The sequence below is a fragment of the Vicugna pacos genome, chromosome 8, assembly GCF_048564905.1.
Source record: "Vicugna pacos chromosome 8, VicPac4, whole genome shotgun sequence".
NCBI lineage: Eukaryota > Metazoa > Chordata > Mammalia > Artiodactyla > Camelidae > Vicugna > Vicugna pacos.
The window spans coordinates 42,341,696-42,485,874 of record NC_132994.1 but is presented as its reverse complement, the minus strand read 5'-3'; the positions used below and the strand labels follow the sequence as shown (position 1 = coordinate 42,485,874).

At 33.5% G+C, this 144,179-nt stretch overlaps 1 long non-coding RNA gene across 1 annotated transcript; it reads right to left on the bottom strand.

Moving 5' to 3' along the window:
- Positions 1-49,694: 49,694 nt before the first annotated feature.
- On the bottom strand, positions 49,695-134,504 carry LOC140697713 (uncharacterized). Its single transcript, XR_012074968.1, has 3 exons — positions 134,389-134,504; positions 129,056-129,138; positions 49,695-49,816 (listed from the first exon to the last, which is right to left on the bottom strand). It is a non-coding gene; the product is annotated as an uncharacterized lncRNA (long non-coding RNA).
- Positions 134,505-144,179: the final 9,675 nt, after the last annotated feature.

The following is a 144,179-nucleotide window of genomic DNA, read 5'->3' as shown; positions in this document are numbered from 1 at the left end:
AAAAATGATACAATTATTTCTTTATATGTAAATAATTAGTAAAATATTAAAAATATTATTTAGTGATTCCATTTATGTATTTCCCAGTAAATTCTTTGTCCATTATCATAATAAATCTAGAGAAAATTATGGTCATGATAAGGAAATTAATGCTGTTGACATTCTTCCCAGGGGTTAATGAATGTTGTTAACAGCACTGCTATCTTAAATGAACTATTCATAACTATGACACTGAATGGAAAAATTCAAATTTTAACATGAAAAGAAAAAAAAAAGAAAGAAACTACCAAGACTTCCATTTTGTTCTCTCAGAAAACAAAATGAAAAAAAATAAAATTGTAGAAACTGTCTTCTATACTCTTCATATATGTGTGTACATACTTATCAGTATTTTCCTGGAGATTGCTCACATTCAGAAAAAAAATTATTGAAAATGCTATGTATTAATTTGTTAAAAACAAACAATAAAATTCACAAATGTAGTAAACATACCAAAATCCTGAAATAAGTTAACATTTTAAATAATATTTAAAATATCTGCATGAAAAAGGTTAAACTTGTTCTAATCCTCCAGTACACTAGAGATAATTAAGAAAAATATTTCTACCACCTAAGATTGTTAAAGAAAAGCAACCAACTACTCATAAGATAATTTCAGTTTACAAGAAATTCTAAAATGGTAGGGATTTTAAAATAAATTTTATTTACTTTTGTATGAATGCAAAAACATCTGCCAGAATCTACCTGCTCAAGAAAAAAACGTTCATTTCATCAGTATTATTTCAGATTGTAATTTTATATTTAATTTGGTAATAATTAACTTCTTTCTCTTCCACTAGATAATAAGCTAGTAAATGAATGGTGAATGCATGAAAGAACTGTCTTTCCCTCCTAAGAATCCATTCTCAAGTCATGGAGACAGTTGAATGTGTGAATTCTGCCACAGAATTTGCAATGTGAATGTTATTATACATGTTGATCGAGATATTTTTTCCAGTTTTTTCTCAAAACAGCTTAATGCTACTAAGGGTAATTTTTACCTTGATTCCTTCAAATTTGGGAGGAATATACTTTTAATTTTAAATGAAAGCTGAAGGATCAATATGATTAATTACATCCAAATTACCATTAAGAGTTTTTAAGATGAACCTTTCATTTTGGAAGAGGTTGAAAGAAGGATACACTAGTACTTTAGCTTACTTATAACTCTAGGTTATAAGTATATACATGAAAGTAGTTTCAGTGAAGGCAGGGCAGGCAGGAAGGAGGAACAGGCCATCCAGGGGGGAGAGTTGCTGATGTGGGGGTGTCACTGACAGAGAAAAAAAAAATTTCAATTTAATGTCCCACTTGAGACTTGTAATAAAAATAATTTAGCAAACACAACATCACATTGATTGGATTATTACTGAATGAATTTTTAATAACGAAAGAATATTCAGTCTTCTAACGGTACAAAGGTTGTCAGTTGCCAGCCAAAATGACCTTAAAGATTAACTTAAAAATTATTTTAAGAACTATTTTTGTGAATATTGGTAATTACTTAAAATTTATATTAAAATTCTCTTCTTATGGCCTTATTTTTGGCCTGTGCTAATTCTGTTGAATGTTTAATGCCTGATTAATTATGCACATATTTCTGATCATGTTCTAAAGTGTGATTTCATTTCTTAATTATTGATTCTGTATTAGGGTCATGTTTAATTAAAACCTAAAGAAAAAGTACTACATTACATTATTTCTCAACTATAAATACATGTAATCAAAATTGATCACACATAGTAATAAAGTTCTATGTGTTCAAGAAGGCTTATTAATTTATATTCCAATCAAATACATTTTGAAGTCCATAAATTTAATTATTTCCTTTGGTTCCACTTCCCTTCACTATTACTTCCTTATCTCTGACACAGTAGCTTTTCTTTGAGCATACCAATTATATCTGAAGCAGATGGCATAACCATTGGTAGATGATTATAAAAGTTTAAGGGCACTTTATAAAGGGTTCAGTTGCTCCTTTTTTTTTTCGTCACAGGCATTGATGCACTGTGCCATTTGCCTACCCACGTTATCTAAATTCAAATAGCCTGGTATGGAACTCAAAGCACAAACTCTGCAAATGCAAATCACCTAGAAAATGCAAATTACAAGTTTGCTTTAAAAACGTGGGTGTTTGGTTAAGGAGGCTAAATCATCTTTCCATCCAAAGCTATTTTGCTTAATTACAAACTTGAAATGCACATAGAAAACAATCCTACTCCCAAATCACTCAGATCCAACATACACTTCTTTGGCATCCTCCTAATTAAATCTGGCTTCTGAACATTAATTATGAACTCTATAGAGATAGAGTGATTGAGAAAATTTAAAATATATGCATAATGCTGACCATATAATGAGAAAGTTGTTTTTGCAGAAAAGAAGTCCCAATTCCTTAGTAACCACTGCAGGAAAATCATACAAATTTGCTATTATATGATGCAAGGATTTAAAGTAAAGAATGAGCTGACATGATTATATAATCATATACAGGAGATAACTAGCTTCAAGCTGAACATACTATAAAAAAATCACTCTTAAGCGTTATCTAAATGTAATATATTACTAACTCAAGAAAAATGCTTTTATTAATTGGTATATATTTAAGTTTATGTACTGTGAACATACTAATGCATCATGTTAAGAAAACTAAGTGATATTAACATCACTGTCAAATCTGACCAAGTTTAAAGAGTCTCCATCAAGCATATCAAGTCAACATTTAACTTCACTTGAAGAAATAAAACATTTTGCCAACAGGGTTACTACTAACTTCTATAGTGCTTACGTACAAATTATTAAGAAGAGATTCTCAAAATACTTTATTTCCATAAGTCAGAAATTTGTCAGAATATCCTAACCTTGTAAAAAGAAGACATTTTATAGCTTTCTGTTAGAAAATGGTCACTATATATGGAAGTTGACTCTGCCTTTGATGTGGAAGATGTGTCACAAAGTAACTCAACCATTAGACATTTTTGGTTTGCTTCCTTGAGAAATATGCTCTAAAACACTTCATTCAGGGTGTATGGGTGTATGGACTGTCTTAATACATTAACTACATGCTATGGAAATTATAATGTGAATTTGCTTTATGGGCAAAAATTGACGATGCCAAGAGAAATGTCAGAGTGCAATGTAAAGGTAACCTAAAAGAAATTTAAACATCTCCATCATAATTTGTTCCTTTACATATTGGGAAACATATCTGGCTACATAACTATCAAACTTTAAAATATAGTACACTGGCAGAAGAACAAACAAAATAACCAAAAGTACAGACTCGTCAAGTGTATAGATTAAAACAAAAAATAATCATCAATAATGGCTACAAGGAATTATACATTATCCATTTTTGTGTACGTATTAATGCAATTATTCATTTATTCAAAAATATTCACTGAGCATTTTCTGTGCACTACTTACTGTAATGTCAATCAAACACATTAACACTACAATAATGATAGCCAAAGTCTGGTGAGACAGCAAATAAACAATTCTGATATAATGTGGTATGTGCACTGAAGGAAATAAGGTAGGATCAACTTGATCAACTTGATATTATTTTCCTAACTCATTTTTCTATTAGAATAACATAAGTTTAAAGTTTAAGCAGCACTGAGAATTTTGGATACATTAATTGATGTTTAATAATATGCTATGAGAATATTTTGAAGTGAAAATTCTTAACTTACACTTTACTGAAAATAAAATTAGAGATAGACACAGGAATTATACTGAAAACATGAAAACTATATACATGAGAAGAAAATAGTGTGAATGTTTTTTGACTGTCATGGTGAGGTAAATTTCTCTATACATACATAGCTAAAAGTAATTGCATACATGAATAAAAAATTATAAAAGAAATTCCATAAATGGGATTGTGAATTTACAAAAGCAACAGAAAACATGTGAAATATTTCAAAACTTACTGAAGCTAAATAAATGCAAATTAAATTTAGATGCCATTTTTAATTCAAAAATATGAACTTTTCTTTTTCTTTTTAAATGGTAACCTTATATGAGCATGAGTTTTTCAGAAATAAGCTCTATTTTATACTAGTGGGAAAATGGTGTATTACTGAAAAATACCTAGAAAGGAATTTTGTAAAATTTAACCAAAGACAAATAGGAATTCGGAGGGGAATGCTTGAGAGAAGAGAGAAAAAAATCAGAGACAATTCTTGTCTCATTTGTACTTTCAGAGGATGTCTGACACATCATGAAGGCCAACCTCTCCAAAGTGGCCCTTTTGATAAACTGTAGCCATTTTAATTTTCTTAAGTGAGTTTTTCATTCATATAGAATATTCACTCAAATATTTGGACATGACTTATAAGACATCAAAGTATTTAACCATATATACTTCTACATGAGAACATTAGTTTTTTTAACATTTTTTATTGATTTATAATCATTTTACAATGTTGTGTCAAATTCCAGTGTTCAGCACAATTTTTCAGTCATTCATGGACATATACACACTCATTGTCACATTTTTTTCTCTGTGATTTATCATAACATTTTGTGTATATTTCCCTATGCTATACAGTGTAATCTTGTTTATCTATTCTACAATTTTGAAATCCCAGTCTATCCCTTCCCACCCTCTACCCCCCTGGTAACCACAAGTCTGTATTCTCTGTCCATGAGTCTATTTCTGTCCTGTATTTATGCTTTGTTTTTGTTTGTTTGTTTGTTTTTGTTTTTGTTTTTGTTTTTTAGATTCCACATATGAGCGATCTCATATGGTATTTTTCTTTCTCTTTCTGGCTTACTTCACTTAGAATGACATTCTCTAGGAGCATCCATGTTGCTGCAAATGGCATTATGTTGTCGGTTTTTATGGCTGAGTAGTATTCCATTGTATAAATATACCACATCTTCTTTATCCAGTGACCCGTTGATGGACATTTAGACTGTTTCCATGTTTTGGCTATTAGAGAACATTAGTTTTTACAGCACCATTTGTCATGTTTATCATACTTACTTCTATTATTTGTACTTACAAAAAATCTTATTTGCATACACTAGTATATTGAGATAAATATGCAAACTACAATGCATTTAATAGGATGAGTCTTCTAAAATCTTCCTTTTTGCATCTTATTTTCCAGTTGTCATAGTTTTAATGAATTTCCCAGGGAACACGTAAACTCAAACAAGAGCTAGATAAACTACTGCAACTTTTATTTGTCAAATTAAAAATAGGTGAGAAGACTACCAAAGAATATGCCTAGTAATTCATTTTTTTGGAATGCATTCTAAAGAGGAATCCAAATAAAAAAAGCTCCCTGTTTGTCTTTTTTTTCCTGACAAAATGACAAAATGGCTACTGTATTTCTGCTAAAGTGACACTGACACAAATAAGACAAAGAGCTTAAGGGCAGGACACTTTAGCTGGGAAAAAGTAGACCATGTAAAACGACAATATAACATTAAATATATATTTAATAATAACACTTCTTTCCTAAGTCTGATGAACCCTTGGTTAGTGTATGAACAGAAAAGCAGACCTTCAGAAGGGAGATTAAAAAAAGAAAGCAAGAAAGATAAAAGCTCTAGGTGCAGGGCTGTGGACATGGCAGTGGGGGGGGATCTGATGCAAAGAGTGGCAGATGTGACAAGATGAAGTGGAAATGCAGTGCTGGAGATGCCTGAGTACAGGTTTGAAGTTTCCTCCCAGCATACGATGAAAATAAAAGTTTTTGTTTTTGTTTTTGTTTTTGTTTTTAATGTAAGATCTATAACAAGGCTAGGATGCCTACTTTTGCCTCTTCTATTTAACTTAGTACTGGAACTCCTAGCCAGAGCAATTAGGCAAGAAAAATAAATAAAAAGCATCCAAATCTGATAAAATATAAAACTGTCCCTCTTTCATATGATGTAATCTTATATGTAGAAAACCCTAAATACTCCACAAAAAATCTGTTAGAACTAATGAACAAATTCCTTAAAATTGTAGGATATAAAATCAACATACAAAAATAATTTATATTTATATACACTAATAGTAAACTTCTGAAGAGGAAGCAACCCCATTTAAAATAGCACAAAAATGACTAAAATACTTAGGAATAAACATAACCAAAAAAGTGAAAAATTTAAATACTGAAAACTATAAGACATCAATGAAAGAAATTAAAGATATCACAAATGGAAAGACATCCTATGTTAACAGATTGGAAGAAATAATATTGTTTTTTAATGGTTTTATTTTTTTATTTTTAAATTTTTAAAATTGAAATATAGTCAGTTACAATGTGTCAATTTCTGGTGTACAGCATAAGGTCCCAGTCATGAATATATACATACTTGTTTTCATATTCTTTTTCATTAAAGGTTATTATAAGATACTGAATATAGTTTCCTGTGCTATACAGAAGACATTTTTTAAATATATTTTTATATATAGTGGTTAACATTTGCAAAGAAATAGTATTAAAAGGTCCATGATACACAGTGATCTACAGATTCAAGGCAATCCCTATCAAATTCCCAATGATAATTTTTACAGAAGTACAAAAAATTCTAAAATTCATATGAAACCAAAAAAAGACCATGAACAGCCAAATCATACTTGAGACAGAACAAAATTGGAGGCATCGCACTTTCTGCTTTCAAAATATATTACAAAGTTACAGCAATCAAAGCAGGATGGTACTGCCATAAAAACAGACAAATGGAACAAAATAGAGAGCCCAGAATTAAATTTATGCATATATGGTCAACTGATCTTCAAGAGAGAGTCCAGAATATAGTGTGAAAAGGATAATAAATCTCTTTAATAAATTGTGTTGAGAAAATGAAATCCACATGCAAAGAATGAAACTGGCCTCTTACCTTACACCATATATAAAAATCAATTCAGAATGGATTAAAGACTTACACATTACATCTGAAACCATAAAACTCCTGGAAGAAAAGATGGGGGGAAACCTTCATGACATTGGTCTTGGCAGTGATTTCACAGATATGATACCAAAACCACAGTCAACAAAAGCAAAAAGAGACAAATGGGACTACATCAAATACCAATCAAAAAGCTTCTGTGTAGTATAAAGGAAGTAATCAACAGAGTGAAAAGACAACCTATGGAATCGGAGAAAATGTTTGCAAACCATATATCTGATAATGGGTTGAGCTCCAAAATATATAAGAACTCCACAATAGGATTAAAACAAATAGCCTGATTTTTAAAAATTGGCAGAGGAACTGAAGACATTTCTCCAAAGAAGACAAGCAGATGGCCAACATGTATATGAAAAAATGCTCAATATCTCCAATCATCAGGGAAACACCAATCAAAACCACAATGAAATCACCTCACAGGATGTCAGGATAGCTATTATAAGAAAACAAAAGACAAAGTGTTGCAAAAAGTGAAAAATTGGCATCCTTGTACTCTTGGTGGGAAGGCAAAATATTTAATGTATGTAAAACACTATCAAGTTTCCTCAAATATAAGAATAGAAATACCATATGATCCAGGAGTCCCACTTTTAGGTATTTACCCAAGAGTTGAAATTAGGATCTTGAGGATACATTAGCACTCACATATTCATTACAGCGTAATTAAAAATAGCCATGAAGTGGAAACAACTTAAATGTTCATTAAAGGGTGAATGGATAAAGAAAATGTTGTATATGCACACAATGCCTTTAAAAGGAAGGGAATTCTGCAAATTTGATGACATGGATGAAACTTGAGGACATAATGCTAAGTGAAATAAGCCAGTAACAGAAAGACAAATAGTGCATGACTCTGCTTCTGTAAGATACCAAAATAGCCAAACTTGTAGAAACAGAAAGAACAGTGGTTGCCAGGGGCAGAGGAGAGGAGGAAATGGGGAGCTTCTGATCAAAGGTTTAAAGCTTCAGTAACACAAGTTGAATAAGTTCTAGAGAACTACTCTACATTGTGTCTACAGTTAACAATATCGTATTGTACACTTAAAACTCAGTTGAAAGGGTAAATGTCATATTAAGTGTTATTACAACATTAAAATAAAAACAATAATTTTAAAAAAGAAATTAGGGTTCACTATAGAACCAAATTATAATGACCAGTTTTTACAACACAGATCTGTTTCATTCATTCTTTTAAATGTTTAACCTAAAATTTGTCCTTAATATCCTCTACTAGTTATATAATTTCCTCTTCGACCTATTGCCTTTTCTCATAGTTAATATTTTTCATTTGTTCTTCACTAGTTGTTCTTGATGAGATTTGTCTTTTTCTTTAAAAATAACCAGCTTTTTTTGTTTAAATATTTTGTTTAAATATATTTACATGTTTTTAATTTTGTTATTAACAGTTTCTTCTTTTATTTTTGATTATTTATTATAAATTTCTTTAAATTTCTAACATAGTCACTTAATGCCATAACATTTTCTTCTTCATACAATTTTTATTCCTATACTTTTTGGTATTATAGCATCTAATCTTCTGATTAACATAAATATTAAATAGAAATAGAAATGAAAATTATTTCTAAGGAAAACAAGACACAAAAAACCTTATTATTTCTAAGGTTGAGAAAATTGCTTTTGATTGAGTTGCAAACTAACCTTAAGTCTCCTGACAACCAAAACAAAAAAGAAAAATATTGTCCATTATGCAATGAAGTGTATCAGATAGAGAGTAAACCTCAGGGTAGAAAGTAACAGAAATGAAAATTTCCTTAATATTATAATCTAAAATAAATCTTCATGTGGCTCTTATAGAGGAGATTCTTACTTTCATAAAAATATTCTTAGTCATATACATATAAGAAATGTGGTAGAAAAGATCATGTGAAATACATATTTTTTAATATTTGCTTTACGGTATTTACATATTGTGATGGTTATATTTTCTATCTCTGGATATTTCCAATTCTCATTCTTCGAGACACAGGTGACTGCTGCACTTTTTTGCTCACTGTGGTTGTCCAGCTATGTGAACAGTTTAGTTAACCGTTGTTAAGTGTAAGTGTCATGTGTTACTCAATTGCCTGTATGGGTTCTCCACAGCACTCTTTTCCTTCTGTCACGGTACAATGATGATGTTCAAGATGGTAGACATTCCTGAGTCTGTGTACCAGAGTGAGAATAATTCAGAGCAAGACCTCTGAGACTCAAAATGAACATAATGCATGAATAAGAAATAAAATCTATGTAGTTTAAAATCTCTGACAGTAGGGAGTTACTACTCAGCATAACCTTGTTTCACATAGTGAGTTTCAAAAATGAATTCGTTCAAAGTGGTTTTATGTTGTACTAAAATGTTTAGACCAGGTTATACTTTGTATGGTATATTTAAATCCAAAGATATTTTTGAGTACCACAAATGACATATACGTACATTTTTCTCCAAATATGACTTCACCTTTGACAGGAGCTACATAGCAGACAGTTTCAATTTGCTCTCTTAAATAGAGGCTAGAGGCTCAGGGTTACTACAAAATAAGGGACAATTCAAACATTCTGGAACCCAGAATGAGTTTGTTGCTGTATTATGAAAATTAATGTTTAACAAGTCATCTAAAAAGAATGTACAACTTCTTCACTTGTACACAGAAACTACTGCAAGAAAAACTAGAAAACTTCTCAAAAAGCAACTTAGAGGCTCCTCTCTTAAAGTCATATGAATTACCAGTTGACTTGTAGATTAAAATTTATTCTACCATATTTATTATCTAATTTTAAAAGTGAAAATTTAGATCTATAATTTTTTAATGAAAATTACTATGAAATTTTAATTATCAAGACTCTAAAGTTAGGAACATTGCCCTTACATCTCCCATCTAGGTGCTTTTCAAAATTTCCTTCTTTTTTCATGCTGTCCTCTGGCTTCACAAAATCAGACCTGCAGTGACAATACAGGTGGGTCAACCTCCCTCATAAGTTCCTTCATACTTAACTTGTTTTCAATTTTTTAAAAATTTTCCTATAATGTAAGTCGTATATCTGAGCTCTTTCTCACATTTGAAAACTCAAACTCATTGTAAGTATAAATTAATATCAAAGATAGTGGACTTCCCATCCACAATTGTATGCCTCCTTAAATATAGGGACAATCCTTAGTAATTCAGTGGAATTTCATGGCATAAAGTATTTTTGAAAGGTGGTGTTTTCAATACACTTCAAATCATACCACGTGTATCAAAGTTCACTCCATCTATTAGTTAGAACTGGAGACTATCTTCAAAAAATAATATAAAGGAAATTGGTTCCATTTCTTTACCATCGGGACATTTGTTACATTAATGTATATTATTGCTAATAGGAGTATTAGCAGTATTGTGTTACCTTAATACAAGGTCAAAATCCCCCCAAACCTTAAGTACTTTGATTTTACGAAGGTTGCATAAAGCAAAATCTTAAAATTACAAAAGTCACCTTTTCCAGCTATAAAACTCATTAAGGCTAACGATAGTTTCTAGAAGAGCAGTTAGTAGACATACAACTAAAATGTCAGTTTAAGTGAAACAAGCACATACAGACACATGCACTACATACCGACATAATCTTTGAAAGAGCAACTTTGTCATGTCTATAGCTGAAACAAATTCTCATCAAATTGGAAACAGTAATTAGATCATCCAGTTTGTGATGCTCCGAGTCTAAGTGTCATTATGTAGTAAAAATGTACACAGCACATTTGTTTCTGAACCACACGTTTTGCTAATGATACATATGACGCCCATGGTACATTTGTGCTACTCCAACTCCCCTACTTGTGCTCAGATTAAAAATAAAAAATAAGGGAAATATATAAAGACACAGGAAACAAAGGAATTAGAGATATGAATTATAAAGACATGAGATTCAAAAAGAATTACTGAGGTTTGAGTACGTTGGGAAAGGAGAGAATAAAGTGTGAAGTTGTAGTAGAGAAATGAGAATCAGAAGTTACTGGCAAAATGGTCATGTTGGGAAGGGGCAAATTCAGGTAGGAGGGAAGTGGAGAACCCTCACTGGTGGAAAGAAATTACTCCAGACTATCCTTTTTTTTCCCCAAATACTCTTCATAAGTCTATGCTATTTTACAGATTGAAAGGCTCTAATAGTCAGCAGCTAAAACCTCTAATTCAACCTACTGAATTGCTTTGGGCCACCAAGCCAATTAAAGGTTGAGCCAAAGAGAACCCAAGTATTTTAACACTACTCCAATATGGTTTTACTCCTGTCTCCAACATGTGCAAAACAAAATAAAAATATGACATGAATGATAGGATTTATTGGTGATCAAACATCTATTCAATGCATTTTTCAGTAAGAAACATATTTCAAATTGTCAACCACTTCTATTCCTAAATTGCACACTACTATTTTGTCATGAAAATTGCATACCTAACATATCTAAATTTGAATTAATCAATCAATGCAACTGTTCTTTTATAACTCACTCAACTTTCTAGCAAATTTATCATCACCTTACACATTGTATTGCCACAGATATATTGAGTTACCATTTTCAGTCTAATACTATTTTGTTCAAATTTATGACTGAATTGGGATTGCTAGAGTACGTAGCTAATTAGATTCAATAACCTAATTTTTAGAAATAAAAATGTTATTTTATATTAAGCATGTGAATTAGTATCAATAATGCATATTTCTACTCTTGAATTAGTAATATCGCTCTTAAATTTTTGTTGAAGTGCAGGAACTCCTAATTTGCTCACTGTTTTTAGACATAAATTATTATACAGATATAAAAGGTTTCAAATAATCAGAGCTAACCCACTTTAATCACTAATGCTTGTTTCTATTTTATCCATTTTAATGTTTTTTTTTAAAGACTCCTTTGCACATGACATTGTTTCCTTAAACAAACAGTGAATGTATCTTAAATGTTTCCTGAGGAATCCAGCTCATAATCACTTACATAACAGATCTTTAGAGATGTAACAAATTTAGTCTGGCTTGGCCGCCTCATTTTGCAAAAGAATGAACTGAGGCTCCATGAGAGAACTGCCTTCATAAGGGACTGAAAAACCTAGGGGGTCTAACGCAGGTCTAGGGGTTCCTTCTACCCACCTCATTTGCCAGATTCCTTTCTGCACTCTACAGTTGCAGGGGTGAATGAAAACTTTTGTCTATCTGTCCACAGTATAGTGTTGAATTCTTTAGTACATTTCAGCCTTTATTATTGTGTTTTACCTTGGTATCACTCCCTATATTTGATTGCATTTAAAATAGTATAGCCTAGAACCCTCCTTTTGATGCTAACAGTAGGTTAGAAATGACATATTGGATAAGTAAGCATTTTATAATTGAGTATAACCTAAATGTAAGAAAATAGGACTTGAATGAGTGACTAAAAGTATCCCATACAATAAAATATATATATTTTTTCTCTGTTTACTTTGGGTAATGTATATTAGCAGATTTTATATTATGTTTGCTTTCTAAATTCTGACATGGTCATTTTAGTGAATTGTGGTGAAATTTTATCCTGATGTTTTAAGTCAAATGTTAGAATAGATTTTCTATAATTCCTAATGCCTTTCCTAAATTCAAATTTATTCTGAAAATTATATATAATTATACATAATTCTGAAAAAATATATAAATATATACAGATTAATTCAAAATGCATTTATCTAAAAGTTTTGTTAAAGTACAAGAAAAAGTAGAGTTTGAATACACACACACACATACATTATACACACATAATATGTGTGTGTGTGTGTGTGTGTGTGTGTGTGTGTATAAAATATCCAAGGGGCAGAGCCTCAGGGATATACCACAGCTACCGAATGTCTTAAATTTTATAGATAATTTTTAAAAGAAAGTGAAACATAAAGCATTCATCTTTCTGTTTCTTTGGGTTCTGGATGATTCCAGACAGACTTTACTGAATTATACAAAAGGCTAGGGCCATATTTTAGCTCACCAAGATGTTAATGAGCCCTCGTGTACATTTTTGTGACCTTTATATAATCTGTACCATTTAAATTTGTACCCTTTCCCAAAGACTTTGGAACTAATTCTCCTCTTTAGTGTTCACGAAAGAAGGAAAACATATTTTTACCTCCTGTGTATCACAGAGGGCTCACACTTCCCAGTGACATTGTTATTCATGTTTTTTGCCAGGCTTGCTTTCCAGAGGACTCTGAGGTGGACGGACCAGTGAGGTTTCCTCTTCAGAAAGCAAATGTCATTGGGTTGCTTTTCAGGGTTATTGAAAGTTGAATACTTTCCAGAGGAATAGTTCCACAGTGATTGCCAATTTTTGCTTGAAAGGTTTATGATTGAATCATCCGTGGTAGGAATTTTAGTTGAGATTCTTTCTACTACTGGTGTTTGAGGACATTTGCTAGCACTTGTTAAAATTTCTTTTTCTACTGTAGCTAACATTTACAGTTTTTTAGCACCCACTAAAATGCATATGGCTTAGAAACGGGTAGATTTAATTTTGAGGAGGAGTAAACGCATATAAAATTTTAAAATGGAAGGTGAGAAGACTGTGGGTAAAACATTAATAAAAAAACAGAACAATCATCTTCAAAATAAGCTTTAAGATGTAAATATTTTGCTAAAGAATCATTAATGTCTCCTGGAATTTAGCAAACACACAAGAAAAGGTCTAATAAAAGTTGATATAACCACCACAATTAAACACTTCAATAAACAAAGTAACTTAGATTTTTAAAAAACCCTTATTTTCTTTTGACTTCTACTTTCCAAATATCATTTAAAAGAAACGAATTTTCTTAAAGTATTCTCATTGTCTGTCCATAGATGTCACCTTGATTCATCACAGTAAGGGAAATAATGAGCGACATTGCTTATGAAGACAATGTAATAATGATGATGACGATGATGATGTATCCAGTATGGAATTAACAGATCTAATGTGACATGCATTTCCCCAAGGATAACTCTACACATTAAAAGTGTTTCATGCACCAGAATATCAGCAACAAAAAAAGGAACATTTACATCTTTTTCAGAAACTATAAAATAATAGTTCTCCCCATGATATCTGATCTCCCAATTATTCTAGGATGCAGTAAATTAAATATAGAATGAGTTATATTTCTAAATATCAGAATCATTTTAAATTCTGGCTCAATATGGTCCATGCCAGAAATAGCTTCTTCTACTTTGTGTAAAAGAGAAATAAATAAATGTGGAGTAGATGTATAAATATGTAAATGTAAATCCCTTCCTGAGAGTCCATTTCAGTCTAATCTACCTAAAAGAAAAAATTGCTAAGAATATCAGTGGAACCATTATTTAAATAGTATAATTTATGGATCATTCCCAAAGGTGAGACACATTAAAAAGATGATAATAATAATGATAGTGAATTTCAAGACAACTTGAAAAAAAATAACTCTTAATTTTTTATACTAAATAAGAAAACATCATAATTTTATATTTTTAATTTTCTATGTACTGAGCAGCTTATAATGTGTGTGTGTGTGCCCAGACAGTAGTTTTGTTGAGCCTGTGTAAAAAAGAGAGATGAGAGAAACCTCAAATTTAATGCCACAATGTTAGAAAGCTGTGAATCCCTTTCCTAAATCTAGATTCAACCTCTGACTCTCTCTGTTGTATTCCTAACCTTGTACTTCATAGTGTCCACCACATGATGACAAAATATTAAGATGAGAGTTCATTAACTTTTCCATTATAGCCAAAACATCCAGTAGAAACTGAATTAAAACACTGTAATAGTCACCTCCAGCTTTCTCAAACCAATTAAATTAACTTCACAAAACACAATTTACTAGGTTACATATAACTCCTAGGTAAAGTGTAAGGGATATATATGCAGGAACATAAACATTTTATGACAAAAAGTAGATATTTAATAAATGACAATAGTATACAAATAATAGAACATGAGTCCCCTGGAAAAGTTAAAAAATTTTTTCCTTTCATTACCTTATATCCATAGAAAGCATATTTTAAAGCAAACACTGGATGGGACAAAAATACTGAATTTAAAACAATAAGAACCACAGATACTAATGTACAATGTGAATACTGAGAAACCAGACTACACTTCCTGAGAAAGACATCTTGATGGGATATCAATTCTGGTTTCATTCACTCATGCATTCAAAATTATTAACAAAGTAATTGTATTTTGTCAAGAATTGGGCTGCACAAATAGGAATCATTCTTACCTCAAACGGTTTCAATATAACTGTGTATTAGAAAGGGTAGGTAAAAAAGAGCAACCATTACAATGTAGCATAATAATTTTTGTGGTAGAAGTATGACAGATGATATCAGAACATATAAAGGGGTCCTCAAAGCTGAACTTTGAGGGTAGAGCAACCTTAGAGGAAACTTCGTGGAGGAGGTGGAGATTGAGTTCTAGGATATAAAAAGAAATTATACACATGGAGAGAGGAAGCACATGCAACCACTGGAATGGAGACTGGTCAAGTGTACACTGTGGAACTTGGGATAAGTCCCACATCTTGGGCTGTAGCAAAGAAAGTAGTGTTGAGATGAGTGTGATAAAGAAACCAGTCACTAATTAGGCAAGCATCTGAGAAATGTGTTAAGTGGTTTGTCCTTTTTATGACAGATAATGAGAAATAGCTAAAAGATTTTAAACAGGGAGTGGCATGTTATGTATTTTTAGATTTGAAGGGAGTAATGACTAGAGGTACTAGATTGATTAGGAGACTTTTTATAGTCTCAGTGAAAATTGAGCGCGATAGTCCCTAAGATTGTGGAGGAGATACAAGAACTGGGCAAATTAAGGAGGTATATATAGATTGAATTAACAGGATTTGGTAACTGATTACATGAGAAAAAAGGAGAACTAAACGATGTTTTCTGATTTTGTGATGGTAAAAGTTAGGTGGAAGGCTGGGATATACACTGATGAAGGTAATACAGAATTAAAACAGATTGAAGAAGGAAGTGATTAGCAGATAGAAAGGTTGGTTTTATATATATATATAATATATATTTATATATGTAGCACTTAAGATACTTTGGATTACCTGGTTGGAGATGTCTAGTGGGGAACTAGATATACAGTTTTGGAAAATCAATTTAAAGATTATTGTCTTGAGATTCATCACCATGTCAATGGGTATTGAAACTTTGGCATACTTTTGGTGAGATTAAATGAGAATTGAAGGTGGAACTCTATAGAACATCAACATGATTAGCAGATTCAAAGAAAGAGAGGGAGGAGACAGAGGATTACTGAAACATGAGAGAAAGAAAATCCAAGTATCATTATGTAAATCAAAGAAGTAAAAATTGCAAGGCAGGCATCCAGAAACACTTTCAAACCATTATAATTAAGGTTCGCTAACTGAGAGCCTTGAAAATTTCCATTGGACTTAGAAAAGTGACCATGGCAACAATACTTTTATGGTATTATAGACAAGAAAATCAGGCTACATTGGGTTACAGAGTAAATGAGAAGTAAATAATCAATTCAGTGGCTAATAGTGAATTCTTGCTATGCATAATGCCCTATACAAGACATCTGAGGTAAAATTATGAAGACGACAGACATGGTCTCTATCCCATACATTTTTTAGTACATGAGATGAGCCTCAATTACATGCACTCTGATAAATCCTATAATTGTAATGAAAATTTTCCTCATTTTTAAATGAAAATTATCTTAGATGAGAGAATTTTAGAAATTATATACACATACAATATTTATAAAGCCTACAGTTAATGCCTACAGATAGGGAAGCAAAAACAGCACTAGAGATTCATACCCTGTTAGTGAATACTGAAGGACAAGATGAGAAAAACCTCAGGACTAAAATTTGAAGGTGTGTTGCAGAAGGCTTGCAAGGCAGAGATCAGGTCAGAAGAAGAAAAATTTTTATGTAGGACTAACTACTAGTATTAAGTGTAAACAGTACCCCAATCTAGCTCTTTATCTCAAGTGGAACTGACAACAGGTAAACTCTTAATGGTGAGGGCAGTAATTTTAATTTTACATTAGCTATATATAATCCTATTCCTAGCATGTAAGACAATTATTAGCGCAGTGCACTCTCTATTCATGTAATTAATTGCAAGTGAAGCCAAACATCAAAACAAAATCCAAATGATTAACCATCTTTCAGAAATAACCTGAACTGAGAAATTATTTGCAAATTAAACTTTAGTCATACTGAGATACTTTTAAATATTATCAATCACAAGTAAAAGCTAGTTCAACAAAGAACCTCAGAATTGAATGTACCTTCAGAGATCATCTGGCCCAGAAAAGCTCAGAACTAATCAATGCCTGGTTGGCTCAATCAGAATGAACCTCTAGGCCTGCTGAACTTTAGCCTGGAGGATGGGGCTTGCTTTGATACAATTCAGTTCCATGATGACTACTTAGCGTGGCTGTTCCCATGGCCTTAGGACCATTCTAGTCAGAGTCAGTAAGAATTTAGTGCAAATTCTTTACTACTCTTAGAACATGTAACATGAGTCCTACTTAAGGAGAATCTGTAGTGTTGCCTTCATTTTGAGAACAAAATTAAAATAAATACCAAGGATTTCTGACTCCCAATGTGGGGATTTAAGGGATAAATATTGAAAAATTAAAGAACTAGTAGGAGAAAATGACTTTCAGAATGAGCAGAGATATTATTTCACAGCCTAAGGAAATAGGTCCCTGTTCCATTACACTAATCTGACAATCTAAAAGAATTCATTCATAAATGAATCAATGGTCAACTCTGTACAATGCTTACAGTATTTGAGTTTCTGGAAACAGAAAGATAAATGAGAGATATTATAGAGGAAAAAAATACTGCCTTAAATTTATTGCAGTTTTCATTAGGAAAACAAGGATAAAAGAAAGGAAAATATAAACAAGCCAATAAATTGAAAGAAAAACTTTACACAGACAGTCATATCAACTATCCATTAAAAAATTCATTAAAATTAGAGATTATTCGATATGTCAATTCTTGGGAAATTAAACTTATTTCATTTTCTTGAAACATGATAATTTTATAGTCAAAAGCATCTGCATACATACAATCTGTCAAAGGCTTAGGACACTACTTCTCAGAAGTCTATATTTTGCTTTTTAAAATTAGTGTAATACTGTAGACCTCTACCAAACCAAAATTTAAAGAAAGAAAGTATCTGTTGGAAAAATCCTGATCTTCATAAAATCTTGGCAGACAGAATATAAAACGACCACAAAAATATTAGGTTACAAACAAAGAAAAGATTAACATTTTTCTCATATTAAAGAATATCTTCTGTTAATCACTGGAATAATCTTCCCATTATTATGTAGTTTTTCCCATAAGAACCCAATTACTGAAAGTGGTGGAAAAATTCCAATTATACCACAGTTGTGGAGCTTTTGCTAATGGAAAAATATATATATAAACAAATTAGTAAAGTTTTCTTTTAAAAAATATCTGCAGTGGAAAATCTGACCCACAGAAAAGTGGAAAAGCAAAGTACTGAGACCTCTCTTATCATAAGATGAAAATTTCAATACCATTAACAGGCCTCCAAATTTCGAACGTGGGGAGAATACTAGTAATCATTTATTCTGTCTTGCTTGTTAATTGTGTCTCTGATGGAAAGACAGTTGGCAAGACAAAAAAAGTCAACTACTTCCTGCCAATTTGATTTCCCAAGGTGTGTACTGTATGTATGTGCATTTGTTTGTACTCATACACGGACATAAAATGCACACAAAAGGCGATTCAAGGCAATGAACTCTTTACAATAACTGAAGGCTTTGGCTCCATTCTCTCAGGCAATCTCTTATCCTGGATCATTAGTTTTGACATTCAAAACAAATTTGGGGTTGATTATATATCATTTTCATCAAAACTTGTCATTTTCTATAACCTCAGATCTCAAAATAAACAAAGCTACCCTCTAAACTTTACTTTTGACATCTCAAGAACAAATGTGGGAAGAAAATTCCAGTGAGAACCTTGGAGCACAGCCAGTCTGAGACGCTTAATCCTTATCATTTTTCACCAGACTCTCTCGTACTCTGAGACCAATTGTTTTCAAATTTTAGAATTAGCAGGATCATTTGGAGAGTTGTTAAGACACAGAAAGATGATTGTCCCTGCCCCCAAATCTCTGATCCAGTAGGTCTGGAGTGGAACTCCATAAACTGCATTTCTAAGTTCCCAGGTGGGGCAGATGCTGCTGGACCACACTTTAGCAACTGCTACTCTATGCCTTCCAATGATGGGGTTTGAGGTGGGCTGGGGAAGACAGCAGAGAAGACAAGGGCAATCAAGAAAGAATTGGTCTAAAGCTTCTTTCTGAAACAGAAGAATGGAAAGGAAAAAAAGAAAAGAGGAGTAAAGTAAAGCAGTGAAGAAAGCAACCAAATATCCCTTTTCCAACAAAATGTACTTTATGGAAATGATATATTTATCCTCTTGTGACTTGCCCAAAGAAGTGAGATGGACTCTCCACCTAAAATGTCATTTGCATGTTGAGACTGATGACACCACACATACCCAGAGGACAGGAAAAGGTTTATTACATAATGAGGCTTTCTCGGAAGAGCTCTACTGACTTTCAAGTTGACCCAAAAGTGGTTTGAAAAAAAAAAAAAAAGCAAGGAAGGGTGACAGGCTTGGGGTTTTATGGTAGTAAGAAAGTAGGCTGGGATAAAAGTTCCTGCATATGCAAACTCATGTTGTACGGTTTGAACTACCCACTGATGCCAAAAGAGGAAACACCCAGGCTTTCTTATCAGGTTGCCCAGATGTGGTACAGAAGGAAGAGGGGAGTAACAGGTTTGAAATATCTCAAGAGTTAAATATCAAATAGGAAGTCAGTTTTAAGATCAGGGTAGGGAATTATAAGATACAAACTACTATCTATAAAATAAATAATCAACAAGGATATACTGTATTGTACAGGGAAATATAGCCATTATTTTGTGATAACTTTAAATGAAGTATACTCTATATAAATATTGAATCACTATGTTGTACACCTGAAACTTATATAATTTTGTTAATCAGCTATAATTCAACTAAAAAATGGAGTCACATTCTTTGCTATAATTTACTCCTGAAGATTTACTGATAAATTAAGTACCATGTTTAATTTAATTAGATTTTGTTTATAAAAATGTATGGTATGCTGTGAGGCCTGTAGTCTGAGGTTAGGAAATTCCTTTTGTAAGAATCCAATATTATGTACTTTTTAACAAGTGAAAGTGCCTTGTCACTATCAAGAGTGGCTGGACCTTCTTAGAGGAGATAATGGGTGTTTGGTAAGGTCTCATATTGTGGCTGCAGTATGTGCAGAGGCCTTGGTCATCTTGATTTATATTTTTGGTATTTGTGAGGACAGAGATTTCCAACATCCTTTACTATAAAGAGAATGACCTTGGATAAGGACATACTGCTGCCATTGATCAAACCATATTAGACTACTGGCCAAGGTGGTAAGAATATATAAGGATATGCAGCTGGGGCTGATTTTTGGCCAGGGAATCCAGTGTTAAAATAACTGCTTGAATTTGGCCAAATGTGCTAACCCCTTGGAAATGCCCTTTATCAGGAATGTCCTGGTTAACGGTATCACATGGGATGGGATCCTGCCATCCATAAAATGCATAAACTCTCTTATCTGTTTCCACAGTTGACCTAGGACTGCCTGAGTAGCCAAGGATTCTGGGGGGAGAAGTGAACTTCTCTGGCACCATGCCTTCAGGCAAAGAACTAAGAACAAAAAAGACCACTCCCTGTTGCAAGTGAGGTATGTTAGAGGGCCTACAGGTGTCCTGTATGTACAATTTCGGTTGTAGCAAGGAAGCCTTGGTGGCCATACTGTGCTTATGGAATGCTGTTCCATGACCAAGGCACAATGGGCAGTGGTATGGAGAATCACCTATGAGACCTCTATATCTAGGACCTATGAAAGCCTCTATATCCAGGGAAGTCCTGTATGTGACTAGCAATTGCTGCTCCAAAGATACACATCATGGGGCTGAAGAGGGGAGTTTCTAGCATCAGGAAACTAAATAATTTCCGGTAATCATGAGCGGTCCAGAAACTCCAGGACGCACGAGAGAAAGTAGCTGAAATCTTTACAATGAAGGAGTTGAAGGTGGGAGGGTGGGGAGGTTGGAGATGGTAGGTGGAGGAAAGTGGAACGGGTGCTGTTCTATAGCAATTTACATAAATTCTAGAATCTCCACACAAACGATCATTCAATGGGTCTTCATACTGAACAAGGTGTTAGTGCTTCCCCTGAGAACTCTATAGATTGAGCCCAATGCCTGGCTGATACACACAACCAATAGCTATAGAGCAAGAGTTACTCCCTGAGCCCAGTGTCAGTCACAGATTATGCTGGAATTGAAAGTCACAATTCAGTCTAAAGTATATAGATAAGTCTGGACTGAAACATATAACTCAGTGCGACTTTAAGGAGGACCTCAGTCTCAAATTCTTGTTGCTAAAGGTTTGAAACTTTGTCTTGGGTTGGTTAAATCTGTAACAGAAGCTCCATACAACTCATCAACCACAGCACAAAGTAGCACATCAAAAAGCACAAGCTTGTCAGCAACATTTCAAAGTGCATGCTGGCCAGCAGGCAGCAGAGTCAGAAAGGAAGTTAAAGCAAGAGAAGAAAGACGTGTGGTGGTGGTCATCACAGACACTCTGCTTCCAGTGTTCATTGTTGTGGTCATTACATAGATTCCATCCAAAGTTTGGTTTGGATGTAGGAACTGATAAAACCATGTACACATCAAGAACATATAAAAAGGTTTATTACTCATATACTGAGGCTCCCTGGGTAGAACAGAGTATGCTACTGGGCTGGTACAAAAATGGCTTGAGAGAGAAAGTGTTAGGAAGACTAACTGGCTTGGAGTTTTACGGTGGTTAGGGGGAAGGCTGGAATAAGGGTTTCTAACAAGCGTGGGCTGAGCTTACGTGGTGTAAACTTCCTTAAGGTGCCTAAAGAGGAAACAACTAGGTGTTCTGATCAATTTGTCGAGGTGTGGACAGAGGGAGAGGACAGCGAAGCTTGAAAGTTGTTAGTAATCAAATATCAAAAATGGATGTTTCATAACAATTCTTTTATCTCTTCAATTCTCTTACCATGTTTTACATTATTTTATTGGATGGAGCAGGATAAAGGAAACTTCAGCCCACGCATTATTGATTGAAAAAGAAAACAGAATGAGAAAAGGAGAGGAGAGATGATTTAATACTGATTCTGAGTCTTCTTTATGGAATTTTTTAAGCTAAATACTTTCATTTATTTCTCTTTCCTTTATTTTGCTCATAATTAAACATAATTGAAGAGAATAAGTGCCTGTAACTGGTTTTCCCATTGACACGCAGTGTACAAGAGTAAAAATGGGTTTGAGACATGAAGAAATGGATTGTGTCTAATCACAAATCATTTTTTTCCTCTTACTCCAGGATATCTTTCAGTTCAGGTATGTTTGGTTTTGTTTTTGTTTTCCCAATGTGTTTCCTCAATGGATATTAAAAAAAAATCAAAGGTTACAAGAATCAAATAGAATAACTGAATACAGATTGTGTGTTAGAACCAATTTTTGTATGTAGCCTGTCTATACACCAATGTATCCATGTGTCTCTTTGTCTATCTCTCTATTATATACCTATCTATCTACCTACCTATAATATATCTGTATTTTCTAAAATCTTAATGATTAGCATTTCTGGACTCAGTTTTCAAATGTTAGTGGTATTTTACTGGTACCTTATGAAATGAGAAATTACAATTTCATTAAATAAACTTTTATCACTTGAAAATTATTTGTATACAGTGTTATTCAATTTTTTCCTTGAGAATTGAATAACTTTTTTTTTAGTCTGTATAGATCTTTTGGCATAATCACACTAAAATAGATTTTCTGTCACAATGGAGAAGAAAGTTGGAGGTAAATGTTAATATTAGTTACTGTACTTTTCTAATTTCTTTGGTAAAAACTCTGCATGTTGTGACTGTAAATGTATTGTAGGGTTTTTGTGATTATGTCTTATATTCTAGTTGTTTAAGTTGTCAAACTTAGACATAAATTTGCAAAAATTTATTTGACTTAGAGAATAACAAGAGTTATTGGTCCATATTTCTACATCATAATTTCTACTTTTTTCTCATGTAACTAAAGCTTCAAAAACCAAAGTCAAATATGCACCTAAACAAGTTCACTTGTCTCAGTATATGTTTCAGTAGTGATAAAAAGACATTGCAACTGAAAAATTTAAAAATGAAATATATCTGTCTCCCTTGCTAGTCTCGAATATTACTCTCGATAATATTCAAGAATATGGGAACCCAGATGAATAAAGATCATACCCTTAGACATGTCTTTTTCTCTAGTTTCCATAGTATTCATATTCAGTCAGAGAGATGGGAGATGACAGATGCAGGAAAATATCTGTGCTAAGTGCTCAAATTAATTCACCTAGTCATTGCAGAGACTCAAAAGTGAAACTGTGGTACAAACCATTCTGTAACATGACCTAGTGGAATCTGGCCACCTGCTTTATGGCCAGCCTTTGTATCTTATAATCATCACCCATACTTTATACTCAGTAATGCTCTTTTAACTATAAATTCTTTATCTTTTCCTTTGACGATTTTACATTTTTGTTCTGGAATTCATTAGCTCTTTGATTCATACTTATACTCACTAGCATTTTAATCACCAGGAGCATATTAGATACTATCTTGGGAGCTAGGAAGGGAGATATCACAAAGATGAGTAAAAGCTATGTACAGCAATGTAATCCCTAAGGAGTTCAAAGTCAAGTGGCAGATATAGATAAATAGATAGAAAAAAGGATAAAGATATATTTTAAGGAACTGGCTTATAGGTTATGTAATTGTGGGATCTGGCAAATCTGAAATATGTAAGTAAGAGATGTCCTGTTGGACATTCAAGCAAGAGTTTATATTACAGTCTTGAGGCAGAATTTCTTCTTCTTCAGGAAACTTTAGTCTTTGTTCTTAGGCCTTCAACTGATGGGTTGAGGCCCACCCACATAATGGACAGTACAGTAGTCCCCCCTTATCTGTGGAGAATACATTTCGAGACCTCCAGTGGATGACTGAAACCTCAAATAACACCAGATCCCATATATGCTATGTTTCTTCTTACATATACATACCTATGATAAAGTTTACCTTATAAATTAGGCACAGCCAGAGAATATATAAATTGCTAGTATCACTACTCTTATGCTTTGGGGTCATTATTAAGTAAAATAAACGTTCTTTCAGCACAAGCACTGTGATACTGTGACAGTATTTGATAACTGAGACAGTTGCTAGGTGTTATACGCAGTGCAGTTATGCAGGACAAAGGGTGATTCACGTCTTGAGTGGGACAGGAAAGGATCAAAGGATCACGTGAGATTTCATCACAGTACTCAGCACAGTGCATAATTTAAAACTTATGAATTTTTATTTCTGGAATTTTCCATTTAATATTTTTGGACCACAGATAACTGAAACTGAAGATAGCATACTATGGATAATGGGGACTACAGTAATCTGCTTTACTCAAAGTCTACTAGCTGTAGATGTTAATCACATATTTTAAAAATGTCTCATAGCATGTCTAGACTGGTATTTGACCGAAAAACAGCACCAGTGAAGTTGGCATAAAAAGTTAACCATTATAGAATTCATCACAAATGTGAAGCTACATAATATCATTTATTCTAGGTTATCCTTTAATAGCCACAGTCATTTGAGTATCTTCCCAAAGAAAGCAATGGGTTAGAGATGGGATAATTCTATTAAAAGGGCCACTGTAATATCAAAATAAAATATCTGTACCAAAGAATGGTATTATCTATGTTATCAACAATTTGTCTAATTGTTTATAAAATTAAATTTGTCTTTAGAAAGTCACCAACATTTTATTACAAGGATAGAACCAAAAATATTAGAAACGTGTTGTCAGAGATCTGGATCCCAGACAAAATCTTTAAGGGTAGAAGTCGGAGATGAAGCTGTTAGCAGGACCATGTTCCCTTTGAAACCTATAAGGAAGAATCCTTCCTTCTCTTTTTCTATCTTCCTGTGTGTTTGCCAGCAATCCTTGGCATTCCTTGGCTTCCAGATAAAGCACTTCAACCATTGTTTCATGTAGCATTCCCCGCTCACACGTCTGTGTCACTTCTCATCTTCCTATGAGGATATTAGGCATATTGGATTAAGAGACCACCCTATTCTAGCCTGACCTCTTCTTAAATCAGCTGATTACACCTGTAAGGAGCCTATTTCCAAATAAGGTCATATCCTGAGGTACTGGGGGCTAGGAGGTCAACATTTTGAGGGACACAATTCAACTATAATACTTGTGGATATCTATCTCTCTGCATCTGAATATTATCATCAATAAAATGAAAAATATAAGCAAAATACTTAGGTAACTTGCAGAAATTTTATATTATAATTTTAATTACTAGTTATAACTTCTTTATTCATTCAACAAATATTCATGAAAATTATAATACATCTAGAGTAACTTGAAATATAGAAATAAATGATAGTTCTCACACTCAGAGTCTTCCAGCTCAGAGAGCAAGGTGGAAAGTATAATGGAGTATGGTAATCCTAATGTATATTGGAAGCATTGTGAATAGCTGTGTGGAGTGGGAACAATGAAATGCTTCTTAGAAGGGGAAAGAGATTTACGAGTTACAAAAGATGAGTAGGAGTCTATTATTTAAGGTGTTTAAGTAGGAGGAAGAACTGAATGTGTATTCTCAAAGGTGTAGGAGTGCAAGAGATAGTCTGCATTCAGTGAACATCTGATACGTTTGTTGCTGGCAATTAGGTTCTTGTTTGTCACAGAAAGAATTTAGAGACAAGACACAGAGGTCATGAAAGTAAAGTGAGGATTTATTAAGCTACAGATAGTATGTGGGCAGGCTTGGGTGAGCAGCTGTGCTGAGTTTCTTTGTCAAGTTGGTTACATAGGGTGTAAAAATAAGTGGGTGGGTATTCATCGGGGAGGGAAGGGTTTGGGGTCATATTCCCTTATTTTTATCCCAGCTCCACCTTCCAGAGGGGAGAAGGGATTTTTGTCCTTATTTAGTCTGGACTGGAAGTGTCAGGGTGTCAGTGCATGATGGGTACTTCTAATTTGGAAAGCTAATTTTATTGTAATGAAGGCATAATGAGCAAAAGACTACATTTGAACACTGAAGATTCCTGCCTTTTCCCACCATTGTTGCCTGCCTCCAGGACCCCTCTCACTCCAAAATAAATGATTTCCTATCAGTCTGGAGGTTCCTGCTTTTCTCTGCCCAAGGAGTCCCACTGTTTGCAAGATATATGGTTGTCTGCCATTTGGCCCATGCCCCGCCTTTTTCTATATCTAGCTCTCTACCTGCTCTAACAGTTTGACCTTCATAGGAGGCTCAGCTCTGGGAAGGAAACTGGTAGGAAAAGAGATGGGAGAGATAGGTGTGGTGAAATATAAAGAGCCAGAAGTATGATTCTAAAGAATTTGAACTGTGTCATGTATTTATGGTGAATTTAACGGCTGGCATTTCATAGGAGAGTGTGTCTACATTCTGTCACATATTATTCAAATTCAATCTGAAAGCAGAGTGGAATATAAGAGAAACATTAGGTCCTCGTGGAAACAGAAAGGCCAATAAAAAGACAAATTATATCATTCATATTAAAAAAAAAAAAAAGTTGAATGGCCTGAAATATGGCAGTAGCTGAGAGAATGTGGGCAAGGGAGTAGACTTGAGAGATAATAAGGATTAAGAGTTACTGTAATTTGGCAATGAATTACATTTGGAAGAAGCAGAGACTGAAATAAAAGGAGTCTAGGATTTGTCAAGGTTTCTGGTTAACTTTATGATGATGTATTTCACTGTAATGGAAAAATACTGAATAAAAGGCAGCATAAGAGCAAAGGTGAGAAGTATTGTTTTATAAATGGTGAACCGACAGTGGCTTAGGACATCCAAACAGAGATATGCCATGTGCAGTTGGATATACAAGGCATTCTGACTATGCTCAGACTTCAGTGGGGTTAGAACAAGTTCCCTTGATGTATCGGGGGGAAGCAGCGGGGACATGCTATATGGCTGACTTGGACAAAGATCTCCTTCCCACTATTTAGGAATTTTTATTCCTGGTTTGCATAAAAGAAGAGGGCTCCCACTGCTAAAAAGGACTTGGAAACCCAATCTCCCCCTTGTGTTCCAAGTTAATAAACTAGGGCAAATGAGTCCAACAGCAGGGCTGAGCAATGAGATGCCTGGAAAACATTTCCTCATGTGTGTAGAAGTGTTGGAACCATTGGGGTGACCTGTATATAATGGGCAGAGATTAAAAAGAAAGCATTTGTTCTAGCCCTATCAGATAACTGACATAAATCTTGAACCTATACATGCCACATGAAACTATATATGGAATAAAATTAATCTATGCACAGAATAAAATTTCATAGAATCACCCACACATACATATACACACAGATGAATGCAGATTTTTAAGTGTTGAAAACTGAATAGGTCTATAGCCTAGTTAATAGTAATGTTCCAATGTCGAAAGCATACACGGGACTCCATACTATTTTTGTAACTTTTTAAAAACTCTACAATTATTCCAAAGAATAAAAGTGAGCCTGAGCCAATTTGCTGTCTACACCCCTCCTCTATCTATCACTAATTTAACTGCTAAATAAAACAGGCTATCCTTATTTCAGATATATGAGTTTTGAGATGGTCATTATTCATCCATTTCCAGTCACATTTAAAGAAAAGAATTACTAGGGAGATAATCTACCTGATAATAAGGCTGCTATTATTTCTTTATATACTTTTAGTATATCTGCCATATAAACTTGAGAAAGTCAATCTTTCTGTTCCTTAAGTTCCCCATATGTAATGGAGATAATGGTTGCTAACGGTTGTAAAGAGGATGAAATGATTTAGCACAATAAAACACTTGGACCATATTTTTAGAAGGTATTATCTTTGTGATCAGTGCTTGCTGGTAGTTTCCAGAAGAATGCCTTGCATATATTAAAAGAATATTTGCAACTACATTTATGACAACTATTTAAAAAAAATCGTATTTTACTGCTTACTTCAGTGTGCAGTACCAAGCAAAAATATTTTAGTTATTTTCGCTAACCTTAAAGTTTTTAATGTTTCTAAATTAACATTCTTATGATCACAAATCTCAAGTGTCAGTCACAAACAGCAATTTAATGAAGACAGTGTACTGCTGCAATCCCTTAAGTATTTATTAGATAGTGATTCATCTACATTTTGTGAAGGTCTAATTTGCCAAGAGGACATTGGCCTTGCAAGAATCTATAAAATTTGATCAACACACACTGTTTTTAACTGATTCACCTTTTCTTAAAGTAGACACATGGCAAAATAATATTTCATTTATGCTATTATTAATGTCAGTAAGTAAAAAGGATACATGAAAAACATAGTTAACAAAGTTTGAGGTAAAGAAGGAGGGGAAGAGGAAGTGGGAGTGGAAATAGAAGTGGAAGAGGAAGGGAAAGGTGGGGAAAGGAGAAAGAAGGAGAAGGATGGCATTCATGACTGACTTTCCAGAAGGAAATGTGTTCTAAACACAACTGGCCAACCTGACCAGCATTCTTAAAATATGATCACAAAATAATTTTCCAATTTCTTTTGAAAATACTTGCATTTAATTCAAAATTAAGCTGGCATATGATTACTTATCATATGTCACATGACATATGATTACTTATCAATTCATCTATTTCTATATTGATAATTTTACTAAAAAGAAAAGTCCTTACCTTTGCTCACACTGGTTTTAAAGTTCTACACATTATGTTCTCAAGTGAATTGGAAGAGTGGCCCTTCATTATCTGTAATATTTTCTAGGTATTAATTTTTTCGTATCTTCTGAAAAAAATTCAGTCATTATATTCTTACCACATTGTTCTTATTTTTTTCATTGTATTAACTAAGGTTTCTGCATTTCCATATGAATTTTAGAATCACTTTCACAATTTCTATATAAAAAAAGGGTCTGCTGTAGTTTTGATTGGGATTGCATGAATCTATAGATCAATTTGGAGAAAACTGACATCTTGATAATATTATGTCTTCTGACCAATTAACAAGGTTATTTTCCCCATTTATTTAGATCAGCTTTAAAATTTCTAAGCATTCATTTGTAGTTTTTGGCACACAGACCTTACACATATTTTGTCAGATTTATCCTAATTATTTCATGTTTGATGCTATCAACACTTCATTCAATTTCATGACTGATACTCTATTATTTGGACATACCAAATTTTGCTTATACATTCATCCACTGATGAAGATTTTGGTTGTTTTCCACTTTTTGGCTACTATGAAAATGCTTCTCTGAACACTCATGTATGAATTTTCATGTGACCATATTTTTAATTCTCTTGGATATATAACTAGGAGAGAAATTACTATATATAATATCACATAGAATAACTCTACATTAATCTTTTTGAGGAACTGTTGAACTGTTTTCCAAAGTTCTTGCATCATTTTACATTCTGATCAGCGACATATGGGAGTTTCGTTTTCCCCACAACCTCACCAACACTTGTTATCATCAGTTTTGATTATAGCCACCCTAGTGGGTATGAAGTAGTATATCTCTGTAGTTTTTATTTACATTTCCCTAATGACTAACAATCTTGAGGATCTTTTCACGTGCTTATTGGCCATTGCATATTTTCTTTAAAGAAATGTTTATCTGAATCCTTCGCTCGTTTATTGATTGCATTATTTGTCTTTTCAATATTGAGTTATAATTGTTCTTTGTATACTTTGGATAATACACCTTTATTAGATGTATGATTTGACAACATTTTCTCCATTCTCTGGACTGTTTTTTTCACTTTCTTGATGCTATTCTTTGAGGTACTTAACATTTTTAATTTTGATAAAGTTCAATTTGTCTTTTTTTTTTTTTTGGATATGTATACTTTAGGTGTCATGTCTAAGAAACTGTTGCCTAATCCAAGGTCACAAAGAATTACACTTATATTTTCTTTCAAAGATTTTACAGTCTCAGCTTTTGCATTTAGTTCTTTAAGGACATTTTGAGCTAATTTTTGCATATGGTGTGAGGCAAAGTTTCTATTTCACTTTTGCATATAGATAGCTAGTGGTCCCAGCACCATTCCTTGAAAAGAATATTCTTTTGCAATTGAAATGGTCCTGGCACTCTTATCAAAAATCAGTTGGCAGGTAATAACTTATTCCTGGACTTCCGATACGATTCTATTGATCTGTATATCTTTCATTAAGTCACTACCACACTGTCTTGATTAGTGCAGTTTTGTAGTAAGTTTTGAAATGATTGCAAGTTGCTCTACAGATTCCACCCAATTTATATCAAAACCCCAGCTAGCGTTTTTTTTTTTTTCTGAAACTGACAAGCTGATTCTAAAATTCATATGAGAAACACAAGGGACTCGGAACAGCTAAAACAATCTTGAATATAAAGAACACATTTTTAAGACTCAAACTCATTTTCTGGAAAAACTTATGTAAAAATTTGGTATTATTTCTCCCTTAGATATTTGTTTGAATTTACCAATGAAGTTGTATGGCCTGGAGGTTTCTTTACAGGAAGCTTTTAAACTATAAATTCAATTTTTAAAAATGATCAATATAGAATTATTGAGGTTATCTGTTTTTCTTTAGTGAGTTTCCATTGTTCATCTCTTTCAAGGAGTTTGTCCAGTTAATCTAAGTTGTTAAATTGGCTAAATTTGCTATATTTTACTATTATATTTTTCATATATGTAGACTCTATGGATGCCAGACTTCTGATTCCTGATACTGGAAGTTTGTTCTTTTTTCCTGATCAGTCTAATTAGAGATTGAGCGAATTTACTAATCTTCTCAGACAATGAGTTTTTGAATTCATTGATTTTCTCTATTTTTTTCTCTGTTTTCTATTTTATTGATTTCCCTGCTGATATTTATCATTTCTATGCTTTTGCTTATGTTGGATTCAGTGAGCTCTCCTTTTCCTTTTCTTTTTGATGTTGTTTTGTTTGTTTGCTTTTTGTTTTGGTGGGGAGGCTTTGAAGCTGAAATCAATGATTTGAGAACTATCTTCCTTTTGAACATATGATTTCATTTTCACTCAGTTCAGAGTATTTTCTAACTTTCCTTTTTGTATCTTAATTGATCTATGGGATATTTAGAAGTGTGGTATTTAGTTTCCATAAATGTGAAGATTTTTCAGTTTTTTTATCTCTAATTTAATTTCATTATTATTAGAGAACATACTTTGTACTACTTGAGTCTTTTTTAAAGTATCAAAACTTGTTTCATGGCTCAAAATATCATTTGTCTACATAAAACATTTATGTAAACTTAAAAAGAATATATATTCTGCTATTGTTGGGAAATTGTCATAAAAATGTCATTTAGGTCAAGCTGATTGATAGTTTTTTAACTCTTAGGTATCCTAATTTTTGAATATTTATCCTATACATTTTTTTGTTGTTTTTATTTTTTAAATTTTTATTTTTTTTTATTGAAGTACATACTTGATTTAAAATGTTGTATTAATTTCTGGTATACAGCATATTGACTCATTTATTTATATGTATATTTTTCCTTTTCATATTCTTTTTCATTATAGGCCACTGCAGGGTATTGAATATAGTTTGCTGTGCTATACAGCAGAGTGGGTGTTAAAACCTCCTACTGCATTTGTGGGCTTGTCTATTCCTTCTTGCTATCCTTTCAGTTATTGCTTCATGAATTTTGAACTCTATTATTAGGTTCATAAACATTGAGGATTGTTTTATTCTCCTGAGGAACTGAGCACTTGGTCATCATGAAGTGATCTAAAAATATAATTTGCCCTGAAATCTACTTTTTCAGTTATTGCTATAGATACTCTAGTCTTTAAAAAATTAATTTTATCACAGTTTCTTTTCCATCCTTTCACTTGAAACTTATTATTGCTTTTCTATTTAAACCATACTTTTTATAGGCAGTACCTAATTGGATCTTACTTTTTTATACAATCTGATATTCTCTGTATTTATATGGTAATATTTAGATTATTCATGTTTAACATGATTTTTGCTATGGTTAGGTTTAAATCTTCCATGTTGCTATCTGTTTTTTGTCTTTCCATTTGTCTATTTGTTATTTTCCTCCATTTTCTTCTCTTCTTTTAACATTTCTTTTGGTGTAGATCTGCTTGTGATGAATTCTTTAAGTTTTATAAGCCTGAAAGTTTTTGTTTTACTTCTATTTTAAAAATATTTTCTCTATGTACAGACATCTAGGTTGACTTTTTTTTTAATACTTGCACAATGTTCCTCCACTGTCTTCCTGAATGTTCCATATCAAATATCTTCTGTAATCCTCTTCTTTGTTCCTCTTAAATAATATGACTCCCCTCAATCTTTCTTTTAGTTCATTTTTTTAAATCACTGGCTTTGAGCAAATATATTGTGATTTGCTTTCACGAATTTTCTTCATATTTTTTATTGTTGAATTTCTGAGATCTATATGCTTATACTATTTATCAAATTTGGAAAAGAAACTTAACCATTGGTTCTTCAAGTAACATCCTTCCTGCACCTCACCTCATTCTCTACAGACTAGCCTGTCCCACAGTTCACTGATCTGTGTTCAGTTTGTCTTTTTAGTCTATGTGTTTCATTTTGGACAGTTTTTACTGTTTTGTATTGAAATTCACTGATCTTTTAGTTTGCTATATATAACCCTCTCTTAATTCCATCCACAGTATTTTCACTTTAAATACTGACATTGTTATCGGTAAAGGTTTAATTTAAAAATATTAATGGGCTTTATTTTAGAGCAGTTTTAGGTTCACAGAAACTGAGAGAAAATACAGAGTCCTCAGATAGCCTCCCCATCCCCCAACACAGCCTCCCTCAACATTAAATCCCACACTGCTGTGGTACATCTATTACAATTGATGACCAATACTGACACACCATTATCAACCAAAGCCCACAGTTTACATGCCAGTTCAGTCTTGATTGTCCATTCTGTGGGTTCGGACAAATGTAGAATGACATATCCACCATTGCGGAATTATGTAGAATAATTTCACTGCCCTAAAACTCCTTTGTGCTCAGCCTATTTAACCCTCTCTCCCCCTTCACCCATAACAGTCACTGATCTTTTTACTGTCTTTTTATTTTGCATTTTCCAGAATGTCATATAGTTCGAATCATACAGTATGTAGCCTTTTCAGATTTGTTTCAGTCACTTAGCAATATGCATTTAAGGCTCTTCTATGTCTTTTCATGGCTTGATAGCTCATTCATTTTTAGCACTGAATGTTTTTCTATTGTCCACTGAACATTTATTCTCTCACATACTGAACAACAACTAGTTGCTTCTAAGTTTGGGCTATTATGAATACAGCTGCTATAATATCTGTGTGCAGGTTTTTGTTTGGACATAAGATTTCAATTCTTTGGGTAAATACCAAGGAGAGCAATTGCTGGATTGCATGGTTATATTATGCTTAGTTTTGTAAGAAACTGTCAAACTGTCTTCCCAAAGTGGCTGTACCATCATGCATTCCCAACAACAATAAATGAGAATTCCTGTTGTTCTACATCCTTGCCAGCACTTGGGGTTGTCAGCGTTTTGGATTTTTGCCACTCTGTTGGGTGTCTAGTGGTATCTTGTTTTAATTTTATATTATCTAATGACATATGATGTAGAGTTCGTTTTCGTTTGCTCACTTACCACTATGTATCATCATGGTGAGGTGTATGTTCTAGTGTTTTGCTCATTTTTAAATTGTTCATTGTTCATTTTCTTATTGTTGAGTTTAATAGTTCTTCATATGTTTTGGATAACAGTCCTTTATCACCTGTGTCTTTTGCAAATACTTTCTTCTGGTCTGTGGCTTGCTTCTCATTCTCTTGACAATGTTTTTCACCTAGCCATGGTTTTTAATTTTAATTAAATTCATCCTTTCATTTTTTTTTCTTTCATAGCTTGTGTCTTTCGTATTGTTTCTAAAAACATCCCCACAAAAACCAAGTCCTCTAGATTTTTTTTCCTATGATGTCTTCTTCTAGGAGTTTCATAGTTATTACATTTTATATTTAGGTCTATGATCCGTTTTCAGTTAATTTTTGTGAAAGAGGTAAGGTCTGTGTCTAGACTTCTTTTTTTGCACTTGGATTTTTCAAGTTCAATCCTTTTTATCATTAATGTTTCATTTTATGTATATTTAATTTTTCTTTTAGCTTGCTTAACATGTAAAAAGTTATAAAAACATATTAAAGTGCTTGCTAATTTACATCTGTGTCAGTCCTACATATGTTCTGGTTAACAGATTTTTCTCCTCATTATGTGATGTATCTCCCTGCTTCTTTTCACATTTGACATTTGTGAATTTTACTTTTCCATATCTAAATTTCTCCATTAGAGATAGAACAGTTTAAGGATTAATGGACTGAAAATTACTTTTAAAGAAAGCTTCTATTTATATTGAAATAGAAAAAAATCTTTGAGAACTCAAAATATAAGCTTCTGTCTTTCAACAGATATTAAAGTTTAGTGCTATTTTTAGTAACAGAAAAGATACCTAGCTACTGTTCTGTTGTTTACGCCAGGAGTATCCATTGAGAAAGTAATCATTTGAAAATAGTATAGACAACAAGCTGCTAGATATTTGTTCCTAGAAAGTATCTATATCTATTTTTAAGATGCAAGAGAATGTTTAATTCAGAATGGTGAAAGGTAGGAAAAACTGAATAAAGCAACCAACTAAGGAGGGGATTTATAGAAAAGAAAATGTTCAACTTAAATATTAAAAACAAAGGTAGATGGTAAAGGTTGAGTATTACGAGATCTAGTTCTTACATATTACAATTTCAAAAAGGAAGAAAGATGACAAATTGCTAACTAGAGCCAGCTACAAAAGAGAGCAAATTCCAATTCTAGAAGACAGTCTCATAGGTTTTAGGAGTTACCGCACTCATTTAACAAAGAGAATGGCTAGAGAACAAAATTCTCCTGCTATTTAAAGTGCAGAATAGGGTGCTGCTGATATCACAGTGGCAGATGCCCCTCGGGGACAATTTTAAGTTATGCAGAAAGAGGAAACAGGTCTCTAATGTGACTCTCTTGTGAGAGAATGAGCCTCACACAAAGTAGACATCATTCTTTTGATACTGTGTCAGCTCTGGGGGGAGCATACAGGGTTTAGAAGGACTTGTTCGTTATCAGTCTTCTCTGATCTTTTTTCAGGGCCACATACAAGCTAAATAGGAAACAGGAAACTTGTCTTTGATATCATTTCTGACCTTTTTTTTTTTTAATACTTCCTCCTCTGTTTATGCTCCATTCCTTAGAAAAATGAAACTGGAATAATGGATGATCATGTATCTCATTCCATATTTTTCTGTTATTTTAAATAAACACTGTGAAATCTCCAAAAGAGATTCTCAAGTCATTTAAAAGAAAACAAAATTTTCTTTTCTGGAAAATTCTTCAGACTATTGTATTAAGCAAGAAAACTCAGATCTTATCAGTTCTCAGTAGTAATTCTATATGTGTACTACTACTTTATGAAAATACAGCTTTAGAAAACAGGCAGATAGCAGCACAACTATGTAGCTAGCATATTATAAGATTTACCCTCATATTCTGAAACAAATATCCCTTTAGAAACAACACATGGAGGCTATTCATTATGCGTCATTTTAGATAGGAGTGGAAAACTTTAGATAGGACTGGATACCATTAATACAGATGAATATGAAATACACTGAAAAGTATCACAATCATTACAATTGATTTGTTACAAAGGACTACATGTAACATTAGGACCTACAGTGAACTAACATAATTGATGACAGTCAGAATTTATACACACATATGTAATGCTGTTTACCTGGCTGTTCCTGCAGCTCAGTAGCATGATATTACATACTTCAGAAGGGGCTTTCCTATGGAGTCAGACACAAAATCTATAGCTTCTGGATGCTACTTTCTACAGCATTCCTATGTCAACTCTATTTCATTTTTAAGTGACTAATTAACTCCGAGGTTCTCCTGAATCAATTAGTCTCTCTCACTCTCTATTTCATGTCTTTTCAAATATTGCTAATTCTCACTAAAATTTTCTTACTTCCCCTTTAGTCTGGAGAATTCAGTTATCACTTCTACCAGAGAATCTTGCCTCTTCTGCTCCCACATCTCACGCCAATTTATCAACGGTGCTTCTCTTGTATGCCCCCATAGCTGCTCAGGCATACATCACTCATAACACTGAATACACTATATGTGACCACTTGTTCACGCATCTGTTCGTCCTACTAGAGCAGAAGCTTTTCGACATCAAGACTATTACTATATACGTATATATTTCTAATATATGTCTTCTGGAATATTCGCTGTGATACACACTTCACTATTTTTAGATAATTATTATCAGTCAAAATATAGTCATTAAAGACACTGAAAATAACATATACACTAGATGTGACTAAATATGTGTATGTATGTGTGTGTGTTTACTGTGAGAGTGCAGTAATAAATCTCAAAAATCTTCCCCAAAAGTATACAAGGTAAAATGCCAATTTAACTGATCCATGCAAAACCGCAATTTAAATTGTATGAAAAATGCAAATGTATAGAAAATCTTACATCAACACAGGACAAAAATAAGCATGCAATCATGATCCATCATTGTTAAGAAAAATTTACCTTGTGTTGCAAAACTGACCACATTAAGAAGGATATAAAAGTCCAGTTCAAAATTTGAGAAATATATGCCACATAGCTGAGGGATTTTGAGTAGCCATCTAAGGTTTGTGTACATTAAAAGAATATTTATGGCTGCATTATATACAACAGCCTTAAATTAGAAACAACTCATATGACTGACCACCAGCAGTATGATGGATAAATTGTGACATTTAAATAATGAAATGAGTTAAACTACTGCTACATATAGTGATGTGAATCATTTCAAAAATAATGTTGAGAAAAGAGGTCATGGACATAAAAATGTACAAATAATTTTATTTACATTTGTGAAAGCTGATTACCTAACTTAGTGAGTTTTTTTTTTTGGAAACTAGATAAAAGAAATTTCTTTGTGAATGTGGTTTTCAATGTGCTGTACAGTTGAAAATTTATGATACAGGAGGTAAAAAACAGCTACAGACAAGTGTCAGTTACCTGACAACTGAGCTGTGCCAAAAGAATTCCCCCACACACAGTCAGTCTTAAAGCAGGATAGCGTTCTTATACTGCTGTTTTGACTATTTACTGTTTTGACATTATTTTCAATAAAAAAATACTTTTTTGAAGTATTTTTTTCTAGAGTAACTTCTACTTTATGTGTTTTTACATCTAAATACAAATGTTTGACAATTAAGTCAACATATTTTTGATGTATAGACTTCTCCAGATCCATATTATTCCTATAAATGAAATCATGAAGCATTTTATATTACCATATAGCAAGTTCAGTTTTATTATTTAAAGTTTTTAGGAATTTGTTTATAAATTTATTTTATCTGTTTTGATACTTCTATTTGTTTTAATCAAGAATATGAGGTATGCATAAACATATAAAAATAGGCAATTTATAGTTAATATCCTGTCATCTTTTATAGCTTCCATAACAGGGTATAATAAATAATTGCCTATTATGTGAGAGATGCCAAAAAAGTTATCAAATTATTTCTATGAAAATATATAATAATATGACACTAAGTGGTCTCATTGGTTTTGCTTTAATACTATTTCTGAAACAGTTTTAGAAGGGCTTAAAGATATGCATGTTTTATAACAGCAATGCCTTATGAAAAAGTAATTCTTATTAAGTATACTTGTGCTCTGCTTGGTGATTCTGCTATGGCTATTCATTTAAGATATTTCCTGAGCTCTTTGATATGTTTTCTTATGGCATTAAAAATCACAATAAAATTACATGTTGCCATAATAGCATATAAGACATTTTTGCCAGGCAGTTTGAAGAATTTCTAAATGCCATTATATGGTTAAGCAGTGAGGCACAACAGGTTATATTACATTGTGAAGTTCCAGAATAGGTGTTCAAATTGCCTCTCCACATCATACTCAGGAGTATCTCTTGAGATTTCACATGACAATTTCAGAGGGTTATAAAAAAGGATAAATGAAGTCATTAAACAAATTTTTTTTCCTTAGGTAAATTTAAATGCTTTCCATCACCCAATGTGCAGTCATCAAAGTCTAATGCCTTTTCCTGGGAAAATACTTTGTATAGATTTTTCAGCTTCCTTTACTGGTAATTCAAATTTGTTAAATTTGACTTATTTAAATTTTGTTTCTACCTTGAAAAATAATGCAGGCAATTACTTTCAACTCAGTTTCCAGGGTGACAGTTTATCAATCACAGTGATAAGTGCTTAGGTTTCTTCATAACACGTTTGACTTCTTGACTTTTACATTGTTCCCCAAGCCTCAGATTGCCTCCAATACTTTGTGGAATCTTCTATCTCAGATAAGAGTGAGAACACCTTCCCCAGGAGTGATTGTGGAGGTTCAGGAAGGAGTGGAGCATTCTCAGGGTAACAGAACCCAAGGGTATGTAAAATTGAGGACATTAGTCCCTCTCCTAAATTATATATAAGAGCACTGGAATCAAATATTTTAATTTACTCTTTGGTTGCACAAAGTGACTCATAAGGTTATTGCTTATTTATGAAATGGCAAAAAGCTATGTCTACATTCACAAAGCTTGTTCTAAATCAAGTTAGAACAACAAAATCTTTTGGCTTCTCTGTTCAGCTAAATTTCAATTTCCCTGTCGTGCAGTTGTCCCTCAATATCCTCAGGGGGTTGATTCTAGGAGTCCTATGAATATCAGAATCTGCAGATGCTCAGGGCTCTTGTCTGAAATGGCCTGTGCAATGAATAAAGTGGGGCCTCCATATCTGAGGATGCCAGATCTGCAGATAAGGAGGACTTTCTTTGTTCTGGACAAACTGACCTTGAGGCCAAGTGTATTCAAGGGCAGATAGATAACTTAAAAGTGCAAAGGACAATGATAGAAGAGATAGAAGCGAAACAGACAAAGAAATTCAGCCAATAAATTGTGCACTATCAAGTCAGCTACCACAATAGTTGAATGGAATTTAACTCCATGGTGAAACTCTCGGAAACAGTTCCAAACACACAAGTTAGAATTGTCCCTAAGCAAAGGTAAGGGAGCTGGAGATTAATATATAGCAGCTCCTGAGAGCACTGGGTGATGCTACTGAAGTGAGGAAGTGGATATTAATTCCACAGCACTTCCAGACTCCCAAGAGCACTTGAGCAGAGTGACCTTCCATTAATGAAGAAACAATGCACTGAGGCACAAAGACACAGCCAGTGGCAGCTGGAAGTTGGGAGGAACATAATGAAAAGTCCAAGGAATGGGAATGGGCACCTCCAGTATCTATTAGATCTGGAAAACATTGCGATAATTTTGCTCACTACACTACATATCCAGGTTTTCTATTGTTTACAATTTGCTAATCATGTTTTCCAGTTTCAACAAAGAAACTGAAAAATGTTTATCAGTAAAGATTAGAAGACAGAATTTAAATCTTCATGTAGAAGCCAGAGATATATTTATTAAAATTATTTGTTCACTGTTGGTTATCACTTATGCATTCTCCAGTGGATCCTTGGATGATCTCATATGAAATATGGAGTCAACATCCATTTAAATGATGAATACTCTTAGGGTTCAACCATATCCTGGATGTCTCTCCTGAGCCTGAAGCATTTGTCCAACTATCTTTTGTAGGTCTCATTTTAAGTAACAATGTTCTGATAAAATAGCTAGCATTTATCAAGCATGTACCTTATGCTAAGGACTATATTATACAATAAGCTTTGATATAGATTATCTCAATCTTCACAGCAATCCTAGAGTGGATACTGTTACTGTCACAATTTAACACATGACGAAATAGGCTTTGAGAGTTTAACTAGCTTTGACATTAGCTAGTGTGTGGTAAAGCGTGGATTTGAATCAGGCATTCTGATTCTGAATTCAAGTTTAACTAGGGAAATAGAACCAGTAGCTGACGTATAAGAGATTTATTGCCTGTGTAATTGTGAGGGCTGGCTAGGCAACTATGAAATCTATAAGGCAGGCTGTCCAGAAAGAGCAGGCTATAATTCTTGGGCATGAGCTAAAGCTGGTGTCCAGAGGTGAAATTTAACTTCAGAAAAGCTTCAGCTTTATTCTTAAGGTATTTTAACTGATTATATCAGGCCCACACAGATTTTGTTTGATAATCTCACTCATTTAAAGTCAATCTTGGACTTTAATCACATCTACAAAATGTCTTCACAGCAACACCTAAATTAGATGTTTGATCAAATAACTGGAGAGTAGCCTAGCCAAGGAGACATGTAAAACTGATTATCACAGCGCCTGACCATTAAACCATGATTTCACCTAAATGATCCACAACATTTCAAACTCAGCAAAATTGAAACATTTCCATAAAATGGATCTTTCTATAAAGTAATTATTTTACAGCGGTGTATGTTTTATTGAGATACGTTGTAAGAGCACAAATGAAGGATATCTAAAGCAGGGAAGGCTGCTGGGGAAGAGTGACAGAAGGTAGTCCACCAGGATCCCAAATAGCAGAGAACTGCTCAACCCCTTCCCCAGCACCCCCAAACCCCCAAACCATGACACAGAGTACTACAAGCCCACAGGAGGCATTCCGTGAATGCTGAATTAAGGAGGGAACGAGGCACAGAAAGGCTCCCTTTCTGTAGAGACTCCATGCTAAGGAACAGAGGTACATGAAGTAGAGATAGAAATAAGCAAGAAACATTAGAATCCTGCCTGTCCCCTACCTCCACCACACACACACACACACACACACACACTCCCATTCATGGGACCCCTGCAATGGACAACTGAAGGGAAAATGGACACCCACACACACTTTAGATCTAGATTTCCTACCAGTCCTATCTAGATTCTCCTATGGGGGAAAAAAAACCCCAAGAATTTGTTTTATTCTTTCTACACATCTCTACATGATTTTTAAAATCATTTTTATATTCAGTACCTAGCTAATAGTATAACACATATAAAGTACTCAATAAATGTTTGTAGAATAAATAAATATACCTTTACCCAGAACACATTTGTTTGGTTCAAAAACTATATCTTTATAAATATATTTTTGCAACTTGTATATGTAAATAATGTATCATCCTTTCATCCATCATTACAAAGGTGCTATTTTAAAAATAAGATAAAATAAAATTAGTTTTTCTTGTTTCATTTTATGGGAATTTTAAATATTAAAATGTGAAACAAAAATTAACATGTATCTACACAGTGTGAGATTCTTCTTCAAATTAGCCACTGAAGTCTGTATTTACTGAGCTTCTGTTTAATATGAAGGACAAGATGATAGATTTGAATGAGCACATGTTGACAAAAGTAATTCAATATTAGAAGACTTTCATGAAGTGTCTATATTTATCCATTCATTAACTGTCCATTGATTGAGCATTATAAACAGGTTCAGGAGATATAGAAATGATTATGATATAAATTTTGTCATGAAGAAGTCAAGATTTGTTTTATGTCATCTAACTAGGTAAACTAGTAACACTACTGCATGACAATTTTTAACCTATCATATATATGCGGAAAAATGTAAAAGGTTAGAAAAGAAAAGTTAAAATGGATAGCTAGAGATATGTGTTTATATTGACGCTTATATGGAAGGATTAATTTGGTTAAACTGAACAGACATGGGATAGAAATTTTCCTTTTATGAAAAATAACTGATCAAAAAATTAAAAGTGTGACTGTTATATCATGGTACTATCACAGTTTCACACACACACAAACCCATACACACAAATCCCAGACCATTTTAAACTACAAAGAACTTTGTCAACTTACACTTAAAACAAAAATCCTATGAAAGTAACTGTGTGAGGATTGCCAAACTATTTATCCATGAGAAATGAATGATTTAAAATTTTCAATTAAGAAATTTAAGGCAATTGAATGGTTAATGTTTACGAATTGTGCATTTTCGCATTTTCAGCACAATTTATCTTACTTTGTTGATTAAAACTACAGTTATAGGTTGACACTGTGACAATGATGAACCAAAGAGCTGATTCTGGCAGTGGCTTCTTTCCAGTCTGACATGTTAAATGAAGAAAAACTAAAACTCCAAAAGAGATCAGGAATTTAATGATACTCAACATTACATTTGTAAAACATTTTGCCATTTGGAACTAATAGAAAAAAGAGACAGTAGTTGAAACTGTTTTATTCACTCAAAAGAAAATGTGCTCCTCCTATATTTCACTTCCAGAACAGAAAGAAAAAACTTAAAATTAGAAATAAAGGAGAAGTAACTAGGATGACTGCCTATAAATAGGACCTATAATCCAGAATGTATTTTTCTCTCAACAATTTTAGTAGCATTTAAAAATACATATATCTTTGTATTCCCATACTCATTTTATTTATTCATTTAAAAAAATTGTCTGTGAGAATTCAGAGGATGCACATAGGGGATACCATCTACTTCTCTAGATAATTGTTGATTTGCCTCCCTAGCCATTGAATCTTGGTTAGTGAAGGAGTATCAAGTTCAATTTCCCCACCATGACAAAGTCTTAATACAGTGCCAGTATTGCCTTTGCCCAAAGGATAGCACCATCTACCATTTTCTCACTGCTGGCTGCTCACAGCTCTGGAGTTTCAGTTTAAGTCATATTGCAGAGGTAGGGAGGCTCACAGTAGTCTATTTCCTGCAAATTTAAGTATAAAAAAAGAGTACAGTTGGCCCTCTGTATCTGTGCATTCCATATCCGTGGATTCAGCTAACCTTGGATCAAAAATGTTTTTAAAAATTCCAGAAAGTTCCAACAAGCAAACCTTGAATTTGCCTCACACCAGAAACTATGTAATTAGCATTTATATTGTATTTACAACTATTTACATGGTATTTACATTGTATCAGGTATTAAAAATAATCTAGAGATGATTTAAAATATACAGGAGGATTTGTGTGGTGATACGCAAATACCATACCATTTTATATAAGGGACTTTAGCACCCTCGGATTTTGGTATCTGTGGGGTCCTGAAAGCAATCCCCTGGGGACACCTAGGGATGACTATAAATATTTTTCCAATATTTAATTGTTTTTCAGTGGGAAGACACTTTAGAAAATATAATCTGCCACACAATTGGGGTGGAACATATTTTTAGGCTTTGAAACTAAATATTTTACCTATATAAAACAAACTAATTAAAAATTATTAGACTGAAACAAACAACATGAATATTCAGCATGACTGATGTGAAAAAACACCAACTATTTTAGAAATCACAAACTAAGTTCCTTGGGAGAATGAATGTGTCTATCAGGCACTAGGAAACACAAAAAGGGAACTAATATGTAAAAGTTAATACTCCTGACACCATGACTACAGTAGCAGAAGTGAGACAGAAATAAGGAAATGACTTTTTGGTTGACACTAATTTTGTAATTTATATAACTTAAAGGGGCTTCTATGATTTAAAAATTTACAATATATATTCTTATTTGACCCTTTTCTGAAAGACACCATTTTGAATATTCTGAAAGTGACTTTAACTGCCTTATTAAAATTAAGTTTTTAAAAATGTGGTAAAATAAGTGGAAAATTCAGTCATAGCTTGTGTATGGTTTATAAAAGAAGAAAATACAGTACAGAGAGCAAATTATATATTTTGCAGGTATAGAAGCATACATTTCCTACAGATTTAATGGAGAAAAGGAAATAGGTAGCTAAATTCTTACTGATAAAATCCAAAGGTTCATTAACTAAATAAGGAAGTAAGTACAGTGAGGAAAGCTGAGATTTTAAGATAGAGGGCTTAAGATTTTAAGATAGTTAATTTCTCATTTTAACTTAAAAGTACAGAGGAAGAGTAATTAAAGTAAACTGAAAAAAAAATACCAGAAAGAAGAGTGAGTAAATACTGAACCTAGGAAGAAAGGTTAAAAGTTGGGAAAATGATTCACCATGTTGTTTACAGCACATATATTAAAGCAGTTTAGAAGAAAGTTTGGAGATGTTTTTGAAAAAGTTACTGGACATCTTATACGTGCAACTTCAGACAAAACCAATTTAAAGTAGGCCCAGGAAAAAGATAAAGGAATAGCAGGAAAAGCCTATACACTCCAAGCATTTAGAAATGAAAAGGAAACTAAATGAGAACAATAAGTGGAAAGGTTAAATAAATCAAAGAGAAGCATTTCAAGTATCACTAGAAATGCTTGAAAGCAGAAAGGAAACAACAGAGGTTGATTAGATAAAAGAAAGTGATGAAGTTTGAAATAGCCACCCCAGGTGAAAAAAGATGGGAAGCCAAAATATGACTGAAACAGGGAAAGCTAGAATTTCTGGATAAAAGCGTCAACTGGGAAAAGACAGCAAGGGATGATACAGAATCAGGGAGCAGCCACCAACTTAGAAAATAGTGGAAATCACACTGAAAATAGATATTTTCATATTTTCATAGAAAATATCTTGCTATCCTTTAAATCACCTGAATTAACTACAATTACCTACGTATTCTGTTTTCTTTTGATGAACGATGCTATAAACATGTTCACGTTATCAAAGTTTGATTGCAGGTCAGCTAATTTTACAAACTAGTTTTATTTTTCTCTTCATTTTTAACAACTTTATTGTGAAATGCAATATACACAGAAAAACACACATAAATTATTTATAGACAGATTAGCAAATAGTTGTAAAGTGATCCTTCATGTAACCACCAGAGTGGTAAGAATAGAACATCGGGAGCTACCCCAAAACCCACCTTGTGTTCCTACCTGTTGTGAACCTCCTCCACCACTTCCCTACATGCAACCAATTCCCTGCACTGTATAGTAATAATTATTGAAATTTTAAGAGACTTTTACCATGATAACTGCATTCCTAAACTATATAGTTGTGCTGCCAGGCATGAAACTTTATATAAATGTAATCATTAGTATATATTACTTTGTGACATTTCTTTTATTTAACATTATGTTTGTAAATGCAATGTTAATGCATTCGACTGTAGTTCATTCATTTCCTTGCTGTATAATATTCTATTGCATAATTATTCCACAATGAACCCATTTAATATTGATGGAATTTTGCATTATTTCTAATTCAGAATACTTGCAAGTAATATAGTTATGCATTTTTTTTTGGTCCATGTATCCCGGGGAACTTATGCACATAAACATTTAAGAATAGAGTTCCTATCAAAACTACAATGAGGAATCACCTCACACCAGTCAGAATGGCCAACATTAGAAAGTCCATGAACAATAAATATTGGAGAGTATATGAAGAAGGAACCCTTCTTCAATGCTGTGGGAATGTAGTTTGGTGCAGCTATTATGGAAAACAGTATGGAGGTTCCTCAAAAAACTAAAAACAGACTTACCATATCATTTAGCAATCCCACTCCTGGCCATATATCCAGAGAGAACTCTAATTCAAAAAGATATCTGCACCCCAGTGTTCATAGTAGCACTATTTCCAATAGCCAAGATATGGAACAAATCTAAATGTCCATCGACAGACGACTGGATAAAGCTGTGGTATATTTATACGATGGAATACTACTAAGCCATAAAAAGAATAAAATTATGACATTTGCAGCAACATGGATGGACACGGAGATCATCATTCTAAGTGAAGTAAGCCAGAAAGAGAAAGAAAAATACCACATGATATTATTCATATGTGGAATCTAAAAGAGGAAAAAAAGAAGACACTAATGAACTCACCTCCAAAACAGAAACAGACTTGCAGACATAGTAAACAATCTTATGGTTACCCAGGGAACGGGGGTGGGAAGGGATAATTTGGGAGTTCACAATTTGCAAATATTAACTACTATATATAAAAATAGATAAAAAATAAATTTCTTCTGTATAGCACAGGGAACTATATTCAATATCTTGTAATAACCTTTAAAGAAAAATAAGATGAAAATAAATGCATGTATATATATATGATGGGGACTTGATGTTACACACCAGAAACTGACACAAAAAGAATAAAATTGCTAGATCATAGGGTGGTTACCTTCTTTACTAGATAATGCCAAACTCTTCCAATATGGTTGCACAATTTATTTATTTTATTTAATTTTTTTTGGTGGGGGGAGGTCATTAGGTTTGTTTATTTATTTTTAGAGGAGGTACTGGGGATCAAACTTGGGACCTTGTCCTTGCTAAGCATGCTGTCTACCACCCTCCCCCAGCAGTTGCACAATTTAAATTCTGCACAATAGGTAAAAATTTCTGTTGCTCCACATATTTACCAACAGTTTTTTTTCCAGAATTTTAAACTTTATCTCCTTACTGTATACAATTTCAAATCATTATAGTTTTAAACTGTTTTTTGTTTTTTGTTTTTTTTGTTTTTTTGGTGGGGGACGTAATTAGGCTTAATTTTAAGTGTTTTTAGTTGAGGTACTGGGGATTGAACCCAGGACCTCGTGCATGCTAGGCATGTACTCTACCACTGAGCTATACCCTCCCCACTAAACTGTATTTTGTTAATAACTAATGGGATTGAACTTTTTTTTTTCACAAAATGTATTGGGTTTCTCTTGTAAATCCTTATGTGTGCAAATTTTGTAGATTTTCCTGCCTTTGTCATAATAATTTGTTTGAGGCTGCAAAATATATATGTCTGTTTAGGAGATATGTGCTCTGTTATGTTAATCTAATTGTCAGTCCATGAACCCAAACATTAGTATCTTATTTTCTACACATTATAAAATGTCTTGTTAACTAGCAGAGCAAGCATCCTATTTTTCTTATTCTTCTCTAAAAGTGGCCTGATCATTCTTAACATTTGCATTTCCATACAAATTTTAGAGTCAGCTTGACAATATTCATAAAAAATTATTGGATTTTGATTAAGATTATACTGAATCTGTACATCAGCTATGACAGAGATAATATATTTATGATACAAAGTCTCTAACACATCTATATCTACTATCTATCCATCTATCTAAACTAAAATTTATTTATATATATTTTTAAATAAGTCCAATGAAAATTTCTATTTTTCCCTGCAGAGATTTTGAAAGTCTGGTATTAGATTTATTTTCTATAAACACAGGCATATAATCTCCAAATAATGACAAACTGTAGCCCTTCTTTTCCAATGTAATGTCCATTACATTTATTTTATTGGCCTTATATATTGGCTGTGACATTTAGTAAAATGCCAATAATGATTAAGAGAAACCTTGTCTTGTCCTATATCTCAAAGAAAATATTTTCAAAGATTCACTAATAAAATGTCTGCTGCAGGTAAAACCATAGGTAACTCTTATTAGAATAAAGAGATCCTCTTATATTCATAGTTTACTATGAGCTATTACATAATATTGCATGAATACTGAAATTTATTAAATTATTTTTATTGTATATATGAAGATGGTTGTACGATTTTTTTCTCTTTTCAATACTTATTATGGCAAATTTCTCTTAATGAATTTCTCATTTGACATCAACTTTTCATTCCTGGAATAGTTAAACACTTTTACATACATGTTCAGGAGTGAGACTGGACTTTAAATTTCTCTTTCAGTACTGTCTTTGCCAGATGTTGAATAAGATTATGGTAAATTCATAAATCTGTGTGAGTAATCCTGGTTTTCTATTCTAAAAGACTTCATATAAACTTACAGCATTAAAAAAAAAAACTTTTTTAGCTGAATGTCTGAAATAATTCAGCAATGAAGCCAAATGAGCCAGCATTTTCTTCATGGAAATATTTATGACTACTGATTTAGTTCCTCAAATAAATATATGATGAAGTATCCCAATTCATCTGCAGAAAGTTTTGCTAAGTACTTTTTTTTTCCTTTAGTAATTTGCTCATTTTAATTTAAATTTCAAAATTTTGATATAAGGCTCTTTTGGAACTGTGAAGTAATCCATTCTTACATGCAACAAGAAAATTAAAAATGATGGACAAAAATCACCTTTTAAAAAAGCATAGAAATTAATCAAAGGCAATAATCCAAGGGTAATTTTTTCAAGAAAAGCTATAAATCCTAGTGAGAACAGTAAGCTTTGTGGTATTTAACTTGCCTTATTCCCATCTCTCACTCCTCACTTTCATGGGGGCCTTGAAAACCATCACCCTTGCAAACATGGCAGTTGTGAACACTAGCAGATTAAAAGCCTCAAAATCTTACCTACAGGAAAATAGGGATGTATTGTCAGTTCACTGGAAAAGCCCTATTCCCAAAAATTTACCTAACTCAGAGCTTATTCAATGGTAGAAGCCCTACCCCCAGGGTGTTTGTCCAAAAAAAAAAAAATGATGGCATTTATTTAACATCACAACTGCTTGAAATGGTACCAGTTAGGGGAAAGAAGAAACAAAAGCAGCTCCCTTGCCCCTTTCCTGTTTGCCCATTTCTGTCTCCCTCTAAACTTGAAAGAACCTAAATACAGGAATGAGATCACTAAGCAATTGAAACTAACTCCTGACTTACGCTCTTTTGAATGCACTCTATGCTTTGCCTAACCTGTTGATTCTTTTTTCTAGATAAAAAGAAATGAGAATGAAGGATTAAGCCATTTAAGAATGATTAGCTCTCTACCACCAACAGCCTCCTTAACAATCATACAGGCAGATCGTGAAGTAAGACAACATTTGAAGAGACAGTCAGCCAGTCTGCACACAATGGAGAATGATGTAGAACCCAACCTCCTGCCTTGATGATTCACTGAGATTCTTCCCCCCATTTTTCCCTTTAAGAACTGTCACAGCTAAGCAGAATCTTTGGAGTTTGTCCCTGGACATGAGTCCACCTTCTCCTTAGGTTGCCAGCTTTTCTGATTAAAGTGCCTTTCCTTTCTACTGACACTTGGCTCTCAAATCATTGGCTTTGGAGCAGTGAGCAGCTGAACCTGAGTTCAGTAACAGAAAAAGACAAAAATACATAAAAGAAAGATCTTGGAATAAAGTGTCCATGGGGGACTTTGATAAGCTATGACATATTATTTGAAATAGAAGTCACTATATACATATGGAAGTCTATGCATACACATAGGAAAAATCTGTAAAGCCCTAATCTTTCATTTCTGGCTGATTCTGAGTCCCTTTACAAGCAGGAAGTAAAGAATAAGGAAGAGTTTTAAACCACTGGTAGATAGAGGAGTGCTAAAATCACATACACAGCCCATCTGCCCAAAGATGGAAGACTTAGTTGTTCAGAGCATTTAAGGAAATATCTGTTTACTTAGATGACTGCTAAGCAAACAAAACAGAGACTTCTTGGCTTCACCTGACAGGGGACACAAATATTTCAGAATTAGTCCAACACAGTTACTAAACAGACAAATGAACAATAACACAACAACAACAAACCCTCGGGAAAGGGCAAATTTTACTTCCACATTTGCTCCAATATATCATTTTCAGTGTCCAGTTTTCAATTAATTAAGACAATATAAGTAAACAAGAAAGTGTGGCCCATACACATGGAACAAAGCAGTCATTAAAAACTGCTTTTAAGGACAGTGGACTCACTAGACTAAGGCATGAATTGTATTTATTTATATCATGTTGACTGAAAGAAAATGTTCAGCCTAAAAGTTGAGAATTATGTTTTATTAGGTGGCCTTACTGAGAACTACAGCCTGGGAAGGCAGCCTCTTAGATAGCTCTGAGGCACTGCTCAAAAGAGGTAAGGGGACAGCCAGGACACGAAGGAGTTTCTGCAAAAAAACAAAAACAAGTAGTTGAACATCAAAACATTACTGTTAATCACAAACAAAAACAGACACCTCAAGTTAATGATTTTAACACTTTTCTATGTATGGGAAGATGCAAGACTTATTGAAATCATTCCTTTGATATGAATCTTAACTATTTAGGGTCAGTATATGCAGATTGCTATTATATGTGGAGGACATGATATTATACATAGAAAACTCTGAAGGCTCCACCCAAAAACCATTAGAGCTGATAAAAGAATTTGGCAAGGCAGCATGATACAAGATTAACATACAGAAATCAGCTGCATTTCTTTACATTAACAATGAAATATCAGAAAAAGAAAGTAAAGAAACAATCCCTTTTAAAATTGCATCCAAAAAATTAAAATACTTAGGAATAAATCTGACCGAGGAAATGAAAAACATGTGTGGAGAACTACAAAACACGGACTAAGGAAATTAAAGATGACTTAAAAAAAAAACAGGAGATATCCCATGTTCGTGGATTGGAAGAATTAATATTGTTAAAATGGCCATACTACTCAAAAGCAATCTACTGATTTAATGTAATCCCCATCAAATTACCCAGGACATTTTTCATAGAATTAGAACAAATATTCCCAAAATTTATATAGAATCACAGAAGACCCAGAATTGCCAAAGCATTACTGAAGAAAAAGAATGAAGCTGCAGGAATAACCCTCCCAGACTTCAGACAATACTACAGGGCTACAGTAATCAAAATAGCACGGTATTGGTACAAAAATAGACATATGGATCAATGGAACAGAATAGAGAGCCCAGAAATAAAACTACAAACTTTTGGACAATTAATCTTTGACAAAGGAGTCAAGAACATACAGTGGAGTAAAGACACTCCCTGCAGCAAATGGATAACTGGACAGCTGCATGTAGATGAATGAAGCTGTAATACTCCCTCACTCCATACACAAAAATAAACTCAAAATGGCTTAAAGATTTAAACATAAGACAAGACATTATAAACCCCTTAGAAGAAAACATAGGCAAAATATGACCTGACATAAATCTTGGCAATGTTCTCCTAGGACAGTCTACTCAGGCAATAGAAGTATTTAGGGTCAATATCCTGTTTTTCTCTATTCTGAATCCCCTCATGGTACACTCTTGAGGGTGGCTATTGATGGCTTGAGGGTTGCAACATCCTTTGTTTACTGAAATGGCAGGTGACATCCTTGTCCACAGTACACTGTAAATGAAACATACCTAAAAATTCAAAGAATGTATGATAATCTATGAAATTAAGAGGTCCAAACTTCCAGGTACAATATAAATGAATCATGGGAATAAAATGTACAGCATAGAGAATGTAGTCAACAAAAATATAGTATCTTTGGTGATAGGTGGTGACTAGACTTACTGTGGTGATCATTTTGTAATGTATAGAAATACTGAATGAATATGTTGTGCAGCAGGAGCTAAAGTAGTATTGTAGGTCAATTATACTTCAAAAACAAATAAATAGACTCAAAGAAAAGAGAGATCAGATTTGTGGTTACCAGAGACAGGGGTCTCAGAGGGGGAAGTGGATGAAGGCAGTCACAAGGTACAAACTTCCAGTTATAAGATAAATAAGTACTAGGGATGTAATGTACAACATGATTAATATAAATAAAACTGCTATATGATATATATAAAAGTTGTTAAAGTAAATCTTAAAAGTTCTTATCACAAGGAAAATATATATTTTCTTTTTTTAATTTTGCATATATATGAGATGATGGATGCTCACTAAATTTACTATGGTAATCACTTCATGATGTATGTAAGTCAAATCACTATGCTGTACACCTTAAACTTATACAATGCTGTATGTCAAGTATATCTCAATAGAACTGGGAGTAAAAAAAGAATGCATGAAGACAATGTCTCACCAAATAGGAAATACCAATTCAAAGACAAAGTTTTAAAAATAGATCTAATTAGAAATTCTGGGGTTAAAAGTACAATAACTTAATTGAAAAGTTCACAATACAGATACAATAGCAGATCTAACTAGACAGAAGAAAGAACTGTTAACTTGAAACTTAACTTGAACAGTTAGTTCAGCTGATATTCTATCTGAAAAACAAACAAAAAAAAAAGACATGAGGAAAAATAATCCATTATGTTCCAGAAATTGTTGATAAAATTGTCAGCTTGTGTCTCATCAGAAACCACGGAAGCCAGAAGGCAGGAATTGTGATATATTCAAAGAGAAAAAGACTGCTGACCATGTGCTCCATATTTAACAGAACTATCCTTTAAAAAGTTAAGGAGAAATTAAGAAATTCCAAGACAAAACAGACAACTTATTATTAGCAGACCTGTCTTACAAAAGCTACTTAAGTACTAGGCAGTAACTGAAATCTACATAAAGAAATAAAGAGCTCTGGTAAAGGTAACCATAAAAGTAAATACAGAAGACAGTATAAATGTATTTTTTGGCAACTCTTTTCTTCTGTTATCTGATTTAAAAGACAACTGCAAAAAGCAATTATTATAAAACTGTGATGATGGGCTTATAATGTATACAGTTGTAATTTGATTGACAATAATAGCACAAAGGAATGCGGAGAGAACAAAGCTATATTAGTATAAAGTTTCTGAATACTATTGAAATAAGCTGGTATTATTCCAAACAGGATTATTTTAAAATGCTAATTATAATCCAAGAGTAGTCACTAAGGAAAAAAAAACACAAAATACAGCAAAAGGGAAAATAATGAAATTAAAATGGTACACTAGAAATGATCTATTCAACACAAAAGAAGGAGAAACAGAGAAACAAAAAGACATGAGAAATGGAAAACAAAGAGCATAAGATCAAGCTTAAATTATTCCTTATCAGTAATCACATCTAATGTAAAAAGACTGAATACTGTAATCAAAAAGTAGAAATTGGTTGACTGAATTAAAAAGAAAAATGATCCAGCTATATCTAAAAGACACAATTTAAATTCAGACACATTGAAAATAAAAATGTGAAACAATGGAAAAGATACACCACGTCAATAGTAACTAAAATATAACTGAAATAGCTATACTAAAAGAACCAATTTTAATGCCTATTTAACGTAACATAAATATTATTCAGAAGAGAGGAGAGGAGAACTATGTAATTGACATCTCTAAAGCCCATGCTGAGAGAATTCATCTGGGAGAATTATCATTCCCCAACATGATAGTGGCTATTTTTAATGGAAGTAATGTTTTAACTGAAAAAAAAAAAAAAAGGTTGAGCATTTCAACACTTTCTCTAATGCCACTTAGCAAGATACTTTATACTCTGCCTATTATGACACTAATCCAGCTACTTAAGTATTACTGTACTGAATACAGATGTTTGTTCCCTCATATAAAGAAGGACTTAGACTACATAAAGTACAAAAGTAAAAATTTATATTTTGTAATCAGAGGCATCTGCATTGTAAACTCTTTTATCTCAGTATTACTAAAAGCCCATAGACCAAGGGTAAGAATCTCTGACTTAAAATGCATTGGAAGTCTAAAATTTTATAACATGCCTAGCACTTGAGTAAATACCAGAAAAAAAAAAGTCTTTAAAAATAAAAATACATCCTAAATTGATTACCTTAGGAATATCAAAGTCTAACTTTAGATTTTGGTCAAGTTGATCTTTTATCCAGGACAAGTGATTTAACTTTAAATTACTTCAACTGCAAAAAAAGAATTATATAACTAAGAATAATTGTGATGGATAGTGAACAGTTACACACTAAAAGACTAAGGAGTCAGCACTTGTAGGAAATTTATAGCATAAAATTTGCATATTAGACAAGGACCCCCCCCCTTACAAACAAGAGCCTTTCTTCTCTGTAAAATATTTATCTCAGGAAATGCTAAGTGATGATAATTGGCCTATGATTTTCTTTGCTATGCCAATATCATATTACTTTCAAAAGGAGTTAAGAAGGTTATTCAGATTTCTTAATTAAAGCATTTCCAGGAACAATAAAGTTGCCTTAATATAAAATCCACCCATAGAAGGAAATTGCCATATTTTTACTGTGACCTGTTATGTCAAATCTGAATAAGGTCTTTTATGTGTGTGATCTATCATAGAAACCCTTTATCCCTCTTGTCTTTAGAAGACCCTGGTTGATGAAAGAGCCCTTGAGTACCCAAATAAGGAACTTAATTTGTGACTCTATTTTTTGAAGACAGGACAAATGTAGGACACAGTAGCTTCCAATAATATTCTTTAAAATGTGTAAGTTTAAAAGTATAAGTGATTAGTTTTCATGAGCAGCATAGAAAATCCTCTAGGGGAAATCCAACTTCTTATAGATTGCTTATAGAAACACTTTTTGTTTTTGTCCAGAAATAGTTATATTCCAAATCAAAGACACATAAGAGAAATATTTGAAAGTATTATATGATATTCTTTATAATAACTTAAATTTACAGGTCTATAAAACTTAAAGGGAAAAATGTCATGCTATTTAAAAAGTAACCCTAATGTGTGTTCTATAGGCTTTTTGATGGAAAAGGAAGAAACTTATAGTAGGATAACATGAAAATAAATTGATTTAGTGATTGAAAGATCAAAGATAAACAAATATATTAATATGTTCATAAACTATTTCTTGATTATATAGATTATACAAAAAATTCAGTTTCCTGTAGTAAATTATGACTGTATGTACAGGGAAGACATTGTTGACAATAATGAAGATTCATATGTGAGGTTGAACTTTTTTTTTTCTTTTATTATTCTGAGCTCATAATTTCAAAAGGAGAAAAAATTCATCTCATAATAGACTTGACTTTATTCATCTTGTAGCATCAAGATCTGCTATAGGGGTTTTCCCAGAAACTGAATCAGGATTATTGTTCTCCCATAAAAAAATGTATATTTTGCAAATTAAGAAAATAAACAGAATTGGGCAGAACAAATATCTAGTGTTAAATCTCAACACAATTATTTCTGCCTGTGTCTATCTTCTGTGTTGAACAAGCCATATAAACTTTATGAGAACTTCTAATGCAAGAGCTAAATCTACTGAAACAGCTACCTTCCTAAATTAAAAGAATTACACACACAAGTATGAGACAGAAGAATCTTGTTCTTCTAATGCTTGGGTAAATAGGAATTTCTACAGTTGCACAATAAACTAGAGGAAGAAATCTACAGTCTTGTGAAATTCACAGAAACATAGTATTGTCACAGGGGATATTGTCACAAGCTGCAAATCACCAGTGGACTCATTCCTTTTAGTTTCATATTTGTTCATCTGTTTTCACTCTTGCTTGCTTTTTCAGCGTCTCACCCATTTGCCTATAGTATTAGCTATGATGTTTTTAGAAGTTTTAAAAATCCCAACTTAAACTGACTTAAAAGTAAGAACAGTCATTGTGATGGTTAATTTTATGTGTCAACTTGGCTAAGTTACGGTACCCAGTTGTTTAGTCAATCATCAGTCTAGATGTTGTGGCAAAGGTATTTTTAAAATTTTATTAACATTCAAATCAGCGGACTTTGAGTAAAGCAGACTACTAATTTCATAATGTGGGTAGGTCTCATCCTATCAGCTGAAGGCCTTCAGAGAAAAGACAGGACCCCAGGAAAGTAAGGGATTCTGCCTCCATACTGCCTTTGGCTTCAAGACTGCAACATCAACTCTCCCCTGGGTCTCCAGCTGATCGAGGTTGCAGAATTTGACATTTCCAGCACCCATAATTGTGTGAGCCAATTCCCTAAAATAATTCTTCTTACTCAAGCACTAAAGGAAAAACATCATAACTTTGGAAGACTGTCTTCTCAATCTCATAGCAGTAGAATGGTTTACTTCTGGCAATTGAAAACATGATCTATATCCTAGAATAAATCCCAAATATTAAGGACAGGAGTTCCACTTCTAAAAACATCTTTATCAGTGTCTTTTTTTCCTTTTGAATAATAATTATAAATGTTTACTTCTACATTTTATGAGAATGAAAGAAGTAAGTACAGGAACACTAAACATTAAGTGTATTTACCTCAGATTTAATCAAGAACACTGGTCACAGTCATTAGGATCTTATCTAATAATATTCTCAAGACTGGAGGATCTACATAAAAGCAGTCTACTCCTGTTGAGTCTTTTCATTTTTATTTCAAATATATTATTTAATTTTAATAGCTAATTTCTTTACTTGGCTTTAAAGATGAGCCAGTTGTGAAGAGCTGGGTTTTCTTTAGCAGGAAAGTATTTCCCTGCCCACGGAAAGAGATATCTCAATCAAAAAATACCCTACAGGAAATAGATTTTTAAAAAGTAATACTATTGCATCGTAAGCACAGACTGCATATGTTACTACCCTCAAGGTTTAGCTACTGAACCTTGAAAGTTTCAAATTTTGTATTCAGTGAAAAGCAACAAAGTTCCCTAAACAGAATTAATTGTACAGATTCACAAAATGCCTTAGAGGATTTAAATTCTAAGTTCCAATTTCATTATAAATACTTATTTCATTTAATTTGGGATAAAGTGTAAGATCATATTATATTTTGGCAAAGTATGCTACTCTTTTATAGCTCCAGAAACTGTCTAGGCAAGTGTAATGCATGTTTAAGGATAATAGTGAAGCACTCCTCAAGTGTATCATCTCTAATGGATTAAATATAAAGTACAATTATAGACATATTTGTACAGAAAGGTGCTGAACTAGACAATGTCACACAAGAATTACCTTATAATAATTGATAATTTTTAAAAGAAACTTTGTGTGTAAAATATTTTTACTTAGTATATACAAAATAATGAAAGAAATACTCAAATAAGGATACCAAATAATTTCATGTGCAAGGTCATGTGCTAGTCACTGTGAGAAGAATAAAACATAATAATAAAATAGTGAAGTATAGTCAATATTCTAAAGAAAACTGCATATTTAATTATAAAATTAAGGTACAAATATATTGAAGAAAAGAAGACAGCTAAATATTATGTATAAAAATGTTACAAGCAGATATAAATGAAGTATAATTTTGTAGTGATACTCAATCAAATATTGACACTGATACTTTGTAGTGGACTCAATCAAATAATGAGACATCACTAGAAGCTCGGGTATCCTGGAAGGACTTTAAGGTACAGAAAACTTCTGAGTGCACAATAGCGAAAATATAATTAATATATATAAATATGCAAATATTGTTGCCCTGGAAATAATACAGATATTTTGATACAGATCACAGGCTTGGAGCTAATAATAAATATGAAAAATATTAATATCCCTAATATATAACTGTTTGCCAATTAAAAAATATAAGAGAAAAACTCAAGGGAACATGACCAAAAAATGCACAGAGAATCACAGGAGCAGGTGGAAGATTTTCAGGAACATTTGAAAGGACACAAAATGTTACTATTAGTTGAGAAAATATTTTGTTGAAAAGATTAGTGAAGTATTTTTAAATTATCAAATTAGAAATTTAAAAAACTGTAATAATCAAGTTCTTGAAAATGTCATGGGGTAATAATTCCCCAACATTAATCCCTGGAATATGAATTGATTTTTTTTATATAAAATAATTTGTCATCATGTTTAAAGAACTTCAGAAGGGTTGAAAGTTTTTAGCCCAGTAATTTCACTAGTAATAGTGTATCTAAAGAAATAATCTCACACACAGAAATAAAATGATGAATGGGAATATCCATTACTACGTTTCATATAACACAAAATTGAAGAAGGCTAAATATTCAATGGTCTGTAAATTGCTGCAATAAAAATGATGTCATTCATGTGATGAAATGTAATGAGTCAGTAGAAAAGAATTTAAAACATTAAAAATTTTCTAGTGGTGATGTTGTATGAGTGAATGTAAAATAACTTTTTTATAAAACTACTTTGCTAAAAACAATTACATAAAATTGTTTTCAATTATATCTACATATAGAGATAGATATATGTTACATACCTATATATCAATATATTGCAAACTTTTCGTTAATTTTTCTAAAACAATTAACAAATTAATAAATACTATTTCATTTTTCACTTGAAAATCTGTACTATAAAATGGAACATATGCAAAATAAACATAAACAAAATAATATAAAGTGACGAATCCCAATAGAATAATTTAAACATTAATACCAATGCAAAGAGAAACAATAAATTAGAATTCTAGATAATGTTGCATTTTTGTAATTTTGAAATAATATATCCTGAAGATCCTAGTAACTAAAAACACTAGAAATATAAGTTTTCCAGCTATAATTATTTTTTAGAGGAAAAATGCATTTTTCCTAAATGCTAAGGGAATTTGCAGCACTGATTTCTCTGTAAAGGATGTTTTGCAATATACTCAGAAAGAATTACATAAAAAATAAAAACTGGTTTTATTTGGCCATTTCATGTATCAATTGTCAGCAACATTTATAAATTTAAAATTAAATGCCCTTGGAGTTAACAGGATATAGTCAAGTTACTCAGGTTTCATGAAATTTATTGGAAAGAGATTATGGAGACATAATAAGATTAATCATCATAGTGGCCATTAGACAGCTACCTCAGTTAATCACTGTTTAAATGGATCTTTAACTAGAGATGGAGCAGGTATTTGACAACTCATGTCTCCACTCAATACTCTAAGATATTTATTGTTTTGAGTTCTGAAAATACAGGCCTTTTATAGCATATCCTCAGGTTATAAGACACGCACTTTTCAAGCTAAACAATTTTCTAAATGGAGGCTTTCTCAGCTTCATAGAGGGAAGCTGAAAGAGATGTCTCTGATGTAAAATATTTGTAGGCACTATTCAACATCCCACTTTCTAAGCCATTATAGAATCAATATGTTTCTTGTAAACAATGATTTTTTAAAGTGTTTTTTTAACTTTGATACCTGGCAAAGGTAGATTTTAAATGGCACTAGATAAATCAATATTTGAATTTGAATTCATTTGAGTAAATGAATTAATGCCATTAATATTGTCAATTAGAATCCTGAAGAATAACTGATTAAAATAGCTATTTTTATTTGCATACCTTTCTAATTATAAAGCCAGTAGGGGAGGCATGCTATAAAAAAGTGCATTAACGTATTACTAAAAGAGGGAAATCGTAGCCACACCCAGTAAATTCCAGTTATAGTTGGGAATGTTTAACCAAGACCTTTATTAATGTTAACATTTCCTTAAGATACACTTACATAGATAGGTAGATAGATATTTTTGTATCTGTATATCTATATAGCTCCCATGAATAAAAAATTTATAATCAATGAATATATGACTTGAGAAGTCAAGATTTTGTTATTTTTTCATTTATATAAATAACTAATTATAACAACAATAAATAAAATAATAAGTAAATATACAGTGGAAAATAGACAGTTTCTTCAGCAAGAGTGATGTTGGGGAAGCTAGACAGCTACGTGAAAAACAATGAAGTTAGAACTCTCCCTCATACCATATACGGAAATAAAGTCAAAATGGCTTAAAGACTTAAACATGAGATGGAACACCAAAAATCCTCTAGAAGGAAACATAGACAAAACATTCTCTGACATAAATCATGGCAATGTTTTCCAAGGTCAGCCATCCAAGGCAATAGAAAAGCAAAAATAAACAAATGGGACCTAATCAAACTTATAAGCTTTTGCATAGCAAAGAAGTCATAAACAAAGGGAAAAGACAATCTACGAAACAGGAGAGAATATTTGCAAATGAATGCAACTGATAAAAGCTTAATTTCCAGAATATACAAACAGTTCATACAACTCAATAACAAAAACATACAACCCAATCAAAAAAAAAAAGGGCAGACAATCTAAATAGACATTTCTCAAAAAAAGACATACAAATGGCCAATACGCACATGAAAATATGCTCAATATCACTAATTATCAGAGGAATGGAAAACAAAACTACAGTGAGGTATCACTTCACAGCAGTCAGAATGGCCATCATTAAAAGGAGCCCTCCTACTTTGTTGGTGGGAATGCAATTTGGTGCAGCCACTGTGGAAAACAGTATGGAGATTCCTTAAAAAATGAAAAATGGATTTACCATTTGGTCTGACCATCCCATTCCTGGGCATATATCTGTAGAAAACTCTAACTTGGTAAGACACATGCACCCTAGTGTTCATAGTGGCACTGTTTACAATAGCCAAGGCATGGAAGAAACCTAAATGTCCATCAGCAGATGATTGGATAAAGAAGTGATCTGTGTGTGTGTGTGTGTGTGTGCGTGTGTGTAATGGAATACTACTCAGCCACAAAAAATTAAATAATACCATTTGCAGCAACATAGATTGACCTAAAGATTATCATACTAATTGAAGTAAGTTAGAAAGAGAAAGACAAATATCATATAATATCACTTATGTATGGAATCTCAAAAAAAATTATACAAATGAACTTATTTACAAAACAGAAAGACTCACAGACATAGAAAACAAACTTATGTATGGTTACCAAGGAGGAAGGGGGAGGAGTGATAAATTAGGAGTTTGGGATTAGCAGATACAAACTACTATATATAAAAAAGAAACAACAAGGACCTAATGAATAGCATAGGGAATTACAGTCAGTATCTTGTAATAACCAATAATGAAAAAATATATAAAATATATATATGTATATATATATATTTGTGTAACTGAATCACTATGCTGTACACCAGAAACTAATGTGACATAGTAAATCAACTATACTTCATTTTAAAAACTAAAGCAAAGATAAAATCAATAAGCAAAATAATATAAAATAGTGTAAAATTTAACAATTGGTAGTATATACTGAAACTCCTTACTGAGATTGAGAAGTAAAGGGCTGCAACTTAGTGGCAAGAAAGCTGCTGTAGTGATGATAGAAGACACAACATTTTAACAAAATCAAGTAGAAAGGCAATTACAGAAGATTTTACTAAAGACCAGTGGTGAGATGTCTAGGGCCACTTTAAGTAGTTACACTGAAACCACTGTATCAAATCAAATGGGTCTTGCATCAAACAACGTAGTTGACTTCTTGCTCACATACGCAGTCTAGTGTGGATGTAAAGGTTAATGAGTGGCCTCTTTCCATGTGGTGAGTCAAGGATATACACCATGTTTTAACGTCCGGCTACCATCCACATGCCCCTAACAGAAGAAGAAAGAGATCTTAAAGAAGGAATACCTATTTCTTAAATTTATGGTTCACACATGGCACATACCACTTTATCACAGGATCCACTGCCAATATGTATGACCACTAAGAGGGGATGGGGAACTCAATGTACTAATAATCTAAAAAAGAAGGCAAAAATAAGACTTTGATGAACACTGAGCAGTCATCATTATAAGACTAGGTGAATGAAGAATTACATGTATAGATGACGTTAAAATTAAAAAAAAATCTCATAAATATGTCAGGTAAGTTGGGGCAGCTTTATCATATCCATTTTGCAGCTGAGGAAATTTTGAAATTCTCCCAGTTTTTTATCTTTCCGTCACACAGTTTTATCTCAATTTTTAGGGAAAATTAGACCTAATCAATATAAGACTTATCACTGTCATTTGCATAAAGTCCTCTTCTCAGGTAATTAATGTAGCCATGGCTTTGAATTTCAGTTTTGCTGTATTTTCCTGTGTATGAACTTCTGCCTGAACAATCTATCCTAGACAAAAGGTGAAAACGTCTAGAACCTAGTCTCTGACTTGCCAGCCTTCCAAAAATACATTGCATATTTTCTCTGAATTCCCACTCAGAATGAGGCCTCGCTATCTACTAACAGACTATCTCTGAAAAGCCTATTTGTCTTCTTTGATAGTCCAGTGTTGCATTCACCCATGATTTTACATTGCAGGGCTCTGTCTGCTTGTTGCTTATCAATATCCCACCCTCAGCCCTTAAAAGATTCATCAACCCCAGCCGCCAACTTCCATCCTGACAACATTCAGACACTGTATTCTGTTGGCATCCTGGACTTCCCTCCAGTGGTACAGCTTGGTCTGCCCTCTCAGTGTCTTTACTGTCTCAGGGGATAAGCCTGTTTCTAGGTTCCTGAACCACTTCCTCTTGTCTGGCCTTCTTTGGTGTGTAAGTCGCAGCGGTGTCACAAGTTAGGGAAGAAACTGAATTAGAACACACGCACATCAACAGACAGTTTGATTTAAAATCTAGAATACACAAGCATATAAGGTCAACTGATTTTTGACAAATGTGCCAAGAAAACACAATGAGAAAGGATAGTGTGCAAGAAACGATGTTGGGAAAACTAGACATCTATGTGAAAAAGGAAAGAAAGAAAGAAAAAGAAATGAGACCCCTATCCTTACATTACACCATACACAAAAATCCACTCAAAATGGGTTAAAGACTTAAAGCTAAGACCTAAAACTGTAAAACTCCTAGATGAGAACAGGGAAAATCTTTTGACATTGGTCATTAATATTAATGATTTCTTGGCTATGATACCAAAAGCACAGGTAACAAAAGAAAAAAATAGAAAACTACATCCAACTAAAGAGTTTCTGCACATCAAAGGAAATAATCAACAGAATCATAAAGTAACCTACAAAATGGGAGCAAACATTTGTAAGCCACGTACCTGATAAAGTGTTAACATCCAAAATATATAAGGAACTCATACAACTCAGTAACAAAAACCAAATAACTACTGAAATTGGTCAAAGGACTTGAACAGCCATTTCTCCCAAGACATACAGATGACCAACAGATACAGGAAAATATGTTCAACATCATTAATTGCCAGAGAAATGCAAACCAAAATTGTAATGAGATATCAACTCACATTTGCTAGGTTGGCCTAATTACCAAAAAAAAAAAAAAAAAAAAAAAAAAGACTGTCAGCTAGGATGTGAAGACATTCAAACCCCTGTACACTGTTGATGAGAATGTAAATTGGTACTGCAACTATGGACTTTTGAGCAACTTCTGAGTATGGATATTCCTTAAAAAATTAAAAGTAGCACTACTATATAATCCAGCAATTCTACTTCTGAGTATAGGCACACCTTGGAGTTATTTTGGGTTCATTATAGACCACCTCAATAAAGCAAATATTCCCGTAAGTGAGTCACACAAATATTTTGGTCTCTCAGTGCATATAAAAGCTATGCTTACACTATAGTGTAGTCTATTAAGTTTGCAATAGCATTATGTCTAAAAAAAGCACATATGAATTAAAAGAACTCTATTGCTAAAAAATGTTAACAATCATTTGCAATAGTAATATTCAACCTCTCTGATCACAGATCACAACAAATATAATAATAAAAAAATTTGAAATACTGTGAAAATTACTAAACAGTGACATAGAGACACAAAATGAGCAAATTCTGTTGGAAAAATGAATCTGATAAACTTACTTGATACAGGGTTGCCACATATCTTCAATTTGTAAAAAAAAAAATACTGTATCTGCAGTGTGCAATAGAATGGTGTGTCTGTATAGACCCAAGGTAAAAAAAAAAATCAGTATCTCAAAGTATCTGCCCTCCCTTGTTCACTGTAGCACTATTCGCAATAGCCAAGATACGGGAACAACCCATATGTCCACAGACGGACAGATATATGAATGGAAAACTGTGGTGTGTATATGTGTGTGTGTGTGTGTGTGTGTGTGTGTGTGTGTGTGTACACACACACACACACAATAGAATAAGTCTTAAAAAATAAGGAAATCTTGCCATCTGCAACAACATGGATAAACCTGAAGGACATTATGTCACATGAAGTAAGCCAGTCATAGAAGGACCAATTTCCACTTATATGAGATATCTACAATAGGCAAACTAATAGAAGCAGAGAATACAATAGTGTTGCCAGATGCTGGGAGTTGTTATTCAATGGACATAAATTTTCCATTATGCTTCCGTTAAGAGATCTACACTATAACATAGTGCCTATACAGATCTTCCTCAACTTACCATGCAATTATGTCCAGATAAAGCCACTGTAAGTTGAAAATATCATAAGTAGAACACGCTCTTAATACACTTAATCTACTGAGCATCATAAGTTAGCCTAACTTATGTGAAACCTTCTCAGAACACTTACATTAGCCTACAGTTGGGAAAATCATCTAGCACAAAGCCTATTTTATAATAAAGTGTTAGATATCTCATGTAATTTATTGAATGCTGTACTGAAAGTCAAAACCAAGAATGGCTGTCTGGGTCCAGAGTGGTTGCGAGTGGATTGGTTGTTTACTCTTGTGATCACGTGACTGACTGGGAGCTGCGACTCCGTGCCTTGCCCAGCATCATGAATATGTATCATACTGCAGAACACTAGCCTGGGAAAAGATAAAAATTCCAAATATGGTTTCTACTGAATGTGTATCACTTTTGCACCATATTAAAATTGAAAAATCAGACATCAAACCATCATAAGTTGGGGACTGTAGTTAACAGTACAGTATTGTACACTTAAAAATTTAAGAGGGTGGGTCTCATGTTAAGTATTCTTGCAACAACAACAAACAAAAGACACCAAAATGACATAAGGAAACTCTCATAAGTGCTGGATACGTCTATTATTTTGATTGTGGTGATGGTATCATGGCTGTTGCAAATGCATCAAATTGTATACATTAAATATGTACAGTTCTTTTCATATCAATTACCTTATTAAAGTGATAGATGATAGATAGATGATAGATAGATAGATAGATAGATAGAAAGGAAGATAAACAGAAAGACAGTAAGATAGAACCGGAATACATTTTACCACACAACAATAACTTAAAATGAACGACAGTGGAAAGGGCATAATCATAGACTGAGATGATCAGCTCTCCCGTATACCACATAATATGACTTACAAGAGACAAGGCGAGGAGTTTTTAATTTCAGATTCATCATTAAAATCCAAATTTTTTTTCTTTTTAACATTTTCATTCCACTGTAGCTTTTAAATCTTACTAGATATGTAAGGCATACCAAAATTCTTGAGGCTTACTTGAGCTCTAAACCTAGCAGAATATAATTTGGCATAAAATATCTAGATACATTCAGATAATCCTGGATATTGTTTCCATACCCTTGAACAGCATGACACTGAGACTTAGTATGAAATTGCTTCATGCAGGGTTCTGAAACATATAAACTGTACATGATGTAACACCTGGCCACTTCTCAGCCTATATGTTACCTATCAACATGGAACCAAAATGAAGTGATGCATAAATGTGCAGCTATTTAACTCAAGATTATCATCTACATTAAATATGCTCACGAGATTGGCATCCAGTACTACCCATCATACTGCTAATTAACTTTCCATAACCTTAGGCAACTGCATGTAGTATAATTTAACACATATAGAGAACTAGCTGATCTCAGATTGGGAAGAGACATCTGTAAGGCATTTCCAGGATAGCACTAACATATGGGATGATGTGAGAAATACCACCTCATTTTCAATATCTTCTCTGTGACCCAATGTACTTTTGTAAGAATTTAGCAAGGATATTTTCAGACTCAATGGCAGATGTTTTTAATGGCTTATTTCCTATAAATTTGACTGTTTTGGCCTAAGTCTGGTCAAAATTTATAGAACAGTCTGTGGTTAGGAAGAGGTTCTCTGTGTATCCTCTTCAATATCAGAAACCACCTAGGCCACTTTTTATGTAGGTGTAACTGCTGTGTAAGATATGTTTTTACTGTCACCTTTCCTACTAAAGACTCATGTATCTTCTTTATGCTCCATTCAATTGTCCTACTAATTGCTATTTATGGTTACTACTTAATAAACACTGACAAGACAAAAGAATATAAGAAATGTGACATCACCGGCATAGATAACAAATCTATTACTTTGGATATAATATCTTCAGAAAGATTGGAAAATCACAGCTATTTATGGAATAGGGAAGAAGACAGTCAGCAGAGAAATTGTAAAGAATAACACAAAAAATAGAGTCATAGTCTTTTACTCTTCTAGTCTTCAATCGTAACATTTAAAATTAAAAATAATCATGTATAAAAATTATATAAAAAAGATATTTAGCATATCAAAATATCATGTAGTATATTAACATATTTCATAGAACATATGATTCCATCAGATGTTATGAGGAGAGTAGAATTTATGTTATAAGGAGGGTGGAAACTAATAAAAAGTTCAGATAGTGAATGAAGATCATAGATTTAAAATTTCTTGAGCTATTCAGAAAAAAGACACTAAGTAAATCACAAGTATCATTTCATTAATGTTATAAGCCCCAGCACCAGAAAAGAATGCACATACAGATCATTAAGTCCTGTTCATAACTCATTAGTTTGTTTAACTTTCACAGATTAGATACCCCATTCATTTTCCATGCACCCTGATCATCTTGAGCAGATGCAGTTATCATTGTCCTCAGTTATGTCTTCTTAGTGAGGATGTTGACAAGAGAAATGAGATCCTAACTGTCTCTGACAGTGAATCCAATTGACACAGAATGAATAATACTTTAAATGACTAGAATACCCTTACCAAGGGTGCTTTGAAGATTAAGTATGACACTGTAGAACTGAATATAGTGGCTGTTGTGAAGATAACTCTTTAACATAAACCTATGAACTGAATGAAAAGCTCTTAAAAATGTTCTGGAAATACTATATCTTAAATTTCACATAAACATTTCGCCTCATACAAAAATACCCAAAGCTATCAGTATTGTATTATTTCAGGAAATAGGCTAGGGTTGAGGAATATTTTGAGTGACAAAAAATAACTGTGAATATGAATTATGATACCCTTCCAAATGTATAAGATTGAACAGGGAAAAATATAGTAAATGTAAGAGTGAGCCAAGAAGAAGTAGATTAAAAAAAAAAAAAGACATGATGGCTACTGGATTCCTCTTATGCCTGTCTATTTTACAAGACAATTTGATGGCAATGAAAACAGACTGAATAAATCCTTCTTAGCCTACCAACTACCTAGAAGCAGGAGAAAATATTTTATTGTTATCCTCATTTTTCTTATTGCAGCTATCTATTCTGAAAATGTTTTGTATGGTCTTAATCAGCAAACACTGAAGAGAATATCTAATGCTTTTCATCAGGCTTTATTTCTTATCACCTGCAAAATCAAGTCAGCGTATTAGAAAGATAAATTTCAGATTATTCACTGCCATCGTTAAAAATGTATACAACCAGGTAACAGCATCAAAAACAGCATAATGTGCATGTTCTCTGATGTTATCACTTACAATACCCTGAAATCACTTAACATGTAACACTAGAGTGCATTTAACACTGAAGGCACTGCCATACCATTTTGGCAGCTTTGATCAACTTTGTCATTTCAGACATCTGGTAGTTTTTATATTGATCATGCATTAATCAGAGCCACTTTTGTTTCAGAATTAGCATACCAAAACTGTTCTGAGTTACAGTGCTAATATGGCCTACCAAAGACTAAATTAACATTTTACTGCTATTAACCAAAGGCAATACCTGATTTTAAAAAATGCCAAAACTTCACAATCTAAGCTGTTTAAATTTCAAGACGTCTAATCTATGCCTACAGATGGGAAGCACATCTCCTTCTTTTCCTGCTGACGAAGTTAAATGCCAGGTTTCAAATGTCTAACAAGAGTTTTGATTTCCCATCTATGTGTTTACTAGCAATACAAAAAGTCTAAGAAGACCACTTAACCTCCTTACAAAAATTTATATAATTAGTGAAGTCAGGTTCACTTTAAAGACAAGCAAATATAAAGAACTGCTTATTAATAATAGAACTAAGATATTCTAATCTTCATCTAGTTGTATGGATTATTTATGTAACGGGGAAAGTGAATTTCAAACACTTTCAAATTTCATCACTGAAAGATGATAACTGGCTGAAAAAGAAAGCAAAACTTTATGCATTTCTTTGAGTGTAATTTCGTAAACTTTTTACTTAGCAATTCTCCTCAGGCAACACTTATGCATTAGTGTTCATCCCAGAGAAATTCTGGCTCCCAACCCTTAGGGGTTTACACAGCAAATGTCACATTTTCTATGTGCAGATACATTCATAAATCAATGTGTACAACTCATACTGCCTGAATCTTTATAGCAAATTTTAATCAGTTAAACACATACAAATTTTGCCACACTTCATCCGCTGCTATGATGAGATCAGAATATAGCAGATGTAGCTGCCTGACAAAGAAACATAGCAATTAATGTCAAGCAGATTCTGGGTAAAATATCTTATGAAAATGTAACTAACATTTTCTGTCAGTGATTCAATCATGTCTTCACAATGTGAAACCGAGTGAGAAGATAATCTTGCTATTTGATTGAGAACAGTTTCTGATATAATAAACAGATATTTGCCAAGTCTCCCAACAAGTCAAATTGCTTTAGGAACCTGAGAGGGGATACATATATAGGCTACAAGGATGGAGGAAGAGAAGAGAAGAACGGAGAAAGATTAGAGTTTGTTTCATCTTGACTTGTGACTTTTAGAATATATATCTGGTTGTATTCTTTGCTAAGAGATAGTTGAGAAAATATTCTGCATTGGTCAGGGTAATGAATAAAACAAAATAAAAAGTAGGCTGACAGGGCAGTTTAGGAGAGATATGAAGATGGACATCTCAGAATGGTCACAGTGTAAAGACAATCTGTGTATATAGAAGAGGCCAGTGCTGAGCCCTGTATGAGACCCTTCACTGGGGGAGGGGAGGCAAAACACCACTCGGTGGCAAGCTGATATCAGTGGGCTGGTTACACAAAGTGGTTTCCATCTTGGAGGGGCAGATGTTGTACTCAATAAAATACATAATTGGCACATGAATTTGCCTTCTGCCTCAGTGCATATACTGACATCATTTGTGGATCTACATAATGCCTGAGTCTTCACTACACAATGTTGCTGCTGACTAAAGGACATATTTTACGTAAAAGAAATACAGATGTGAGTTCATACTCACAGTATTCAATTGTCATACCATGTGCCCTTTAGAGCCTGTAGCTTGATGGAATGATGAGACAGAATGATGGAGGCGCAGTTGCAGAATATGCTAGAAGAAAACCTCTTACAAGTCTGAAGCACTGTGCTACAGGATTCATTTGATGCCTTAAACCAATGGTCAACATGTGACGTCATTTCCCACGTAGCCAGATTACACAGGTCCAGGGACCAAATAGCAGAAGTAGGAATGGCCCTCTCACAATTATAACTAATAATAATGATGATAAGGGTAATAATAATAATAATGATACATGCAAGAATTTTTTTCTTACAATCCTAGGGTATCTAAGATATAAGTGTTTCTTCCAGGACAGAGTTAGCTCCAATAAAAGGAAAACTGAGAGAGGCACCTGACATTTTTGAAATTGTCATAGCACTAAACCAAAGAGAAGTGAGTGATCCTAACTACCAGTCATGATACAAAATGGGGGCAAGAAGGAATAAGGCCAAGAATCAGAATATTCACTGCATCACCACTAAGCATTCCCATGCCTGATAATACTGTCAATGGAAAACCGTGGAAACTCAGTGAAGAGCTGACTATCTAGGACTCGAGTTTTCCTATGCTGACAGCTCAGCTATCTCCAACCAAACGAAGGGCCAGTGTGGTTACTAAGGGGCCCGATTTGTGTATTGTGCTGTACATGCTTTGTTTGTACTTCTAGATCTGTTCTTCATCCTTCTCCTTCTTTCTCTGTGTACAAAAGGCCCTGACTTCCCTGGCTTCCATTTGAGTTCAGTGGGAGATTCTGGTGGGAGAGAGGCTGTGTTCATTCCCTTTGCTTCCTGTCTTTCAGTCTGCAGTCTGGCCTTTGCTGCTTTTTTTCTCCCCAAGCTGTAGCTTCTGTCACAGTCCCACACCCAATTAAACAGTCTTCACTGGGTTGCAGCAAGTATCCCTTTCCTTGCCCTGCTAGGCCTGTGGGTGATGACCATGCCCCACTGTTGCTGGCTCACAGAGGCATCATCATCTCTTCATTGTTGTTGCCCACACTGCTATAAATTTTATTTGTTAAACTCTCTTCATATACTTCTTTTAAAGTCCCATCTGTTCTGGTCAGGTTTCTGACTAATACGACATCATACTAAATGATCAAAGGGAAGTGGTAGTAGTTCAAGAAGTAGTTCAAGAAAAACAGAGGGGGGAAAAATGGGAGAAAAGTAGATAAGGAAGGTCCCAAATTAAATAATACAGAGTTTAATAAACGAAGAGACCTGCAAAGCAAATGTATAACTCAAACTGGACCACAGACCTAAATGTAAGACATTAAACTATAAAATTCTTAGAAGATGATACAGGGAGAAAACCTAGATGACCTTGAGTATGACAGTGAGTTTTAGCTGCAATACCACAGGAAAGATCCATGAAAGAAATAATTGATAAGATGGACTTTATTAAAATTAAAATCTTCTAATCTGCAAAAGACAATGCTTTTTAGGGCAGTGAAGATATTCTGTATGATATTGCAATGATAGATACACGTCATTGTAAGTTTTCCAAATCCATAGAATATACAACATCCAGAGTGAACCCTAAGGTAAACTGTGGACTTCGGGTGATCATGATTTGTAAATATCGGTTCATCCTTGTTACAGAATGCATCATTCTGGTGAGCAATGATAAAGGGGAAGTTATGGACTTGTAGCAACACACAGTATTTGGAAAATCTCTGTATTTTCTTATTAATTTTTTTGAACCTAAAACTGTCCTAAAAGAAGTTTTAAAAAAAAGACAGTAATAAAACTTTCCCACAGATTGATGGGGATAAAAGAGGATGATGTATTTTGTCAACGAGGACAATATCTAGTTAACAGTAAGCCAGCATTATGTTAATTCCTTTCTCTAGCTTTTTCCTCCAAATAGAATGAACAAGCATTGGCTCAGACTAGCTCTCTTTTCTAGTTTACTAATTCCATATTCATGGTGTAATGAAATATGTATATGATGAACTTTAATGTTCACATACTTGAAAAAATGAGTACAATAAAAGAGTGCAATTATTTTTTACAATTAGCATAGTATAAAATAGATCAACGGAAGAATACTATAAATAATAAAGCCTCCTCTAATTTCATACCTAAAAAAGACAATGTCAAGAGAATGAGAAGATAAGCCGCAGACTTATAGAAAATATTTGCAAAGGACACATCTGATAAAGGACGGTTACCCAAAATATACAAAGAACTCTTAAAACTCAATGATAAGAAAACAAATAACCCAATTTAAATGTGAGTATATACCTTAACAGACACCTCAGTGAAGAAGATATACACATGGCAAATTAAATATATGAAAGGATTTTTTACATCATATGTTATCAGGGAAATGTAAATTAGAACAGTGAGATGCCACTACATACCTATTAAAAAGCCCAAAATCCAGGACACTGACAACACCAAATGCTGACAAGCTTGCAGAACAACAGACATTCTCAACTGTTGCTGCTGGGAGGGCACAGTGATACAACCAGTTTGGAAGACAGTCTTGTGGTTTCTTTCAAAGTATAACACATTCTTATCATAAGCTCTAGCAATCACACTCCTTGGTATTTACCCAAAGTAGTTGAAATCTTATGTCCAAACACAACTCTGCATACAGGTATTTACAGCAGATTTGTTCATAATTGTCAATAAATTTATTAACTTTTGTCACAAAAGATATATGTGGCTTATGCTAAGTATCTTGATGATCACTAAAACATACAAATATAAGAACTTTTCTTTGATTTTGAATTATAAGGAAAGTATAAATAAATATTATTATACTAATTTGAGTTGTAAAAAAAATTACTGATTTATATATAGAGAACTACTAACTGGATCTTAAGTTTGGAAGAACTTAGAGAAAAATTATTAATTTATATATCAGGTGTCTTTTGTTTTCTTGATTCTATATCACATTGTATAGTTCAAAGCAAATAATAACACCATTAATGTTCAAGATCTGAAGTCTTTCAAATGCCAAATATAAGTAGCACATACATTTTTATATCTCTCCCATTAAGCTATAAAATAAGATTATTAATATTATTTTTAGATAAAGTGGTTCACAGAAATGTTTATTTTTATCAGTATTATTATTACTATTCATATAATAATTGTATATCTTAGGTATATTACCAGAGATTTACAGGAAACACAGGTAGGAAGTGCATTTATCTGTTATGACCAGAAACAAGGAATAACAAGAAGAACAGAAGTTGCTTGTTTATTCTTTTTATCTGCATAAAAAATGCCTCCACATTTGCAAGCCAGTACTCATGTTGGGGTCCCATTATTACTGGGTACCATTTATCTTTCGGCTCTGCCATCTTTATGTCTACTATCTTTTATAGACTCCTTCTGTATAATACAACTGTGGGAGTTCTGGCACCATGAATACATTTAATACAAGAAAGGTTAAAAAAAAAAGAAACAGAGAGAGATTCACAAACTTTCTGCCCCAATTTCCCAATTTAAGGAGTTAAGCTCCACCAAATAATTTATGCTTTCACCATTAGCCCTAATTTTTTTCACATGGGGCACAGAGAGTTACGAGAGAGGCAGGAATATGGAAACTTTAACTGAGTTCTTTTTTTTTTTTTAATTTGCTTACAAGAATAAAGAAGAGAATGAAATTGAGACTGCAATTAGCAATCTCTGCTACAACAATTCTACTGATTTCCAGTGTTTAGCAACTGAAGCAAGTCCAGGACACTCTCTAACACTGAGATAAGCATTTTTCTGGATGCTAAACTATCATTAAGTCCATTGAAGACATATTTAGGGAGACTATTCATAATATATATTTTTCTTAACCTTACTAGTGTCAATTTTAAAGAATTCTTCTACTTTATCATTGGAAAAAATGAAAAAAATCTCTATTCTGAATTAGGCTACTCATGAATCAATTCAATAAGAAATCAAATGTTTTACTCAGATAATATCAGTTATAACCCAAGTCAAGGGCTTTTTTGAATATTTACTTCTCCTTTAAGAAAAAAACCCTGAATTAACTAAGAAAGATAAAATACAAGATCTTGGCATCTTTCAAAATTCCAGATTATCTATTCAGACAATATTGATTATATACTATGGCAAGCAATGCTGGCTGCCTGCATTATAATCATTTCTTTTCTTCCTTCCTAATGGACTCTCCATTGCATTTGGCTTTACAATTTATAAACTTCAAGAGAGATTGGTTACTTACAGACCTTATGGAATGAGCTTTGTTTAGTCTAAGCCAGTCATTCTATTTGCTATTCTATTTGCTATAATTAGGTTAAGATTGGACAGGTGACAAAATCTTGGTCAATTAGCTTAGTAAGCACTCTTGTTAAGATTTAATAATGTTTAAAAATGGAGAGAGGAAACTTCTATACTTCCCTTTCTTCTTCTGGTGTTCTCTCCCCTCTCCCAAAGGGTAAAATGCCTAGAGCTTCAAGAAGCCAACTTGTGACCATGAGGGGACGATCTTAAGAACAATCCATAAGAGTATGAAGATGATAAAGTGAAAAGATAGGAACAATCTGCATCACTGATAATGTTGTTGGGCCACTGAAATAAACAATCCTGGAAGTGCTCTGTGTCTGGACTTCTTATTTACATGGATAATTCCTTTCTTTAATGATTAATCCACTGAATGTTGGGCTTTCTGTTAAACACAGTTGACACTTTCCAATCTGATACAGATGTCTCTCATTCACAGGACACTGGGCTTCACTTTCTAGTATCTTACCTTCCAGAATCGCAAATATCCAGGTAATGACTTAGTATTCAGCAAGGAAAAAATATGTTTCGTCTCTCAAAATCATCATACTCAATTCTGGACATTTAGTTAAAGAAGTGCCATGTTTGTATTTCCTTACAGGCTGTGTCTGTTTTTCAAGTCTCAGTCTTGTTAAACGTAGAAATAGCATAAAGATTGCTCTGGAAATTAAATAGCAAGTGCTCTGAATTTTCCCAGCACCTTGGTGAGAGAGTGAAGTACAGGTAATTATCTCTAAAAGAACTGTTTCTCTAATCAATATTATCAAAGGATACAAAGTTTAAAAAAAAACAGTATAAATCTATTATGACTTCATAAAAGTCTCATTCTGAAAAATTCTACAAGAACCTATTTTAATTGATTCTCATTTTGAAATCAATTTTTAATTTAATATTTAATTGATAACAAGTGACTAAGTTTTCCTGAGTTTTCTTGCTAACAATAGATTCTGGGTCACATTGGACAGCTTTAATCACATGACATAGAGGAGGAAAATCAAATTAACTCCATTATTTTCTAAGTTTCAGTTTAGCAAAGTTTCATCACTTTACAATTCATTAAGCAAGTAATATTTAAACAAAATTATATAAATACATCAATAACCTGAAATGAAAAACTAATGTGGTCAGATACATGAATCACAAAAATATCATTTCATGCAAATGTTACACAATCCTATAGTTACTTAAAATTACACTTATGAACTTGTCTCAGGATTTTTGTTGCCATTGAAAAGGTCAATCACGTTTAGATCACGAAGGACTTTTGTACTTTGATTCATAATGTGAAGGATTTATCTAAGTGACATTTTAGAAATGCTTTATGAATAGATCTTTAATAATTCCTTACAGCTTAATGAAGTCCCTTTTCTTGTTTTTAGTGGAATTTACTCACGAAAATAAAACATTGATTAATGAGCTTTCTTTATAAGAAGATTGCTAAAAAATTCTTCTCTACAAGAACCTCTCAAGAGTTTATCAGATCTACAGATGATCATTTTATTTAATTGACCACAAACCCAATGATAACTCAACGGTTATGATTATTCAAATTCCTGGTGACAACTTCTCTCAAAACTTTAGTTTCCTTCTATTATTTAGAGTTAACAGATCTAGTTGCTATAACACATAAAGCCCAAATATTCAGTGGCTTTTATTTAGAAATGAAAGTTTATCTCTTATTTACTGAAGTGTAAGTGACACTGCAGGTTGTTGTGTGTGTGTGTGTGTGTGAAAGAGAGAGAGAGAGACAGACAGAAGGAAAGAGAGAAACAGGGAGAGTCAGGTGGAGGCATTCTGGCTCTGTAGTCATTCAGAGGCCCACATTCCACTGAACTTTTATATGTGGCTTGAAGGTCTGCAGAGCATTATCCAGCAAGAAGAAGAGCAGAGTAAGGATAAACAGAAAGGACAAAGAAGGCACATCTGCTCTCCATTGCTCTAAAACAGAAGTGACCCAGGTCACTTAAATTTACTTGGAAAGAACTATTCATTAGGCACCACCTAGATGCAAAAGAACTAGAACATATAGTTTAGCTTTGTGCTCTAGAGAAAAGAAAATAGATTTGGTGATAATCCTGCTAGTTTTGTCATATTCATTATCCAAACATTACAGTAATGATATCCTTCATACTTGTCAACTGGTACCTGGCACAGCATAGGTAATCTATCAGTGTTAGTTTCCACCTCTATCATCAGTCCAAAGTGATGTTTTTTAAACAGCCTTTATTATCGTGTCTTCTATTTTAGAGTAAGTTGAAATTTGTGAAATACTTTTCTAAACGAAATAAATTAGTGATGACTTGTGCTTATTGAAATATTTAGTCCTAACACAGTATGTAAATTTACAGCTTAGTAAATAAAAATGCTTTGAATAAATCTTTACCTTAAAGGCATTCATTATATATAACCCCATTATAACATGGCCTACCGGTGGTAATTTATGCTTACAGCTAATACTATGTTGTAATTTTCACTATTTTCTTGTGCTTTTTTCCTTTTCTCTGATTATTTTTCATAGTTGGTAATTCATGTTAACATTTAAGCCTAATCTTCAAAACTGAAAAAAAGGGACTCTAAACCATTTGAGTATATGAAAAAATTTGAGAAATGCTGATACCTAAAGCCGTTTCTCAAACTGCAGGTCTCAAAGCCTTCAGTGCATCCTAAAAGAAATTCAGTAGAACATAACAAACATGTTAATACAAATAAAATAACACAGTAGAATAGAATTGAAAACAGCAGAATGTGTCATGTGTAAGAGTAGGAATTTTCACTTGAAACGTTTGTTTAGTGATACTTGTTTGGATATGTGTATGTGTAATGCAATTCTTTTTTGAGATCATTGTAAAAACATTTCAAAACTATTTGTATTCTCTGGAAACACAGTTTTACATGTAAGAAAAGTTCCCAGATGACTTTATTCAACTGGCAATTAAACCTAGTCTAATAACTTTACTGGAATTTAATATTCTATTACATTTTAAAGAAAATATCCCTATTATATTATTATATAACATTTTCTAGGACTGAAAGTACATCTTAAGAACACATGTTCCTACCAGTTATATATTATTATTTAGCCTTGCAGGTTGATCTTGGACAATTTATTTGAACTTCTTGGCCTCCAGTGAGAGAAAAATGGATTGCTAATCCTAAAGTTCCATCTAAAACTCATTTTATAAGATGCCTTGTTTTGCAATATGTTAGTATCTTCTATAGCTTCAAAGGCCACTTCCTCCAAGTTAGCTTTTTTAAGGCTTCACTTCCAATAATATCCTTACTTCCACTGTGGGTTTTCTATTATACCACACTAGGGCTGTTAATTCAGGGCTGTTAATCTCAAAGAATTCAAAATAAATTCCAATATTAACAGGTTTCAAGGCTCTTACAGCAAAAATATTTCACAAGTATAAAACAGCTATGACATCCATGTAAGGGCTATCATTGTTATTTTCAAGTCAGTTACTACATTTTCAGAGTTTGTAGATTTCATGAAAAGATAGACACTAACTTGAATACACAGCATGTAGATTTATATCTACCATTTAATAGTTTTTTTCTATTTGGCCTCTATTTTGTGCTCTTTTTCTCTCCTTATTTCCAATATTCAAATATCTTTAGCATTTTTTGCTATAAGTTTATGAAGAAATCAATCATCTTTCTTCTATTTGTTACCTTTGAGATTACTTTATACATACTTCAAATATTAGAAACGATGTTAAGAATATGGAAATTTTGTGCCTTTTAAACCCGCTTATTTCTTGTAATATTATTTCTTCAAATTTAAAATGCACTTCATGTTTATGTGTATTACAGCACTATTTATTCTGATTTATTTAATACAATGAGTTGTCATCAAGATATATCCACATAATTAGTAGTTTCACAGCTATTCAGCTATTCATTCCTTCATTAACTTTGATATTTGTTTGTAAGATAATCTTCCTTGTCTCTGAGGTAAAAACAAACAAAAAACAACAACAATCCCCACAAAACCTTTCTTTGTTATTTGTTCTAATGCTAGTATGCTAGCGATGAAATCTCTCAGTTTTTGTCTAAAATCACCTTTGTTTCATCTTTACTTTTGAGGGACATTATCATTTGGTTTGCAGTTCTAGGGAGTTATTTTTCTTTAGCACTTTAAATATCCTATGCGATTATCTTCTGCTTTTATTTTGTTGTTGTTGTTGGAAAGCCAGGTGTCTTAACTGTTGCTCCCTGGTTGATCTTTATATTTTCCCTTTGTCCTTTGTTTTTAGAAGTTTCACTATGATATGTCTAATTATGATCTCTTTGTATTTATTCTACTACAGTTCATAGTACTTTTTGTATCTGTGGGTTGTTGTCTCTTTTCAGCTTTGACAAATTCTCAGTCACTAGCTCTTCAAATATTGCTTCTCTTCCTAATTTTCTTCTAGAGCTTCAGTTACACATATTGCAGACATTTTTGTGTGTCCTATGTGTCTCTTTGCTTTATCCTGCATCTCCTTTCCTTTGTTTCTCTCTGTTTCAGCCAGAATATTTTCTAATAATTTCTAGTTTACTAGTCTCTTCTGCTGTGTCCAAACAGATCTTTAACCGTCTATTCAGTGATTATTTTTGTTATTGGTTTATACCAAATCCAAGGCATATAGCTCTTCAGGTGTCCCAATTGAGAGTCTAGGTTTTTTACCAGGATCCGACTGTTCTTTCTCCATTGAAAAACACACATATGAACATTTTTTGAAACTAAAAAAAAATCCATACTTATGTTATTCTATTCCTGAGTTTCATTCTTTTCCAGTTGATCCATTTTTCTATCCCTTTATCAGTATCACATTGTTTGATTACTGTAGTTTTGTAAGTTTTGGAATTAGGTTGGGTGACTCTTCCATCTTCTTATTTTTAAATATTTTTGGAGGACATAGATTATACCTTGTCATTTTGCCTTCTATGTGTATTAATCTGTACTTCATAATTTCTCATTGTCTATCTGAACTGGTTTAACAGTATTTTTTTTCAGAATTATTTTCCAATTCACAAGTTTTCTCTTCATAAATGTATATTCATATGTTAACCTATTCTTTAGGTTCTTCAGTGATTACATCTACTATTTTTAGAGAGTCTATTTGTTCTTCTTTTTCCTTTTTAAATCTTGGTAGCCATTTTGGAAAGTAGTTGTTTTTTGAGTTTTTCTGTTGTTGTTGTTCCTGTTTTTTATTTCCTCATTTATTTACTATTATATTGTGTATAAAATTTCAATATGTTAGGGTAATTATAAATCTCAATCTGCTATTTCAGTGTCTTACTGATGACTCTTGCTCCTGGTGAACTGTTTTTTCCTGTGCTTTTTTATTCTGAATCCATGTTAATTTGGACTTTATTTGTAGAAATTCAATGAGACCTAAAATGTGTTTCTCTAGGGAGACTGGGTTTTTGCTTCCCCCAAGTACTTAGCAAGATAACAATCTATAACCATTTTAATTTAACTCTTGGCCAGCATTTGCTGTACCATACAGGTAGCATATATAATGAACCCTCAAGATTTGTGAGGTTGGAAATTTTGTTAAGAGTTCTCAAAGAAGTGATCTATTTCCTACCTGGATCTGAGATCAATATCAGACAAGTTTCCTTGAAACAGCCCTTTGCCAGCTGGTAAAATTTACATACACACACGTACTAAAGGTGTATTTCTTCAAAACCCTGTATTTTTGCAGTCTCATTTCAGCATCTACCTCATGTAGTATCACAACAGACCCCAGGCCACCCACAGGTTTAGAAATACATTGATTCCTCTTATTCCAACTCCTTAATCCAGCTATTTGGGAATTTAATTTTTTAATTTCAAATTTAGCTATGAGTTCAAAAGTATGTTTATTATTAATTTAATACTTCTAGATTTCTTTCAAAGAGGGATTTTTATGCCACATAGCATCCCCTGTCCTGTTGCTCAGGTAGGACTTGATTACAGGGGATTTGCCCGCTGGATTAGAAAGCTGAGAAACCCAGTCTTCCTGAAGAGGTTAGAGAAAACACAGAGAGAAGGGTATAAATGTTATGGAGGAAATTTCAGAAGACATGCTAGTTTCTGATTTTTGTTGAGTCCCTCATTATAGTTCTGTTTGTTATTAGAGACAGTTTTGTGTCCATATAATGCTCCTTATAATGCTCCTTTTGCTTAGTGTAGGCAAGTGGTCTTCTGATGTTTTCAAAGAAGGTTGTTAATACCAATTTTTAGCAGTCTTTGGTTCCCAGATCCCAGCTCTGGATATTAGCTACTGTATTCCTGCTTTTGGTTTCACCAGTTTTCTTGGTTTGCCTCTGTCTCCCCTAGGACAAATTAAGTCTGGAGAAATTTGGAACATTAGAACCTTAGTTCATTTACTTTCTCATTTGCAGGAATCTGTTATTCCACACAGCACTTCATTCATCCTCACCAATGGCTAAATATTGGACTCTGAACCACCCATTAAATATTAAACTCAGACATCTTGCTCTCTGTCCACACCCATTCTTCTTTCAGACTCCTCATCTAATTACTTACACTACAGCTAATTTTTTCTTTTCTTCTTCTTCTTTCTTCCCACCTGATTCCTTTATTATTCCACCTCCTTTTCTCCATCCTCTTTTTCGTCCCCTCTCCTTCTTCTCCTTCATCTTCTTCTCCTTACCCTCCTCCTTCCTCATCTTCTTCTTTGTCTTTTAAGTAGTGGAGTTTCCACTCCTTTGACTCCTCCTTTTGTTCTCTATTGAATAGAACCCTGTTTTTACTTTGTTCCCTTAGGTTAAATGGGCCCTTGTTTTAAACCCCATCTGGCAAAAATCATTTCATTGTTCCTTACTGGTTTACTGTCTCACTTTCCTGATGAAGCCATAGCTCTGGATCTACCCAAATGTCCAACTTCTAAGAGCCTATATCCAAGCTGCTGAACACCACTGGGCATGGTCATACCCTCACATTGTTGTCACTAAGATTCATGCTGTCTCTGCTAAAGTGAGTCCTCCACGCTGCCAGAAAATCCTTCTCTGATCTCCTTTTCATGTCTTTCATTTATCTTTGAAAATGCCTGTTCCAAATGAGATCCACTCTCCTCAAACATTAGTCCTACTGCCTTTGTTCTTTGCTCATATCTCATCGGTACATGTTTTCCTCCTTGGTACTTTACAGAGATAAAAGACAGAGAAGAGAACCTCCTCAATATCCTCCCAGCAACCTGTCACAAACATCCATCCTAGTTGTTCTATTTTAACGTTCAAATTGTTATTCCTCATCTTGCACTATGCGCTAACCTGTCCACCCCAAACAATGCCCTTTTAAAAGAAGTATCCTATCTCATCAGCTGCCTATTTTCTAGACATTCTTTCTGTTAGTATTCAAATAGAATCAAATCTATCCTGTGTGAAAGAAGAAATGAAAAGAATGACACTGTTTGAATCTATGTGTCCTTCTATTTTTAAAATTAATTTTCCCTCTCCCAAGCAAAATTATTTTAAAAATTTATCTACAATCAGATTCTCTACCTGTTAAACTACTGATAATTACTCAGTCTTCTATAGTCTGCCTTCAACCCTAATCACTTCAAAAAAAAAAACTGACCCCATCAAGGTCACCAAGGACCTCCTTGTTATTAAGTATAATAGATTGTTCTTAGTTTCATCTTACTTTAACTATCAGTGTTTTTCACATTATTAATTCTTCTTTCTTTAAATTGTATTTCCTTGAATACTATGACAGCATGCTCTGACTTCCACTTCTCAAACAGGCTTCTCTTATATCAACCTACTACTGAAATGAAAATGTTTCATATTCTTCTTTTTTAACAATGTTCCTGGGAGATCTTATTTATTACCATGGCTTGATTATCATTTCTGTGATAATATATCCCAGATATAATTCTGAGGTTCAGGATTATTACCTTTTTTATATCACCATTTGGATGCCCAAACAACACATGGTTAACAACAATAATCATTATTATAACCCTCCTACATCCTGGTCCATCTTCTGTGTTTAAGACAAGTCAGCTCTCTGTTTACTATTAAAATTATCTTCATTTTTGTTAATTTTCCTTTGAATTTAAGGTCAAGACAACCTTTTTTTCTCTCTTCTTTTTTTTTTCTTTTCTTTTCTTTTTTTGTATCCCTGCAGGGAAAGCTGCAGGGAAGACAGTTAAACAGGATAAACCAACCTTCTTGGATAATCAGAATGTTGTCATTGGAGAGCACGAGTAGGGAGTTTGCAATGATTATTTCAAAGAATGAATAAAAGGCATGGATTTAGCCCTCACAATCTTTGAACATTGTTATTTAGCAGTTCAAAAATTGCCTTCAATTGTAATAATGACACTACTCTGAAAAGCATTTTCTATTTTTCTGTAGTTGTGTCTTCGAGCAAATTTTCCCTTTAATGTGAAATATGATGACTTCCCTACTCAGGCAATTTCAGTAATGGAAAAAATGGAGTCCTGTACCTCCCTCACTAACTGATCTGACTGAACAAAACATGCACTGAATTCCACATTCAATTGAGAATGTGTGTAAATCAAAAGACTTTTACTTATTTATCATGCATAGGAATAACCTATTTGGCCCACAGCTACTCAAATGCTGGAGTTAAGAGAGAAATAACCTTCCAATATTGTGTCTATGTAACATTTCCTCTGTTCCTTGGGAGTAACTCCCCAGTTCATTGCTCTCCATAGGTTTGGTTCAGCCTCCCGGGAGGAACACTGTGTCCTATCCTATTTCTTGGATATATCTGTAGGGTATATATGCTCTGGAGAGCAGAACATTCCTGAGAACTGAGCCACTCTCCTGTCCATTGGAGAATAAAATAATTTAAGTATATTATTAATTTGGTACTAATCATATACTAGTATAAACACATTATTATACTTAACAGAGAATATTTAGTAAATAATACAATATACCACACAAAGCCACAATAAAGTTTCACGTTCCTTTTTGTTTTTAGCTTTTTCTTCCTGAATTAGTAATTTTTAAAAGCATCATCTTCCTGCCTCCTTGATAGATTTCTTTTCTCTTGTCATCTGACTGTAAGTCTAATTCTACATATTCATCTCAAAAACTCATCACAATATTATCTCTTTTCAGTTTGCTCCTCCAGGAAGATTGTTAAAATGATTTTGGAATTTTTGCATAAATCTCTTTTTTTGATCGAAATAACTATGGGAAATGTAAATAGCAGGAAAGAACCAAAGAAAACCTAGGCCCAGAAACTAACTGTGTTTACAGACATTGAAAAATAAAGCACATCTAAGATTAACTGTAGGAAGATCAGGGATCTCCCTACAATGCTCTCAATGTTCTCAAAGAAAGGTACAAGTGTCTAGGAGTTTATAACCAGCCAGTAAGTATACAATGTAGGAATAACAGCTGTGAAAATGAGGGCTAACACTTGAAATTTTAGAAGCATAACTCTATGCTTCCAGGCCAAAATTCTTTTCAGACATAAGGCGCGATGAGTTCTCTATACATAGGCTGCTGCAGGATATTCTAGAAACAAAATTACTGGTAAAACTCAAAAATTTTATTTATACAATACATAATATGCATGCTAGTGTACAGTTCAGACTATACTCAGGTATAAACATGATTTCATCCATCTGTCTCACTCCCAGACAAACACAGCCTCATCCAAGAACATTTATGATCTTAATGCAGAATAATTAGAGTAAATTGATACCCAGATGTCTCCAGGAATCAAGTTAAGATTTCTTCAGGTAGCATTGGTGCTCATTTGGCAGAGGGCTAGTTGCAAGCATGATTGTTTGCTTTTGGAATAGCCACATTAGACATTTTTCGTGTGTATAAACCAGAGTGTATACATTCTCATTCCCTACTAATTTAAGAAGAATAATATGATATGAGTAATAAGAGATGAAGTTCAACAGGTAAGAGAAAAACATAAGGACATTTAGGCCATTTTTGGGAAAATGACATTTACTCTGAGTGAACAGGAGAGCCAATTACAAAGATTTAATGGAAGGGTGACAGTATCAGAATTATTTTTAAAAGTAGCACACTGGCCACTGTACTGACAATATATGTTAATTAAGTTGACACTAATTTGCTTCTTACTTGAGGAAGGTACGCTAGTCAGCTAATTCAATAACCAAGGTACTGGCTTAGACCAAGGTGGTAGTATTGAAGATAGTGAGAACTGGTAATATTTTGGATAAATTTTGATGGTACAATCAATACAATTCGTTGATGGATTAGATCGACATTGTGAGAAAAACAAAGAGTCAATGAAGACTGCAAATGTTTTGTCCTAAGGAACCAGAATGATGAAGTACTATGGCAGTTTGTAAGCTAAAAAGAATTGGAAGAGATGAGAATTTTGGATCTGGCGGTGTTTGAGGTGTCTCAGCCATTTAATGGATACTGTTAAATTAAAAGGTATACACATTAGGTTGGATTTTGGAAATGAGGTCTGTTCTGGGAGTTTGGGCCTATGGGCAGTATTTAACATCATAATATCAGATGAAATCACCAACATAATATGTATGTGTATAGAGAAGATAAGAGGACCAAGGAAGAAGAGCAGAGGCTTGAAAGGAGATGGAGAAGGATAAATGTGTGTTGGGAAATAGAATTCAGTGTCTTAAAAGCCAACTGAAAAAAATATGTCAAGAAGGGAGTGATAAATTATTTAAAATATTGTTTATTGATCAAATAAAATGTAGACCAATGATCAAAGATTATATCTGACAATGCTGAATCATTGCTGATTTGGACAAAAGCAGTTCTGGTGGAATGATTATGGCGAAAACCAGATTAAAGTGAACTCGTGAATGAATGAGAGAAGTTAGGTATAGTTGATATCAATAAACTTTATGAGCTATTTCATTGCAAAAAGGGACAGCAAACACAAAAAGGGAAAGAGTTGTCAGGGAAAGTAGAGTCACTTTTCACCTGCATCTATTTTAAGTGGCAGCTTCTGCTGGAGAAATACAATGAAGATTATTTTCAGAAAAGAGGTTGGGGGAATAGGGATGCTGCTTTTGATGGAACACACATTTTGCAGAACACAGCGCAATAAATTTAGGAGCTGGAGGTAGACAGGAAATGGAACAAAACAAGGAATGTATAAGCTTTATGTGTATTAATATAATAATACGGCCACAGATGGAGGACAACATGGGCTTTTAGAGTTTCTTTTGTTTTTGACAAGTAGAGAAGAAATACATGACAACATCAATATACAAGGAAACAGAGGGAAAAAGTATGAAATATATTTGCTATGATTAACAGCTAGTAAGTGGAATATCCAGATTCTGAACACATTTTATCTGAAAAGTTATATTCTTAACTGTCGTACAATATTATGAATATTTAAATGTGGGAGGGGTTAAATCAGGATTTATATTTTTCTACAAGCAGGTATTCATTGTTAACCTTCACTGTCCATCTCTATCTTTTCCTCTAAGGCTAATCTGGACAGGTGTTTGATGTAAATTCACCTCTTAGACTGAGTTTATTTACAGAGGCTCCAGTATAACCTAGAAGTAAATAAAGCCAGGGATTTCATTTTTATTTTCTCTGTGTTTTGCACAGATGCTGCAGTGGTGGTAAGTCTATCCATTAGGGAGAAGTCCCACTGTTCCAAATTTTCTTACTATAGTTGCTGGAGAAATCCAAGGTTCCTCAATGAAACTCTGTCATATTTTCTAACCCTCAGTAAAAAAGGGAGTCCAGTTTTAGGGCTCACGATCAGTCTTATGACTCACATTTAGCCCTACAACCTTCAAATGGGGCTCCGTGAGGTTTTGCCACAATCCCTTTTACTCACTTCTCAGGATACTGCTTGTCTCAGAATTAAGAATTTTTCAGTTAAGTCTAAGTGCTTCTTCATTCATATCACATCATGACATGCAGGAATTTTTTGAACCTTTAGTTTATGAGGAACTCCTTTCCTAAATTTTCAGGGGCACTTGACGTTTTGACAAGTCTATCGTCTTAGCCACTTTCCTCATGGTCTTGGAGCTGCATATATTATTGGTGAGGGTGTGGAGTTGTAGATGATAGTTAAAGGAAATTGTCTTAGATTCTTATGCTTAGTGTTCATTGAGAGTGTTTATTATTAAAAGGAAAGTATAATTTGGCTAGGAAATCAAAAACAAGCAAAGGAAAAAATCAAGGACGTAATAGACTAATACAGAAATGTTAAGTCAAGAAGATTTTCGAAGTCTGTTTTGTAGATATTTAGTTCTTTGACATTTTATCATTTGTTTTGGATAAGTTATCGTCAATAGGATGCCACTTGATTAAAAATTGCAAGCCTAGTCATACATACCTGATAACATCTTCATAATTTCACTTGGGTCATTATTGATACATTTATCACCATCTAAATTATGAAAGATGATCTCAATATAAATAGCAGTATACCATTTGTAGAACAGCTTTGATACAATAATGATATTTCTTGTCATAACAAATTAGTGTTCATCTCATCCATCTCATTATAGACTATGGGCCTTCAGCTCTGTTCTATTCACAGTAAATATCTTTTGTCAATATAATCTCACATAAGTTATGATACATTATAGGATAAGTGAATTTATTTGGCTACCAGTTTCAAGTGACAAGTTCAATTAGGAATGTTTATTCTTGCATACCATATTTACTACTTAGTCTGTCTTCTTTCAAACTAATTTTCCTTGTAAAGTCTTATCAACAGGAGGAAATTCACCCAGACACTGCATAAGGCTATTATAAAGATAAAGTATATTTTTGTGTTCTTTGCTTTACTAAATGTATGACAGAAAACATTTAACAAATTTAGTATGATTGTATAATTATAGATTGCCAAAAAATCATAATAAAAAAGACAAAAATGTCTTCTAATAATACCTTATGCAATTCAGATAAAATATTTATTCATAAAAGGAATTAAATTAATTTAAAAGATATTAACTTTTAGAATAAAATAAAAGTGGTGAATCCAATTTTTTATGCAATTTTGTTTCTAAATAATTTTCCATCTCATCTACTGAAGAAATGACACATGAAAATGGTTTTAATTTCTGTGTGAGCATCTTAAGCAGATAATGCATATTCAGAGCTAGTTTCACTAATTATAACATAGGAAGGGGACAGGGCATAGCCACTGAAAGAATGCTACAGCAATTAATATCAAAATGGTGAAAGCGTCAACCCCCAGTAGGCCTTGAGGCTCAAGATGATGGGAGATTTAACTTATAGTGGACCTTGAGCTTCATTATTCTCATTGTAATATATTTACATGGTGAATAACATGGCCACAGGCCCATGACAGTCCTAAGGCTAGCCACAAAAGGTCAAAGAGTGGGAAATGGCCAACTTCCGGAGAATCCCAGCCCCTTCCCCAGGCTAGTTAGACTGGTCCTTCCACTCATTAGCATATGGAGCCAGCAAGCCCCTACAAACTGGCAACATGGTGCCTCACAGCCTCTGCCTCTCGCTCTGTTCAGAGAGAGCCCACACTCTGTCTATGGAGTGTGTACCTACTTTTAATCTGAGCACCCAACCCCCCACCTCATGGCCTTTCTCTTTCCTTTCAATATATCTCTCTGAATAAATCTACCTTTACTTAACTGTGGCTGGCTCTTGAATTCTTTCCTGTGTGAAGCCAAGAACCCACACTTGGTGGGGGACGTCCCAAGGGCTCAACTGAAGCCTGGAACCCGGCCCTCCTCACACCCTACATCTGTTTTTCCTGTATCAATTACATCATTTCAAGGTTAAGTTTATCTGCATCCCAGGAAGAGGAAAGAAAAAATTTAGCATAAATGTTAGGTCTCACTTTTCCTTGAATAAATGAGCACTTAATCCAGTGAAACAGCATTAAACATTCTACCATAAGGTAATATTCTTTACCTTGTTCTCTTCTATACCCCTAGCCCTGAAGTTATGCTTGGCTAGAAACACTTTTGAAAATTACATCAATTGTAACCTTTTTTGAATTTAAGTTAAGACTACCATCTTCCTTTCTTTTTTCCTCCTGGAAAATTTTGCCAAAATGTATTCTAATTTTCCTTGTTTTCCTAGATAAATTTATTGCTCATCTAGCTATTTATCAGCAAGAATAATAAACCTGTGATAACACTAAAACTGAGTCATTTCATAACTTGCACTTCTACACACTAGCAACACTGATAAGTTATTGTGAATATTCCTAAAGTAAGTAATTTTGTATACTTCAATTTTATAGCATATTCATTTTTCATTCTCTTAAAATTCCTTACTGTCAATGTACAGGATTGTATTATATATTTGTATACTGTGAACCCAATAATCAATAAAATATCTTGAATAAAAAAAAACAATTTTATCACTTGTGAAATTTAAACCACACAAGTTGTCAATTGGAATTTGCTTGTTTTAGAAGTATGTTAAAAAGTATCCATTTAACCTAATTTATTTTTTAGTAAATTATGTTTAATATCTTTTTAAAAGATATATATCAATTTTTAAATAATTCCACCAAAATCTTTATGTCTTTTCTTTATATGTTTTCAAAGTATTTTCTTCCTGGAGATCATCTGTACAGTTTCTTTTTTGAGGCTGTGGCATATAGGAAAGCAGACACTAATACTTTATAAAAGGAAAAAAGTTCACTCACTAAGCTCCAATCCACAGGGTCTCTGAAGAAAATGGATTAAGATAATTTTAAAAGGACTGGAGTCTTACAAATAGAAAAACACACAAGAAACTTATAAACAGGGAAAAAAGTATTCAAATATCTTCAAAGTTTTCCTGGGACCCTATAGTATAAAAAGTTAGTTGTATTCTATTGTGTTCTACCAGAAACTCTCAGTAAGTTCACATGCACTGAATTATGTATCTCTAAACTTTGTCCAAATGAAATGGTTTACCTACACCTCTTTGTATGTAAACAATGTGAATTTTGTTATCAGGAAATACCCATTGAGAACACCTCCAAACAACACATTATGCTAATTTCCAAAAAAGTAAGGCTACTTAGATCTTGGCCAATTCGTTTTTTGTTTGCTAATTCCTAGCTGTCTGAAAAGAGTTCCCAGAAAACTTTAGGGAACCAGAAGAGTGCACATGTAACAGGGATTTATAAATAAATGCCCAGGCCTGTCTGACAAGGGATTTTTCAAAGGAATGGGCTGAATGAAGTTGTTGAGAAGCTTGGGGCGGAGTGTAACTTCACTCACCATTATATTATCAAAGTGTGACCCTAACTAAATAGCAGGAAAAATACTCCCTCTCTGCTCATTATCCTTTTCCTTTGATCTTCTTTTCCTTGCTTGCCACCTGTGTGATAAACTCAAGACATGTGTGTGCTTGAATCTGTTTAGCCTACTTTATTGTTACAGATTGCTTATGTCTGCCCATGGACATGGCTGAATGGGTCTTCTCTGTGGTCAATGCAGGTAAACAAGAGACTTCAGTGGCTTTTTCCTAGAATATATATATACATACATACATACATACATATATACATATATACACACATATATGAGTAAATAGTTAAAGGATTCTGTATCTTAATCAAATACCATTCTTTCAAAAACAGCTTACAAGAACTAGGAACTTAGTCTGCATGGGCTGCCATAATAAAATACCCCAGATGAAGTGGCTTAAACAGCAGAAATTTATTTTCTCACAGTTCTGGAGGCTAAAAATTTGAGTTCAGAGTGCCAGCATGGTTGGTGTCTGGTGAGATCCCTCTTTCTGGCTTGTAGATGCCCAGCTTCTAGCTGCATGCTCTAGGGGCCTTTCCTTGGTGTAGGGAGGGGGACAGAGAGGAAGAGAGGGAGAGAGGAAGAGACAGAGAGTGCTCAGTTGTCTGTACAATGGTAGTAATCCTGTTAGATCAGGGCCCTACCCTTATGACATCATTTAACCTTAAGTGCTTCCTTAGATGACCCATCTACAAATATATCCACACTGGGGGTGGGGCTTCAGTATATGAATATGGGGAGTGGGGCATAAGCATACAGTCCATTATAGGCATTGTTTCGTTTATACCAGAAGGAGAAAGGAAACTACATAAAATACCTTTTAAAATCCTACCACTCCTTATGAGATGAAGCAGAAATATGTCTAGAAGCAGTGCAAGAGCACATATTTCCAACCTACTTTCTGTTGAAGAAAGGTGAGATAGGGCTGAAGTGTGAGAAAGGGGGCAAATGGAAAAAAGAAAATTACACCAAATTAATTAGAATATTGCCTTAAAATATACACTGAAAAACAAAATAAAATCAGGACTGGAAGTTTATAAGTGATTTACTCATTCTGTCAAGTCTTAATGAAGGAATTTTCTCCAGCTTCTGATTTTCTTCCAGATTGAACTGCTAATTGCTACTTTTACTTTTCCCAGGCTGCTCAAAGTTTTGATTTCTATCAGAGCTGCTATGAAAAGCCAAAGACTGAACAGACCAAATCAGCACTGTCAGTTCACCGTGGCCACATTATGAGGAGTTAGTCCTAATGAGGAATGATTTCGTGAAGACGACCCAGATGGATGAGCAGACAGCTCATGAGTACTCACCTTGAAAGGAAGCTTCATGCTGAGCTGTGTATCAAGTAGGTCTTTTAAAAGTCAAATATGGAATAGGATATAAAGTATAAGAGTGCAGGATGTCCTTGACATTTACTGGCAGTAGATTGCCTGTTCTCTAAATGATAACAATTTGTCATTGATAGGATTTCAGGAAGAAAAATAATTAGGCCCAAACAGTAAGCATACAAAATAATTGTGAATAAAGTTAAGGGCAAACTTTAGACAGAGATGACTGAATAAGGGGAATCCTGAGAGTTAATTATGTGAAAGTAAAGATACAATAATGAGTACTTTATCGATGATAAGAAAAGAAAGGGGAAAATTAAGATATGTGAAATTAAAACAATAGGATTCAGAAAATAACTGGTGGTTTAAACTGAAATTGGTGATATAGTAGGCTAATGACGATACTGGTGATAAGGACAAAATTAGGCAATGAAGAGGTTTCAGGAAGAAAAATCAGGTAGTACATGTACTTTTTTCCCACTGAATTTTGGGTACTAGAGAAAAGATTTAGAAAACATATTATACTAGAATAGAAAAAAACATTTTATTTGAGAGTTATTAGCATAAAACTCCTGTGACATATTAGTATTGCTGACATAGATTTGTTTTTATTAATTTAGAAATCAACTTTATTTATTTGAGCATTTTATTGCAGACATGTTATTTCAGATTATTTTAGGTAGAATTATTTCAATAGTTTTATGCATTTAAGAATCTACTGTAATTTCTACCTGATAGAACCTACTAATATAAACTATAGGTCAACAGAAATTAAGACATAAGTTGCTCTTCATATATAATCTGTAATGTTCCCAAAACTTTGGTTTCATACTAGAAACTTACTTTAAAATATTAATAAGGAGTTAAGAGTATTAGAATGCAGAGGTTATTGCAATAAAAAAATTCCGTCTCCCTTCTATAAAGAGTGAATCACTTCTGTGTGCTCAGGCCTTCCTCTGTACATCTTTGCTCACAGTCATTTTATCAGAATTCATCTTCTTACTAGCTGGTAGGTTTCCTTGCACACTAATGCTCACTCAGAGCAATGTTCAAGCTGACCTGGGATGTTTCTCTTAAATAAAGCACTGTTATTTAACTATGTCAATGGTATTCCAATTTGAATTTAAAGTGCATTCACTGCTGGGATTTAAACTTATCTAAGGTACATCTAGAAAGCTCGTAGAACAGATTAATGCATTCTGAGGAGTCTCCTGAGCAGGAGACTTCTCATTCTAAAGGATAAAGGAGTCTGGCAGACAATGTCAGTCTAACAGGATGACCAGGATCATATCAAGGAAGGCAGAATCTTGCTACTTCTCTTGCCCTACCCACGCCTCCGCATTAAAAAAATGTCCTAGGCAACTACCAAGTCTGCTTCCTCTCACAATAGGTTAAATCTGTCTTTTGGAATTAATAGAAATGTTTGCTTGGCTTCTGACTTCTTTCACTCAGTATTATGTTTTCTGTATCATTCTTTTTTATTGCTGAATATCCTCTATTCTACTCAATGTAGAGATTCTTTTCTTTCTTTTATTTTATTTTTTACTACTATAAATAAACTAGATATGGATACGTACTTGTGTACAGGTCTTTTGCACACCTAATTCATTTTTGGATAAATACTTAGGAATGGAGTTGCTGAGTCATATGGCTCATGACCATTGTCACACCCACTTTTTATGTGCCTTGGCTCCCTATCTCTGGGTTGCTCAAACTTCTGGAAGAAAATTACCAAATGAAAAGGTAAGCATAAAAATTCCAACATTAGGGGCAAGTCAGAGAAGAGAGACTCTTGAAAAAATAGAGGAGCACTGAAATGTCTTCCCACATGATAAGGCAGTTTAGACATTTGATCAGAAAATCTGTAAATGTGCACCTCTGTTCCTGATTGTCACTCATGAGTTTCCTACATTATCTGTACTAATTCAATTATACGATGCAATTACATAAATAACATGATGCATATGTTTACTACTTACTAATCCAATTGGTACAGATAAGAGGTCAAGGGAAAAGGGATCAAGAAAAAAGGCAGCATCACTGAACCACATAATAAACACTAAATGTATTAAGAAACACTATTTTAAATTATTTCAGATTGCTTAAACACACACTATACTTTTATGATGTACATGCAATTATGCCATTTGATTTTTCAATCCCATTTAATGAAAAGTAGAAAATGAAACATTCTAGTTAAATTATAACTATTATCTTTCAAAGCTGAGTGAAATTGAGGAAGGAATTGGAACTGACTACCAGATAAAACAAGACATCTCTCATATCTCCTCTCCAGGAAATTTCTCCACATTTCTATTCTCTTAAGTAAGCAGAAGTAGATATGGTTTTATGATGCATACGTTTACTACTTTTTTTTTTCTATCTCAATGACTATGCTGAGAATTACTCATATTCGAGCTCTAAATTTGTAAGTGATACAGATAACTAGTAATCAGGTACTTGCAAAGTTTATCTGGATCAGTCAGGGCTCCTCATGGTCTATTTGAAATAAAAGAGTGAATTCTGCTGTTTGACTTTGCAGTACTAATTGAGACAGCACTTTCAAAAATGTTTCAGAGAAATTCATAAATAAGATATTGCCAATTAAGGAACATCACTAAATAACAACAACTCCATTTATTGGATGCCTGCTCACTCTGTGCCGAGAATGCTGAGCAACTTGCATGTATTATTTCATGGAATTGTTAGAAGACAACAGGATAAGTATTATCTAGAGATAAGGAAACAAGTTTAGAGCAGTTAAATAATCACTCATGGTCACACTGCTTATTAATGTGGGAGTTTAAACTGAGTTTCCTTGAACTCAAGCTTGTGTACTTAATCCATGAAATAGTTGCCACTATTCATAATGGAAAATGGAAGTTTAGAAATCTATTTAGCTAAACAGTGGGAAGCACTGGGGGGAAAAAAGACACAATTCTTATCTTGCAATCTATTTGAAGGAAGAATAGATACATGGATAAATACCTATTATCTATAAGAAGAAAGAATGCATTTACACAAAAAACAACAAGAGAATAACAAGTACATGTTGATACAATTGGGGTTGCTGTTCATAACCAGAAATGCACCCAATCAAGTAATCAGGGATAGAATTAAGAAGCACCTCCCAAAGAACTATAGTTCAAGATAAAGAAAACATTTATAAACATTATACATTACATCAAAATTAAAATATCCTCAAGAGTTACAGAAATATATTATTAAATATAAATCATTTATAACTCTATTTTGTAAAGTATAATAAAAAGATACAACCTTAACCTAGTGAAGATGACTACTCTAGTAACTTTAGCAAACATATCCCTTGCCTTTTGGAGCTGGAGATACAGACATGAAAATTTAATTCAACTGAGACAAATTCTGTAGTGAAGAAATTCAGAGAATTATGCATAGAAAGCATAATCTAGTGCGATCTGATCAAGAAAGATGCTTGAAGCTAAAGGATGGGTAAGAATAAACTATGTGAAGAGGGGAGAGGGGAGCACTCTAGGCAAAGGGACCAACACTCCCAAAGGACTTGAGAAAGGCAAGACTATGGAATATTCAAGGGACTAAAAAGTCTGGTGTGTTTTTTTGTTTTTGTTTTTTGTTTTTGTCTTGTTTTGTTTTTTGTTTTTGTCTTGTTTTGTTTTTTAAGTAAAAGGAAGAGGAATAAAGTGTGGCAGGAGAATTTGCCAGAAGAATGAAAATATACACCCTAAGATAAAGAAGAGTCACTTGATGTTTTTATTCAGGGATGTTCTATTCACTCATTCTTTCTCTTAGTTACTCCATTATTATTCAGTTCCTACTAAGGACCAGACTATACTACATATTAGGATATGGCAGGGAACATAACAAGCCTAAAGCTCTTCTCCTAATAAGCTTATGTTCTTGTAAAGGAAGATAGTCTGTAAACAAAATTACAAATTAACACATAAAATATGTGGAAGTCATACATACTATTAAAAAGAATTAAAAAAGGAAGAGACAGAATACCACTGAAACTTGAATGTCCGTAAGAATCATCTAGCAGATGCATTAAAATGCAGAGTCAGACCCGGTAGCTCCAGAGTGAGGGCTGAGATCTCCATTTCTAACAGTTTCCAGGAGCTGCTGACGTTGCTGGACTGCTTACCACATTTCGACTAACAGTGAACAAAGAGTGAAAAGTTGTTTGATAAGGAAAGACTACTCTGGCGGGATTATATTTAAATACATTCATAAATAGAGACCCAACAATGGAGCCCCCAAACATATGAAGATAAAAATAGGTAATTCTGTAATAGTAGTTGGAAACATCAACACACTGCTTTTAATAATGGAGAGAGAGAACAACCGGACAAAAAAATTCAATAAAAAATAGAGGATTTCAGCAAAACTATAATCCAATTGGAGCTAAGACACACAGAGAAAACAACATCACACCCCACAGCAGCACAACACATGTTCTGCTCAAGAGCACATGGCACAGTCTACAGAACAGACCATACCTCAGGGCCCAAAAAAAGTAGTAATATATTTTAAAAGACTGAAGTCATACAAAGAATCTTTTCTAATCCCAGTAGAATGAAGCTAGGAATGAATTACAGAGAGAAAACTGGAAATGTGTAAAATTTAAATATAATCTTAAAACAATGAATGAGTCAAGGAAGAAATCATAATGGAAATTTTAAAGGACCTTGAGATGAATGAAACAAAGCATACCAAAAATTTGTGACGTGCAGTGAAAGCAGCGATCAGAGAGAAATTTGTAGCTGTAAATGCCTACATTAAAAAAGAATGATCTCAAATGGATAAAATCATTGTACACTTTAAAGAACTAACTTATGAAGAGGAAACTAAATACACAGCTAGCAGAAGGAAGAAAATAATAAAGATTAGAACAGAAATAAATCAAATAGAGAATAGAAAATTGGTCATTTACTTCTATCATATCAAAAATAATAGAAATTTAAATATTAACTCCAGGATGAAAATGATGAGGTCTCTACACGAGGCAAAGAAAATGGCATAATTTTGAGCAAATTATGGAGCTTAAGTAAAGATAATCCATCTAACCTGCAGCATTCTGTTTAAGTGGAACAGGCAGTGTAACATTAAATTGTGAAGAGGGAAGCATACTTTTTAAGAACTAATTGTCTCTGAAATAAAGACTAATTAATATAAATGTGAATTAATTTTCAATGTTTAGAATGAACCTATAGGCAGTAAATAAAACACATCATTATTTAAGGAAAGCTAGACAGAGAGAGAATGCGATTTGGACAAGCTTGACAATGTAAAAGTAAAGGTACCACTCTTAGAAGTGGGCGGCAGAAGTAGAGAGAGAGAGGTTAGGACTGGGTAGATAAATTGACATACTTGTACCATAGCATGAAGAGGCAAGAAAGCTGTACATAGTTGAAGGTAAAAGAAGTTGAGCATGTTAATGTATAAGCATAAGCAGTAGAAAAACAAAAATACACAGTACAGCTTAGAGTAGGTGGAATGAAGGAAGTGATTTGGGGTGGTAATGTCAAAGTAAGCTTATACTTCAATTTTCTGCATCAGAGATTTAAAAGTCAAAACCAATGGTAAAATCATTGTTTAGAACCATGAGCCCAAGCACAAATTAAAACAAAAATGAAAATGCTTAGTAGGAACAGCTTCTAGAAGACAGTCTAGCGTTGGAGACGTATGGAGCAAAGAACAACTGGCTTTTATTATTAATTCCTCAGTACTATTGAATTAAAAAATAAATAAAATTGATTTATAAAATGAATATAAGAGAATAATAAATAATGTTTCAATAAGTAAAGGAAGTACATTATCTCAACAGAGTGTCCAGATTATTATTATTTAAAGTCTCCTGAAAGAACAGGTTGTCAGTGACTTCTCAACGGAGTGAGCAGGTAACCAGAAAGTGCCCTGAAAGGGAAGAATTACATTATGCCAAAGGCTTGTAAGACTTATGACTATAATCAGGAAGTTCAATAATTTCCCTTCCTCACAGGGCAGACAATCAATCAGCCAGTGAGCCAGCCATCTTGGAGAAACCATCTCTCACTGTCATTTCATATTGTTTTTGAAGTCATAATCAATGCAGTACTTTATCAAATGAAACTAAGAAGATCAAATATTAAAATGAAAGAATCCATAGTCATTTTTTTTCAGATGGCATGATACATACCTGCAAAAGTGAAAGGCATTAGAATTGATAAATTAGTTTAATAAAATAGTCAAAACCAGTGCAAATATACCAAATTCAATAATACTCATTCATATCAGCCATATCTAGTTAATATACATAATGAAGAAAAAGACAGCATCTGACATAAACAAGTAAGTATATGAGTTATAGGAAAAACAAACTGTATGTCCAAACTTTTTGAAACAGTTGCCTCAACTTTTACATTTACTTGGATTATTTGTATATATTATTTTGCACATCTCTCTCGAAGCCTTTTTCATATTTATTGTTATACTACACCCTCCACAATTTCTTCCTACCTCTCTGTCTGATCTTTCTCCACGGATTTGCCTTCTTTTCATCACTTACTCTGTTTTAAACGTTAAACTTATTTGGGTTCCGTTCTTAGTCTCCTTTTCTGATCACTCTACAAACTCATCTCATGTCCTTCGATAGCCTAAGTTTCTACCTTCAAAACAATGACTACCGAAATACTAACACTGGCCTACAGCACTCTCCTAAGGCTTAGGGCAGCTTCACCCAGGTGTCCCTCACATATCCCAAACTTTGGATATTTCTCACATAATTCAAATGCTGTGATTCACACTTGGCTTTATAATCTCCCAAACTTCACGTAGCAGTGAGTGGCTCCAGCATCGGTCCACCTGTGCAAGTGAGGATTCTGAGCGTGATATTTGATTCATCCTTCTTTTCCCCGCTCTCATCTAATCGCTGAACTGTTCTTCCTACATGTACCTGGAATTTGTCAATTCTGACCTTCACTTCTACAATTCTAGTTACATCACCACTACCTTCCACAAGGATTATTGCCTTGGGCTCCGAATTGTCCTTCTCCTCTTACCTCATTTGATCCTCTTCAATCCTTTTCCACAAGCAACAAGAGCCACCATTTAATATGTTAATCTTACTATGGTACTGTCCAACTTAAAACATATCAATGATGCATCATCACTCCTTAGAATAAAGTCTAAATAAAATAGCTGCTAAAACCTCCGGTCATTGTTTTTTCACTTTAGCATTATTTAGTTCTCAACATACCCCATAGGGTTAGCAATTCAGCTACACTGAGTTTCTTTCCATCCCTTGAAACTGCCATGTAATTTTTCTCCTGGGTTTAAGCAGGCTGTTTCCTACATTTAGAATACACTTCCCTATACACACTGCTTTAACAGTTACTCCTATTCATTTTTAGTTCTCAGTTTAAATCATTCATTGGCTAATGTAAAACTGCACTGATCTTCTATGTATTTCTGCAGCATAACCCCACTTTCCCTTGACTCCTCTATTATCATTATATTTCCCACTGAATTGTAAACTTGTACATGGCAAGGGCGATGCCCATTTTGTTCATTCTTGTCTGCCTTGGGCCACATCAGATTTGGCACTTACTAAGCACTCAACCTTGGTTTCTATTTCATAGAGACATAATTCTCTCAATTTCTCCAGGCCTTACCAACAAAAATTCACATCTGCAGTAACCCTCTGTTATTTTCTTCTTTCTCAAAAAAGCAGACTGTCCTGTTTCCTTTGCAGTCTAAGTCTACCATGTGTCTTCTTGTTCTCATGTGTTTCTGACTGGACACTGGCTATTCACTTTGTGTCATGTATTTTCAACTTGTTTTCTTTCTAGCAGATTCCATACTGCAGAATATAAGCTGTTGAATTTCTCTTAATTACTAAAACTGTCTGCCCTTGAGCCTCTATTTGTGTTGAGGTACTGACCTGTCTCTTTTCCTTCACCAAAAAGACCTCCAACAAGGTTTCTAACATTGATGCTTCCACACTTCCTTACCTTCTACTTAAAGTTATGAGAGAATAAATTACGAAAACAAGCATCAATCATTGTCTTCACTGACTAGAAACTACTCAATGGCTTTGTGTTAACTCCAAGAAAATTAAATCGTTTACAGTAGAACACAAAACCCTCCACATCTTACTGCTACCTCATTACAGCCATTATGCCCTTGATTCCTTAAAGAATCCAGAATCCTCAATAAGTCACTTGAACCAAAGTGTATTCCTAATGTTATGCTGCCTGAAGCCAATATGTTACCTGCTTTTGAGAAAAGAAGATGTTTTACTGCCAGGTCAACCAGCAAGGAGACAGGAGGCAGGGTTCAAATCTGTCTTCCTAATCTGGGGTTCAGTCAAACTTTTATGAGTTAGGGGAAGAGGGCTGGTATGTGGAAGCACTGGAGAGGCAGGTTTCCATTAGAGGCTTTGGAACTTGACCATATTTGGTAAGGTAGGGTAAAGGGACTTCAGCACCAAATCTTCCTGGACAACAGACTCTTCCCTTCTGAAAGCGTCCTGCATTCAGGTTCCAGTCATGCCCCTGTCCTTTGGTTCTGGTGTGGGGGGAGGAGTTTTGGTTCTAGGTGTTGTTAGAGGTTAACATTTTCTCCCCTGTGCATGCTTTAGCTGCATGACGTGCTGTTTTGTGCTGCTGTCTCTGAAAGATAACTCAGTATCTTTTCAGAAACAGGATAGGGTCAATTTGGGGCTGCTTCTGAGGTCACACTAGTAGCTCTACTGTTTCCTCCTCCCTAGCCTGTGCTTTGGGTTGAAGAGTGTCCCCCAAAACTCATTTCTACCCTGAACCTGGGAATGTGACCTTCTTTAGATATCGGGTCTCTGCAGATGTAATCAAGTTAAGGTGAGGTCATACTTGATCAGGATAAACCCTAGTCAAAGACTGGTAACCTTATAAGAAGGGGGAATTTGAACACAGACACAAACAGAAGGAACACAATGAAGACACAGAGGAGATCGTCATGTGAAGATGGAGGCAGAGATTGGAGTGATGACTGTACAAGTCAAGAAACGCCAAGGATTGCAGGCAACTACCCACAAAGGAAGAAGTAAGGAAGGATCCTCCCCTAGAAACTTCAGAGAAGCCACGGCCCTGCTGACACCTTAATTTCAGAAATTCTAGCCTCCAGAACTGAGACAGGTTTGTGTTGTTCTAAGCCACCTTGTATGGCAGCCCTGGAAAACTAATATACCCTGGAATTCAGGGCAATATATCTTAATAGTTGCTGGTTAAACACAACTCAAAATCTGACTGTATAATCATTTATAAATTTTTCTTAACTACAGGAGATTTAGTTTTGTCATTTTCTTCACAGTATTAGAAGGTCTTTATTGTGATGTTATTTAACTCACAGGATATTAAAAAATTACATTTGTGATTGCACAAAGTCAATCAAGGTTTAGCAACTGTAATTAAAGCAACTGAGAATAAGTGGGGTAACCAACTGAGATATAGTCCCTCTTTGTAAATGAGGTTTGTAGTGCAAGTTTTTTATCTTGAGACAGTTCCTGGGAAATCATAGAAAATGGTGCCTTGAAACAACAGAAGCAACAACAACAAAAATCTCAGCTGTTGCTGGTGCTCCTTTTTCTGCCTCTATTGGCAAGAACCCTGTCTGTGAGTCTTTCTGTTTTGTAGATGAGTTTATTAGTGTCTTCTTTTTTCTTTCTTTCTTTTTTTTTTTTTAGATTCTGCATGTGAGTGATAGCATATGGTATTTTTCACTTTCGAATAAAAGCATGTACATTTTTACATGCAACACACACATATTTCATCTCATAAATCAAAGAGGACCACCCAGCCAATTATTTTACTGTATCTACATCTGCCAAGATTGTGAGTTACTTTAATTTACATTCAAAAGAGAAGACAGAAAATTCCCAGTGAAATAAAAATGCTTAGTTCTGCAGTTCAATAAAGCAGAACAATGAAGTTAAAACACTGCCTTTTGTAAACAGTATTTGTACTTTTGAAGGTTAGTGGAATTTATGGGGAAAAAATCTCTCAGTGATATTTTGGTTTGGACACTCAAAGCTAAAAATCATGAAAACTTGGTGAGAACCCGGAGACAACCTGACAGAGTAAAAAGGTCACCATGTCATGCTTTTCCCTCTTCTACAAACACAGAGACCTCTGGAGTGCACTTTAGGGAAATCCTGTCAGAAGAAACAGCATCAGAAGCAGCCCTTAATCAGAGCTGTAACTGTAATCATAATCATTGTTTTATTAAAACTAATGAAAAATTATACTGGAATTCATCCTTGAAGCATTCTTGATTCATGGCAAAGCACTTCTTCCTTCCGTGCTATTAGTCATTAGTCTCTGAAAAAGTATTGTGAGAGTAAATGTCAACTTAAATCCTTTTTCATTTGATGTATCTTCTAAGTTAACAGAGAGAAAAAGAACAATCCAGACACAGCAGTTACACAGATGGGCAAGCAAGAGAGAAAACAAGTCTGTCTGATGAAGAGAATTTCAGGGAATATGTTATTTTAAATGCAAATGCTACAGATTCCCGATATTTTTGTTTAAGGGGAAACCGTTTTATTGCGTTGTCAATGTAAGGCTAAGTAATGTCTGTGTGCTGGGCATCTTAGACTCCCAAGTTCATTTTCACTTCGAAGCTAACTCCTCTAGGAACGGGTAATAAATCTGATACTACCTGGATCCCTGAAGAAGACAGTGCTTCAGCTGGTGCACAGTACATATCAATCCAGAAATATCTGTGAGAAGATGATGACCTTACAGGAGCCAATGTCTTTCAAATAACAGACAGATGGCAAAAACAAGCCTGGCAACACCAAGATGAAGAGTAAAAAAAACAAGCGTAAACAAAATCGTTTCAGTCTGGTTCACAGGGAGATGCACTTTGTCATTGAGCTTTGGTGTCAAAGAACTCCAAATAAGATAAAGTTGGGAAGATAATTTATAGGTTATGGTTAGCACATTTCACGGCATATTGAAAATTTAACATGTTCATATTGGGAACTTCTTCTGACATTATCATTAGCAGCTATGAGAAGCTTGACACTGATTCCATCACCTGTATTTCTCCCTTTTCAAAGAAAGAGCAAGCTTCCCTCACATCAGTGTTTTTTGCCTTTCTCTCTTGTTTCCAGACTTAGAGTAAATAGTTACTCAGAAGGTGGAGGTAATTTTCCTTTTCCAAAGAAAGTTTAGTCAATGAAGTGGCCTGAATTTCTCATGAGAAACATAGCTAGAGAAAAGTTGTAACCTCACTGCACTGGTCCTAAAATGAGTGAAATACTCCTTAGTTATTTTTCAGAATATTATTCTGAAATATATTGACAGCTATTTATCATTATGAACAATTATTCACCAAGAAGTAAAACCATTTCTTTATTATTTTATGACCTATTTATATTTCACATTCCACTGTGTCTTTTGGAAATTCATATTCTATTTTCTACAAAATGTTTTTCATTTTCCATCTGATTTTTTACAAAGTATCTATTCACCTTGTACAACTCTCAGAAAATAAGATTTCTTCTGGGTACAGTGTTTCCTTCCTCACTCTACCTCTTTGGGCTTCTTCAACTGGGGGAGATTCATTACCAGACTCCAAACTACCTTTCTCACTGGCTTCTCTCATTTCAATTCCATTTGATATTGAAGCTCCAGGAAATGCTCTACTCAGATAGCTCAGCACTTAGCTCAGATTTTCTTATAATCTCTCTTCCATACCATCAACCTAAAGGACTTGTATTAAAGATCAGTATTATGTCTCAGCCTTACAGTTGCTTGATCCTGTCAATTATTTTATTTGGAAAAACTTGAACATCATCTGTGTGTCAGGCAAGGCGATAAGCCCTTTGGATGAAAGACAGGTAAAATACGGTAATGTGAAAATAAAGGAAACTTCATTTAAAATGGAGTGGGGAAGTTCTGAGGGAAAAACTCTCACATGTGTATCGCTCATCACAGCTTACAGACCCCAGCAGGAAGACTGCCTTCTGTCCCATCAACATCCCTCAACACCAAGCTGCCCGGCACCTGCAGCCAATGAAGCAACATCACAGCCCTTCCCACTTCCTCCTAAAACCTAGTAAAAGCTGACCTTCCCTTTATCTCCTGGGACTTTCCTATGGCTTGCCACAATCTGCATGTCTCTGTGATTCTCTGCTATTCCCAAATAAACTCATTTTGCTGGTAAAATTACTGGCTCTTTTGTTGTTTAAGGTGAACAGCAACTTTCTCAAGGCTATCCTATGTGGAAGGTATAGGGTCAGCACCTGTGTTTATTTTCCTGTTTTCCTGAGTGCATTCTCTTGCAGCAAGGACCCTTTCTGCCTTGCCCAAAGCAAGCTGGACATGTCAGAGACGTCTCCCAGAAGCAGCACTCAACTAACGACTAGTCGGAGTTAGGGTATCAATGCGCTGATTCTCTTTCCCTTTGGGTGGGATGATTATGAGACTCATGTTTACTGTCTCCCAGCTTCCTCAGTGGAAATGAGATCTGTTTGTTTAGAGTGATTTCTTAGTGTAACCGGCTTTATAGCATCCTAATCATTGGCAGTTTCCCCTTCATAAGACTGCCTGTCTTAGTTCAGATCCTTCAGAAACAGTACTCAGTACAAGTATCAAACACAAGTCATTTATTTCAGAGGTATGAGGGGACATTGGTAAGGGAATAAGGAGGTGATACAAGGAAGAAACCAATCCATTCCAGTGTGCATCACTAGGCTAGCAACCACAGAGTTTGCTTAACTCTGGGGTAAAAGGAAAATTCATACCTCAGATTTGGGTCAACCACGGGAAGGGAGACCTGGGATTACACACATCTGCCATAAATTATTGGAGTGCTCTGGGGTTCATTTAGTTCCCTGGTACTTCTGCCATGCCAATTGCACCAGCAGAGTGGTCTACATATTGTGGAAAGCCCTTACGCCCAGAGATGCAGATACCAGCCTTCGGGAAGCAGCAAATTAAACATGTTAAAAACAAGTTTGAGGATACTAGGTAGGATACTGATATTGTTTGCCCCCTTCCCCACTTGCCTGTCAGTGTTGCCAGGAATCATTTCAAAAAATTATTCACACTAGAATTTTTATCTTAAGAATTTCTTTGGGAAGATCTCACACTAAGATAACTATGCTTACTTGTAAAGATAGCTAATTGCCATAACCTGATAAATACTAAAATAAATGTAAAACAACATACTATGGAGGAAAGGCAGAGGAAGAATTCAGATATGTCTCTTGGAGAAGACGAAGACTGAAATAAAACATTTAGGATGGATAGGAGTTGGGTAGATGAAGACAGGGAGAAGGGTGCTGGTGCCAAGAACATTTTATCAAGCGGTGAGAGAATCAAGGGCGGGGCTGTGGGAGCTGTATGGCCCAGATGCAGGAAATAAGGTTGTGTGTTTGCTGGTACAGAATTTAAAACAATAATAATCCTAATTACAAATTAGTCCAATTTTTATTATCATATGCATTATCAATTCTTAAAAATATCAGTGATAATACATTTTATCTATGTTCTTAACTATTTCATATACATACTTCATATACATTTATGTATGCTACACATATGTACTTTTTATTATGATATTCACTAATAAACATTATACTTTACCCCACATTTTGTTTGGAGAACTTATAGTTACCTAATGCTCAGGTACCAATGTTTGTTTCAAGAGTTTATAATAATTCAGAATGATTTGAGCTTTCCTTCAGGTCAATTCATGTCTTCAACCCATACAGGGCTTTATATTTCTGCATTTAAACAGTAGATTTGAAATAAGGAATGACAGCCCAGAGATTGTAAGATGAAGAAACAGAAACTGAATTATATCTATTCTGTCATTTGTGAATGCCTGAAGAAATGACAAAAGATGCAGTTCTCACTGCCAGCAAATATAAAATGGCTAATATTTGAATTACTTGATTATTTTACTATAACCTGGACAGTATAGCAAACACTGTTAACATTTGCTATCTTTCAGCCTTTTGGGAAAGGGCTGGTTAGGGTTTTTTTAGTAGAAAAAGAAAATCTTTGGAAATTTTTAACAAATATATTAGAAATTCTGGGAAATTTTTCTGGTGAAGAAAATTAGCAGAAATATTTTGACTACAGAGTTATTTGAAGCCTTTAGAATGTATTCTGAAGAAATGTGTGGTATCACATATTTTGAATTTATCATGAAATGGGATATTTATTAATCTCTTCCAAACTTATGCTTAAGTTAAATCTTCCTATTAATATAAACACACTTTTTCTTAAATTTTCAATATCAAAACTTTTTGATATTAAAAGTCATAAAAAGTGTCAATTGATCAATTAAGAGGAAAGTTGATTTGATAATGTGGCTATACTGTCTACTGAGCTTATATGTCAAAAGGCTGTATTTTTTTTCAAAATTATTGAGCCTATTATAATTCATATTGCTTTCCATACAAATTTTAGAAGTAGCTGGTCTGTTTTCTCAAAATTTCAGCTTGGATTTTAATTTGAATTGCATTAAATACATAGGTCAATTTGGGGATATTTGACATCTTTACTGTGTTGATTCTTTTAATTCATGCCCATAGTATGATTCTCCATTTATTTAAGTATTTGATTTCCTTTATCAGTATTTTGTGGTTAATAGCACTCAAATCCTGTACATATTGTGTTAGATTAATGCTTAGATATTTAACTTTCGTAATTTTGTGACTGGTATTTTTTATTTCTAATTCCATTTTAATGCTAATGTGTACTAATTAAATTGTGTGCTGAAAATATATGTTAAATAAAGTTCTATAAAATGTTATTTTTTTCTTTATGAAAAGTTTTATTTCTTCCTTACCAATTTGTCTTTTCTTTCAATTTTTCACTCTAGGACTACTTTGATAATAATCAAGACTGCATTGCTTTCTTTTGATGATTTACTTTTTTCACTTTCTTACTTTTAATCTGCCTATATCACACTATTTGAAGTGATTTTACTGTAGATAACACATAGTTGAATCATTAGTTTTATCCATTCTGTCAATCTCTATCATTTAACTGGTGTGTTTAGACCATTTACATTTGGCTTAGTTATCGATATATTTTGAGTTAGGTCTATCACTGTGTTTGTCTTGTGTTTGTTCCTCCTGTTTTTCACACCTCTACTGAAAATATTTTAATATTCATTTTATTTTACTTATGATGCTTTTTATTATATCTCTTTGTTTAGTTTTTGGCAGGGGCCAAGTGGCAGGAAGACATAGAGAAAAACAAAAGCAATGGGGATTGCTCTGCCACTGGGGACCACAGGTTATCTGGCAAGAAAAAAGGCTGACCTGCTTCAGAGGTTTAGGCTCCTGCAGGCCCACAGTGCTGCTATGGTCAGAGCATGAGGAAACAGAAAGGATGAAGAGGAAAATTACTTTAATTTCTCTAAACATTATTATTTCTTTTTCCCTCTCCTCAGTCTCTCTCTCACTCTCTCTCTCTCACTCAATTGAAATGTTCTGAACTGATTTTTATTCTTATCTGCTAAAGAAGTTATAGGAGAAGAAGGAGACTGATCAAACAGTTTGCCTGAATTCTTTGCAAAGCTTAGATGAAGATAATCTCCATCAAAAAGAGAGAAACCTCATCTGCTGAGAAAGGAGAAAACCCTACTGCTCTGCGTTTCCACTGTACTCCACCACTCCGCCCATCTCATACCCCTAGCTTGGTTGCAAATATACCATCTTCAAAATACTGCAATTCTTGTCTTGGATTGCTACTATCTAGCTCATTCCCCACTCACTCCCCTTCATCATCAGCAAAACTGTCAGTCCCTCATTCATCCAGGCTCTTCAATATTTTTTAAAAAGCTACATTTTTTTTAATAAAACCCCCTATCTCCTTCTTATCTTGCTAATTCAACACTCTTGAAATTTAGTCTCTCTCTAAATTTAGTCTCCTACGTATTGTTGGCTATATTTTTTTAACTTTGTTAATGGGATTCAATTAAAAAGTCATGCTGCTTGACCTCATCCATTTCAACTTTCTTTATTCCTCCTATGCAAACTATTTAATTTGTACAACATTTTACCAATATTGCTATAATATTACCAATGATCATCTTGTGGCTGAGTCAATAGTCCTACCCTGCCTCCATAATCCTTTGTCTCTGCAGGGTTTTATTATGTTTACCATGTCTTCGTTGTCCTTCTGGAAAGAACCCCATCTCCTCATTTTATTACTCATTATTTTTGTTTCCTCAAATTTCAAAGATAAATTAAAATATCCCTCAAAGTTTGGTTTGTTTTTTCAAAGTCTACATTTTTTAAATGAGATGTTCTTTTTTTGTACTCACAGTTACACATGGAACTTGTTGGGAAAAATTAATGGCTTTTTACCTTGACCAAATCAACACCCAGCAAGGCTTTAGAAATTAATTTTTTTAATGTTGTTTGAGCTAGTTATCTCAGGCTATTTAGAATCACTGGGAAATAATATTATAGCAACCACTATTCAGTAAAAATGGAAGGACTGTATTGCTTTGATACATAATGAAGAAAATATAACTGGTTGATCACCTAAGAAGACAGAAGTTAACATAGCTAGAATTAGTGAGTAGAGTTTCATGTGTGCAGCTCTACCGGAAATTAAGGGAGTTGTAAGCCACAGGTAGTATCATTATTGGTATCAACAAAAAGAAAAGCATTTTACTAAAATAGGGCTATAATCAGAGTTGGGCAGCAAGAAAACTGACCATAATAATTGTCATACATATAAAGGCTTATTGTAAGAAATAAAATAATAAACTAAGTTTAAATTACAAAGTAAGGATTCAGGGTCAAAATAAATTAAAAATCCTTCTCTGTAAAGGTCATTAAGTACTGGGCAGAATTAATTAGGAAATTAAAAAAAAACCCTGAGAAGTCTTATTCCTTTGAGATTTTTAATAACAGAATTGGCATCAATCTATATGACCAGGCATAAGCACTGAGCAAGGTGTTGAACTATGCAGATTTTTGAGAAATGCGTACTGCTATCAGCTAAGAGGCAGAAGGACTATCATAAATTCATAAGCAATATGGTTAGAGTACACCAAGAAAATAAGAGTAATTGGAACAGATATACAGTATTATTTAAAGGTAACATTTTCTTTCCTTTCTTAATTTTTGAAGACATAGGGAATACATAAAAATTTCTATGCAGATGTCTGGGTTAAATAAATGTGTAAATGTCACAAAAGAAAACACAATTTCCTTGTAAAATTCTTCAGTTCTTTTACTGGTGAGTTTATATCATTGGAAGGCAATTTCTTTACTTAAATTTCACTTTTCAATTTTTTTTAGATTATACCTAATAATCTAATTGAAGAGGCAATGTATGTGTGTGTGTGTGACTGGGGCCAATATTATTATCATTATTAATATCTTATTTTTACTCTAGTAATATTGGTTTTCCACTGGGAAATATACAGAGAAAGAAATTTATTTCTCAGTCTTTGCGTAACAGTTAGAGAATCACGTCACTGACCTAGAGGTGAAATACCCTGCCTCGTGTAAGCTCAAACCTTTGATCTATCCAACTCACTAACGATTTTCTTTTTGACAGAGATTCAACAAATTTCAAATCTCGTATCTATAAATCACTTATAGCTATAAGCAATCCTCATAGACAGTCTTATTTTGTACTTAGGAATCCTTTTGGGGCAGATTTCTAACTGTATCTCCATTTCATCAGAATAGGAGAGACTGAATATCAATTTCTTTCAAATTTTTTTGTCCCTAGATACATGTAACCATATTCAAAAAAGAATTTGCTAGAAAAAGTGAAACTCATTTACAATCAATTGCCCCTTTTATACCAAGCAAATTCACTTGGGACTGCACTGATGGACATTTGCAGAATGAGGCTGCAAATGCACTGGCTGAATATTTTGGCTTTTAGCCTGAGTAAGCCTTCTTAGAGAATACAAAGTGCTGGAACTCCAAGCAATACGATGCTATGAATACATTTCAGAGACTTTTACAAAGAGGAAAATGTGTCATTCTGAAGGACAACTTCTTTTGTTTTTGACATGCCCAGAATCCAGTAACTTTAATAGTAAGAGCTTGCTTTGAGGATAAAACGTTGTGGCTAATGAAATAATAGCTCTAATAGCTCAATGCAGCAATTCCGGGGAGGGGGAGGGAAATTATCATGGCCTCCAGCAGTAATGCGATACTTTTACTCTTGGTTCTTTCATTTAATCACAGATATGCTTACAGAAGCTAGCAGCAAAGTAAAAGATTCATGGCCTAATCAGAAAAGAAAGGATTCCCTGGGTGAGAACTGCTATAATAATTTCATTATTATTTTTAACCTTAGGAAAGAAGTTCCAGTTTAAAGGTTGCACCTTCAAATATTGTGCCCAAAGTGTAGATAACAGTCTTCAACATTTTCCCTGCAACCAAATTGCCATTTTAGTTTTTTAATGCTAATAATTATTGAAAAGCATACTGAGGAGCCATCATACGTAAAACTGTCCTAGGGATCTACAAGGAGAGCAAATCATCACCTGAAAGAATTTCAAAAACAAGAAAGGATTTTAAGAAAAATGAACTAAGAAAAGGATTGACTTACACTGAAGTAAAATGTAGAGAATTTTCACTCCGTTATACTTAGAAAAGGTGTAGATTCTAAATTACTACCTCTAGTAGTAATTTAATTGCAGATTAAAACAAATACTGTAATTTTTCCTGTATGTATGGAGATACGCAATAAACTATTTTTGGTATGACAGCAAAAAAATAACCTTAATCACTTGTAGTATTTTCAAGTACCTGTATCATTGCATTAACACATTTATACCATTCTCATAATATTTACACTATTGTACTCCTCACTACTGAAAAAACACTTTCCTTCACCATGGAGAGTTATGATGGTTAATTTTATGTGTTAACTTGGCTAGGCTACTATTGGGACCAGTTTAATCAAATACCAGACTAGATGTTGCTGTGAAGGTATTTTTAAAATGGGATTAACTCTTTAAATGTGTAGTCTTTGTATGAAGCAGATTACTCTCCATAGTGTGAGTGGGCCTCATTCATTCTCTTGAAGGCCTTAAAAGACAAGACTGAGGTCTCACAAACAAGAAGAAATTTTGTCCCAGACTGCTTTCAAATTCAAGATCAGAGCATGAACTCTTTCTCAAGTTTTTAGCCTGTTGGCAGAATTTGGACTTAACTAACCCCTACAATCACATGAGCCAACTCCTTAAAATAAATCAATCTCTCTCTTTGTCTGTCTATATATAGACAGACAGACACATTATACAAATCCTTTGGCCCTAGAGGATGCTGGCTAATACAGGCGCTCATTCATACTTATGTATGAATTAAAATATTTTCTCTCTTATTCCTGTCCCTAATATTATGGCCACTTATTTGCTTTTATATATTTATTAATATTCAAAATTAAGAGTTTTCAGGATATGACATTTCTAGAGAGCTTGTTTTTATTCATTTTTTTCAAGAATTATTCATTAAAATTGAACTAAATGCAGACATTTTTCTAGCAGCCAAAGATACACTGGTGAATAAGACAGACAAATTTTTCTTAAAGTTTCCATTCTTATATAGACCAGTCAGGAACTCTTGAAAAGTCACTAAATTTTTAAACATAATTTATATTAAATATTGCTTAATGTTAATAATTGCTGATACAAAAAGCTTCTTCATAAGAGAATGGCAGAGAAGGCAGGCCCTGAGCTCACTTCCTTTCATAAGAACACCAAAATTACAACTATTGATGAGAAAAACCAGAAGACTAGCAGAAAAGATCTTCTAAAACTAAAGGTACAAAGAAGGGATCACAATGAGAAGGGGTAGGAGGGGTGGAGATACTATATATTCAAGACCCATAACCCTAGGTGAGTGACCCACAAACCGCGGGATAATTACAATTGCAAAGGTTCTCCCTGAGGAGAAATGGGTTTAAGTCCCACATTAGGCTCTCCAGCCTGGGGTCCTGCTCTGGGAAGATGAGACCCCAGAACATTTGGCTTTGTTGGCCAGTGGAGCTTGCATTAGAGAAAGCCAGAGGGCTGTTGGAAATAGAGACTCCACTTCTGAAGGGCTCCCATGAGATCTCACATGCTTCCCAAGACAGAAGCAGTCATCTGAAAGGAGCCTGCGTCAGACCGAACTGCTAATCTTGGAGAGCCTTCTGGAGAGGCAGGAGGTAACTGGGGGGTTACTCTGGGGAAAAAGACAGTGGTGGTAGCCATTCTGGGGAGCTACTTCTACCATGTGGACACTGTTGCTGGCAAGTGCCATTGTGGAATTCTCCCTGTAGATTATTAGCTATTACCACAACCCCACCCACCAGCTTGGAGACACCAGTACCGAGACACCGCAGGCCAGGCAACTAGCTGGGCAGAAACACATCCCCATCTACCAGAAGGCCTGCTGCCTTATGACCTCCTGAGCCTACAGTTGCCTGGAACCTGGCCCTGTCCACCAGAGGGCCTAGGACCTAGCCCCACACATCAGTGTAGTTACACTAGCTGTGGGACCCCTTGGGCTTCCCACAGAGCCCTGACCCTGCCCGCCAGCAGGCAAATACCAGCTCTAGGACATGTCAGGCCCCGCTTAGCCAGTCATCCTGGGGTCCGTCCCTATCCATCAGCAGACCAGAACCAGCCTCAGGATACTCCAAACAGCCAGCCATGTCAGGACCCATCCTTGCCCACCAGTAGACAGATACCAGCTCTGGGATTTCCAGGACCCTGGAGCAAGAGACCAGGGAACCCAGCTCCACCCACTAGTGAGCCAGCCCTAGCCCTGGGACCCCCTGGGTACCAGCTCTTTCCAACAGCGGCACCCCTCAGCAGCTACAGAGCTCATATCAGCCCACAAATGTCAACGATGACCTCTTGACAGAATTCCACTTTTATATTAAAACAACTTATAAACAAGTGGATTTGAAATCATGTCAAACCATTAGACAGTATCTTCCTCTCAAATATTTTTCTGTCTTGTGTCCTTTATCAGATTAACCTAACTATCCCTATGGAAACAAGGTGGTAAATGAACTCATGGTTTTCTGGTAATGGATGTAACTCATTCATTGAAAGAACACTTGTGTACCTACTATGTGCAATATGAACTTCATGCATATTGTTCCTAACCTGATGCATATGATAAAAGCCTGTAATGATATATGTTTAAATAGAAGATTCTTAATCCTTTATTGGAGGAATTTTTTTTATAAAGAAGGAACAGTGTACTTCTTTCTGTGTGTGTGTTTGTGTGTGTGTGTGTGTATGTGTATGAATGGACACGCATAAGTTCTTTTATTTTTAGTGGAGGCCTTCCTAGAGCAGAAGTTACATCTAGTTGGAATTCTAGGCTTTGCACACATAAACCAGTTATATTAGTGGAACTGGAATTTGGATTTGTTCTTATTTTCAAAATATTGCTCCTAAAATTTCTTGTTATGAATATAACTCTCTAAAAATTAGAGTTCATAATTTTTGTATTAAACTTCTCCTTTCAAATTATTCATCACCATTAGTGGTACCATATATAGTATTAATTTTCTATGGTAGTGATTTTTTTCTAATCCTAAAAAATGAATGCTCTGTGAAGAAAATGTAGAAAATATCCATAAAGAACAAAAAAATGCTCATGAGCACTACCACTAGCATTTTCATGCTAATAAAAGTGAAAAATCTGAATACAATTTTTATATATTTTTTCAGTTGTTCATATATGAATTTATTATATATATCCTTTTACTTTCTTATAGAATTTTCTTCATTGGTATATGAAATGCTTTTGATTAATTCTACTGTTGAAAATGTGAGCTATGAGGCTAATAAAGGAATATTTGAAAAAAACATTCCTATCAACATTATAATGAATGGAAATTTAGAAAAATAATTTTCAGGACATTTTCATAATAAAAATCTAGCATTAAAACCAGAATTTTTTTAATAAGGTTCTGTGTTGAGAATAATGTTCTGCAAGTTTTAGCAAGGTACATATTAAAAGTTCTGTTTGTGACTTTCAATTACTATTTTAGATACTATGTTACTATTTTGTTACTAAATTAAAGGTAATTAACTCTAATTTATATGCTCCCTTTCTCCCAGATCATTGAAACTATCCATCATAAAACACATTTTTAATATCTGCAACAAAGACCAATAGTGTGTAATACTTCATTTTTGCCAATTTTTATATGCTTTTAAAAAGTTTTTTGCTAAATTGAATGATAAAAGTTTAGTAATGCTGAATGTTTTACCAAAATATTTTGCTCCTCTCTTACTTGTGAAAGGAAAACCAACTAATTAACACTTAAAAAAGATAATTCTGACATATCTAACAGTTCCCCTTCAATATGAATTTCCATGTCCTGATAAAATGCCTGAAATCTTTTCTCTTCTTAACTGGAATAGTGGTTGCCTAATTTGATATAAACTCACTCATTCTTTTTTTATCTATTAAATATAAAAATAATAAACAAATTAATTAATTAATCAACAAATATTTCCTCTCATATACAGCTTGCCACTATGAACTGAATTATCTAGAAAGCTGTGTAAAATAAGAAAAACTACCTGCAAAAACCCTAGGTTTTTCTTGCCTTCAACAGAAATAGTATGATGAGTTTTGACAATACTATTGTCTAGACTTCACCCCACATATTTTGAGTATGTAGATCTGAAATAATCCCTGTATGTATACAGGGCCTTTATAGATAGATAAATAGATATCTAAAGATTTATATATATATAGATACACACACACACACATATATAAAGAGAGTATATATATCTTTAAAGGTTTTATTGTTATTTCTCATTGCAGAATTGGAAGTTGATTTGTTTACATTTCTAATATAAATTTTCATAAAATGCATACTTTTGTTGACCACTAAATGTGAATAACAGCAAATATCTTTTCATAAGAACTTATAAAAGAAAGTATTTTCATCAGAGATTGAGTACAAATCAAAATGGCCCTGAACACTTCTACTCAGCACTTCACTGGAGAAATATTACAAACATCATAAACATCAGATCACACTGAAATAAAACTAGAATTTACTCACAAAAACAAAGACAGAATTGTCCTTCCACCTAGAAATTTATAGACTTCCTATTAAACATCTCTTAAGTAAAAGGAGAAATAGAAAGAGGAGTATAAAAATAATGGCAACAAAAACAGCACATATCAAAATTTATGGGTGCAATTTAAGGAAAAGGGAAGAGGTAAATCCATTGTACCAAATGCTTTATCAATAAAAATAAAAGAATAAAAATAACTGAGTTAAATCACTAACTCAAAAAATTTAAAAAGGAACAACCAAGGAAATCAAAAGAAAGCATAATGAAGGATAAAAACTTAAAAAGCACTGTTTAATGAAGAAGCAAGTAGAAAACAATAGATTTAATTAATAAATAGAAATACTGGTTCATTGAAAAAATTAATGAAATAGACAAACAACTAGTTAACTTGATCAAGGGAAAAAGGAAGGCACAAATACACAAAAGAAGAAATAAAAGGGGGAAATAACTATTAAAACAGGTAACTTAAAAAAATCATGAGCTACTTTGATGACCTCTAAAGAAAAAAAAATAATAACTGAGATAGACAATTTCTTAGGGAAAAACAAATAACTAAAGTTGACTTTATTTTAGTCACAATGGTTAAAAACACCAAATTTTCATTTAACAACTTAAGGGGGAATAGTAACTTTAGAAACTTATTCAGAGTAGTTTTCTTTTATTCCTTCAGATTCACTCATCACTTTTCTCAATTGTAATATCTGCCTAAGGAAGTAGTTCACACCTGACCACATTAATGGTCCCCCTTAACCTCAGACACAGGCTCAGAGAACTCATGAAAAATTAAAACATGTAAAAGGTAAATCCATTTACCCATCACTTACTTTTCATAAGTATTAACATTCTGGTCTTTTATATCATCTATTAACTCCTCCTACTCTATTGAATCTTGCTCAATTATTATTATCATCATCATATAATTATTTGGGGGTAAATATATATATATAAATGTGTGTATATATGTATGTGTGTGTATGTACACACATAATACACATACACATATAACATACATACACACATAAATATACATGCATACATACACACATAAATATCCTATTCTATTTTCAAATATGCCATTCCTGGCTAATTTCTTATCTCCTATTCTGGAAAAGCAGTAACTGTTGTCATTCACAATATCATAGTTGTCTATTGCTGATTACATTGAAACAATACAGTTCTTTTTCTAATACAGGCAAACCTCATTGTAGTTCATTTCACTATGCTCCATGGATATTGTGTTTTATTTTTTCAAACTGAAGGTTTGTGGTAAACCTGCATCAGGGAAACCTATTGACACCGTTTGTCCAACAGCATTTGCTCACTTTGTGTCTCATGTCACATTTTGATAATTTTCTCAATATTTCAAACTTTCATTATTATTATGTTTGTTTTGGTGATCTGTAAACAGTGATCTTTGTGTTATTACTATGGCGGGTGAAGGTTTAGATAATGAATGATCACACAAAATTATGCTGCCAGAATGGTGTTGATTTGGATGTTTTCTCACAGAGTAGTAATCAAAACAATGATAAACTGTAAAATTGCAAACTGAAAAAGTCAAGTATATTGTCCTGGTTGGCAAAATGACCCAGAAATATAGATGAGAATGGGGACATAAAACACATCGATTTGAATATTTACCTTATTCAACTTATCTCAGGAAGCACGGAAATCTCATAAACCAGAACCCAGATTATGAGTGATAGAAAAACTTTTTCAAGAATTCACTTTCTGGCCTAAATATTTTATTTTTTCCCTAAATATCTTGGCTTCATATTTATTAATTTTGGAGTGAAAATAACATGTAGTTTAGTAAGTCTTTATAGGCAATACTATCAATATAGAAAAATCATATGCAATTCTACATCTGTTTAATATTTAGACTATGCTAATACTCTAAATGGTAAATAATAGACAATTACTTAGTATCACTTAAAATATATAACATAGCTTACTTTAGAGATTAGAGCTAAGTTTTCAGAATTAAGCAGTTTTACTTAGTAAAATAGTTTTTCCACTAAATATATGTTTAAGCATAAGCCCACTTAAAGAGAATAAAAATTATCTAAGGCTCATCTTCTTTTTCCAGAATTCTCCATGATAGAGTTTATTCTGTTGTCAACTAGCTCTGTAACTGTAACTAAGGGTTTATGAGGATTTCAAAATACATCTATATAGTACTCAGTTATGTAAATCCATGTCATGTCACAAAAACCCATCCACCAAGTATTAAAATGTATAGGCACTACATGTTTCAATTTTATACATCATTATAATATTCACCTGAAATGTAACTTATCTTTTAAGCTTAACATACTCCATTGGTATGTTTTTAATATTTATGCAATTAGCAGAACAAATTTACACTCATGATGTAAATTACTTCTATTTACTGATTTTGAGGTACTTTGTGAATTAAATATTTAAGTTTAACAAAAATGCAAAGGAGGAGCTGTACTTTCCACAAAAGTAAACAAGTATATAACATCTCAGGAAGAGTCAAATACTTAACAAAAAGATTCAGATTATCAAATCAGTTGATTTTATCACGTAATTTTGTATTCACCTTATTTGCATATACTCTATGGTGTAGAAACTCAATCTTAAAACATTTGCAAAATTCTAGCTTCCTTTTATCTCAAACCTCCAAAGAAGCATCTTAGGTAGAGGGGAAAAAAAGTTGGGTCTCAACTACCAGGAAGTCAGATTCATTCCTAGGTTCTGTTGAAACTAAACACTAAAATTTTTGTTCAAGTCCCTGGAAATAAGTATTTCAGTGGCTACAAGAACTTAAAACCCACGTAAATACAGTTGACCCTTGAACAACATATTTTTGAACCATACAGACTTTTAAAAAATTAAAATAGTACCTCTATTTTTATTTTATAGATCTTTAATTAAGTACAGGGAAAAGTTTGTGTTCTATCAGAGATCACACTATGTGGAATCAAAAGAATTAGGGTTTCAGTCTTGATTTCATCGAAATTGTTTCAGCTTCCTGTAATCAGGTGAGTCATTTATCAGTTCCTGTGTTTTTAAGACAGAGATAGCAGTATATGAATTTCTGACTGCTCTGCGTGTCCGCATCCCTAATCCCCACACTGTTGAAGGGTCAACTGAACACGTTAACTTTTGATGCATGATATTGTTGAAATCAGTTTCAGTCTATCATGAAAAAATTATTACTTACCATACTGGGAAAAAATGTTTATTCCATGTTTTAAAAAAAAGTACTTGAACTATAGTAAAATACATTTTTCTGCCATTCACCTTACTTAAACCACTGCCACTTTGTACTAAATACTGTAAATTAAAATGGTTGCCATATAGGCAGTTAAATAGCAATAAGGGAAACACTGAAAACAGAACTTACAGAATTGTAGGGCTAAATGCATCATTATATTGCACAAATGTATGTGCTTTATTTTTAAGCTTAAAAAAATATTTAGATAGACTTTTTTTAAAGTTTAGTCATACTTTTTTTTCTGATCAAGATGCATGAACTAAATTTATCTGCCTGCCTGAAATAACCTAAAACCAGGCACAATATATGAAACAATTGTTTTCAAGACACCACATACCAGGCAACAAAGGAGAGTGATCACTGGGAGGTGGGAAGCAAACAAGATGATCCCTATGATTAACTCAGCTTATATCTCTGAGCAAGTTTTTAGGTCATAGTTCAGGAAGAGGAAACCCAGGAGGATTAAGACAGACACCCTGAGAAGATTGAGCTGAGTGTGTGGGGAGAACAAGGTACTACAGTTGCAAAATAGAGTCCTGAAAAAAAGAGAGCAGCACTCAGAGGAAGCTCTAGGGATTGCAGAGGGCACCCTCTGAATACTCAGTAGAACGCTGTTCAGTACATGCAGGTAAGGAAGTTGCCTGAGGCCAGAAGAAGACCCATCTGAAAGGATTAGAGCAAACGACGCCCAGGACCAGAAGTAAGGCCTGATAGATTGAAAACACTCATTATTAAGGGTCATCTAGTAGAGCTTTCAGAAGGGTCTTGCCTCAGTAGTGGGGAGTAATTATCCCTCTTCCATAAACTGCTCTGAAAACCCCTAACAAATCTTAAAAACATAGCTCAAAAGGAACAAACTGTTTCCAAGTAAGTTAACTTTGTCCCAGAACAAAGCTTAATAATATCTATAGAAATACAAAAACTACCCAGCAAAAAATAAAATAAAATAAAATAAACAATGTCTGCATCTAGTCAAAGATTGCCAAGAGTGCAAATGAGCAGAAAAATATACTACATAATGAGAAAAAAAATCAACCAATGAATAAAAAATATCCTAAAACTCACACAGCTGTTAAAACTTACAGACAAATATATTAAAACAATTATTATAAACTACATTCCATATGTTTAAAAAGTTAAGTAGGGCATGGAATATATAAATAAAACCTAAAATAAACTTCTAGGACTGTCGAGGGGAAAAATCCACTGTATGCTGCTAAAAGCAAGTTAGTTATTGAAGAAGAAGAGATTAGTGAACTTCATAAGATAAGAATAGAAAATATTCAAAATAAAATACAGAGAGAAAATACCCCACCCACAAAAATGAAAAGAGTATCAGTGAACTTTGGGATAATATCAAGTCTACTAATATTTGTGCAATTAGGGTCTCTATAGTAGAGGAAATGTAACAGGGCTAAAAAAATTTTAGGGAATAATAGCCCCCCCAAATTCAAATGTGATTAAACTCATAAAACTTTAGAAACATGAGTCTCAATGAACCCATCAATTTAAGAAATTCAAGTACAAGAAATATAAACAAAACTGAACAGAGGCATATCACGGTAAAATTGCACAAAACCACTGATAAAGAGAGAAATTTAAAAGCAGTCAGGGAACCAAGAAACATTACATACAGAGAAACAAAAATAGGGATAACAACATATTTTATGTCAGAAACAATCCAAGTGAGGAGAAAGTGAAATTTCACCTTTTAGAATATGAAAATGAAAAATTTGTCCAAACAGAATTCTATACTCTATTAAAATATCTTTTTAAAATATAAACAAATTAAAACCTTTTTTCAGACATACCAACTGGAAATATTCATCACCATCATATCTCCACTACAAGAACTACTAAGGGAAGTCCTTCAGGTAGAAGGGAAATAAAAGCAAATGAATTTAAGTTACCTACTTAAAAGGATGAAGAACTCTGGAAATGGTGGCTGCATGGGGAAATAACAAGATTAGAAATGGGCAATATCTTTGAATATACACTTCATTAACTAAGATATACAGATGGCAAATAATCACGTAGAAGGATTCTCACCATCATTAGCCCTTAGGGAAATGCAAATTAAAACTAAAATGAGGTAACACTAAACAACTATCAAAATAGCTAAAATACAAAGAAGTGCCCATATCAAATGTTGACAAGGATGTGGAAGAACCAGAATCCTCTTACATTGCTGGTGGTGATATAGAACTGTACAAACACTTGGGAAACAATGTAACAGCTTACCATATGATCTGCCCATTTTAAATCTTAGGATTTAGGTAAATGGAGGACAGTAAGAAATAAATACTTGGTCTGTGTTCCTGGTTTCTAGTACAGAGCTCCTAAAACCTTTGGAATTTCCTGAGTTATAAGAATGATAGAAATATTTTTTGTTTCAATGAGGCAGCCCTTGGCAGCTTTAGGATGGGGGCTGGACACCAAGAAGACCAAACCCAAGAAGCTTGGAACTTTCAGCCCTACACTCTCACCCCCAACTCATGGGGAGAAGAAAGGGACTGAAGATTCAGTCAACCACCAATGGCCAACGACTGGATCAATCATGCCTATGTAACGAAACCTCCATAACAACCCCTAAATGACAAGAAGAACTTCTGAGTTGGTGAACATATCCATATACTAGAAGGTCAGAGCACCCCAGCTCCACGGGCACAGAAACATACATTTATGACTCTTCTGAACCTTTCTGTATATACCTCTTCATTTAGCTATTCATTTGTAAAGTATGTTTTATGATAAACCAATAAACATAAGTAAAGTGTCTTCCTGAGTTCTGTGAGTCATTCTAACAAATTATTCGACCTTAGAAGAGGGACCCCCAGGACATGATTAGTCAGTCAGAAACACAAGTGCCCAAGATTTGCAATTGGCATCTGAAGTCAAAGCAGTCTTGTGAGACTGAGCACTTTAACTTGTGGGATCTGATGCTAAGACCAGGCAGATGGTGTCAGAATCAAACTAAATTTCTGGATACCGTCTTAGTGTCAGAGTTGGAAAAAGAAGTTGGAAAATACACTGTGTATTCTGTGTCAGGAGAAAAAAAAAACAACAGATCATTAAGCAAAAGCACAAAGTATACTTGTTCATGCATGTTCACTGAAGGTCTATATTTAGTACAGAACATCTAGAGAACATTAGAGTATACTTCAACAGGTGTATGAATCAACATATTGTGGTATCTTCATTAAGCAGAAATCTACTCAGCCATAAAAATAATGAATTACTGATACATAAAACACCATGGAGGAATATCAAAATAATTATGCCAAGTGACACGTAAAGAAGTACATACTGCGTGATTCCATTAATGTAAAACTCCATAAAATGCAAACTAATCTATAGTGAAACTTGCCAGTATTACTTGGAAAGGAAGGAAAAGACAGGGAAGGTAGAGATGGCCTCAAGTAGGAATGAGGGAAGTTCAGGGTGGTAGATATGTTCCCTTTCTTGATTGTGGTGTTGGTATCAATATCGTATACATAGGTCAAAACATACTTATGTAGTTGTATCATCCTCAATTACACCTCAAAAAAGGTGTTGTGTTAAAGTTATAATCTACCCATTTTTCTTCTTATCTCTGTCTTTCACTCTATTCTCAGTTGTATACATGAGTTCCACAGAAGGCTAGGTAAAGGTAAATAGCTGTTGCTGAGAAAAGAAAAAAAATTAAAAGGAAAAAAAGTTTATCACTTCACAGCGCTTGTCTGCCTGAAATAGGGTGTTCATTTTTACGTGTCTATGTGTGGTGTGCGTGCACATGTTTTCATGGCTGCTTCTCAGATGGAGCTGTGTCAGCTGGGTCAGCCCATCCATTGAAATATCAACTCATACATATCAAATGAATTATTTTGAAGGTCAAAGCCATCCTGAAAATGAAGTGTAGTCTTTATTATCTAATAAAGACCCTTTAATAATCAAAAAATTATTAAAAGACATGGCTAATTGAGTCATTCTCAGAAACATCTATTTAAAATCTTTAGTAAGCTTCATTTCTCTTGAAATATATTTATTTACAATGCAAGAAAAGGGAAACTCTGCTGTATGGTGATACATAGTATCACAACAGAATGCATCATGAAATATATTAAAATTTTCAAGTGAAAGTTTTTTGAGATCTTCCTCTGTTAAAAAACAGTTTTAAAGGAAATGTCATGGATGGTCATGAGGGAGACTTTCAGATAAGATCATGGAATGCAGAGCCATTTTAAGGTTTATCAGTAATTTATATTTATATTCCACTCTTGAATGAAATATTTTTAATGGCAGGTGGAGTATCCTGGAGTCCTCCTCTGAGGTACCTCATGAGTAGAAATAAAAAGAATCTGAATTCATGACATATAAAGGTTATCTGAAATTTGTAACTACTTGGTAACTATTAAATCCAGAATTAAATTACATGATCAAAACCAAGACAAACAAAAAACACTCTTTTCAGTAATGGATTTAAATATGAAGTTTCTCAGATGGCTATAAGAAGTACAGGAGGAATATAAGGTATATTATTTTTTGTAATTTTACGGAACTCTATTGATTTATTTGTATCAAGACTGTCACTCTATTGGGCAAGAAAACATGTAGAAGCTAAAAATGCGACTAGTGTCGACTGAAATAAATATGCAGCTTAAAAGTTAAGAATTATGTTTTATTTGGCGGGAGGACTCAAGCCGGGATGACAGCCTCTCAGATTGCTCTGAGGGACTACTCCAAAGAGGTAGGGGAGGAGCTAGGACACGTAGGAGCTTTACAACAAAGACCAGGTAGTTGGAACAATAAAAGATTACTTGTTATCCAAAGAAAAACAGGCTTCTCAAGTTAAAGAATTTAGTGCTTTTTTATATATGGGAGGAAGCAAACATTTGGGCTCACTGAATTCATTCCTTTGACAAGCACCTAGCTATCTAGGGCCAGTATCCTGTCCTTTCTTATTCTGAGTCTGCTCAGAGTGCACCACTGTGAGTGGCTGCAGAGGCTGCGCTGCAGGCCTGTCCTCACTGGGGGGTGGCAGCAGCCGCTGATGACTTGGTTTCAGCATTCTTTATTTACTGATATGGTTGCAGTATTTTCATTCACATTGCAGTATTTTGGTTCACACTAGCATATCTAATATAGCCACTGAAAGAAATAAAAATTATTTAATCCAGAAAGTGTTACTTTATCAAGGATGAATGCTATTTTAAAAGTTAAACTAAAAATGTGGATTATTTAGAGGTGTATTAAGATATGTAGAAAAAAACAGATAGGAGACCTATGTTCCTGCAGTTCTAAAAACATCTAGCAAGATTGTGGCAGGAGAGGAAGAGAGTGGTGACTGCAGAAAATAAGTCTAAAAACAACAAGCAAATAGACTTTTAATTTAATTTACATCTATACATTTCCTTTGGTATTTTTGTATGTATACATGTATGTGTGTTTCTACTTTAAGTTTTCTTTCTTCATTTTGTATTCATCATAGGAACTTCAATACTATCTAAATTAGTTTTAGCTATAACAGCACATTACCAAACACTTGCTAATAATTTCTGGGAAGTAATTCAGAATATATTAAATTTGAAGGTGAAAGTAATATTTACATGTGATGATTTATGAAGTGTTTTCTGTGTGTGTGTGTGGCGAGTATAAGATCATTTCTAATGTATTCAAAATGTACGGAGACGAAAACCAAACTGAAACAGTCAAACCAGCAAAAATTAAGTAAACTATTTACTCCATAATTCTTACTTCTTCAACCTAGTAATAGAAATTCACAGGTCCAGAAAGGTGAAGGTAGAGAAGGAACAGATTAGCACAGAGATTGAGATTCTTGCTCAATATTTCCAAATATCCCCCCCACCCGCTACTAGTCTCATGATAATAGTCATAGAAATTGTTTTAAAAAGTTACAAGATAAAATAAATTTGGGAAATGCTACCTTCCAGCTAAATAAAATAGAGGCATCTTGGAGGTTTACAGTTCTTATTAGCATATTAAAGGCTCTGTAGTCCACAGCAGAGATATTTGCTTAAATCATTCAAATCAGAATATGCTACATGCATTTAACCACAGAAACCTCTTCTTTTGAATAAGTATTTTAAAATCACCCCTTGGCATTAACTATTACAAAACACATTTTGGGAAACACTGTTGTTGGCTAATGTCTTTAATACTTTAAAAATAAATTATTTTGTATCTACAATATGACTTTTGTTGCTTTTCCACAAGAAAGAATAGATTCAGAAGAGGGGGAAACCTATAGTGTGCATGTTTGGAAGATTTTTTAAAAGTTAATAGGAGCTGAAAAGATGCAGAGTATATTTATTTATATTAATTTTTCTGTAAAGTTTTTAGATGTCACCTGCCATTTGTGCTCTTCAAGATGAGAAATACAGGAGGAGCTAAAAAGAAGCAGATTCTCCTCACACTGAGAAATTATAATAACTCCCAAATTCAGTAAGTCACTACCAAATAGTTCTTACATGTGCACAAAATGAAAGCCAAATTAACTACCTGCTATTTGGCTTTAAGAATCATAGAAAGAACATGTAGATTTTAATACATTTGAAGCATATCTGTGGTTTTTGGTCCATATTTTAAGGATAACTTCTAGAGATCAACTTTAAAACATTAGGCCAGATTAGAGAATCACAGTAATTTACTGTAATTCATAGTAATTTATTGTACCAAAGAGTTCATCTGGGCCTGAGGTTCTTGATTAACCAGTCCTGCAGTATGTAGGATATATACTATTATTAACAATAAGATGTAAATATTTTATTAATAGTAAACCTTTGCTGTTTATGAGTGATTTGTTTCGGAAATTTGATCATATTAAAGATGAGACATATAATAACATCCCTCTTGTTTACATTCTGACATATTGTCTTTAGTGGAAGTAAACAAAAGAAAGAGAAGATGTATGTATTGAATCAAATATAATTTTGAGTTCTATTATTAGAATATGCCATCCAGGTAAATCTTACCTGTCAGATGAGTTGTTACAGGAAATAAATTACTGAAATCTAGAATCTAGTTATTTATCCTGACATCCCTAACAGATGTAATAATATCCACATCACTCCACCGAAAATCTCCTGAGCCCTTTTGTAGCTCTATGACGTGTACTGCAATGAAAGCATGCGTAGTGTATCCTGTGAACTGCTTGCCCTATTGCTACTGGCCTTCCTGTACTGTAAAGTCTGGAAGCTAAAAGCTCTATTTCCTAGACCCCTTGCTGCCAGAGTTCTGAAAGAGAGATTCATTATGCAATTGAAAACAGAATTGCATGCAAGATTTTGAATGAAAGTCAATAAAGGTTCTTTTCCAACCTACTCCTGTTTTTCTACAGGCAAGTGAAGCCTTGGAGGCCTAAAAGTCAAGAGGATGTGGTAATGTTCCAAAGCTGTCACCAGATTCATGGCCACCATGGAGGCAACAATAGCATTAGGCTAAAGAAGTATGTTCAAACACCAGCAGGTCCTGTGGCCCCTGTGGTCCCTTGACTCCCATTCCACCACTCCTTCCAACAATTTCCTAAGTCTCACATTCCTTGTATTTAGTTCATTTCATCTTCTTGTGTTGAACCAGGGCTGATACAGTAGGAATGACAGACAACCAAAATATTATACAAAAGGTTTTAAAATATTTCATGTTAAAAAATCTGAATAAATAAATTATAACTGAAAATTATTAAAATGCTAGAAAAATTAAGTTTTGTTTGCAATGCATATGGAAATACATGTGTATTAATTTTCTGTAAAAATTGTTGGAAAAATTAGGAGTGAAATTTTTTTCCAGGTTTGTTCTGTGTTTATTTATTTTGACAATCATACAATGTTTTTTTCATTTAGGACAGAAGAAAGTAGAACTCATATGCTTCTTGTCTCTCCATCATCATCACCAGTAAATCCATATTTACCCTTTAACTAACCTAAAACTTAGAGGCTAATTTTTGTGTGTGTATATATATATATATATATATATATATATATATTTCCATTGAAGTATAGTCAGTCCATGATGCTTTGTAGAGGATAATTATTAAAACTGGCTTTTTTTTAAAAGGTCCATGACTATTATTTTTTTCAGTTTTATTAAGATATAATTGATATATAACATTATGTAAGTTTAACATGCACAACATGATGGTTTGATACTCATATATATCACAAAATAATTACCCAAAAAGTTTAGTTCACATCCATCACCTCACATAAATTAGGAAGCATTTCACATAGTTTATTAAGTTGACCTTTCTCCACTGATGTGGTATTGAATAAAACTGACTTTCTAAATAAAATATTAATTTAAAGTAATTATAAACATATAATAATAATAATAATAATAAACTACCTTGCATGTTTGTTTCATTATGCATAGTTTGTGGTTTAATCAATACTTAGAAAATACTTAAAGTAAAAGAGTATTATCTGCTTAACTTGGTCAAAATTATATTTAAATATGACATTCAAGTTATATGGAAAGCTAAATACTGCAGCATTTAATACTTCAGTGATATATATAAATGCACACATATATAAAAGATATTCACATATATTAACTCATATAACCCTCTTAATAACATTGCAAGTTACTGTTATTTTACAGAGAAAGAAAAGGAGAACTGGTGAGCCTAAGTGCTTTGACCAAACTAGTTAGTCAAGAGGCAGAGCTAAAATTCAGGACAGATGATCTGAACTGTAAGTCATATGGTACTTCTATTGCATTGTGATTATTTCTGTATATTCAGCATCTGTATTTATTAAATTTTAACTGGCTGACATAAAATTATAAGGATGAAAATAACTGAAACATTTAACAAGAAATTGAAAATAATTATTACATCAGCTCGGATTTAAGTGAAAGTTTTGCTTATTGGATAAAAACCACACTTGAATAAAACTTAATTGAAAAAATAGAAAAAACTTATAATGGTGTATATACATATGTATGTGTGTGTATTATACATATGTAATATATATGTAATATATATAATATATGTATATATAATATATATTATATGTATATATATATCCAAAATTATATATATATTTCTTCTTCCCAAACTCTTACTTCATTTACCAAATTATATTCCTGAAATTATATATGATCTCAAATAAGAAAGCCAAAATCTAATCAGCTGTGTTATATATTACCTGAAGAAATATTAAATTAATAAAGGAGGAGTATCTTTCAAGGAAGGTAAGAAATTAGTTTGGAGTCAGTTATTGTATCTTGGTTCCAGCCTAGAGAGATCATCAATTAATACAAGTATCTAATTATTATGGATCTATAGTGAAGTTAGAGGCAAACAAAACCAAAATCAAACAAAACAAAAATAAAAAAAAAACCCTGGCATAACTTGAAAATCTAGATTCTTTAAGATTATCTAACTCTCCTTTTTCTAATTATATTTTCACCAAGTAATTCTAATTTTTCTATCTATATGGAGTGGTGAATTTAGATGTCTGAGTTTGGTTGAATTTAGATCAGCCACATACCAAATGTAGTGGAAGTATTCAACTCGCAGTAATTTAATTCCCTCGTGTATAAATGAGACTAGTAATAGCATCAATGTCCCAGGACTATGAAAATATTAAATGAGTTAATACATTAAAAATTTTTCAAAGACAGGCTGGCATATAAAAAGTAGTTAATAAGTGCTAGGTAACACTAAACAGTAATTAGCATTTATTTAGTTTTTATTATGGACAAGGTAATAAAGTAGATTTTTAAGCATGATCTTTTTCATCTTACAACTAATTTGTGACGTAGTATGTTTTTAGATGAGGAAATTGAGCATAAAGAGGATCCAACTGATTATCAGTGACTACTAATATTCAAAATGTTTTTAGATATACAATTTTTCACTTCTATCTGAGATTCATTACATACTAGGTGCTTGCAAATTTGGTTACAATGATTCAATCCCTAAGAAAGTAATACATTTTAGGAGATCAAATGTTAAATTACTTTATGTACCTGCAAAGTTGAAGATTAAACTTTCAAAAGTGATGAGTGACCTTATAAGGTACTGTCCTCTTATGAGATTTTTATTTGGCTCCAGGTGATAGAGCTCCATTTTGTCACTTTTTAAATTTAAGGACAATTTTCTGTCTATTCTTTTTATGGCGTGATTACGAAATCTTAAATTCATATCTTGTCTGATCTTACTATTTAAAAGGAAGATCTATACATTCTATTTTAATATCAAATCACCTGAGATTATTTATGAAAAATTTTCATAAGCTGTCTAACTCAGTTTAACATTCTGTATTCAACTGTCATATGAAGTGATTATAAATAGACTGATCTAGAAGGTGGGGTAGAGATTTTTTTTCTGGATCTCACACTACAGATGAAAGACTAGAATAACCCTTCTGGGCTCTTAACATCTGCTTTCCTGATCTTCCTTAAACCAAGAGAGAATGACAACTGAATGGATATGTGAATGGAGGGTAGGAAAAAACAAAATTAGTCCCTTCCTTCCTTTTAATCAATTTCTATCTTTCTTCCTTATCATCACTGTCATCATCATTATCATCATCACCATCATAATCACTGTCTTATAGCCTGTCTGCCTTCAGAGAGGGTATGTTTTACTCAGCTTTCATATACAGGATAAGTTTAGGGGAGCAGGCTCTGCTCCCTGAGGAAGGGTGCAGGAGATCTGGAACTGTCCAGAGTGGTCTGTAACTGCTTAGGTAAGTCTGTTTTCTTCTCAGAAAAATTATCAGAGAGCTATTTTGGTCACAGATCTAAATCATTTTTAATAATTTATTTTAGTAATAAAGGTATGATTGAATTATATATTGACCTCCTAATTAGCTTTGAACTTTGGAAGAGGTATAATATTAATTCTCTCCTGAATTTTCAAATCACAGGACAATCACAATGAACTTCATTGTGACCCTTACAGAGGCAGAGAAAAAGTAAAACAGAAGACTCTACCTGTCAAGCCAAACATCTTCCTATATTTTTGTTCCACAATACTATTTCTGAGGGAATCTTCATTTCCTTGAGCAACTTCCAATTTATCCATTTTCTCACCCATTTCCCCCTGGATACTCCACTGGAGGAGTGGAGAAATATTCTGAAGCTGCTTGCCTACAAACTTAGTAGTGACTCTTCATACATGTAAATTATTTCACTGAAGTATTATGTAGAAAATAGTTAAAATAAAATATATGTCATGCAAACAAAAATTGTTATACTTTGGTAGGAAACACAAAAAATTAAAGCGATGACTTTGATACTATTGTAAGAGCCGCCAGAGGGAGTGCATTTGTACTGAACTCTCAAGAGGAGAAAGGATAACGTAATAGGTCATTTCTGGCTTTCATTTCTGAAAGTATTTGAACTCATTAAATGCATTATTAAGCTCCCTAGAGATATATTTGCACAAGAATTAATTTGCCTAAAACCCCACTCCATTCCTTCACAGAAAAGCATAAAAGGTTTTTCATATTCTATATTTATTAGGGTCAGCAGCTTGGTTTCTAGGTAAAAGTTCCCAATACAACCAGGGAATCAGAGGAAATAGGCCAAAGAATGAAAGAAGTAGAAAGACGAAAATAGAGTATTTTGAAATATTGTTATCTTAATGTCTATATATACGCAGTCACTTGCTGAAGGGTACACTCCTCACCTAGCTGATCTAATTACTGCTAAGTACTAATAGATAAAATACAGCAAATGCTTCCCAGATGGCCCTTCCAAGCAGATAAGGTCATTTCCCAGAACATCTTTTGTGACCTAAAGCCCAGAAAGATCAGAACAGCAGTGGGCTTTGTTGGAAGGAATTCCCAAGATTTGAAAGAATTTAAATACAGTTGTGAAATTTTAACAGATAATTTTACATGTGAATATTAGCAGTATTAATTAATATTGAAAGGTCCTAATATAGTTTTAACAAATACTGATACCATGCAGGACTCTGTAGGCTTCCCCACCCAACCCCTGCCTCTTGTTTATAGAAAAGCTGAAGTCTCCCAGGCCTCCTGGAGTCACAGAAGAGCGGGGTCAAGCAGTGGATTAGGACAAGCCTGCAGGCACTGGGGGATGGCAGTGACTCTGACCATCTATCTCAACGGTTAACTGAGATTATTCCCCCATTTCCCTTTAAAACTTTCATGGCTGAACAGAATCTTTGGAGATTATTTGGGGGAGTGGCGGGGGTGGCAGAATGCTGGGTCCACCAGACTGCAGGCATTCAGATTAAAAGTCACTTTCCTTTTTGTTACCAAGGCTGTTGATGCCAGGATCATACCCCTGCCCCTCCCTCGGCTAGAAACCAAATACTCTTGTCTAAGTCTAGGAGGCAGCTGCAGAGAAGAAACAAGAACTGGTTAGAACCCACAGAGGTGCAGGATTTGACTTCCAGTGGACCCTGAGCTTCATTATACACTCATTCTAATGTATTAACATGCTAAATGACACACCCACCAGCGCCTTGACAGTTGATGGTTGCCATGACAACACTAGAAAAGCCCATACAAGGACTGAAAAGCTCAAACAAGGACTGACTGCCTCTATCACATCTCAAGGAAGGACATGACGGCAGAAGCCTCCCATAAAAGCCCCACCTGGGCTGGAGCTGTCTCTACCGGCCAGCTTGGCTGACAGCTCCCTAATCGAGTGCTTCCTTCTCCCTGCTCAAGCACTTTCCTTCCTTTCCCTCTTTTGAAAAATAAAAGCAGTTTTGCTCTATCCCTCAGCCTCAGCTGTGAATCCTTTCCAGCCAGCAGGCAAGGACCCACACTTTGGTGGGCCTCCTCATTTGGGGTCTCACTATCCACTAGCAATACCAAGATCCTGAAGCATTTATTCACAGGAAGTAAGACTAGAAGTAAGGAAAGAAAAAACAATCTTTCTTTTTATGAACAAGAGATACATGAGCAACGTTCTATTAGTGATTTGGTCTTTATAATAGCTCAAAGGTCTTTCTTCGAAACATTTACATACATGATATGCACATGGGGAATAGCACCATACTAAACTGATTAAGATGGGTAAGGTAAATAGATAAATAAATCTCTTATTTTAAACTTTTAATAAAAAATATTAACAGAGACAGAAGAACAAAAATATCAAACAACTTGCAGAAGAATGAGGAGTTACCTGGCATAAACATGTTAGCAATGACCTTATGCTTGAATTCTTAGCACTAAGGCCAGCGGTCCAAACACACATGGGAATGTGTACGTTAATATTTTGTTCTCTTTCACTTACCTTTTCTTTGACTTATTTAAGAGCTGCAGGTTTGTTCCCCCTTCACTCTCAGGTTTGTTTCTGCCTCAGAACATGGTTAGCTTCTGTAATTAGATAATAATAAATGAGGTTACAAAAATCCTTAAGTTATGATCAACACTGATTTAGTATGCAGTACAATGGTGGTACCCTTACTTAAAGTTTCCAGTCAATTTTAAGGTCTGGAAAACACAGGTCTAGTGGCCTTAGTTGAAAATCACTGAGTTTTGGCAGTCTATGTGAAAAAAAATCCTGCCTTTTTCTCTTCCTGGCCTCTATGCAAATATCTGGTATGTATCTGCTCACTATTTAAATATTATAATTGCTGAAGATCAATACTGGAAGACATCTGTAGTTCTTACTGGTATGAAAGAATTTGATTTTTTTCTTTTTCCAGTTACAAAGTACAATGTCACATTCCCAGGAAAGAACTACAGGAAATAGCATATTTTTAGTTTTCTATTGATTTTTTTCTAATATATTAATGAGATACATATAGAACATTATAATAAATGCTGTACATATTATTCACTCACAGGAGAAGTATGCATTAATTAATTCTTCTCTCCTTGTTCCTAAGGCAACAATTGTATCAAATAAACACATCTGAAATATTTTACATTTCAATTATACTATTTATAATTCAGTATATCATATTAAAGTGATTTCAATTTTATTTATACAGTTTTGCACTGGTACAAACTGAAGTTGGCAAAATGAACAATTCAGCAAAAAAGTTATTGCTTCTAATTTAGTATGCTAATTTCTAAAGTTGCATTTCATTAAAAAAACGTAGTCAAGCTTTCTCAAATTTTCCAATCTTACATTTTTCTTTATTCTGTCCCCAAATACACCATTACATTTCCACCTACCATATATCTTTTGTACTTATTTCTTTTTCCTTCTTATTTATATATAGATATAGATCTATATAGATATATCTTTTTTAATTTGTCTTCATCAAAGCTACTTTTCACTGCTCCTGAAGATATCCAGTCTTATATTCCAAGGTCAGGGAAATACTTTTTATGCAGTATTACTTGACACTGGATCAATATCATTACATAGGTTTATAGATAAATATTCTAGATAGATATTTTATATACAATATCTCCCATAAAATATGCAGAAGTATCATTCAGGTCACATAAATGACCATAAGTAATATTATTTTATATTCAGCCTTCTTTAGGAAAGAGGATTGAGTTTTGCAAATCTATAATTTTCCTTTCTCCTTCCCAGAGTTTACCTTAAATGTAGAGTAAACTAAATATAGTCCTATGACCATCTGAATAGATCATTTGAACACTCGTATTCTTCTTGTCATGAATGCAGCCTCTCATTCTTCAAACATAAGTATCTGAGATTTTTAATGAAATCAATGACCCACATAATTTGCACATGTAAAAAAATCTCTAATACATTTTCTGGAGTTTTATCCAATAAGGACTTCAGTACAATAACATGCAAAATATATGTCTGATTTGCTGGAAACAATATTGGATCAAAAAAAGTAATGGTAACTTGGCTACTAGTGAAAAAAGAGACACTGTCTTATGGATTTAATTTTAGTTAATTTATGAATTTAAAAACAACACAGACTTAAGTTTAAGGATTTGAATTCTACCCATAGCTCTCTGTGTGACCTTCTGGAACTTACTTAATAAATTTTGGACACATTTTCTTTATTCATAGTATTAGAAGTTTGGACCAGATGAGTCCTAGGATACTTCCCAGATTTAAAATTTTACGACTTTGTAAACATTCAGGAAAAATATGAATCCCACATTATTATTATTTATGTGTTATTGTATTTTTTATTTTATTTTTCTATTTATTAATCTAAGTGCTGTTATGAGGCAAATGTATCAACTTAAGTATGATTTTGAATATATTTTAGCTTCAAAAGCACTATTTGACTTAAACATTTACAGATTCAATTTTATAGTTTAAGTCCCCCAAGGGGCTTCTTCACTGTTTTTTTTTTGATGGGAGGAAGAATCATCAGGAGAGATTTTCTTGCACTCTACATACTTTGCCCTCTATTAATATATTTAAATGTAGGAATCATTATCCAAAGGGTGCTAGTTACATCATATAAATTTCCCATTTCACTCTATTTAGCCTACCATATTTGACCTTGATTTTAATACTTCTATTTTAACCAAAACTATTTTATTTAAATAAGTAAACATCAATGACCTCAACCAATAAAGCTAATAGTATTTTCATAGTTAAAAAACAAATGCATAAAGATTGAAAGGAAGGAAAAAGTTATTTTATAAATTCTCCTAACTCTTTTCTTTCTATTTTCTGCATTCTTCATCTTCTGAAGGTTATGGCAAGCTGGAATTAATTGGTGGTAACTGTATTTATCTGGTGATAGCTTAGTGATTGTGGGATGAGATTACATGAGGAGGGAATAGTAGTAATTGCAATTTTCAGATTTGATTGTGTTAAAAAAAAAAAAAGCCTAAGAACAAGTAAGGAATTTGCCAAGCAATCATTCCAAAGGGATACAAACTTTTATATCAATTTGTTTTCTTTATGAGAGGTAGTCTACATGCAAAGGCAAAGAAGGCAGGTTATTCTGAACAGTCAAGAAGCTATCTCAAAGTCTTGGAGTACGTTCATTCACACTTCAGTCTATCTGACTAGGTAGGCAGGTGGCAGACTGGAACATGAATAGTCAGAAATTAGTGGTAAGAACCTTTCTTCTGAGATAAACTTGAACCATTATAAGAAGCAATTTGATTGCCATTTTGGATCTATCAGCCATAAAATGTTTACTAAAATAGGTTTCTGAGACTCTGTTGGTTTATCATTAAACTTTTAGAAATCCCCGAAATATTCACTTTGCAGTATTTCTTTCTTTCAAATCATCAGAGAAGATGAAGAGTGCCTAAATATTAAAAAATAAAGATAAGTAATTAAGTAAATAAATAAGTAAATAAATAAATAAGAGAATCAATAAGACTTCACTTAACATGGAGTAATATAAAAGAAGGAAAAATCATGGAAGTATATAACAGGGTATGTCTTGGCCCATGGAAAAGCCATCAGGCCAAAAATAAGGCAATATAGAAACAACAGAGGTAAATTCTCCAAAAAGGAAGAAAAACGTCACACTTGGATGAAGAAGTTAAGACAGAAATGTGTCAAGCATAGGAAAAGGAAATTCAAAACTTCACTCCTCTAGGGAAAGGCAGGGGAGATTTAAGTGTTAGGAAAAAGCAGAAAATGGAAAATCTTTTAGTTTTGTATATTTAAGGAAAGATTCCAGTGGCTCTGAAGTATAATTGTTGTTAGACTCTTTGGTAATCCCCTTTGTATTATTTGTCAGAAGTGATCGTATGACTAAAAATATTAGAACAAAATTAAGTTGTAGAAAACTGAAGCCCAATACTAGAGAGAAAAATTTAATAAAAGAATCTATCCATCTTAGTCAAGAAAAATAATTTGCCCAGGGTCTAAAAATAACCTAAAATTCAATAACTATGGCATGTTACTACTCTCTGATAAATCGTGAAGGAGGCACAAAGACAGGATACAGGAAAATGACCATCATCTTTTTGAAATAAGGACAGTACATTCCACAGTTTTTCAGGCCGGTGATGGCAATAAATTAGCATTGAAAAAACAAAACCAAAAACTTCTCTAGTGAGTGCCTACAGTAGGAAAAAGTAAAAAATAGGCCTTGCTGTCTCCCTAAAATTAGTTATATAAAGGATATTATTATTTGATTATTTCATACTTTTTTATTGTTTATAAAATTGAAGCTCTAAGATTAGACATGTAACAAATTCTAAACAGCCAGTAAGTGGCAGTTCCTGATCTAGAATCTAGTTCTCCTGACTCCATATCCCATGTTCTTTTTTCTCCCGACCTTGAGTTAAGTCTGTAACATCAGAGCTGCAAGGAACTTATAATGTTTTATTTTCTTTAAATATATTATAGACTATGAATCAGGTGCATATGGCTACATAACAACCAAGCACAATAATTAGTGTTTTAGAAAAATGACCAGTTATTATTTAGTGATTCTTTGGATCTACAATTCAAGTTGGGCTTGACTGTTCAATTGTTTTGGTCTCAGCTGGGGCTCCCTCTTAAATCTGTAAATCACATCAGGAGGGAGCTCTGCTTCTTGGTGTTTGCAGGTTCACGACTGGGAAGCCAGTGGTGGACTGGGCAACCAGCCATGTATTTATTTCTTGTTATCCAGCTGGCTGGACTGGGCTTGTTCACATCTCTGCTCCGAGGGGTTTCAAGAGAGAAAAGGAATCATCAATGATCTCTTTAGGCTAGGCTCCGAACTGTACGGTGCAACTTCCTTGGAATTCTTTTGGCCAAAACAAGTCTCAAGTTTAGTTTTTTGGTTTACTGCCTATTCACCTTGTCCGTGAGGGAGAGATTCTTGTCCAACAGTATTGCCAAACACACAACACCTGAGACTGGACAGATGAGTTTGAGGCAGCTTACTAGTCACAGATCCTCCCATCCCAGGGGAAAAGACCACAGCACACAGGGCCACGCAGTGGCTGCACTCGGGAATGGAGGGAGCAAGCAGGGGCTGTGGGGAAGAGCTTCATAGTATTAAGAGAGAAAATGTCCCCTGACTTTCACTGGAGGATGTGATTGGCTTGTTTGAATAATTTTTCATGTGAGAAGTGACATGGAACCCATTAGACTGAATACTGGGTGGACTGAAGCTGAGCTGGCTGACAGGGGAACTACCTGGGTGGAGAGCCTTTTCTCATCTGGTAGGAGGCACATCTGGGGAGGGCAAGGGAACTCATGGTTAGGCCTTTGGGTCCCAGTGAGGTGCAAAGATGTCAAGGTAGCAATTCATACCTTGTATTAATTTTAGGTCTTACATGACACAACCCAGACTAAATGGGGAGAGAACTAACCTCCTCCTCTGCAGTGGCTGTGCACTCTGCTGACTTAGCTATGCTGAAACTGCGCAGCCCAGACTTCCCTCTCCTGCATGGATCTGGGTGAAAATTGGCCACTAGGGAAATCTGCATATGATTTGAAAGTGAGAATGCAGCAGCAATTGCATTAATATTTGGAATATGGATGTGAGGGAGACACTACTGCAGCTCATGCTTGATGTCACAGGCCTGCTGTCATGCCTTGTTAAGCCACCTTGTGATGCCAGTCGGTCCTACAGCTCCTCCACTTGACAAGAATCTTTGTAAAAAAAACTGTGATGGGTCTAAGGGTTTACTCAACCTGCAATCTAACAAATCAGCCTGCCAGTTTTAGGGACGCTGGCTCCTAGGTCAGAATCAAAGCACTTTGCTACTCACAGCACAAGAAGCAGCATGAATTTCATATTTGTGTTTGTTCTCGTCCTCCAAAGCCCACAAAGGCCACACAGAATGGTCCACAGTGATGCTACACACCAGAACTGGGGGAAGTCTGATCTTCTAGAGGAGCATTAGGCAAACCTTCCCAAAGCCTGTAACCGAGGAAGACAGTATCTTTATTATATTGGTCAGCAACAAGCATGCCCTTTCCCTGGGGAAAGCGTCTATCTTCAAGATTGTTTCTCATATAAACATCTTTGACGTTTAGCTTCTTAATAAAGGGACCAGCTTCCCCTGTAAGTTATCTGTCTCATTGACATTGACCCTGGAACCAGTGAGACAATGTTGCTTCCACCCTGCACCTGTGGGTTCCAGTTAGTACTCATGGTTTCCAAGTTTGTCCTGGCTCTCCCTCAAAACAAATCCACCTTTCTAACTGCCTGGCATCAGGTGCAGAAGCAACAGGTATACATATATTGTTTAACCAGCTCCTGTGGGTGTCTTTGGCCTAATTTTCTAAAATAAATTTCTTATTCCATAGAAGTTCTACTATTCTACCCTAACCCCTAACCCTAACCCCATCCCCAACCCTAACCCACAAGTACAATGTTTTAATAGTAGGAATTACAAAGTCACATAGCAAAAGTGTGGCTGCAGGAAAAGGTTGAGAGGTGTATCACAGAGTATTAGAAATGATTATTCTTTGTAACTTTATGCACTGGCATTAGGTCAATGGGTTTACAGGAAGACTGATTTCAACTCAATAAATATGAAGTCTGTCTTAAAAACCTCAGCATCCAAAGATGAATCGTGATCTCAGAAACTAGTGAGTTCCCTTGAATGTAAAAGTCCTCAAGTTTAATTTAGATTAGCACTTGGCAAGGATACTACAGAAAAGAATGAAACATTTGCTATGTCACGTATATTTCTCTGAATATCAAGTATTAAAGGAGATACACAGGAGACAGGATCAGGGAACTGGTAAATAAGCATCAGTTTAAGTCCCAGAAATAAGAAATAGAGGAAAAAATGATCTCAGGTTCAGACTCATGGCTCTAGGATGAACTGTCCAAAAAGCTGAGGGATTGGAGGTAATGATACGAAAATGGAGTTTTGAAATAAGAATCAGCAAACCAGGAGGGAACAAAAGACAGAAATGTGCTAGAATAAAGTGAAAGGAATGCCTATGACAGAATTTTTTTAATGCAAGAAATTATAAAAACAAGATTAACAACTATCCATAAATTTACCACCAGAGCATTTTGCTGTCAGATGTTTTACTATAAAAATGTTAATGCATTTGTTATATATTTTACATAAAAAGGTTGTTATTCTGTTTTTTATTAACACATTATATAAATGATATGTTAATCTCTCCATTAAAAAAATTTAACATCATTTTAGTGGCCACTATAGATTCATCCATGATATATCATAATGTAATAGAACATACTGGGTGTATTTCCATATTTTTACTTCCTTGGTAACATAATTTTAATATATGTATAATATAAAACATGATAAATGTAATATAAATAATAACATATTCTAAATTAATATGTACTACAAATTATTTATCTTACTTGGTATATCAAAGCACGTGAACTATTTAAAGACTCAATATCTATACTTAAATTGCCTTTTATGTAAATTATACTGCTTAATAATCATGTAAGATGCTTATTAACTTACTACACACTCTCCTACAATTAAAACAAATTTTAGTATTTGTTATTATGATAGTAAAATATGGCACCATTTTTTGCATTTCATTTTAATTTTTCATAATTTATGAGAATGATTTTTCACATGTTTATTTAGCATTTACTTTTCTTTTTTATCAAGCATATGTGTATGATGTTTATCTATTTATTAGATACAGACATTTTCTTTTTTAATAACATTATTACAAACAAAAAATTTGCTGAAAGTATGAAAAATATTTTCCAAATATTAATATCTTACAGCTTTGCCTGTACTTGTTTTTGTCAAATAAACATTGAAACTTTAACATAATTTAATTTACAAAAGTTTGCCTTTCCCTCATCTTGAAAAGTCTAATGTTCGCCTATATCATTTCAAAGAATTTTGAAATTTTGTTCACTTTTAAAAAAACTATTTAATATACTTGGATCATAGTTTGGAATTGAGACAACTGCCACCATGAGATACATATCATTTTAGAGCCTCCCCTCCAGGTGCTGTACGAAGCCAATTTTATCATGTAACAATTGCGTATCATTAGTTCCATTCAGTGATGTGGTGATAAATGTTTTAAAAATAGCAATCAATTTTCATGGTGTAAATTACTGGGACCATGGGCTATTTCAAGCTACCAACATGATGTCTCTGAAAGCATAGTTGATAAGAGATGTGCAGAACTGGTTCTCGTGGGCTTCTTTTTTTTCCTCTACAATGCTCCTGTTTTTTTTTAAATTGAAGTAAGTACAGTCCATTTACAGTGTTGTGCTAATTTCTGATGTACAGCATAGTGATTCGGTCATACACACACACACACACACACACACACACACACACACACACACACACACACACATTCCTTTTCATATTCTTTTTCATTATAGGCTATCAAAGGTACTGATGGGCTTTTACTAGGGGGTCTAGCACACTCGAATTCTGCATCTGGGCTTTATTTTCCCACTAAGCAATTCATCTGCTCTTCTGTCACTCGCATTCATTTACAATACGCTTTAGTGTCTGTAAAGACATTTAGCTTTAATTAATCATCTTTTTCCAAAATTATCTTAGGTATCCTATCATTTTTAACAGAAAATTTAAAATTATATTTACTAAAAACCTCCATTGGTATCACATTTAATCTGTAATTATCTTTGAATAAATGACATACAATAGTCAAAAACTTTCATCAAGAAAAATAAGTATTTTTCTGTCTTAGATTATACGTTGCAGAATTTTTTCCTGTTCTTCATCTTTTAGTCTTATGTTCATTACTTACTTTAGGATGTATTTAAGTTTTTGTTAAGTGTGCATCTCCTCATTTATTTATGCTATTATGAAAGACTGGAGGTCTTTAACTTACCTATGTCTTGTAACTGATTTTTGCTAAATGATTATTTTCATTATTACTTCCGTGTAGTACTTCATCTCTGTGTTACTGAACTCAACTTGGCTCGGCAGTGGGTTTGGTTGATGTTCTGAGGCTTTCCTCATGAAGAGGATGGTGCAGTGGTTAAGGAGCTTAGATCTGTGATCACACAGGTTAGATCTAAACCCTGCTTTGTAATGTACTGGTGATATAATCTTGGACCTATACTGATTGTCTTGCTCTATCAATTTTCTCATCTGTAATTTGGAATGATAATAATATCTATATAAAATTATTGTTGAGAGAGTTAAATTAGTTATTAAAAAACTTAGGGTAGGATAAGGCACAGTGTAAGATTTCAAAGATTTTAACAATTTTTAATATCCTCTACACTTCACATCTTCATTTTCTTGTTACAAAGGTAATTCCTTGCTTGGAATAATCCAGTACAATTAACACAGTCAGCATTTCTTCTTCAATCAACTTTTTATTCCAGAGATGGTTTTTGCCCTTTTTTTCTTTTTCTTTTATTTCCTTATAACTGTTTGTTTTACTTTATATTTTGAGTGCTAGAAAAAGGAAATAAAGAAGGTAAAACTCCACATTTGTTGTATTTCTATTTAACAGTGTTACAAGTATATGTTTTAAGTATATCGTAATTCTGTGTCTTTCTCACTTCCTAATTTCCTGTGTTATTTTTGCTTCATATTACTGTAGATTATATTTACCAGAGGTTACCTCAGTTTATCGTGAGCAAGTGAGTCCATTACACATCCTATTAAGCGATCCAACTCATTAACAACTGTCTGCTATTCTTCATCTTCCATTGTTATTATCATTCTAACTTTCTGAATTATAAAGAGTTCAGCTTTTTATTTTTTATTAAAAACATTTATGCTTTAATTTTATATGATTTTAATGGCATCCCATTTGTTTTGCTATTTACTGGTTTTATTTCCATTGTTTTTTTTAAACCTCCTAAATGCACATTTGATGTTTTCACTATTTACTAGTCATTTACAAGAGTAATTTCCATTTAGTCAGGCTTTTTGTTATTCTATGAACTTTAAAATTAACTTCCATTTTAAGATGTTATTTTTCAAGAATATAGTCCTGCATTTTATTATTTTAATCTCTTAAAAATGTCTCTTTGTATTTATTTTTGAATAGATAATACTTAATTGCCTCAAAATTCAAAAGTTTAAAAATGTGACAAAGTGAAATATTTCTCTCCCACCTCTAATTCCCAATTACTAGAGCTTCTCCTCAGCTAAACACAGTTATCTATGTCTTGTATGTCTTCCAGATATATTTTATACATGTACCAGCAAATATTATTACATACATATTCATGTGTATATATTTTTTATTTTTTCTTATACAAATGGTACTACTGATCTGCATATCACTTCTTTCACTTAAATATATCTTGAGGGACTTTCTACATTGAGAAATAAGGAATCCCCACAGAGTTTTTGTTTCTAGCTGCACTGGTAATGTATGGATTTCTCAAAATGTAGCCAATCATTTTCAAATGTATATTTAAACCTTCTCTAATCTTTTGCAATTACTAACAATGCTGTAGTCATTCACTGCACACATACATCATTTCCCACATGCGTGAGTATATCTGTGGGACAAATTCCTGGAAATGGATTGCTGGCCAAAGGATATCTATAATTTAAAATATTGATGGATATTCCCTATTGACTTCCATACATGTACATCATTTGCACACCCACAAGTATAGTATGGTGGCTCTTATTTCTTCAGAAATTTTCCAGTACGATTCATTATTAGATTTTTGCCTTTGACTATCTGATATGTGAAAAGTTGTATATTAGTAAGGTTTCATCTCACCTTTCTTATAAGAGAGTTTAAACATCTTTTCATATGTGTAATAGCCCTTTTTCTGTCCTTTTTGTGAACTGTCTTTTCCCCATTTCTCTATTTGGTTTTTAGTCTTTTTCACAGTGGTTTTTAACTTTGCATCTGCAGGCAATATTTATATAGTTGTTTGATTACTTGGAAATACATCTAAAGAAATTTCTATTTTGTCTTAATATTTACTTAAAAATATTGGTTCAATTTAAAATGTATTATTTTTTAAGACATGAGAAATGAGTCCAACTTTGCTTTTCAGAATATGACTTCCAGGTTCAATTGGCTCAGTAATTCATATTTTGCCTACTAATTAGTATGCCTTTTATATAATATTTTAGATTTTAATTTGTATTTGGAACTTTATTAGTATTTTATCTTGCATTCTACTGTTTGTTAAGTTTATTAGTTAACTAATACCAGAACATCAATTGAAAACTGATTTACTATCTAATAGGGTAAGTTCCTCCTTGCTGCTTTTTTTATCAAAGTTCTCCTAGTTTATTACCTACCAACCTGACTAAACAATGTCCTATATCCTGTTGGAAGATATTCTTGGGATTGCCTTAAATTTATAGATTATGTTAGGGAGAAATGAGATATTTATACTTTGTCTTCCCAAAGGAAGGAATAATATTACATTTGATCAAGGTGTATTAATAAATCTTACAAATAATTTAAAGCTATTTTATATAAATACTTCACCATTCTTAGTCTTAGCCATGGGCATTTCATTTGTTGTTGCTATTATAAATGGGTCTCCTTTTTCATTATATATTTTCAATGATGTTTGCACATTAAAAAAGGGGTGAATTATTACTTACTTTTTGGCCATATATCTTGATAACTTCTTTTACTGTTTGGACTATTTTCCCCCTAGATTTCATGTGATGTTTCAGATATACGCTCATATCATCTGAATAAAGTGGTAATTTTCTACCTGTCTTTCAATTTTTATACTTCTAATTCATTTTATTTTTCCCAAGAGTTCAAATCATTGTTTATTTATAGTGGAATTAACAGATTCCACTTAAAAATTATAAAATTTTAATGTGAAGATTCCTATAAATTATCCCTTTTGCATGATGTCATCCTGGGATTGAGATAGATGGTTTAGAATGATATGGAAGCATGCAAAGTATTCCTATTATATAATTTTGTTTCTTGTCAAAATGTAATAAGCATAGAATTTTATCAAGAACATCACTTATACTAATGATTTTTATTATTCTTGGATGTTACATTGTGAATTCTTAGATAGAAAACCATTTTTGCAGTTACATAACTAACGTCATTTGTTTATGGTATATGAAATATTCTGCCTAATAAGAATTTGTTGAGGATTTTGCATTGATATATATAAGTAATTCTGATGTTAAGTTTTATTTTGTGTATATGTAGTCCTCTTGAATGTAAATATTAATGTAATGCTCATTCCATAAAAATTATTTGGTCATTTTCTTACTTTGTTTTGTTCTGTAATACCTTCAATAGCATGAGAATCATCTGCTCATTTCACTTTTTCTTGGAATTACTTTGTGAAAATGACTGATTCTAGATCTTGTTTGGTTTCTTTTTTGGAGTGTATGGATCCTTTGATGTGAAGTCTGAAGTTGCATTTTAACAAGTCAGCCTGACATAGGCTGGCTGGCCAGGCTATCAAACCTTTATGAACTTACAGTGATAGCAGCAGTAGGAGTAAGTTTGCAGTGCAGGTTCCCCGCACCCAACTGTCCACATGACGGGAACCAGATGTTTACAGCTGTGTGTACAGAAAATAGACAGAAATTATGAAACTCAAAGCTTAGACAGGGGCGGCTCAGTCATCTGTTCATCCTTCTCTCTAGAAACACAGATACAAATGAGAGAGAGAGAGAGAATAAAAAATATAGGAAGAGAGAAAGGGGAAGGGAGAGGGGGATACAGACATTATCTTTTATTCTGGGATGTAACAAATCATCTCTTACTGAAGGAAGGGAATTTCCCTATTCTGGAATGTAAGCAGTTGAAAAAATGTTTTATTACTCTTTGAATGGAAGCAGATGGTTCCTAGAAGAGGTGACAAGTGTCTCTGGGTCTGTCACTTTAGAGTGGGAGTAGATGGTTTGGTGGAAAGGGATACATTATATGTCTTTATAGCACACCAATTTCTGTTGCTCAGAAAGCCAGGAATCTACAGGAACATTAGAAAATCTAAGGAGGTTTGCTTTCCAGCAGTTTGGGAAAAAAATAACTTATTCTACATTAATTTGTTTGTTTTTCTAGGTTTTCTAATGCACTTGGAATGAGTTCCAGTAAGCTATATTTCCCTAGAAAATTATGAGTTTCATTTATGTTTTTAAATGTATTGTTGCAGATTGACCAAATCACTTATGATTGCTGAAGTTCTCCCTGATTCTATAACCTTTTCATTCTTATAATTTCTTATTTTAAGTATCGATATTTTCTTTCTTTTATTTTGATCAACTGTTGGATGTATTTATTTTTTATATGCCTCTATGTTTTCTAAGTAACTTCTGCTTCTATGCTAAATAATTCTTTCCTTCATTATTTTATTGTTCATATTTTGATTTTGGAAATATTTATTTTAAACTCATTCTTTCACTTAATATAATTATATAGGTCTATGAACTTCTTTCATAGTACTGCTTTACCTGTATGAAATGTAATTTTTAAACACTTGCGTGAGATTATTTTTCACTTAAGGGTAAATTCTTAATTTTATAAAGAAGTATAAAGAAGTAACAAAAAGTGATTGATAATCCCACTATTCATTTGCACTTTTTTGTTTTTAAATAAGAGTTATAAATATATATACTTACACATAAAACATATATAAAACATTTAAACTATGTATTTATTTAAATTCATTTAAAATATATGTTATATTAAAAAGTATATATATATTCATGGTTTGGAAATTCTAATGGTACAAATATAGTGTAAAAAGAAAAGTAAAAGTTTTTTCCTCTTCCACACCCATCTTTAAAAGTTAACATTGCATTTTTATTATTTCTTACAAAAATAGTACATATCCTTGTGTATGTCACTGGATATATAACACTGTAAGATGTACATAAGATTATACAGTATATACACTGAAACTATCTCTTGGAGACCTTTACATATCAGCACCTAAACGCCTACCTCTTCTCTCGAGAGGATGTATATCAAAACATGATTCTTTGAACAATGGGTCTTAGTAAAGAGGACAAGCACTATGCCTTAAATGAATAAAGTCAGAATTTGAGGAAGTGATTAAATTGGGCTGTAAACCTTTTGCTTGACTTTTCACAACAAGGAAGGAAAACAAATCAAAGGGTAGGCAACTCTAATAAAACACCAGATATTTTGTAAATAGTCTGAAGTTTATGTTTAGACTTCATCTTTTTGACAAGTGTTGTTGGAGGGAGACCCTTTCTTTTCTAACTTCCTGTTAGAAAAGCATATTGTTTTTCTTATTTGCGATTAATTTCTAGAGCTACTGAGCTGTAATTAGATGAGGTTATCTTTATAATTTCAGTCTTTGAATATATTTTATGACTTTTTTCTTTCTGATAAATGAACTTTACTAAAATATGATCAACTCTTATAAAAATTCCATGAGTCCTTGAAAAATGGTTTGTTCTCTTTTTTCACAGTAAAGATCTAATAGGGTATTTATTTGTTTTTCATTTTGGCTTTGTTTTGTTTTGTTGCCTACTTGAAAAAGTAGGGTTGGCACGTCTACTTTTCTTTTCCTCCTCGGCATCCTTCATTGTCCCCTCTTATTTTTTTTTTCTCTTCACTATCTTCTCTGCAAGAAGTATCAATATTTCTCTGCATACCTGATTCTCCCTAAGCAACCATGCTTTTGGAGGCTGCTAGTCTTGATACACACAGCTCCTAGTCCCTTCCTTTAGTCAGAGCTGTGGACTACCAAGCCCTGATGCATATTTGGTAACGTGTCATTTATTTTCATTTTCTGTTCTGGGGGTGACTTCATGTGTGCTTCTTTTAAGTCCTCTCCTCCTCTTTACTCTGTCACAGACTCTTATAAGCCTTTATTTTTTGTTCTTGGCAGTGAGAGCTCTACTGGAATTTGTTTTATTTCTCTACTGACAGATAATGTCAAAGATATAATGTTCTCTATCTCTTAGTCAGAAGATATGAGTGGTGTGGTTGTGTGGTTTTGTTTGTCCTTTTTGTTTTTATGGCTTTATTTGAAAAGATGTAAAAGAGATTCATTATTGGACTATTTTGTATAGGTTAATATTCTCAGTATATTTTATTTCTAAGTATACTTTTTCATGTAGGAAGGTAGCTATTTACTCTGCAGCACAGAAAAAGTAAAGAACAGGAAAAATATGCCTCCTTTCCACAACTCTTCTCTTTTCCCTAGGTTCTTGGTGTTTGGTTTGCTTTGTTTTAGCTTTTTTCCTTTACTACTACACTGTCAAGTTTATAATTCACAGTCTCTTCTTTAAACTACCACAGTTGTTCAGCCTGATTTCTATATAAAGAAATGATTTTCTGTTTTCTATTTGCCCTTGTTCAGTAGCTTTCCTTTGCTGAACATTTAATTTTCATTATTTTCTTGGATTTCTATCACTTATCACTAAAATTTTATTTTCTGAATGAGCTAATGAGTTTTTTCATACTTTAAAATATCTTATTTGAAAATAAAATATAAAAAAATTATTGGGTCATATGTAAATTAACAAAAAATTTGCTATACAGTTTCCTGTTACTCTCTAGGTTTAAATGTTGGTATAGAGAAATTAAAGAAAGAATGACATTTTTCCCATAGTGATGATCTGATTTCTTTCTCTAATGGTCCATAGGATTATTTTTCCCATTGACT